Source organism: Oncorhynchus mykiss, chromosome 22 (assembly GCF_013265735.2).
Source record: "Oncorhynchus mykiss isolate Arlee chromosome 22, USDA_OmykA_1.1, whole genome shotgun sequence".
NCBI classification, from domain to species: domain Eukaryota; kingdom Metazoa; phylum Chordata; class Actinopteri; order Salmoniformes; family Salmonidae; genus Oncorhynchus; species Oncorhynchus mykiss.
The window spans coordinates 23,465,388-23,609,566 of record NC_048586.1 but is presented as its reverse complement, the minus strand read 5'-3'; the positions used below and the strand labels follow the sequence as shown (position 1 = coordinate 23,609,566).

The 144,179-nt window shown below is 44.2% G+C and overlaps 3 protein-coding genes across 6 annotated transcripts in view; all 3 read left to right on the top strand.

The window, feature by feature from the left end:
• The window catches only part of LOC110502021 (tetraspanin-7), a 10,619-nt gene extending 8,482 nt beyond the window's left edge, over positions 1-2,137 (top strand). Inside the window, exons 4-8 of the mRNA XM_021579927.2 lie at positions 64-159; positions 242-397; positions 475-558; positions 762-842; positions 936-2,137. Coding sequence (XP_021435602.1) covers positions 64-159; positions 242-397; positions 475-558; positions 762-830 — 405 coding nt within the window. The 3' untranslated portion in view covers positions 831-842; positions 936-2,137. The remainder of the gene's footprint in view (positions 1-63; positions 160-241; positions 398-474; positions 559-761; positions 843-935) is intronic.
• Positions 2,138-24,093: 21,956 nt separating this feature from the next.
• On the top strand, positions 24,094-26,120 carry LOC110502029 (mid1-interacting protein 1-B). The gene has a single exon (XM_021579938.2). It carries the CDS (start codon positions 24,772-24,774, stop codon positions 25,246-25,248), a length of 477 nt encoding a protein of 158 aa, XP_021435613.1. The 5' UTR covers positions 24,094-24,771; the 3' UTR covers positions 25,249-26,120.
• Positions 26,121-30,574: 4,454 nt separating this feature from the next.
• si:dkey-100n23.5 (cyclic AMP receptor 1) lies at positions 30,575-132,629 on the top strand. 4 transcript variants are annotated; one of them, XM_036959565.1, is made up of 14 exons: positions 30,575-30,765; positions 46,792-46,844; positions 49,718-49,772; positions 57,547-57,603; positions 57,724-57,784; positions 61,329-61,416; positions 64,549-64,638; positions 65,089-65,127; positions 66,383-66,436; positions 71,883-71,961; positions 78,866-78,913; positions 90,859-90,941; positions 130,706-130,788; positions 132,438-132,597. In XM_036959565.1, exons 1-14 carry the CDS (start codon positions 30,682-30,684, stop codon positions 132,461-132,463), a joined length of 900 nt encoding a protein of 299 aa, XP_036815460.1. In that variant the 5' UTR covers positions 30,575-30,681; the 3' UTR covers positions 132,464-132,597. The 4 variants fall into 4 exon arrangements, with proteins under 4 accessions (XP_036815460.1, XP_036815458.1, XP_036815461.1 ...); XM_036959563.1 differs by having other exon boundaries at positions 30,576-30,765; positions 130,641-130,788; positions 132,438-132,629; XM_036959566.1 differs by lacking the exon at positions 66,383-66,436 and having other exon boundaries at positions 30,576-30,765.
• Positions 132,630-144,179: the final 11,550 nt, after the last annotated feature.

Sequence of the window (144,179 nt, the reverse complement as noted above, 5' to 3'; positions counted from 1 at the left end):
CCAATAGAAATAAGTCACATCACGTGTGTGTGTGCCCGCGTGTTTGTGCGTGTGTATCCACAGATAAAGGGAACCTTCCTGAGGACGTATACTGACGCGGTGTTGAACTATGATGCTGAGGATGAGAAGAGCCTGGTTGTGGACAACGTCCAAAGCAGCGTGAGTTACAACAACAACAAAACTACTATTCTAACAACAACACACAATTCAATCACATCTCTGTCTGTGTGTCTCTCTCCAGCTGCGTTGCTGTGGGGTGTACAACTACACCAGCTGGTTGGGCAGTGTGTACTACCCTGCTAACGGCTTTCCCCTGAGCTGCTGCTCCAACTCCTCTGACTGCAACCCACAGGACCTCCGCAACACCACCATAAACCACACCAAAATCAACCAGCAGGTGTGTGTGTGTCTGTGTGTTTGTGTGTCTGTAACCCATCCACTGTGTTACAGACTAACCCGTCCCCTGTGTTTCAGGGCTGTTATGAACTGGTCACCTCCTTCCTCGAGATCAACATGGCCATCATTGCAGGAGTGACTTTTGGCATCGCCTTCTCACAGGTGAGATAGAGAGAATGCACTTGTGTGTTGATATGAGTGCTGTTTTTAAGGTGTACTATAATCTAAAGCAGTGTTTCCCAACTCCAACCCTCCAGTACCCCAACAGTACACATTTTATTGTAGCCCCGGACAATACAAATGTGTACTGCTGGGGGTATGTTGAAAAACACTGATCTAAAGTTATCTCTCTCTCTCCTTCTCAGTTGATTGGCATGTTGCTGGCATGTTGTCTGTCCAGGATCATTACAGCTAATCAGTATGAGATGGTGTAGCTGGGAGAGCAGGTTAGTGACTATTCTCTCACTTACACACACACGCACACACTATACACACACACTATAAACACATCTAAGAGCCTATGTGGTTGTTTTTTTTAGGGAGATGAAGAGGAGAGGGTGAACAGCATCTTGGTAGACTGGGACAGAAGATCCCCACAACACTAGCACATTGCATCACTAAACCCCCCCCCCCCCCCCCCCCTCTCTCACTTTCTCTCACTTTCTCTCACTTTCTCTCCCCTCTCCCCCTCTCTCTCTCACTTCCCCCCCCCCCTCTCTCTCTCTCATTATTGTAACTTATTGTAAAGAAACACCATTCCTTAATGCTACTGTGCCATGAGCTTCTCTCAGTACCTTAAACTCCTCCACTGAATGACTCTGCTGGTAAAAGTTGCAAGTAAGCACTGATCTAGGATCAGCTTACCCTCCCCAACACAAGATTGACCTTGGACCAGCATCTAGGGGCAACGTCCTCCTACTCCATATGAGCTTAGCAGTCTCTGACACTGTGGAGAAGTTTCCCTGAGGCACAGGTCTAGGATCAGCTCACCCCACCCTTGATGCTAACTTTAACCATTAAGATAATGAATGAATATCTGACCCTGCATTAGTGCTCATCATCCTCATCATCCTTCTCCTTAGTAGTCTTTGACCCCTGTGTCTCCTTGTCCTCTCACACTTCCCCCTTGTGGTCTGGCATGCTCCATATAGGCCCTAGCATCTCCAAAGCGATGCACATATTTGAATAGACATTACATTATTAACCCACATAAATATATACAGTAGCCGACATACTGTATTTTCATGATGTTCCTAATCACTGTAAATACCTAAACTTCAGACATTTAGAGAAGATATGTTGATGAAACATTGAGAGAGCATTTAGAGCTAACTTTAGCCTTTCATTTGCATCTTTGTTTTTTTGCTGCTACATGGATGATATCTGACTATTGTGTCCATATCTATGGCATTAGATAACAATGAACTGTGCAATTGATTTGGTCTGTGGATGTGTAAACGTGGCTTACTCTGGCTGGTGGGAGGAGCTATAGGAGGACTGGCTCATTGTAATGGCTGGAGTGCAGTTAAACGTGGCTTACTCTGGCTGGTGGGAGGAGCTATAGGAGGACTGGCTCATTGTAATGGCTGGAGTGCAGTTAAACGTGGCTTACTCTGGCTGGTGGGAGGAGCTATAGGAGGACTGGCTCATTGTAATGGCTGGAGTGGAGTTAAACGTGGCTTACTCTGGCTGGTGGGAGGAGCTATAGGAGGACTGGCTCATTGTAATGGCTGGAGTGGAGTTAAACGTGGCTTATTCTGGCTGGTGGGAGGAGCTATAGGAGGACTGGCTCATTGTAATGGCTGGAGTGGAGTTAAACGTGGCTTACTCTGGCTGGTGGGAGGAGCTATAGGAGGACTGGCTCATTGTAATGGCTGGAGTGGAGTTAAACGTGGCTTACTCTGGCTGGTGGGAGGAGCTATAGGAGGACTGGCTCATTGTAATGGCTGGAGTGGAGTTAAACGTGGCTTACTCTGGCTGGTGGGAGGAGCTATAGGAGGACTGGCTCATTGTAATGGCTGGAGTGGAGTTAAACGTGGCTTACTCTGGCTGGTGTGAGGAGCAATAGGAGGACTGGCTCATTGTAATGGCTGGAGTGGAGTTAAACGTGGCTTACTCTGGCTGGTGGGAGGAGCTATAGGAGGACTGGCTCATTGTAATGGCTGGAGTGCAGTTAAACGTGGCTTACTCTGGCTGGTGGGAGGAGCTATAGGAGGACTGGCTCATTGTAATGGCTGGAGTGGAGTTAAACGTGGCTTACTCTGGCTGGTGGGAGGAGCTATAGGAGGACTGGCTCATTGTAATGGCTGGAGTGGAGTTAAACGTGGTTTCATATGTTTGATACGTTCCATTTATTCCATTCCTATAGCTCCTCCCACTTACCACCTCTGTCTTACGCGCTCCTAGGTTATTTATCATTTATTATATTAACGCATCATGATGTGTGTGTGCCGACTTTGGTCTGGAACACTGTGCTGTTTGGATTTATTTGTATGTTCTTGTAATATTTGTGTGTTTTAGTTTTGTCTGATTCTGATAAATAGTATTATTTATTGATTTTATCGATGTTACGTGTTTTTGTGCCACATGTTGAGATATATAGACCTATGTTTACATTTTGCTTAATTTATGTATTGTTGACATTTCATTTTTTTGTATGTTTTTTTGTATGTCTGCCTTACGATTGTGTATCTTTGTGCACGTTTGTGTGTGAGTGAGTGAGAAAGAGTAGAAGTGGAATCCCGACATGAGTGTTCAACCGGGAATAGGGTATCGTTTGAGATACAGTCAATGCTCATATAGATGTACGGCTCAGGTCAATGACATGATTTCAACGCTCCGACTGGGGCCTCTTATGGTGTTGTGTGTGTATGTATGTCCATGTCTTAGAGTCATGACAGAGGCAGCTGGGACCTCTGTGCTATAGACGGGCTCGCTGACAACGTCATGAAAACATTGCGTGTGCTTGAAAGGGGCAGAAGCTGTGTGTTGTTATGCTTCTGGATGGCCAGATAGCTAGCAAAACTGACGTGTATGGAATCATAAGTGGCTCGTACTTGCTCTTGTACTTGTCTTGTTTTGAGGTGTTTTGACTTATGCCACGTCACATCTATGCTATTATGGCAAAGATTTGCGAGCTAGCTAGCTAACCAACAACTGTAACAATGTATTTGAGTGCTCATTGTGCAATTTTATTTATGTTTTCAGTAAACATTGGAGACAAAATATAGTTTACCTGTTATCAACAATCCAAGCCAACCCTGTATGTTTTGCCCCATTAGTTGTACATGGTTTGGTTTTGTTGCTAAACAACCAACCCGTCTACACAAGGGATCTCAGCCCTGGTTCTGGGTCTCCCATGTATGCTGTTTTCACTAATGACTCAGATTTACATTTTCTGGGTTATTAAAATCTCAACTATTTTGCATGAAATCTTTTTATGGAAGGGATTACTGGTATGTACATAGAAATTGCATGGTAAAATGGTAAATATACAATAATACCTATGGATCATTTATTTGTTTCATTGATACTAAATTAGAGCACCATTCCATATACCAGGTAAACAACCGGTAGCTGAACCTTTAAATAAAATGCCACCAAGAACTCCCAGTGTATTGAAATTAAATTTCCTTCCCTAAAATGGATGGATGATGTGAAATCCCGTGAACAGGTTGGCTCCCCAGTTTCTCCACCTCCAGCAGAGTAGAAAGCCAGTTTACTGTTATTAAGTAGATCACTAAATCCTACCAAACTAACAAAACAAATGTGTAAAAGTGACCAGTCAATAAATATTGTAATCCAAAGTTGCAGCGTTAACGAAAAGCTAAAACATTGTTTTGTAGCCAACCTTTTTAAACAACTCAGCACCAGCTATTATACATATCCTGTTTAAAAAAAGATGTATCCATTTTTTGGTCAAACATTTTGTTGTTGTTTGTTGTTGGCTTTACCTAGCCCAGATAAGTTCCCAACCTCATAACTAGCTACCAAGAAGTCGTTTCAGGCTATCAATCAAGTTAGAGTAGCTAGCTTGTCTAACTAACTTAGCTGGCATGCATGCTGAAAAGGCTGGTAGATTTTAGAAAAGCAAGCAATTACTAAATGTACTGAATAAGACACATTCCTTTCCATCTTTTACTCAGATTTTTGCAGAGATGCAGAGAAGAACATTCAGATTTTTGCAGAGATGCAGAGAAGAACATTTGTTATTTAAAACAAAAAGACACCAGTCATGATTATACAGACAGCTCAAGAGGTTTGCTTAGATATTTTGAAAAATACAAATATTTTTTGACATAATGATTATGGCTCTAGATTGCAGGAAAAAGCTGTTTTCAGGTGGTTGAAAAATGCAAAATGATCCATCTTCCCATCACTCCAGACCACCCCCCCCCCCCAGCCATCCTTATGTAATTTGTGCCCACTCTGATTTTTGGGGTGCATGACACCCCTGCATGCCAATACAGTGTGTTCAGTTGTTGATATTGTAACCATCAGTGAAAACTGTATTAATAAATTATCGTCATAACTTTACTGCTGAATCGCTGTGTCTCTAGTTCTTTTTGTGTTTGAAGTGAAGGGTGGTGTATTCTCTACACTCTTTCTCTCTCTTACTCCTTCTGTCCTCTTATTCTATCCTTGCCCTCTTATTTTTCACTTCCATTATCTCCCTGCAGCTCTCCCTCTTCCCACCTTTACCCTCTCTTCTTCCCTATCTCTAACCTTCTTCCTACCTCTCTCTTTCTCTGTGTTAAAGAACTCTGCCATAAGTCAAACTTTATTTGTCACGTGCCGAATACAACAAGTGTAGTAGACCTTACCGTGAAATTCTTACTTAACCAACACCGCAGTTCAAGAAGAGTTAAGAAAATATTTACCAACTAAAGTAAAAAATAATAAAAGTAACACAATAAAATAACAATAACGAGGCTATATACAGGGGGCACCAGTACCGAGTCAGTGTGTGGGGGTACAGGCTAGTTGAGGTAATTTGTACATGTAGGTGGTGGTGGGGGGGGTCAATGTAAATAGTCAGGTGGATTAATTGTTCAGCAGTCTTATGGTTTGGGCATAGAAGCTGTTAAGGAGCCTTTTGGTCCTAGCACTTCAGTTCCGCTCGCTGTGCGATAGCAGAGAAAACAGTCTATGACTTGCGTGACTGGAGTCTCTGACAATTTTATGGCCTTTCCTCTGACAAAGCCTATTATATAGGTCCTGGAAGGCAGGAAGCTTGGCCCCATGACTGCATGTACTACCCTCTCTAGCGTGTTAGTATGAAGCAAAAGCAGGAGAATTGAATAGTTAACAAGACAGGACGTCATTGCTCACTAGGACGTCATTGTTCAGTGCCACAACAAACACACGGATGCATTTCACCTCCTTCCTTATGCCCTGATTTTCTCACAGATCTGAAACCCTGGTTGGAGTTATTGCTACACAACAAAACAAGTCCTTTCTGGACTGCTAAGCCTATACAAGGGATGGGCAAAACTCCTCTTGAGTAAATCTATACAAGGGATGGGCAAAACTCCTCTTGAGTAAATCTATACAAGTGATGGCCAAAACTCCTCTTGAGTAAATCTATACAAGGGATGGCCAAAACTCCTCTTGAGTAAATCTATACAAGGGATGGGCAAAACTCATCTTGAGAGCTACTCAGAATGTGAAAAAGTCTTCAATGTTCCAGATAGAAATGGAATAAATAGAGCTGACACAATTCTCTATTCTACATGTCTTACTTTTCATTTTCACAAAGTGGCTAGGAAGACCAAAGAGAGGCTACTGACAAATAAAGTGAACAATAATGCTAGATGTTAAATTTCACTTCAATCCAGTTAACTGATTTGTCCCCAAGAATGCTTATATATTTTTATTACATTTTAAATGTGTTTTCCATTGTTTTTCAAACTACAAAAATAGCATAAATCACATGAACTACGTTACTTGACTCTTCAGACTGACCATTAAAAGATATTCAGTGTCACGTGCTTTGTGTGTGCAGGGCCGTCTCTAGCCATTTAGGGGCCCTTAGTGAGATTTGGTTGGGGGGGCCCCCCACCCTTGCAGCAAAACATTTTAGTGCCCCCCCCTCTTGACAATGGAGAGAATTTTAAGTTTTAAAGTTAATTTCCTGCAATTTTACACATGTTGCCATGTGGCGTAGAGAAAATGTTAGCAGTTTTAAAGCAAGTTTTCTGCAATTCTACACATTTTGTCATGGGGCAGAGAGGGAACTTTGCAATTTCACAGCAAATTCTCCAGTGTTAAATCAACACTGACTGGCACTGGTCCAGTGCCTATACATGGGCCACACTTTTCATTGTTATATTAACACACTGCTTAGCGTAAAGCATTATTAGCATATTTCCCTTAGTGCCTTGCCTTTCGAGTGAATTGTAGAGTTACCACCCATGACTATATTTGTTAGTGACAGGGTTAGGGTTGTTGCATTCATACATTTTCAGTCCTGTTGTCTTCACCAAGTCAGATCATAAGTGAATATGTCATCATTAAAAATAAAAACATATAAACACATATCAAGTATTTATAAGGCCTTATTTTGAGGGCCTAGATTTACACTAATACAATGGCCTGAAATTCATGGTTTTTTAATTCTGCCCATTTTGCAAGGTTGTAGAGATAATTTTAGCAATTGTAAAGCTCATTTCCTGTAATTCTACACATTTTGTAATGACTTATGCTATGTTAATATGATATCGGAGTGAGAATGACTAACAAAATCAATGGGGGCTCCCTGGAGGTCATGGAACCAGTCCTGTGTGTGTATATTTGCGTGTGTATGTGTGCATCTGTGTGTGGGCTATATTCTTTCTCCGTTGTGTGTGTGTGTGTGCATGCCTCAGTGTGTGAGCTCTATTCTTTCCCCCAACTCAGCAGGAGTGTGTTTGCTGGTGGGGTTCAGATAGAAAATGACTGTCATTACATACTCTCCTGTGGTTACCAAGCCCCCCGCTGCACTACAGTGGAGTGGTTACACACAGAGAGAGAGAGATGGGGGGGGGGGGGGGGGTCAGACAAGATAAACACATTTTCATATTTGTGTCCACATTGAAGCAAATCTACTTTATTTGAAGTGAAGTATCTTTGAGCTCCTAGACCACAGAGGGTTCAGACTTTTGCACTTCGTAGTCAAATCTATGAGGTGAGACTGCAAAAAAAGTCAAGGATTGTTTTGACTAACCACAGGATGGCGCTTAGGTATCAGTACAAACCTTAACAACTGATACCAAGGTGCTCTGTTGGTTGACTGAGCTGTATTGATCTCCTGCTACTTGACATTAGGAAGTCTGCACTCTGATGGCTCTGGAATGACCCGGGCAACTGCTCTCTCTCTCTCTCTCTCTCTCTCTCTCTTTCTCTCTCTCTCTCTCTCTCTCTCTCTCTGTCTGTCTCTCTGTCTCTCTCTGTCTGTCTCTCTGTCTCTGTCTCTCTCTGTCTCTCTGTCTCTGTCTCTCTCTGTCTCTCTCTCTCTGTCTCTGTCTCTGTCTCTCTCAATTCAATTCAAGGGCTTTATTGGCATGGGAAACATAACATTGCCAAAGCAAATGAAGTAGATAATAAACAAAAGTGAATTAAACATAAAAAATGTACAGTAAACATTACACTCACAGAAGTTCCAAAATAATAAAGACATTTCAAATGTCATATTATGTCTATATACAGTGTTGTAATGATGTGCTAATAGTTCAAGTACAAAAGGGAAAATACATAAACATAAATATGGGTTGAATTTACAATGGTGTTTGTTCTTCACTGGTTGCCCTTGTGGCAACAGGTCACAAATACTGCTGCTGTGATGGCACACTGGTATTTTACCTAGAAGATACTGTATGGGAGTTTATCAAAATTGGGTTTGTTTTCAAATTCTTTGTGGATCTGTGTACTCTGAGGGAAATATGTCTAATATGGTCATACATTTGGCAGGAGGTTAGGAAGTGCAGCTCAGTTTCCACCTCATTTTGTGGGCAGTGTGCACATAGCCTTTCTTATCGAGAGCCAGGTCTGTCTACAGCGGCCTTTCTCAATAGCAAGGCTATGCTCACTGAGTCTGTACATAGTCAAAGCTTTCCTTAAGTTTGGGTCAGTCACAGTGGTCAGGTATTCTGCCACTGTGTACTCTCTGTTTAGGGCCAAATAGCATTCTAGTTTGCTCTGTTTCTTTGTTAATTATTTCCAATGTGTCAAGTAATTAACTTTTTCTTTTCCATGATTTTGTTGGGTCTAACTATGTTGCTGCCCTGGGGCTCTGTGGGGTATGTTTGTGTTTGTGAACAGAGCCCCAGGAACAGCTTGCTTAGGGGACTCTTCTCCAGGTTCATCTCTCTGTAGGTGATTGCTTTGTTATGGAAGGTTTGGGAATTGCTTCCTTTTACAGTTGAAGTCAGAAGTTTACATACACCTTAGCCAAATACATTTAAACTCAGTTTTTCACAATGCCTGACATTTAACCCTAGTCAAAATTCTGTCTTAGGTCAGTTAGGATCACCACTTTATGTTAAGAATGTGAAATGTCAGAATAATAGTAGAGAGAATGATTTATTTCAGCTTTTATTTCTTTCATCACATTCCCAGTGGGTCAGACGTTTACATACACTCAGTTAGTATCAGCCTATTTTAGTGTAAATTAGTTAATAGACCAATAAGAAAGAGAGTTCCAAACCTCTCTGACAATAACAGCTAGTTTTCAGTTTCCCCCTCCCTACTCAGACCACTCCCAGATAGTTCTAGCAAAATTCTTGCTTGAGAAATGGCCCTTTGAGAAGAGAAGAGATAAAAACAGCTGCATTGGATCTTTAATCACGCCACATCAGACACAGTGTGTAGGCTATATGACAAGATCATGTGACAGGACTGCATAAACAACCTGTCAGATGTTCAGATATGTCACCTTCTGACCTTTATTTCCTTTGTTTTGTCGTTATTTAGTATGGTCAGGGCGTGAGTCGGGGTGGGCAGTCTATGTTTGTTTTTCTATGATTTTGGGGATTTCTATGTTTCGGCCTAGTATGGTTCTCAATCAGAGGCAGGTGTCGTTAGTTGTCACTGTTTGAGAATCATACTTAGGTAGCCTGGGTGTCACTGTTTGTTTGTGGGTGTTTGTTTCCGTGTCTGTGTTTGTCGCCACACGGTACTGTTTCGGTTTGTTCACGTTTATTGTTTTTGTATTCATAGTGTTCAGTTTATGTTTTTTAAATAAACAACCATGGACACTTACCACGCCACATCTTGGTCCGATCCTTGCTACACCTCTTCAGAGGAAGAGGAAGAAATCAGCCGTGACAAGATAGTGAGGCATGGCATCAGCAACTCCTTGTCAGATCAACGTAGCCTTTGTCTGAGATTCAACCGATGGCAGAGAGTGGATTTCCGAATGGCGCTTTCAGAAGCACGATTGATTCTAATCATAGTGACTGAATAGGCTACTCAACTGGTCTATTAAGATCATACTGTTTAGTCAAATGTATGCAGTAAGTATGTTCTGGACCTATCATAACCCAGTCCATCGTCCTACATCAAACATCATAATTGAAAACACCAATAAAACCATTGTTTTTTTTAAGGCTATATAGGCTTTGGGTCAACCGAATGGACGCAGCAGAACACTGTGAGGCTCTCCAGCCGTGACATCTGTGTGTCTGTCTGTGGTGTGGAGGTGCGGAGTTGGGGACGGGAAATGATGAGGGCGTGGGTGGCCGTTACCCAGGGAGACAGCTAAATGAGAAATTCTCATCTCGTTACGCAAATTACCGGCATATCAGCATGTCAGTGCGTCCCCTAATAGAGGGCACGTGCCGTCATCTCCCGGCACCGTGCCAACCCCTTTCTCCTCCCCCGCTCTGCGTGACTTAATGGGATGGGGAGAATTACGTGTCCTGTGATTCGTGAACATGGAATGCACCATTACACATTGCACACACACACAGTTTAGCTGAGCATAAACTGTAAATGACCTGTTGATTACGATAGACTCATCCCTCTCTCTCCCATTTTCTCTCTTATGATGCTCCCTCCCTCTCTTTCGCTCTCTCTTGCTCTCTTGTTCTCTCCTATCTCTATGCTGTCCATCTATCTCTCTCCCCATCTCTTTCAGCCTGTGGGATGATGACACCAGCTGTAATCGGTGGGAGTCAAATCCCTCACATGCAATTGAGGAATGTCTCCTGTAATCTACATTCATGAGTTAAATTCACACATTGACACCCCTCATGTGTGCCAGCTAATACAAAGCTTTCCCAGAACGTAAAGGAAGGGGACATTTTAATCTAGTTCCTGGTTGTGACTGTGAATGAACATTAGAAGAGAATGTTTTCCAGACATGAATAGGTTGAGTAAAGTAAACAAGTCTGTGTAACCAGTTACTTAATAATAATTTGTTGAAACTGTGCTCAAAAACAGAGAGAGAGAGAGAGAGAGAGAAGAGTGGTAGGGGGGCAGATGGTAAACAGAGCTGAGAGGAATTGAAAGAGAGAGAAAGTTTATTCTACTTTCCCCAATGCACAGGTGGTTATCTCCACCCTGCTACCATGACAATACTTCCACCCTACTACAGTGCCTTGCGAAAGTATTCGGCCCCCTTGAACTTTGCGACCTTTTGCCACATTTCAGGCTTCAAACATAAAGATATAAAACTTTATTTTTTTGTGAAGAATCAACAACAAGTGGGACACAATCATGAAGTGGAACGACATTTATTGGATATTTCAAACTTTTTTAACAAATCAAAAACGGAAAAATTGGGCGTGCAAAATTATTCAGCCCCCTTAAGTTAATACTTTGTAGCGCCACCTTTTGCTGCGATTACAGCTGTAAGTCGCTTGGGGTATGTCTCTATCAGTTTTGCACATCGAGAGACTGACATTTTTTCCCATTCCTCCTTGCAAAACAGCTCGAGCTCAGTGAGGTTGGATGGAGAGCATTTGTGAACAGCAGTTTTCAGTTCTTTCCACAGATTCTCGATTGGATTCAGGTCTGGACTTTGACTTGGCCATTCTAACACCTGCATATGTTTATTTTTGAACCATTCCATTGTAGATTTTGCTTTATGTTTTGGATCATTGTCTTGTTGGAAGACAAATCTCCTTCCCAGTCTCAGGTCTTTTGCAGACTCCATCAGGTTTTCTTCCAGAATGGCCCTGTATTTGGCTCCATCCATCTTCCCATCAATTTTAACCATCTTCCCTGTCCCTGCTGAAGAAAAGCAGGCCCAAACCATGATGCTGCCACCACCATGTTTGACAGTGGGGATGGTGTGTTCAGCTGTGTTGCTTTTACGCCAAACATAACGTTTTGCATTGTTGCCAAAAAGTTCAATTTCGGTTTCATCTGACCAGAGCACCTTCTTCCACATGTTTGGTGTGTCTCCCAGGTGGCTTGTGGCAAACTTTAACCGACACTTTTTATGGATATCTTTAAGAAATGGCTTTCTTCTTGCCACTCTTCCATAAAGGCCAGATTTGTGCAATATATGACTGATTGTTGTCCTATGGACAGAGTCTTCCACCTCAGCTGTAGATCTCTGCAGTTCATCCAGAGTGATCATGGGCCTCTTGGCTGCATCTCTGATCAGTCTTCTCCTTGTATGAGCTGAAAGTTTAGAGGGACGGCCAGGTCTTGGTAGATTTGCAGTGGTCTGATACTCCTTCCATTTCAATATTATCGCTTGCACTGTGCTCCTTGGGATGTTTAAAGCTTGGGAAATCTTTTTGTGTCCAAATCCGGCTTTAAACTTCTTCACAACAGTATCTCGGACCTGCCTGGTGTGTTCCTTGTTCTTCATGATGCTCTCTGCGGTTTTAACGGACCTCTGAGACTATCACAGTGCAGGTGCATTTATACGGAGACTTGATTACACACAGGTGGATTGTATTTATCATCATTAGTCATTTAGGTCAACATTGGATCATTCAGAGATCCTCACTGAACTTCTGGAGAGAGTTAGCGGCACTGAAAGTAAAGGGGCTGAATAATTTTGCACGCCCAATTTTTCTGTTTTTTATTTGTTAAAAAAGTTTGAAATATCCAATAAATGTCGTTCCACTTCATGATTGTGTCCCACTTGTTGTTGATTCTTCACAAAAAAATACAGTTTTATATCTTTATGTTTGAAGCCTGAAATGTGGCAAAAGGTCGCAAAGTTCAAGGGGGCCGAATACTTTCGCAAGGCACTGTATTTATGACTGTCATAAACCTACCCCCAGGCCAACGTCATGACATACCATACAGCGGGTAAACGCATGTATTTCCCGTGTCTGTGCCTCAAAACCAAATGTCTACCTGGTCCACCACTCCACCCTGGACTTGAACAGCCTTTACGACCAGGTCCACCTATACAAGGCAGCAGTGCCCAACTTCGCCCAGACCCTAAAGAACATCGCCCTCAACCGCAGCCCCAACACCTCACACAGGAGCAACAGATCAACAGACACCACACTCAGACCAGCGAGACACTCTCACAGACCAGCGGGACCCCCCTCCCCCAAATCAACCATGCCCACACCCCATTTAGGCCCCCTCAGATCAGACCTATTCCCCTCCTGCCCACCCCATGCCCCCCAATCACGCAAAGAGGACCTCAACATGAAAGTCACGCATACACCCAGGCCGTGAGCAGGCAAACAGGCCCAACCCCCACTCTTACACTAGCCCAAGCCAATGGCATGTACCAGATGCTCAGCAGGCTCTGCTCACACTTACTGGTCTGAGGCCAAACCACATGACTAACAACATTGGACACTTTATGGAACACAAAGCCTTCCCTATCTCATCCTGGAATATCCAATGCCTGACGTCATCTGCCTTTGGCCTAAAGAGCAGGAACCTGGACTTACACTAGAAATACAGACATGATCATCCTACAAGAAACATGGTATTGAGGAGATGTACCCACTGGTTTCCCTCTAGCTTACAGAGAGCTGGTAGTCCCAATCCCACAAAACTACCAGGTCTGAAACAGGGAAGGGACTCAGGGGGTATGCTAATTTTAAAGGAGACAGCTTCTCCATCCTGGAGAGGGAAATCAATCATTTCCAGGTCCAAGGACATGTACTAGTCTGTGGCGACCTAAATGCCAGAACTGGACAAGAACCTGACACCCTCAGCACACAGGGGGACAAACACCTAACTGGAGGTGACAGCATTCCCTCCCCCATATGCCCCCCTAGGCACAACTACGACAACATAACCAACAAAAAATCCTGCAGCTCTTTTGCATGCTGGGTATGTACAGTTGAAGTCAGAAGTTTACATGCACCTTAACCAAATACATTTAAACTAAGTTTTTCACAATTCCTGACATTTAATCCTAGTAACAATTCCCTAACAATTGAATACTATAAAATTGGAGGTAAAAAAAAAGTTTTAAAGAGAATGATCAATTTCCACTTTTATTTCTTTGGTATTGTTTAACTTGGGTCAAACGTTTTGGGTAGCCTTCCCACAATAAGTTGGGTGAATTTTGGCCCATTGCTCCTGACAGAGCTGGTGTAACTGAGTCAGGTTAGTAGGCCTCCTTGCTCGCACACGCTTTTTCAGTTCTGCCCACAAATTTTCTATAGGATTGAGGTCAGGGCTTTGTGATGGCCACTCCAATACCTTTACTTTGTTGTCCTTCAGACATTTTGCCACAACTTTGGAAGTATGCTTGGGGTCATTGTCCATTTGAAAGACCCATTTGCGACCAAGCTTTAACTTCCTGACTGATGTCGTGAGATGTTGCTTCAATATATCCACATATTTTCCCATCCTCATGATTTCATCTATTTTGTGAAGTGCACCAGTCCCTCCTGCGGCAAAGCACCCCCATAACATGATGCTTTACCCCCGTGCTTCACGGTGTTCTTCAACTTGCAAGCCTCCCCCTCTTAACTTCAACTGTACATAGTCAATGATAGGCTTCTAGGGGACTCCTACGGTAGGTACACCTATAGCTCATCTCTTGGAAGTAGTACTGTAGAATACTTTTTCACTAACCTCAAGCCAGAGTCTCTCAGAGCATTCACAGTCAGCCCACTGACATCCCTATCAGATCACAGCAAAATCACAGTCTACTTGAACAGAGCAATACTCAATCATGAGGCATCAAAGCCAATGGAACTGAAAAATATTAAGAAATGCTATATATAGAAGGAAAGTAGTGTGGAAACCTACCAAAAAACAATTAGGCAAAAACATATACATGAGCAAATACAAATCTTAGAGTCAACTATTAAAGACTACCAGAACTCACCGGATTCTCCAAATACATTGAATGAACTACAGGACAAAATACAAACCCTCCAACCCCCAAAAATGCCTGTGGTGTTAATGGCATCCTAAATTATAAAATATACTGTCATGTACTGTCATGTTGTGTCTTGTCTCTGTCCTTTCCCTTCACCCTGTCTCCCTCTGCTGGTCGTTGTTAGGTTACCTTTTCTCCCCCTCTTTTCCCCCAGCTGTGCCTTGTCTCCTCCTAACCACCTCGTCACCCCTTTTCCCACCTGTTCCCTTTTTCCCTCTGATTAGGTCCCTATATCTCTCTCTGTTTCTGCTCCTGTCCTTGTCGGATTCTTGTTTGTTGTGTTTCATGCCTGAGCCAGACTATCGTCATGTTTGCTGTAACCTTGTCCTGTCCTGTCGGAATCTGCCGGTCTATCTGAGCCTACCTATGTTTGGTTATTAAAGAAGCTCTGTTTAAGTTAGTTCGCTTTTGGGTCCTCATTCACTCACCGTAACAGAAGAATCCGACCAAGAATGGACCCAGCGACTTCGGATCCTCTCCACTCAGCCGTCGAGATCCAGGGAGCGATGCTAGGCAGACACAAGCAGGAATTGTCTGCTGCTCGACATGCCGTTGAGACCCTGGCCACCCAAGTCTCCAACCTCACAGAACAGGTTCACCATCTCCGCCTCGATCCACCGGCCACTTCCAGGGCTCTCGAATCTCCGGAGCCCAGAATCAATAACCCGCCGTGTTACTCTGGGGAGCCCACTGAATGCCGCTCGTTCCTCACCCAGTGTGATATTGTGTTTTCTCTCCAGCCCAACACTTACTCCAGGAGCACTGCTCGTGTCGCCTACGTCATATCTCTCCTTATTGGACGGGCTCGTGAGTGGGGCACGGCAATCTGGGAGGCAAGGGCTGAGTGTACTAACCAGTATCAGGACTTTAAGGAGGAGATGATACGGGTTTTTGATCGATCTGTTTTTGGGGAGGAGGCTTCCAGGGCCCTGTCTTCCCTATGTCAAGGTAATCGATCCATAACAGACTACTCTATTGAGTTTCGCACTCTTGCTGCCTCCAGTGGCTGGAACGAGCCGGCTTTGCTCGCTCGTTTTCTGGAGGGTCTCCGCGCAGAGGTAAAGGATGAGATTCTCTCCCGGGAGGTTCCTTCCAGCGTGGATTCCTTGATTGAACTCGCTATTCGCATTGAGCGACGGGTTGATCTTCGTCACCGAGCTCGTGGAAAGGAGCTCGCGTTCTCCGTTGCCCCCCTCTCCGCATCACTACCATCTTCCTCTGCCGGCTCGGGTGCTGAGCCCATGCAGCTGGGAGGTATCCGCATCTTGACTAAGGAGAGGGAACGGAGAATCACCAACCGCCTCTGTCTCTATTGCGGTTCCGCTGGTCATTTTGTCATTTCATGTCCAGTAAAAGGCCAGAGCTCATCAGTAAGCGGAGGGCTACTGGTGAGCGCTACTACTCCTGTCTCTCCTTCAAGATCCTGCACTACCTTGTCGGTCCATCTACGCTGGACCGGTTCGTCAGCTTCCTGCAGTGCCTTAATAGACTCTGGGGCGGAGGGCTGTTTTATGGACGAGACCTGGGCTCGGGAACATGACATTCCTCTCAGACAGTTAAAGGAGCCCACGGCCTTGTTCGCCCTGGATGGTAGTCCTCTCCCCAGGATTCAGCGTGAGACGCTACCTTTAACCCTCACTGTTTCTGGTAATCATAGTGAAACCATTTCTTTTTTAATTTTTCGTTCACCTTTTACACCTGTTGTTTTGGGCCATCCCTGGCTAGTTTGTCATAATCCTTCCATTAATTGGTCTAGTAATTCTATCCTCTCCTGGAACGTCTCTTGTCATGTGAAATGTTTAATGTCTGCTATCCCTCCTGTTTCCTCTGTCTCTTCTTCACAGGAGGAGCCTGGTGATTTGACAGGGGTGCCGGAGGAATATCACGATCTGCGCACGGTGTTCAGTCGGTCCAGGGCCACCTCTCTTCCTCCACACCGGTCGTATGATTGTAGTATTGATCTCCTTCCGGGAACCACCCCCCCCCGGGGTAGACTATACTCTCTGTCGGCTCCCGAACGTAAGGCTCTCGAAGATTATTTGTCTGTAGTTCTTGACGCGGGTACCATAGTCCCCTCCTCCTCTCCCGCCGGAGCGGGGTTTTTTTTTGTCAAGAAGAAGGACGGGTCTCTGCGCCCCTGCATAGATTATCGAGGGCTGAATGACATAACAGTGAAGAATCGTTATCCGCTTCCTCTTATGTCTTCAGCCTTCGAGATCCTGCAGGGAGCCAGGTTTTTCACTAAGTTGGACCTTCGTAACGCTTACCATCTCGTGCGCATCAGGGAGGGGGACGAGTGGAAGACGGCGTTTAACACTCCGTTAGGGCACTTTGAATACCGGGTTCTTCCTTTCGGCCTCGCTAACGCTCCAGCTGTCTTTCAGGCATTAGTCAATGATGTCCTGAGAGACATGCTGAACATCTTTGTTTTCGTTTACCTTGACGATATCCTGATTTTTTCACCGTCACTCCAGATTCATGTTCAGCACGTTCGACGTGTCCTCCAGCGCCTTTTAGAGAATTGTCTTTTTGTGAAGGCTGAGAAGTGCACTTTTCATGCCTCCTCCGTCACATTTCTCGGTTCTGTTATTTCCGCTGAAGGCATTAAGATGGATCCCGCTAAGGTCCAAGCTGTCATTGATTGGCCCGTCCCTAAGTCACGCGTCGAGCTGCAGCGCTTTCTCGGCTTCGCGAACTTCTATCGTCGTTTCATCCGTAATTTCGGTCAGGTGGCAGCTCCTCTCACAGCCCTTACTTCTGTCAAGACGTGCTTTAAGTGGTCCGTTTCCGCCCAGGGAGCTTTTGATCTCATCAAGAATCGTTTTACATCCGCTCCTATCCTTGTTACACCTGACGTCTCTAGACAGTTCGTTGTCGAGGTTGACGCGTCAGAGGTGGGCGTGGGAGCCATTCTTTCTCAGCGCTCCCTCTCTGACGACAAGGTCCACCCATGCGCGTATTTTTCTCATCGCCTGTCGCCGTCGGAACGTAACTATGATGTGGGTAACCGCGAACTGCTCGCCATCCGGTTAGCCCTAGGCGAATGGCGACAGTGGTTGGAGGGGGCGACCGTTCCTTTTGTCGTTTGGACTGACCATAGGAACCTTGAGTACATCCGTTCTGCCAAACGACTTAATGCGCGTCAGGCGCGTTGGGCGCTGTTTTTCGCTCGTTTCGAGTTCGTGATTTCTTATCGTCCGGGCTCTAAGAACACCAAGCCTGATGCTTTGTCTCGTCTCTTCAGTTCTTCAGTAGCCTCCACTGACCCCGAGGGGATTCTCCCTGAGGGGCGTGTTGTCGGGTTGACTGTCTGGGGAATTGAGAGGCAGGTAAAGCAAGCGCTCACTCACACTCCGTCGCCGCGCGCTTGTCCTAGGAACCTTCTTTTCGTTCCCGTTCCTACTCGTCTGGCCGTTCTTCAGTGGGCTCACTCTGCCAAGTTAGCCGGCCACCCTGGCGTTCGGGGTACGCTTGCTTCCATTCGCCAGCGTTTTTGGTGGCCCACCCGGGAGCATGACACGCGTCGTTTCGTGGCTGCTTGTTCGGTCTGCGCGCAGACTAAGTCCGGTAACTCTCCTCCTGCCGGCCGTCTCAGGCCGCTTCCTATTCCCTCTCGACCGTGGTCTCACATCGCCTTAGATTTTGTCACCGGACTGCCTTCGTCAGCGGGGAAGACTGTTATTCTTACGGTTGTCGATAGGTTCTCTAAGGCGGCTCATTTCATTCCCCTTGCTAAGCTTCCTTCTGCTAAAGAGACGGCACAAATCATCATCGAGAATGTTTTCAGAATTCATGGCCTTCCGTCAGACGTCGTTTCGGACAGAGGTCCGCAATTCACGTCTCAATTTTGGAGGGAGTTTTGCCGTTTGATTGGGGCTTCCGTCAGTCTCTCTTCCGGCTTTCACCCCCAGTCTAACGGTCAAGCAGAACGGGCCAATCAGACTATTGGTCGCATCTTACGCAGTCTTTCTTTTCGCAACCCTGCGTCTTGGTCAGAACAGCTCCCCTGGGCAGAATACGCCCACAACTCGCTTCCTTCGTCTGCGACCGGGCTATCTCCTTTTCAGAGTAGCCTCGGGTACCAGCCTCCGCTGTTCTCATCTCAGTTCGCCGAGTCCAGCGTCCCCTCCGCTCAGGCTTTTGTCCAACGTTGCGAGCGCACCTGGAAGAGGGTCAGGTCTGCACTTTGCCGTTATAGGACGCAGACTGTGAGGGCTGCTAATAAGCGTAGAACTAAGAGTCCTAGATATTGTCGCGGTCAGAGAGTCTGGCTCTCCACTCAGAACCTTCCCCTTAAGACGGCTTCTCGCAAGTTGACCCCGCGGTTCATTGGTCCGTTCCGTATTTCTCGGGTCATTAATCCTGTCGCAGTTCGACTTCTTCTTCCGCGATACCTTCGTCGCGTCCACCCGGTCTTCCATGTCTCCTGCATCAAGCCCGTCCTTCGCGCCCCCGCTCGTCTTCCCCCCCCCCCATCCTTGTCGAGGGCGCACCCATCTACAGGGTCCGTAGAATTTTGGACATGCGTCCTCGGGGCCGTGGTCACCAGTACCTCGTAGATTGGGAGGGGTACGGTCCTGAGGAGAGGAGTTGGGTTCCCTCTCGGGACGTGCTGGACCGTGCGCTGATCGAGGATTTCCTCCGTTGCCGCCAGGTTTCCTCCTCGAGTGCGCCAGGAGGCGCTCGGTGAGTGGGGGGGTACTGTCATGTACTGTCATGTTGTGTCTTGTCTCTGTCCTTTCCCTTCACCCTGTCTCCCTCTGCTGGTCATTGTTAGGTTACCTTTTCTCCCCCTCTTTTCCCCCAGCTGTGCCTTGTCTCCTCCTAACCACCTCGTCACCCCTTTTCCCACCTGTTCCCTTTTTCCCTCTGATTAGGTCCCTATATCTCTCTCTGTTTCTGCTCCTGTCCTTGTCGGATTCTTGTTTGTTGTGTTTCATGCCTGAGCCAGACTATCGTCATGTTTGCTGTAACCTTGTCCTGTCCTGTCGGAATCTGCCGGTCTATCTGAGCCTACCTATGTTTGGTTATTAAAGAAGCTCTGTTTAAGTTAGTTCGCTTTTGGGTCCTCATTCACTCACCGTAACATATACAGACCATAAATTCCATTTGGTTATACTCTTTAACATCATCCTTAGCTCTGGCATCTTCCCCAATATTTGGAACCAAGGACTAATCCCCCCCCCCCCCCCCCCCCCAATCCACAAAAGTGGAGACAGATTTGATCCCAATAACTATGGGATATGCATCAACAGCAACCTTGGGAAAATCCTCTGCATTATCATTAACAGCAGACTCGTACATTTCATAATTGAAACAATGTACTGAGCAAATGTCAAAATGGCTTTTTACCAAATTACCATATGACAGACCAAGTATTCACCCTGCACACCCTAATTGACAAACAAACAAAACAAAACAAAGGCAATGTCTTCTCGTGCTTTTTTTCATTTCAAAATTTGGCGTGAGGGTCTGCTATACTAATTGATGGAAAGTTGTGTTGGGGGGAAAACATACGACAATATAAAATCCATGTACACAAACAACAAGTGTGCGTTTAAAATTGGCAAAATACACACACATTTCTTTCCACAGGGCCGTGGGGTGAGACAGGGATACAGCTTAAGCCCCAACCTCTTCAACATATATATCAATGAATTGACAAGGCCACTAGAACAGTCTGCATCACCCGGCCTCACCCTACTAGAATCTGAAGTCAAATGTCTACTATTTGCTGATGATCTGGTGCTTCTGTCCCCCAACCAAGGAGGTTCTACAGCAGCACCTAGATCTTCTGCACAGATTCTGTCAGACCTGGGCCCTGACAGTATGTCTCAGTAAGACAAAAAATAATGGTGTTCCAAAAAAGGTCCAGATGCCAGGACCACAAATAACATTCCATCTAGACACCGTTGCCCTAGAGCAGGGTTTCCCAAACTCTATCCTGGACTCGAGCCCTGAGCCCAGGGTGCACGTTTTGGGTTTGCACTACACAGCTGATTCAAGTAACCAGTTAATTATCAAGCTTAGATTTTTTTGAACAAGTTGTGTAGAACAATGGCAAAAACAAAACATGCTCCCAGGGTGGGCCCCAGGACCAACTTTGGGAACCCTGTCCTAGAGCACACAAAAAACGATACATACCTCGGTCTAAACATCAGCGCCACAGGTAAATTCCACAAAGCTGTGAACGAGCTGAGAGACAAGGCAAGAAGGGCCTTCTATGCAATCAAAAGGACATGCCAATTAGTATCTGGCTAAAAATACCTGCATCAGTTATACAACCCATTGCCCTTTATGGTTGTGAGGTCTGGGGTCTGCTCAACAACCAAAAATTAACAAAATGGTCCAAACACCAAATTGAGACTCTGAATGCAGAATTCCGCACAAATATCCTTTGTGTACAACGTCAAACACTAAATAATGCAGAGCAGAATTAGGCCAATACCCGCTAATTATCAAAATCCAGAAAAGGGCCGTTAAATTCTACATCCACCTAAAAGGAAGCGATTCTGGGGGTCTGTTCACAAACACAAACAGACCCTACAGAGCCCCAGGACAGCAATACAATTAGACCCAACCAAATCATGAGATAACAAAAAGTTAATTATTTGACACATTGGAAATAACTAACAAAAAAACAGAGCAAACTAGAATGGTATTTGACCCTAAACAGAGAGTACACATTGGTAGAATACCTGACCACTGTTACTGACCGAAAATGTAGGAAAGCTTTGACTATGTACAGACTCAGTGAGCATAGCCTTGCTATTGAGAAAGGCCGCCATAGGCTGGCTCTCAAGAGAAGACAGGCTATGTGCACACTGCCCACAAAATGAGGTGGAAACTGAGCTGCACTTCCTAACCTCCTGCCAAATATATGACCATATTAGAGAAAGAATTTGAAAACCAACCCAATCACATCCTCCCTTCTCTTGAAAAACAAAACCGTGCAATTTGTATTTATTTAAATGCTAAGAAGGACTGTTCTTGCAGGTTCTATTTCGATGGGAGCATTGGTCGAGATTTTTGACCAGGTTATATGTACATTGAACGACACGGCAGTTTTTCAGCATGTTTGTTATTTCTGTATGACAAAAACTTGAGGACGTTGGGTTCAATAGGAAAGAATGTTTGTTTTCCCCAACTTGTGGGCGTGGTTGATTGAATCCCTTCTTTTTATTTATTTATTTATTTGTTATGTTTACCCCTTTTTCTCCCCAATTTTGTGGTATCCAATTGTTTTTAGTAGTGTCTCATCGCTACAACTCCCGTACAGGCTCGGGAGAGACGAAGGTTGAAAGCGTCATGCGTCCTCCGATTCACAACCCAACCAAGCCGCACTGCTTCTTAACACAGTGCGCATCCAACCCGGAAGCCAGCCGCACCAATGTGTCGGAGGAAACACTGTGCAGCTGGCAACCTTGGTTAGCGCACACTGCACCCGGCCCGCCACAGGAGTCGCTGGTGCGCGATGAGACAAGTACATCCCTACCGGCCAAGCCCTCCCTAACCTGGACGACACTAGGCCAATTGTGCGTCACCCCACAGACCCCCCGGTCGCGGCCGGTTACGACAGAGCCTGGGCCCGAACCCAGAGTCTCTGATATGCTGGTGGTTAACTGTAAGTGTTAACTTGCTGCAGTACAGTGCCCTTAACCACTGCGCCACCCGGGAGGCCCGATTGAATTCCTTCTTACACAACTCGTAGTATGACCACAAACACTTCATTGAAGATTCTCTACTGTTGACCAATCACCGGCAAATATTTAATTGAAGAATCCCTACTGTTGACCAATCACGAACGAAGGGGCGTAGTCTTCAGAACAGACATAAAAAACCTTGCCGAAGACCAAAAAGAACAAAAACGTCACAAAATGTTGCCATAATATATGCACAGACTGTTACGAACTGTTTCAGATGACGCCTTTAAGAGGAGCAGAGGCAAAATTGAGAAGTATAATTATCGGAATGGAAGAAAGGGAGGGAGGGTGAGACCGAGAGAGATCGACTGACTAAGCAGGTTTTGTCATGTACTGTATGTTGACATTCCTCCCATTCTTGCTGAACACTTCAGTGTTTAGAACACTGATTCAATCTGTATAGTTTCTCTCCAGACATTCCAGAACACTCTCTCTACACCCATTATCTCCTACCTGCATCTTTATGTGTGTGTGTGCGCATGTGCATTTGTGTAATTGTGACTGTATGTGTGTGACACACGAGTGCAAACTCATATTTCTATTTCTACTTTTATCAGGCCCAATCATTACTGCTAAATGTTAATACCTGGAATGAATCATTGCTTGATGTGACTGCTTGGGCAGTACTGACAGATTGTTCTTCTTGATTTATTTCTTCTCCTAATTCATCTAAGTGTGAGGTGCAAAGTCCTCATACATATAGCTATTTTGAGGATTGCCATAGGCCAAATAAATCTATTTGGTGAGTGCTGTCCTACATCATGTAGATGGACCAGGCTGTAGTCACAATGATTCAGCACCCTGGTTGCAAGAGATAATCATTTTGTGGTGACTGAAAGCATGTTGTTTGCTATTTCTGTCATGTGTTGATTGTGCTGGTGGTTAACTGTAAGTGTTAACTTGTGATTAGATTTCAGACTGGCTGGGCTGAATCATTTCCGCCCACTTGTTTTGCTTTACCATGTCAGTGAGTTCTCTCTATGTGGGGCAACCGGTCTCTGTTGATTTCCCCTGGTGATGGTAAACTATTGACCTTCAGGGGGGTGGGGGTAGTTTCAGCTGTTCTCGTCAGTCCTTCATGGTAAGGGCAATAGGGGTATTAGTTTGTCTCTAACTGTAATAATTACTGTCAAGGCAAAGCAGCTGATAGATACTGTATATGAATGGGATGATAACATTGCCCTGAATATAATATAATAGAATAACTTTATTTTTTCTATGGCACTGCTTCTCAGTAGGCTCATTGTAAATAAGAATGTGTTCTTAACCGACTTGCCTAGTTAAATAAAGGTTACATTTCAAATTTAGTTCAGCCTAGTTTGGAAAAATCGCTGATCCAGGAGATGAATGAATAACTTTACTCTGACAACCTATTAGTGTTGGCCTATGTCCTAACATTACAGACCTTGCCGACTCGTCTCCAACAAGAAAAGGGTGGAATGTATAGGGTTAATCCTCTGCTTTCCCCATTGGCAGGGATCCAGTGCTTCGCTTCCCTCCTTCACCCACCGATTGGTCAATAGAGAGCTAGTCCCGGCTCCGAGACAGACAGCCGAACATATTATTGGTTTCAATTGGAGGCACGGTTGTGGGCTGATGGCTTTCTCATGAATATTCATAACCTGGCGTTCTGCTAGGTCAGACCTCGCCCTGAATGGTTTATCCGGTGAGGTTGCTGGGTTTGATGTAGCGTCAGTCATGTTTGCATTGGAATACATGAGAGCAAAATATAGGCCAATGTGAATGAAGTTTGAAATCGATTGCAATGTAAACTATAATTATTTTTTTGTGTGCTTGGTGTGTGAATGTTTTGAGAAAGCTCACTTATAAACCATTGTGCTGTGTTTGAGTGGCTGATGCGCAACACAGGCTGACAATTGCGCGGACATAGAGCCTCCTATCATTTGGTTTGCAGAAGATGCATTCATTGCTTTCTTACTGGGCACTGTGCAAGGGCCGGATAGTAGGCATATCGCTACTGGGAGGCCAATCCCCTTCATGCAAACTATGCCAACATGTTTTTTTCTGTCTGTGTACTAGCTCATTGGAGTCCGATTACTGTAGAGGTAGAATAATCCTGACAAACAGGTTCTGGGCACGCCCTTGGACACGAATCCACCTGCTCTATAAAGATCCGACCGGGGACCAGTAAGAGTCAGAACAGAAACGAAAAGAAGAAGGAATAGGCAAAAGAAGAAACGAGAACAACTGCCAAACTCTCTTCATAGCTCTGTTTAATAATTTAATACAAAAGGACAAGCCGCTTTCCAAAGCCGATTAGAAAGTAGAAGAAACGAACTATCCAGCTCTGGTTGACAGATATACATTTAATTTATAAAATAAGTTCAAGAATCAACAACAGTCGCCAAGATGATGCAGATCTCAGAATCCCACCTGCAGAAGAACTCCCTGTTCAACTCCATGAACCGCTTCATCGGTGCCGTCAACAACATGGACCAGACGGTAATGGTGCCCAGCCTGCTGCGGGACGTCCCCCTTGAAGAGGAGAGGGAGATGGCCGCCCTGAAAAGCTCGGGAAACAGCGACATCGAGGACGGGGACATGTACAGCTACTACCAGCTGCTCAAGTCTATCCGTTGCGACATCGAGTGGGGAGTGATGCGCGCCGAGGAAGCCAAGAAGCGAAAGGAGAGCCGTGCTTCCATCTCGCGGATGGATTCAGCGGAGGAAGATTCTGAGGTGTCGTCCGAGGAAGACGAGGATAACCTGCAGAAGCAGTTCCAGTTCCACATGACGGGGCTCCACGGGGTGCTGTCCAAGCTGACGCAACAGGCCAACACCCTGACCAACCGCTACAAGCAGGAGATCGGCATTGGATGCTACTAAAATGCAGCGCAACGATGATCCCGGATGATCGATTCTCATTCCCTGGTGATCGATTGTGTATTATTTAGCGGGAATGAGGTGAACTGAACTGAATAGTCTATAACTGATGAAATTCCTTTGAATGGATGGAGATAGAAAGAAAATAAGAGAGACAGAAATAAACATTTCTGCTCTCTATATGTGGTATTATTTGACCTTTGTGGTATATTGTGTCGATCCATAGTAATGTTGTGGTTGACCTGCTATGTGGTATATCCGGGTTCCACAACACCTGTTTGCACTCTGATTTTTTTACCACCATGTCTATGTTTTATGCACGGTGTTCAATGGCGCCCCATGCCTTCAGCTCAAGTGACACAGATAATACATATGTATACATTTATTTAATATTGATGTATTTAACTTGTTACCTCGCACTGTATGTTTGAGAGCTGTATATTTCAAGGTTGAAGAAGTGCATGACCTCAGAGACATTTGGCTATATTTTTTAACTTCCCAGTAAGGGGAAATGCTCATAGGATTTAGCATGTCTAATATTGCCAGTGTGTCAAATAGTCTGTACAGGTCTTGTATATTTTTCCTTATTGTTATGTTTCTTTATTATGTGCTTAGCTAAATGGAGGAGGCTTGAGAGATTCTTGCCTATGATCCCATTGCTGCCCTATATGACCAATGAACTGAAATCAACCGATGGTTCTTCTGCATAGAGAATAATGAAGGATTCCAAGAGGTCATGTTAATATGTTGCTGTTGCCATGGTATTTATGGAGAGGTGAAACTCCATAAGCCATTGTTTTTGTATGTACTATATTATGTTTTTGTATTGAAGATTCTGTATTTGTACTGAGAATTAAACTTTTTTATAAAGGAAATTAATTTGTTATGCAAGTTCTTTGCCTATAGCAACACTTCACCTAGAGTGTTGTGGATCAGGATTAGAATTGCAACAGCTATCATCCTCCAACTGACCCCAATACATTTCAACCAGGGTGGATATCATTTGTTTGGATATGCTATTCAATTTTCCATAAGAAGATCTGTCACAACCTGCAGCTGGTAAATGTCCTGGATTAACTGGGAACAGTAATGACAGGGAAACACTTCAGGCTCACAAACACAAGACTTTCTAATACGTTTTTCTAATATAAAACCAGTATAAAAGAAACGGTCCAGTGTATGTCTCTACAGTGCATTCGGAAAGTATTCAGACCCCTTGACCCTTTCCACCTTTTGTAATGTTACAGCCTTACTCTAAAATGGATTCAATAGTTTTTTCCCCTCATCAATCTACACACAATACCCCATAATGACAAAGAAAAAAACAACTGAAATATCACATTTACATTTGTATTCAGACCCTTTACTCAGTACTTTGTTGAAGCACCTTTGGCAGCGATTAGAGCCTAAATTCTTATTGGGTCTGACGCTACAAGCTTGGCACAAATGTATTTGGGGAGTTTCTCCCATTCTTTTCTGCAGATCCTCTTAAGCTCTGTCAGGTTGGAGGGGAAGCGTCGCTGCACAGCTATTTTCAGGTCTCTCCAGAGATGTTTGACTGGGTTCAAGTCCGGGCTCCTTCCCTCAATCCTTAATCCTGACTAGTCTCCCAATCCCTGCCGCTGAAAAACATCTCCACAGCATGATGCTCACACCACCATGCTTCACCGCAGGGATGGTGCCAGGTTTCCTCCAGACATGACGCTTGGGATACAGGCCAAAGAGTTAAATATTGGTTTCATCAGACCAGAGAATAATGTTTCTCATGATCTGAGAGTCTTTAGGTGCTGGCTGTCATGTGCCTATTACTGAGGAGTGGCTTCCATCTGGACACTCTACAGAAAAGGCCTGATTGGTGGAGTGCTGCAGAGATGGTTGTCCTTTTGGAAGTTTCTCCAATCTCCACAGAGGAACTCTAGAGTTCTGTTAGAGTGACCATCGGGTTCTTGGTCACCTCCCTGACCAAGGCCCTTCTCCCCCGATTGCTCAATTTGGCCGGGCGGCCAGCTCTAGGAAGAGTCTTGGTGGTTCCAAACTTCTTCCATTTAAGAATGATGGAGGCCACTGTGTTCTTGGGGACCTTCAATACATGTTTTGGTACCCTTCCCCAGATCTGTGCCTCGACACAATCCTGTCTCTGAGCTCTACAGACAATTCCTTCGATCTCATGGCTTGGTTTTTGTTTTGACATGCACTGTCAACTGTGGGACGTTATATAGACAGGTGTGTGCATTTCTAAATAATGTCCAAACAATTGAATTTACCCAAAATTTCTACAAACCTGTTTTCGCTTACACATTATGCGGTATTGTGTGTAGATTGATGAGGAATAAATGTAATTTAATCAATTTTAGAATAATGCTGTAATGTAGCAAAATGTGGAAAAAGTCAAGGGGTCTGAATACTTTCCGAGCGTACTGATCAATTTGATCATTACGTTTATTGTCCCGCACCTAACATGCTTTTATTGCAAATTGCAAATACACTTCACGTTATAACGCAGCATTACAGTCATAGGATATTCAATATTATGTGCTACAAATGTGTTAGGGAGCAGGCGTCACTGAGTGAGAGGCAAGGAGGAATGTAGGTGTGTGTGCGTGGTGTCTGTGTAGTGTGTTTGTTTCTTCTGTGTTGTCCCATTGTAACCTCATCTCTAGGAAACTGAGACAGAGGCATGTCAGTGTTGCCTCATCTTTCCCAGGGTGTGACAGTCTCTGAAGCTCTGAAGCCACCATTGGGGATGGGTGCAGCTGGGTCTTAGTGGCAACAATGAGCCTCTCTACACACATTTCACACATTTCCCACATTCCCCCCCCCCCCCCCCCCCCCCCCCCCCCACACACACACACACACACATACACACACACACACACACACACACACATACAAAAAAAACACATACAAAGGGACACCTATTACAGACAAACACAGACCTTATTACATGAAAAACAAAACTAAATCAATCATAAACTGACAATATTACCTTGTACTTACATACAGTACATACAGTACATACTCACATACAAAAACACAAAAACACACAGGACTGCTGCATATCGAATGACTGAATCTTCATTACAGGTTTCAGAAAATGTCTTTGGCATGAGGTCAGCACCAACTCTGTTTCCGAGTCCCACCCCTACAGCAGATTCCATTGTGGTGAAGCACAATAGCAATGAACAGAACAGAACCAGTTTAAGTCTAGATACCGAGAGCAACACCTCTTACCCATTGGCAAATACCTGAAGACATGCTGTGCCTTTACAGCAGTCACACCCCCCACAGTATTCGTCCTCCTACTATCTATCTAATTAGTGTTGCAACATGTGGGTTTTGCTTTCCTCTGGATTCCTCATCATTTGGTCACTTCTCTGTCACCTATCCCTTTTCAGGCCAAAGGTATAGCTAAATGGCTCTGTTTGTGTTTGATAATAAAATGTATGTATTTCACTTTGAAAACATCTTCAGTGATAATGACAACAACTTGTTATTATTGGCTAGCAGCTATCTCACCTCTTCTGTCAAATGTAGCAGTTGCTATAGCACTGGCAGGTCCTAAAAATGCATGGCCTACACTTTGAAGGGTGTTATGCATTTCAAGGGACAAGGAAGGAATTACTTTGAAGGAAATCATTGCAAGGTTGGTAATAACCAGTTAGGTTAATGTGAGGTTAGCCTGAAGTAGAATAGCACGATACATTTAAGTAAAGTATACGGTTTTACTGTATTTTAAAATGAGAAAGTGTGGAGGAAGTTTGCATTCAAAAACCCGATAAGTTGGTTCAAGATTTACAACCTCAATATGTACAACATTGCCATATGCCTGGCTGGCCACCAGCCTTTACCTCTTGCACATACACAAAGATAGACATACATCTTCCTGACAAGTATAATTTAATGTGAAAGGGTTAGCTACAGTCTGCATAAGAAGAGAAAACCTCATCTTGAGGGTCAATACCAATAAAGTACAGTGTAAAAACCCTGGATTTCTGATGCTATGTATTGGTCATTGAGAGGCTTTGAAGCTACCTGTTAGTCATATTGGCTCTCCTCCGTAGGAGTAGTCATCCATAGGAATGAATGGAATTCTACAGTATTTCAATTAAATGTTTCAAAGATAAAATTAACTGTATTTAAGTTCTTAGCATTCATTGCCATGGTTGCCATTAAGTTTGCTTGTGACACAACAGTGGTAGGCCTGATCACCGACGACGATGAGACAGCCTATGGGGAGGAGGACTTTAGAACTGGCAGTGTGGTGCCAGGATAACAACCTCTCCCTCAACATGAGCAAGACAAAGCAGCTGGTCGTGGACTACAGGAAAAGGCAGGCCGAACACACCCCCATTAACATTGACGGGTCTGTAGTGGAGCGGGTTGAGAGTTTCAAGCTCCTTGGTGTCCACATCACCAACGAACTATCATGGTCCAAACACACCAAGACAGTCATGAAGAGGGCACGACAAAACCTTTTCCCCCTCAGGAGACTGAAAAGATTTGGCATGGGTCCCCAGATCCTCAAAAAGTTCTACAGCTGCACCATCGAGAGCATCAACCTGACTGGTTGATTCATTACCTGGAATGGCAACTGCTCGGGATCTGAGAGAGTAGTGCGTACGGCCCTGTACATAACTGGGACCAAGCATCCTGCCATCCAGGACCTATATAATAGGTGGTGTCAGAGGAAAGCCCATAAAATTGCCAGAGACTCCAGTCACCCAAGTCATAGACTGTTTTCTCTGCTATCGCACAGCGAGCGGTACCGGAGTGCTAAGTCTAGGACCAAAAGGCTCCTTAACAGTTTCTATCCCCAAGCCATAAGACTGCTGAACAATTAATAAAATGGCCACCAGACTATTTACATTGATCCCCCTCCATTTGTTTTGTACACTGCTGCTATTATCTATGCATAGCCACTTCACCCCTACCTACATGTACAAATTACCTCAAATAACCTGTACCTCTGCACACTGACTCGGTACTGGTGCCCCCTGTATATAGCCTCGTTATTGTTATTTTATTGTGTTACTTTTTATTATTTTTTACTTTAGTGTATTTGGTCAATATTTTCTTAACTCTTCTTGAACTGCACTGTTGGTTAATCAGTTAGGGTCAAGGTAGTGGAATGGGGTGGTGAATTTAAGTTTTTATAAAATAGTGGTATATAGGTATAGGGGTAGTGGTACAATTGTTTCCTTTTCTCCCTTCCTTTTATTTTTGTATCACAGAAATGTCCAATTGTGACGTGTCGACCACACACTACCGCACAGTAGGTGGCGGCATGAACAAACAAAATGTTCGAACGACATAGCGTCCATTCTGTTTGTCCTTAGCCGTGCACTGTAGCTAGCTAGGAAGTTGATGTCATCAAATTTCACATGATGTGTAGTGACGTCCAAACATCAAAACATTGCTAGCAAATTGTAAAAAGAAATGGATAGTAACAATATAATTCCATTAAATAACGACAGTAGACGCTGTATTTTCTTTAATACAGATTCTGACGACTATCGATGTGTAAGTAGCTTCGAACAGTACCTAGCTAACAACAGATAGCATGCTAGCGAGCTAGATAAGTGGTTAACTGTTGCATTTTTGTTGACAGATCCATCGTTTATTCTAACCGTCTGTGTTTACCAATAATACACGTGACTAGTGCTGGCAGCTTTAAGCAATTAATTTGTTACTTCTCTGGAATGTCGGCTAGTTAGTGACCGACCGGTATTAAAATGGGTGCCATACTGTAGGTAGTTGGTTGGTTAGCTAATATCATGCTGGCTGACAACTTGTGTATGCTGGCCAAGTATGGCATTGGTGTTGTCAGTTCCTTTGACTGACTGAGTTATGACAAGTGAGCAGCAAGCTTTGTTTTTTCTTTTGACAGCTGAAAATGTTGGGCAACCATAATTCCTTATCATAACATTATTATAGCTCACTTATATGTGATAGCTGGTGTTCACTGGTTTCGGCGTCCCTATGCTGTGTGAGTGTGTGTGTTTGTTTGGTATCTTACTAAGTACATTTACATGCACACTAATAATTTGATATTAAACTGATTATGACATTAGTCATGCTTATCTTAATCGGCATAAGGTCATAATCGAAGTAAGTATACGCCGAATTAAACACCTGGTTTTCTGAGCAATCTTTTGAATTATTTTATTCGGCGTTCCAGTGGTGTATTTGATCTGCGCATGTGCCAGCACCGGGTAACGTTAGCGCAAACTTCCCTCTTAAAGCCATTTTATGCTTGGTCCGAAAATGTCGGAGACGCCATAAGGATGGTGTGACGCAATTGCAGAGCCTCTGGAGTCATGCAGGGGCCAAAATGACCTCCGTAACTGCTCAAATTTTGTAACAATAAGGAGGGCTCCGTAAAGCTCCACATTGACATGACTGGTTGGCATAAGTTTCTGTATAAACACAAACTCACTTCCTTGACAACTTCCTTCACAACAGTTCTGCACTGCTCTATAAAGCGCAAGAAGTAGGAATACCCTGACTTCTGTAGAGCCCACATGACCGTAAACGCTGCACGGCCAATGCAGATGACAGATTGACCATGCAACGCCTTTTACCCGCGAGTGAAGTATACATTTTATAATTCGTTTTCAAGTGTATCAAAGTCCCATCAGTAGCTTGATTTCAGATGTGTCCATGTAAACAGGATTATTAGGGAAATCCTTCTTGCAAACCATGTGAACTTTTTAAACCAACTATTATATCAATCCACAATAATTTCATTGTTGTGTGCGCATGTAGTGCTCACTGTCTCTCTTATAATGGTATTCTGATGGTACAGAATGACATCAGCAGTGGTCACCTTCCTCAGTATCAGAGCACTGATGCTATACACACACTGGGCACACTATTCTCAGGGCAATTGCAAGTGTGTATGGGCAGTGCTGGAAAGCATTGCAATTAGATCCAAAATTGTATGTGTGTCTTAATGTCTGTCTTTGCATGTAGGCTATTGAAACAGCATCTCACACAAAATACCTGGCTCAAAGTTGACGTCGGGTGTATATAGACAGAAAAAGCAATCACCTAATTTACACATGAACAATAGAGTAATGGCTTTGCAATCTGATCCAATGTTTTATGATTTGTGCGTGTGTATCTATGGTCTGTCTGTGTGTCCATCTTCTTACTGTCTTTATCTAAACGGTATCTCATATGAACCGCTCGGCTCCCAAGTTGTCATCAGGTGTAGACAGACCGACGGTGCAGTGGCCTACTTTACACAGGAATGCTGCAGTAATGTTGTCCAGCCAAGAGCCCAAATAAACCACTGTTTGGCAGACATGCAATCGCTCTCATCTGACACCGGAAGCTGTCTTCCTAATCAGCCAACCTTGTTAAAGATGCCCAGTTACCAAATAGGCCAAGACCTAAATCTGTCATAGAATGAACAGCTCTTTTGTCAGATGAGAAGTAGGCCTAATCGACTAACCCATATATATAGGGCATTTGATTTTTCAATTATTGAATTTGAATTTCAAATCACTTCCTGAATTTACTGAATCAAAATAGAATCAACCCCAACCCTGGTACACATTTTGCACAGATGCAAACATACAGTGGCTTGTGAAAGTATTCACCCCCTTGGCATTTTTCCTATTTTGTTGCCTTACAACCTGGAATTAAAATGGATTCTTGGGGGGTTTGTATCATTCGATGCAAAATATTTTTTCTTGTAAAACACAAGAAATATGACAAAAAAAATAAATAATTGAGCGTGTATAACTATTCACCCCCCCCCCCCCCCCCCAAGTCAATACTTTGTAGAGCCACCTTTTGCAACAATTACAGCTGCAAGTCTCTTGGGGTATGTCTAGCCTCTGGGATTTTTGCCCATTCTTCAAGGCAAAACTGCTCCAGCTCCTTCAAGTGGGATGGGTTCTGCTGGTGTACAGTAATCTTTAAGTCATACCACAGATTTTCAATTGGATTGAGGTCTGGGCTTTGACTAGGCCATTCCAAGACATTTAAATGTTTCCCCTTGAACTACTCAACTGTTGCTTTAGCAGTATGCTTAGGGTCATTGTCCTGCTGGGAGGTGAACCTCTGTCCCAGTCTCAAATCTCTGGAAGACTGAAACAGGTTTCCCTCAAGAATTTCCCTGTATTTAGCGCCATCCATCATTCCTTCAATTCAGACCAGTTTCTCAGTCCCTACCGATGAAAGACAATCCCACAGCATGATCCTGCCACCACCATGCTTCACTGTGGGGATGTTGTTCTCGGGGTGATGCGAAGTGTTGGGTTTGCGCCAGACATAACGTTTTCCTTGATGGCCAAAAAGCTCAATTTTAGTCTCATCTGACCAGAGTACTTTCTTACTTATGTTTGGGGAGTCTCCCACATGCCTTTTGGTGAACACCAAACATGTTTGCTTATTTTTTTCTTTAAGCAATGGCTTTTTTCTGGCCACTCTTCCATAAAGCCCAGCTCTGTGGAGTATGCTGCTTAAAGTGGTCCTATGGACAGATACTCCAATCACCGCTGTGGAGCTTTGCAGCTCCTTCAGGGTTATCTTTGGTCTCTTTGTTGCCTCTAATTAATGCCCTCCTTGCCTGGTCTATGAGTTTTGGTTTGCGGCCCTCTCTTGGCAGGTTTGTTGTGGTGCCATATTCTTTCCATTTTTGAATAATGGATTTAGTGGTGCTCCGTGGGAAGTTCAAAGTTTCCAATATTTTTGATAACCCAACCCTGATCTGTACTTCTCTACAACTTTGTCCCTGACCTGTTTGGCGAGCTCTTTGGTCTTCATGGTGTCGCTTGCTTGGTGGTGCCCCTTGCTTTGTGGTGTTGCAGACTCTGGGGCCTTTCAGAACAGGTGTGTGTATATATACAGTTGAAGTCGGAAGTTCACATACACTTAGGTTGGAGTCATTAAAACAAATTTATCAACCACTCCACACATTTCTTGTTAACAAACTATAGTTTTGGCAAGTTGGTTAGAACATCTACTTTGTGCATGACACAAGTCATTTTTCCAACAATTGTTTACAGACATATTATTTCACTTATAATTCACTGTATCACAATTCCAGTGGGTCAGAAGTTTACATACACTAAGTTGACTTTGCCTTTATAAACAGCTTGGAAAATTCCAGAAAATGATATCATGGCTTTAGAAGCTTCTGATAGGCTAATTGACATAATTTGAGTCAATTGGGGGTGTACCTGTGGATCTATTTCAAGGCCCACCTTCAAACTCAGTGCCTCTTTGCTTGACATCATGGTAAAGTCTAAAGAAATCAGCCAAGACCTCAGAAAAACAATTGTAGACCTCCACAAGTCTGGTTCACCCTTTGGAGCAATTTCCAAATGCCTGAAGGTACCACGTTCATCTGTACACACAATAGTACGCAAGTATAAACACTATGGGACCACACAGCCGTCATACCACTCAGGAAGGAGACGCGTTCTGTCTCCTAGAGATGAATGTACTTTGGTGCGAAAAGTGCAAATTAATCCCAGAACAACAGCAAAGGACCCTGTGAAGATGCTGGAGGAAACGGGTACAAAAGTATCTATATCCACAGTAAAACGAGTCCTATGTCGACATAACCTGATAGGCCGCTCAGCAAGGAAGAAGCCACTGCTCCAAAACCGCCATAAAAAGCCAGACTATGGTTTGCAACTGCACATGGGGACAAAGATTGTACTTCTTGGAAAAATGTCCACTGGCCTGATGAAACAGAAATATAACTGTTTGGCCATAATGACCATCATTATGTTTGTAGGAAAAAGGGGGATGCTAAGATGCAAGCCGAAGAACACCATCCCAACCGTGAAGCACGGGGGTGGTAGCATCGTTGTGGGGTTGCTTTGCTGCAGGAGGGACTGGTGCACTTCACAAAATAGATGGCATCATGAGGATGGGAAAATATGTGGATATATTGAAGCAACATCTCACGACATCAGTCAGGAAGTTAAAGCTTGGTCGCAAATGGGTCTTCCAAATGGACAATGACCCCAAGCATACTTCCAAAGTTGTGGCAAAATGGCTTAAGGACAAAAGTCAAGGTATTGGAGTGGCAATCACAAAGTCCTGACCTCAATCCCATAGAAAATTTGTGGGCAATACTGAAAAAGCGTGTGCGAGCAGGGACACAAGCCTGCAAACCTGCCTCAGTTACAGCAGCTCTGTCAGGAGGAATAGGCCAAAATTCACCCAACCTATTGTGGAAAGCTTGTGGAAGGCTACTGAAACGGTTGACCCAAGTCAAACAATTGAAAGGCAATGCTACCAAATACTAATTGAGTGTATGTAAACTTCTGACCCACTGGGAATGTGATGAAAGAAATAAGAGCTTCAATAAATCATTCTCTCTACTATTATTCTGACATTTCACATTCTTAAAATTAAGTGGTGATCCTAACTGACCTAAAACAGGGAATTTGTACTAGGAAAAACTGAGTTTAAATGTATTTGGCTAAGGTGTATGTAATCTTCAGACGTCAATTGTATACTGAGATCATGTGACACTTAGATTGCACACAGGTGGACTTTATTTAATTATGTGACTTCTGTAGGTAATTGGTTGTTTAGGGGCTCATTTAGGGGAATCATAGCAAAGGAGGTGAATACATATGCACGCACCACTTTTCCCATTTTTTTTTTTTTCCTGAAGCAAGTTTTTTCATTTCATTTCACCAATTTTGACTATTTTGTGTATGTCCATTACTTGAAATCCAAAGAAATATCCATTTAAATTACGGGTTGTAATGCAACAAAATAGGAAAAATGTCAAGGGGGATGAATACTTTTGCAAGGCACTGTATTATGTAAATATGGCCATTAGGTGCGCAAATTAATTGATCCCGTGTTAGTTTTTACAGTAGGCCTTTATCCCATGGTCAAACTTGCTTGGATAAGAAGTGTGTGTGCGTGGTTCCTAGTTTGTAAACAAAGACACAGTGTAAACATTGTAGTGGTGGGTGTGATTGAAATTTAGCGTCCCAGTTTCCTCATAGCGATGAAATGTAGGCTTACGAGTGTTTTAATGATGCATCGTTTCTAGAACTGCCGAATATGTAACATGCCTTTCACAAAACACTAAGCATGGGAGAACATTTGCTAAGTGCGTCACAACGTGTCGATACTGATAGGATCGAAAGAAAAGCAACGCTGCTCTCAGATCAGCTTACTCCAATAAAATCTTACCTTAACATTCAAATTATTCCACAATACTGACGATGGAACAGCTTCTAGAGAGATATCTCATATGGCTGCAAATATTGAGGCAGCTTATTCTAATAGTTATAAGCATTGCCCTATAATTAACCTATAAAAATGCACTCAATCAAGATTTGGCACATCATTGTGCACTTGTTACACATCATGAAATATATTGAGGCAACATTTTCAGACAGTAGCCGACAATTACTAAAATATAACTACATTTAATTATCATGAAATTTATTCCAATGTGATTGAAATACTATATATACAATAGTATGTGGACACCCCTTCAAATTAGTGGATTCGGCTATTTCAGCCACACCGTTGCTGACAGGTGTATAAAATCGAGCACCAAGCCATGCAATCTCCATAGACAAACATTGACAGTAGAATGGCCTTACTGAAGAGCTCAGTAACTTTCAATGTGGCACAGTCCTAGGATGCCACCTTTCCAACAAATAAGTTTGTCAAATTTCTGCCCTTCTAGAGTTGCCCCAGTCAACTGTAAGTGCTGTTATTGTGAAGTGGAAACGTCTAGGAGGAACAACAGCTCTGCCGCAAAGTGGTAGGCCACACAAGTTCACCGAACGGGACCACGAGGGCTTGAAGGGCGTATTGTGTAAAAATCGTCTGTCTTCGGTTGCAACACCCCCCCGCCAAGTTCCAAACTGCCTCTGGAAGCAACGTTAGTACATGAACTGTTAGTCGGGAGTTAAATGAAATGGGTTTCCGGGGCCGGGCAGTCGCACACAAGCCTAAGATCCCCATGCACAATGCTAAGCATTGACTAGAATGGTGTAAAGCTCGCTGCCATTGGACTCTGGGGCAGTGGAAGTGATGAATCACGCTTCACCATCTGTCAGTCCGACTGACAAAACTGGGTTTGGCGGATACCAGGAGAACGCTACCGTCCTCAATGCGTAGTGCCAACTGTAGAGTTTGTTGGAGGAGGAATAATGGTCTGGGGTAGTTTTTCATGGTTCAGGCTCCTTAGTTCCAATTGAAGGGAAATGTTAACGCTACAGCACACAATGACATTCTAGACGATTCTGTGCTTCTAACATTGTGACAACAGTTTGTGGAAGACCCTGTTTCAGCATGACAATGACTGTGCACAAAACGAGGTCCATACAGACATTGTTTGTCAAGATCGGTGTGGAAGAACTTGACTGGCCTGCACACAGCCCTGACCTCAACCCCGTCGAACACCTTTGGGATGAATTGGAATGTGGACTGCGAGCCAGGTCTAATCGCCTAACATCAGTGCTCGACCTCACTAATGCTCTTGTGGCTGAATGGAAGCAAATCCCTGTAGCAATGTTCCAACATCTAGTGGAAAGCCTTCCCAGAAGAGTGGAGGCTGTTACAGCAGCAAAGGGGGGACCAGCTCCATATAAATGCCCATCATTTTGGAATGAGATGTTCGACGAGCAATTGTCCAGATACTTTAGGTAATGTAGTATGCATGTATAAAGGGATGTAGCCTATACTGTATTTTTCTTTTAATGCAGTCATCTCAATTTTCATTTGAAGCATATTTTTATCCTGGGTTTGTAACAATTGCAAAGGCATTGGTTACTTTGTATTTGAAGTCAACTTTGCTCTGGAGTTCTCGGCGGTCACAGGGAGACAGATCAACTTCTTGATTCTTTGTTTAGTGGAGATCTGTATATAAAGTAACGCAAAAAGCATCTAACTTAGCTGTTCTACGATTGGTCTGAGGTAAATAACAAGGGTCTTTAAGTGCAACCGTAGTAACGATTGTTTTTGGAGACAGCTCTGGGATATAACGGTGAACTTTTGGGAAACCAGGCCCTGGTCTTTATTATTAATCAGGTTGAGAGCTCCCTGTGCCTATCTCTCCCATGGGCAAGAATGTCACTGTGGAAGGTCACTCACAGCAGCCCTGTTCTGCCGACTGCAGTGCAGACGTGTGTGTGTGTGTGTCTTTGTCGTGTTTGTTCTATGATTCTCTCAGCCCCGAATGGAGGGCCCCTCAAGACACTCGAGGGTGCTGTTATGCATGCTTCACATTCTCAACTCTCTCTTTGTATCTGTCTCTCTCTCTCTTTCCCGCTCTCGGTCTCTGTCCCCTTCTCTGTTTGTGTGCATGTGTCTGTCTGTCTCTCTCTCATGTTTGTAGTTTGGATGAAAGCCAAAGTACATAGTCCTACAAAGGCCCTAGGTTGTAAAACCATGCATGCTGTTGAAAAAAAGGGCTCCCACAGAGTGACAGGTACATGCATCCTAATGTAAAACAGGTTTCCTCTAGGTTGATCCTTATCTCTCTGTTGTTTGTGTGCATATGTCTACACTTTAGCCCTTAGCAATGCTTCTAATCCTAACCTTCTGGTAGAGATGGAAAGGCTTTCCCAAAAACCTTCTCAGTTAAATGTTAACCTCAAAGTAGCCTATGCCTCATGATTGTTTGCGTCAATTCAGTAGCCATTTGTTTTGCAAACTCTGCAGTCACATGAGCGCTACAGAAATATTGTTAACCAGTGGTCTCTGGCTGGTGCACACTTGAATTACTGTAAAGAATAACTACTCCCAAAAATAGACATTTCTTAGATTATTCCCAGACCTCAAAGTGGTCTCCTGATGTGGTTTAAGCGTTGTTGTGGACTAAGAACATCCAGTTTTTTTGTGTGATTTTAGGAGCTCATATTGGACCTCCAGCTGTCCCATAGTAATGAATGTGTCGTATCGGGACGAGACAGACAGACAGGCAGGCAGCTATTCTCAGCCAGTCCAAATCATGAATCAGCTGGCATCATTTTTATGGATATACAGTGCATTTGGACCCCTTACACTTTTCCACATTTTGTTACATTGCAGACTTTTAAAAATGTATGAAATTGTATATTTAATCCATCTACACACACTACCCCAATATCACAAAGCAAAAACAGTTTTTTAAATACATTTTTGCAAATGTGTTAAAAATAAAAAACAGACCTTATTTACATAATTATTCAGACCCGTTGCTATGAGTCTCAAATTGAGTTCAGGTGCATCCTGTTTCCATTGATCATACTTGAGATGTTTCTACAATTTGATTGGAGTCCACCTGTGGTAAATTCAATTGATTGGACATGATTTGGAAAGACACACACCTGTCTATATAAGGTCTCACAGTTGACAGTGCATGTCAGAGAATTGTCCGTAGAGCTCCGAGACCGGATTGTGTCGAGGCACAGATCTGGGAAAGGGAACCAACATTTATGCAGCATTGATGCTCCCCATGAACACAGTGGCCTCCATCATTCTTAAATTGAAGAAGATTGGTACCACCAAGACTCTTCCTAGAGCTGGCCGCCTGGCCAAACTGAGCAATCAGACGAGAAGGGTCTTGGTCAGGGAGGGTGACCAAGAACCCAATGGTCACTCAGACAGAGCTCCAGAGTTCCTCTGTGGAGATGGGAGAACCTCCCAGAAGGACAGCCATCTTTACAGCACTCCATCACTCAGGATTCTATGGTAGAGTGGCCAGATGGAAGCCACTCCTCAGTAAAAGGCACATAACAGCCCGCTTGGAGTTTGCCAAAAGGCACCTAAAGGATGCCGCTGAAAAACATCCCCAAGCATGATGCTGCCACCACCATGCTTCACCGTAAGGATGGTGCCAGGTTTCCGCCAGACGTGGCATTTGGCATTCTGGCCAAAGATCTCAATCTTTGGTTTCATCAGACCAGAGAATCTTGTGAATCCTGGGACTGTGAGACTAGTCAGGGTCGAGGGAAAGATAAAAGGAGCAACAGTACAGAGAGATCCTTGAGGAAAACCTGCTCCAGAGCAATCAGGACCTCAGACTGGGGCGAAGGTTGATCTTCCAACAGGGGAATGACCCTAAGCACACAGCCAATGAAACGCAGGAGTGGCTTTGGGGCAGGTCTCTGAATGTCCTTGAGTGGCCCAGCTAGAGCCCAGAATTGAACGCGATCAAACATCTCTGGAGAGACCTGAAAATAGCTGTTCAGCGACGCTCCCCATCCAACCTGACAGAGCTTGAGAGGATCTGCAGAAAAGAATGGGAGAAACTCCCCAAATACATGTGTGCCAAGCTTGTAGTGTCATATCCAAGAAGACTTGAGGCTGTAATCACTGTCAAAGGTGCTCAACAAAGTACTGAGTAAATTGTCTGAATACTTATGTAAATGCAATATTTCAGTTATTGTTAAAAAGAAAGGAAATTCACATGAGCACCACAATGCCTATTCCACCAACACTCTACCAAGAATTTCCAGCACACAGCGTTGACCTACAATAGCTATGTTGGTATTGTACTTCAAACTATGTGTAGGCACACCTTTTCATGCTTTTTTATTTTTTTAAATGAAAGCAAGCTTTGCTTTTATACTTACTGAGTCGTTTTGTCTTGTAGTAATGTGGTGCATGCATGTATTTCCTTAAACCTTTATTTTAGCAATACATGTAATTGAAAAATAATCATAATAACATTGTTTTTTGGTCAGGAGGTGCCCAGCAAAACAACAGGACACAGTAGCTTAGATAGAGCCTGTCTTCATTCCTTATTTATGTAACTGTTAGCTTGCCTGTGTAATATTGACATAAGCTCAGAACCACTTGTGTTTCCAACATTATTTTTTTGTCTGTCTTTTACTTTTGGTTTTGTACACCAGCTGAAAATACAATATTTTTGGTTATGGAAAATATATTTCACAGGGGTTTAGATTATTCTCTACACCATGTATTCCCAAACTGAGGTATGCAGTCGAGGGTACGCTAAATTAAAAAAAACTATCTATATATTTTATTTATTTATTTATTTTACCTTTATTTAACCAGGTAGGCAAGTTGAGAACAAGTTCTCATTTACAATTGCGACCTGGCCAAGATAAAGCAAAGCAGTTCGACAGATACAACAACACAGAGTTACACATGGAGTAAAACAAACATACAGTCAATAATAAAGTATAAACAAGTCTATATACAATGTGAGCAAATGAGGTGAGAAGGGAGGTAAAGGCAAAAAAAGGCCTTGGTGGCAAGGTAAATACAATATAGCAAGTAAAACACTGGAATGGTAGTTTTGCAATGGAAGAATGTGCAAAGTAGAAATAAAAATAATGGGGTGCAAAGGAGCAAAATAAATAAATAAATTAAATACAGTTGGGAAAGAGGTAGTTGATAGGGCTAAATTATATGTGGGCTATGTACAGGTGCAGTAATCTGTGAGCTGCTCTGACAGTTGGTGCTTAAAGCTAGTGAGGGAGATAAGTGTTTCCAGTTTCAGAGATTTTTGTAGTTCGTTCCAGTCATTGGCAGCAGAGAACTGGAAAGAGAGGCGGCCAAAGAAAGAATTGGTTTTGGGGGTGACTAGAGAGATATACCTGCTGGAGCGTGTGCTACAGGTGGGAGATGCTATGGTGACCAGCGAGCTGAGATAAGGGGGGACTTTACCTAGCAGGGTCTTGTAGATGACATGGAGCCAGTGGGTTTGGCGACGAGTATGAAGCGAGGGCCAGCCAACGAGAGCGTACAGGTCGCAATGGTGGGTAGTGTATGGGGCTTTGGTGACAAAACGGATTGCACTGTGATAGACTGCATCCAGTTTGTTGAGTAGGGTATTGGAGGCTATTTTGTAAATTACATCGCCAAAGTCGAGGATTGGTAGGATGGTCAGTTTTACAAGGGTATGTTTGGCAGCATGAGTGAAGGATGCTTTGTTGCGAAATAGGAAGCCAATTCTAGATTTAACTTTGGATTGGAGATGTTTGATATGGGTCTGGAAGGAGAGTTTACAGTCTAACCAGACACCTAAGTATTTGTAGTTGTCCACGTATTCTAAGTCAGAGCCGTCCAGAGTAGTGATGTTGGACAGGCGGGTAGGTGCAGGTAGTGATCGGTTGAAGAGCATGCATTTAGTTTTACTTGTATTTAAGAGCAGTTGGAGGCCACGGAAGGAGAGTTGTATGGCATTGAAGCTTGCCTGGAGGGTTGTTAACACAGTGTCCAAAGAAGGGCCGGAAGTATACAGAATGGTGTCGTCTGCGTAGAGGTGGATCAGAGACTCACCAGCAGCAAGAGCGACCTCATTGATGTATACAGAGAAGAGAGTCGGTCCAAGAATTGAACCCTGTGGCACCCCCATAGAGACTGCCAGAGGTCCGGACAACAGACCCTCAGATTTGACACACTGAACTCTATCAGAGAAGTAGTTGGTGAACCAGGCGAGGCAATCATTTGAGAAACCAAGGCTGTTGAGTCTGCCGATGAGGATGTGGTGATTGACAGAGTCGAAAGCCTTGGCCAGATCAATGAATACGGCTGCACAGTAATGTTTCTTATCGATGGCGGTTAAGATATCGTTTAGGACCTTGAGCGTGGCTGAGGTGCACCCATGACCAGCTCTGAAACCAGATTGCATAGCAGAGAAGGTATGGTGAGATTCAAAATGGTCGGTAATCTGTTTGTTGACTTGGCTTTCGAAGACCTTAGAAAGGCATGGTAGGATAGATATAGGTCTGTAGCAGTTTGGGTCAAGAGTGTCCCCCCCTTTGAAGAGGGGGATGACCGCAGCTGCTTTCCAATCTTTGGGAATCTCAGACGACACGAAAGAGAGGTTGAACAGGCTAGTAATAGGGGTGGCAACAATTTCGGCAGATAATTTTAGAAAGAAAGGGTCCAGATTGTCTAGCCCGGCTGATTTGTAGGGGTCCAGATTTTGCAGCTCTTTCAGAACATCAGCTGAATGGATTTGGGAGAAGGAGAAATGGGGAAGGCTTGGGCGAGTTGCTGTTGGGGGTGCAGTGCTGTTGACAGGGGTAGGAGTAGCCAGGTGGAAAGCATGGCCAGCAGTAGAAAAATGCTTATTGAAATTTTCAATTATGGTGGATTTATCAGTGGTGACAGTGTTTCCTATCTTCAGTGCAGTGGGCAGCTGGGAGGAGGTGTTCTTATTCTCCATGGACTTTACAGTGTCCCAGAACTTTTTTGAGTTAGTGTTGCAAGAAGCAAATTTCTGCTTGAAAAAGCTAGCCTTGGCTTTTCTAACTGCCTGTGTATAATGGTTTCTAGCTTCCCTGAACAGCTGCATATCACGGGGGCTGTTCGATGCTAATGCAGAACGCCATAGGACGTTTTTGTGTTGATTAAGGGCAGTCAGGTCTGGGGAGAACCAAGTGCTATATCTGTTCCTGGTTCTAAATTTCTTGAATGGGGCATGTTTATTTAAGATGGTTAGGAAGGCATTTTTTAAAAATATCCAGGCATCCTCTACTGACGGGATGAGGTCAATATCCTTCCAGGATACCCCGGCCAGGTCGATTAGAAAGGCCTGCTCGCTGAAGTGTTTCAGGGAGCGTTTTACAGTGATGAGAGGAGGTCGTTTGACCGCTGACCCATTACGGATGCAGGCAATGAGGCAGTGATCGCTGAGATCTTGGTTGAAGACAGCAGAGGTGTATTTAGAGGGGAAGTTGGTTAGGATGATATCTATGAGGGTGCCCGTGTTTAAGGCTTTTAATATTAATTTGTATTTTTTTCTTCACATTTTCAAACAGTCCATTTATATTTTCCAACGGGGCTATACATTTGGGTGAGGTTTTTTACTCGCCTGAGTAGCCTCGTTTCACTGGCAAAAATGTAATTAAACCATCTAGTGTTCAGCAAAATAACAACAATGTCAAATACGGGTAGCCTAGTCAAATAATTAACATCCAATCACATTAACCGTTAATCTCTTGCAGGAATTCCGCAGCTGCTGCTCATTCCGTTTGCTCGAAAATGGATAAATGGTTAAAAAAAGCAAGGCCTGTGTCCATCGAGACACATACCAGTTATACTGGTAGTACTGCTACAACCAGCAGTACTACACCTGCACCTGTTGACAACACAAGTTGTTCTACTTCCATGAGCACATCCAGTGCTAGCATCAGTAATTCTAAATTTGTTGTGAGCCCAGCTAACATGGACACGAACAGTTGTGAATCTGATGCAGCCGAAGAGCTACTGCCCCCTTACCAGGGAAAGCACTGACAACAGACAGGGACTACAAGCTACGGGAGTGTTTTGAGCGAGAATTAAGACAACTTTCGAGTAGTAAGACATGTATAAAAGCAACAGGGTCTAGAAGCGTCTTATGTTGAGCTGCCGAGTGGCTAGGACAGGCAAGCCCCATACTATTGTGGAGGACTTAATTCTTCCTGCTGCCGTGGATATGGCTGGGACGATGCTGGGGGAAAAGGGCCAAAAAACTATACAGACAATGCCTTCATCAAACAACACTGTTTCACGACGCATCAGTGACATGGCAGGAGATGTTTTGAAACAATTACTGCTTCGCATACAAGGCAATGAATTATATGCGTTACAGCTGGATGAGTCAACAGACTTGGCGGGCCTGGCACAGCTCCTGGTATATGTCCGTAACATTTATGGGGGGTCGATTAAGGAGGACATCCTCTTCTGCAAACCACTGGAAACCAGGACAACAGGAGAGGATATTTTTTAAGTACTGGACAGCTTTGTGACATCAAATAGATGTGTTGGTATCTGTACTGATGCTGATGGTGCAAAATCCATGACAGGAAGACATAGTGGAGTGGTAACGCACATGCAAGCAGTTGTTTCCGATGCCACTTGGGTACGCTGCAGCATCCACCGAGAGGTTCTTGCTGCCAAGGGAATGCCTGACAGCTTGAAAGCCGTTTTGGACACTACAGTGAAAATGGTTAACTATGTTAAAGCAAGGCCTCTGAACTCTCGTGTGTTTTCTGCACTACGCGATGATATGGGCAGCAACCATGTAACGCTTTTACAACAATCAGAAGTGCGCTGGTTATCAAGGGGCAAAGTATTGATGTGTTTTTTTATTGAGAGACGAGCTTAACGTTTTCTTTACAGACCAAATTTTTCACTTGTCTGACCGCTTGCATGATGACGAGTTTCTCACACAACTGGTCTATCTGGGTGATGTTTTTTCTCGCCTGAATGATCTGAGTCTAGGATTACAGGGACTCTCCCCAACTATATTCAATGTACGGGACAAATTTGAGGCTGTGATTAAGAAGTTGGAGCTCTTTTGTGTCTGTATTAACAAGGACAACACACAGGTCTTTCCATCATTGTATGATTTTTTTTGTGTGCAAATGAACTCAAGCTTACGGACAATGTCAAATGTGATATAGCAAAGCTTCTGGGTGAGTTGGGTGCGCAATTACACAGGTACTTTCCCCAAACTAATTTAATCAGAAGCCACTGCCAGATTTCTGGATAGTACTATGCTCAGCGTATTCTGTCTTGGCAAATTGCGCTTTTAGGACACTGATACCTTTTGCAACCACGTACCTATGTGAGAGTGGATTCTTGGCCCTCACTAGCATGAAAACTAAATACAGGCACAGACTGTGTGTGGAGAATGATTTAAGACTGAGACTCTCCAATACAACCCAACATTGCAGAGTTATATGTATCCTTTCAAGCACATCTTTCTCATTAACCTGTGGTGAGTTATTCACCATTTTTTATGACCAAATAAAGTTTTACACGTAAGATGGCTAAATAAAGAGCAAAATTGTTGATATTATTATTTGTGCCCTGGTCCTATAAGAGCTCTTTGTCACTTCCAACTCCCACTCATTCTTATGTTTAATAAATGCATTGTATAGTGTGTGTGTGGCAGGCTTACAATGATGTAAACCTGGTGCTTAGAGGGGGTACGCAGCTGGAGGTTGAATGTTTGAAGGGGTACGGGACTATAAAAAGTTTGGGAACCACTGCTCTACACTATACTTCATTGTTAGTCACATAAACTGAAATTTGGCAAACTATTTGAATTTTAGCAACCAGGAAAAGGCGGAGCGATGTATGCATAGTGTATCTTTTAAAGTTCTGTTTGTAATTGTACTTCTTTTTGCACTAAAGATGGTGATGCGGCAATAATACACATTTACAATAGGCCTAAATCTAAAAATAATGAATTAGGCTGTTTGAAAAGGTTTTGAATGCTAAGCAACCTGCCTACACATAGTTTGAAGTAAAATATATCAACATAGCTATTGTAGTAGGTCAAAGCTGTGTGCTGGAAATTCTTGGTAGAGAATTGGTGGAATAGACATTGTGGTGCTCATGTGAATTTGCTTTCTTTTTCAGCTTCAGACCAATGCCTACTTCTCACTTAAAACATTGTTTTTAGTTTTTAATTTCCATGGTTTTTACACCAGAATGTTATTTTCTGTTAGAGGAACTGCACCCACTGATTTGTCTTAGTTTTTGGACTTCCTATTAACACACAGGCTAATTGTAGTAAATACCAGGTTCAAAAAATCCCACCTGAAACAGGATGGTAAAATAAAGCCATACCAAATGTTGTGTTCCCCTCCACAGGTGGTGATTCTCACAGTGAAGCGAGCCACAGGCACCTTCTCACTGATAGGATGGTGAGTATTAGTTCAACCACCTTTTACATGATTACCCAATTAATCAAAGAGATTTTAATTAAGATAATAAACCGATTGCCATCTCTTAGCTTTGTTTCAAAGTAGCGTTCTTCAATCCTGGGGGACCTACATTGTTTGTAGGCCTCAGTTCCATCCCAGTACTCACTAGGCTTGGGAGATATACCGTTTATACCATATACCAGGGTATTTCAAAATACCAATGGTGTGTTTTCAGTACCGGTGGGGTTGTGGGCACTCCCGCCTCGCAGAGGTGAGTGCTACGCCACTGCTTATAACTAACTTTAATTTAAGTACAACTATAACACATCTAAGAGGTGTCAAATATATTATATCCAGATCAGGGCTCCAGCTATGTATTTGGTTCGATATCTTGCTCGCTAGATGTCAAGATCAAGCTTCTTGCTTACAACAGAGACATTCAGTCCCCTCCTGGAACAAGATTCCTGTTGTGTGTTTAAAAAAATATATAATTTGAAATACTGCCTCTTGTGTGCACTTCCAGTAATACCGTATACCCCAGTATGGTACAGAAACGGTATGAGGTATGAAAATCTGGATGCCGCCAAACCCTAGTACTCACACACCTGATTCAATTAAATCATTGTCATATCTTCAAGCCTTTGATTAGCGGAATTAGGTGTGTTAGTGCTGGGTTAAAGCAAAAGCCTGGACACCCTGTGGTTTTTCAGGACCAGGATTAAAGAACCCTTTGTTAAAAGATTTGTCTGGCCTTAATTCTGCTATTCACTTATGACGTGATGAAGCAGGGAAGAGTGGCATCTTTAGTTGGTGGCTAGGTTAGGGTCAGGGGTAGCGGATTATTGCACTGGAAAATAATCCATGTAGATCAAGGATATGTATAAACCTTGGATTGCGGATGCGATGGATTGCGGATGCCATGTATTGGCCATTGAGAGGCTTTGAAGATACCTGTCAGCCATATTAGCTGGAGCAGTCCTCCATAGGAATGAATGGAATTCATGTATTTAATATTTTTTTTGTAGTGAGGACAGTAAGATTAGTATTGTCAACAACAAAAAAAGTACTTCAATAAGGAAAATGTATTTAATGTTTTTATTTTATTTGAAAGTTTAGCTCAGATAATATACTTTAAAAGTACGCATCATGATGTCTGTAATATAATAAATGTGTCAAACAAATGTAGCCATTAATAAATGCGTTTCTATAGCTTCCAAAATCTTTTACAATGGACGAGGAGTACCAAAATGGTTTCGCAATGGCTTTAATATAGTGGCCCTGGTCAGGCATCCAGGGTTTATATACTGAACAAAAATATAATATGTTATATATATATATAACATTCAAAGATTTTACTGAGTTACAGTTCATATAAGGATATCAGTCAATTGAAGTAAAGTCATTAGGCCTTAATCTATGGATTTCACATGACTGGGAATACAGATCTGCATCTGTTGGTCACAGATAAAAGGTAGGGGCGTGGATCAGAAAACCAGTCTGTATCTGGTGGGACCACCATTTGCTTCGTGCAGCACGACACATTTCCTTCACATAGAGTTGATCAGGATGTTGATTGTGGCCTGTGGAATGTTGTCCCACTGGAACACGCTGTGGTGCGTGGGGATCAAGAGCATCCAGAACATGCTCAGTGGGTGACATGTCTGAGTGAGTATATAGGCCACGGAAGAACTGGGACATTTTCAGCTTCCAGGAATTGTGTACAGATCCTTGAGACATGGGGCCGTGGATTATCATGTTGAAACATGAGGTGATGGCGGCGGATAAATGGCACTACAATGGGCCTCAGGATCTCGTCACTGTATCAATAAAATGCAATTGTGGTCTTTGTCCGTACCTTATGCATGCCCATACCATAACCGCAAACCGCTCACCCACACAACACCATATACGCTGTCTGCCATCTGACCGGTACAGTTGAAATCGTAGATTCATCCATGAAGAGCACACTTCTCCAGTGTACCAGTGTCCATCGAAGCTGAGCATTTGCCCACTGAAGTCGGTTAGGACGCAGAACTGCAGTCAGGTCAAGCCCCTGGTGATGACGACCAGCACACAGATGAGCTTCCCTGAGACGGTTTCTGACAGTTTGTGCAGAAAATCTTCGGTTGTGCAAACCCACAGTTTCATCAGCTGTCCGGGTGATTGGTGTAAGGCGATCCCACAGGTGAAGAAGCCGGATGTGGAGGTCCTGGGCTGGCATGGTTAGACGTGGTCTGCGGTTGTGAGGCCGGTTGAGCGTACTGCCAAATTCTCAACAACAAAAAACGTTGGAGGCGGCTTATGGAAGAGAAATTCTCTGGCAACAGCTCTGGTGGACATTCCTGCAGTCAGCATGCTAATTGCACGCTGCCTCAACTTGAGACATCTGTGGCGTTGTGTTGTGACAAAACTGCACATTTTAGAGTGGCCTTTTATTGTCCCCAGCACAAGGTGCACTTGTGTAATGATCATGCTGTTTAATGTGCTTCTTGATTAGCCACACCTGTCAGGTGGATTGATTATTTTAACAAAGGAGAAGTGCTCACTAACAGGGATGTAAACAAATTTGTGCACAAAATTTGAGCGCTATAAGCTTTTGTGCGTATGGAAACATTCTGGGATCTTTTTATTTCAGCTCATGAAACATGGGACCAACACTTTACATTTTTATTTTTGTTCAGTATACATCATTGATGTAGATCGGCAGGAAGTGCACTGCTCTTTCATTTCAATATATATCATAGGTAAAGCTATACCCAGCCTTTACTGAGTTATATAGGAAGGTAAGCCAAAACTAAACAGGAATATTGAAAGAATACAGAGCTATGCGGGAATGTGTCATATGAACAATTGTCTCATTACTCTCTCCTCAGCTTTTTCATGCTGTTTGTAATCTGGCTTCTCCGCCGGTATCACTCCTTGGCCCAGGTAATTTGTGTGTGTGTGTTTCTGTCTGTGTGTGCTTTGAAGTGCATCAGAATGCTTACTTCTGTGCCATAGCAAGTCTGTTTGATTAGCCTACTCATGACAAATTACAGTGTCATTGAAATGTACAAATTTATCAATTATGGCTCATGGTCTGTATCTGAAAGTGATTAAATGCTTGTGTTTTTCCCTGTCCAATTAAAGTGAAAAGTCGTTCTACACTTGTGAATCTGCACCTAATGGTTTTAAGGCTCCTACTGTACTTGTCCATCCAACTACAGCCAACTCAACTGTGTATGGGCGGTTGTTCTAAGAATCTTCCCGGTGTGTAGTCTCAGTTGACATATTTACGCATAGTTGGTCACAATTCAACATGAAGAATGGGCCACGGCTAGTTAGTCTGAGTTATGAAGAAACAACTAAATTCATCGCTATTTAGGTGGCTGTAGTTGAGTAGATGTGTAGATGCCTTAAGGCCACATTTCAGCAATGTTTAAACTAACATTACCTTTCTCTCTTTCAATTTCAAGAGATAATGTTGTTTGTATGTATGGGGGTGTGGGGGTCTTAGTGTATTTGTGCACGTCCGGGCATATGGTGCATTCGGAAAGTATTCAGACCCCTTGACTTTCCCACATTGTTGTTATGTATTCTAAAATTGATGAGGATATGGTTTATTTAATTAATCTACACACAATACCCCATAATCACAAAGCGAAAACAGGTTTTTAGAAATGTTTGCAAATGTATTAAAAACAGTTACCTTATTTAAATAATTATTCACACCCTTTGCCATGAGACTCGAATTGAGCTCAGGTGCATCCTGTTTCCATTGATCATACTTGAGATGTTTCTGCAACTCCACCTGTGGTAATCAATTGATTGGACAGGATCTGGATAGGCACACACCTGTCCATATAAGGTCCCACAGTTGACAGTGCATGCAACGGTCAAAAGCCATGCGTCCTCCAAAACACGACCCCGCCAAGCTACACTGCTTCTTGACACACAGCTCGCTTAACCCGGAAGCCAGCCACACCAATGTGTTGGAGGAAACACTGTACAGCTGGTGACTGAAGTCAGCGTGCATGCGCCCGGACGCAAGGAGTCGCTACAGCGCAATGGGACAAGGACATCCCTCAAACTGAGCAATCGGGTGAGAAGGGCCTTTGTCTGGGAGGTGACTAAGAACCCGATGGTCACTCTGACAGAGCTCTGGAGTTTCTCTGTGGAGATGAGAGAACCTTCCAGAAGGACAACCACCTCTGCAGCACTCCCCCAATCAGGCCTTTATTGTAGTGGCCAGACAGAAGCCACTCCTCAGTAAAAGGCACATGACATCTGCTTGGAGTTTTCCAAAAGGCACCTAAAGGACTCACAGATCATGAGAAACAACATTCTCTGGTTTGATGAAACCAAGATTGAACTCTTTGACCCGAATGCCAAGTGTCACGTCTGGATCCTGCTCATGAGCACTCAGGACCTCAGACTGGGGCAAAGGTTCACCTTCCAATAGTACAACGACCCTAAACACACAGCCAATACAACGCAGGAGTGGCTTCAGGACAAGTCTCTGTGGCCCAGCCAGAGCTCGGACTTGAACCCGATCGAACGTCTATGGAGAGACCTGAAAAGAGCTGCAAAGAAAAATGAGTGAAACTCTCCAAATACAGATGTGCCGAGCTTGTAGCGTCATACCCAAGAAGACTCGAGGCTGTAATCGCTGCCAAAGGTGCTTCAACAAAGTACTGAGTAAATGGTTTGAATACTTAGGTAAATGTGATATTTCCGGGGGGCTTTTTTTGTACATTGCAAAAAACCTCTAAAAACCTGTTTTTCTTTGTCATAATGGGGTATTGTGTGTAGATTGTTGTGTGTGTATTCATGTTTGTGATGACTGTGGAGCAGGTTTAGCTGCATTCTGTTCTGTTATCCTCTTAATCTGGTGTAAATGACAGCTTTCACTATGACACTGACCGATTCTATTACCCTTGGACCTGTACCTTACCCCTCTACCCCCACTTCCTCTCTCTCTCTCACACCAGAACAGAAAGTTGTTTTTAAACTTTGTCAAGTCTCTCAGAGTTTATTAAAGGAACCAGTCAGACTGTGTGAGAGGCTATGAGCAGTGGGTGTAGGGCTGTGGCGGTCACAACATTTTCGTCAGCCGGTGATTGTCAAGCAAATAACTGTCGGTCTCATGGTAATTGACCGTTAATTAACATAAACACATTTGGCATCTCCTGGCTTCCTACAAGCCAAGTCTAATAAGTCCATGTAATATAGCCCACACCTTCCCAATAAATCCATGTAATATAGTCTACACCTTCACAATAAATCCATGATTTATTTTAGACAGGTCTAAAGCAGCATGATATGAAGGAAATGTAGTCCATTTCAGAAGAACAGAATAGCATACTGAGTTGTCCTTATGTTAGGTCCTGATCTGGCTATGCCAAATGGCTGTGGGCTACACTAGTTCATTTAGCAGACAAGATTTGCTAATAATTCCGTGGCATTATTTTGTATTATTTAATAGTATGAAGAATACAATTGAACAAAGCTGAATAAAATATAAATATTTTCTCCAAACGATTTGAGGGCGTGCATAACGTGTTGAGGGGTTAACAAAGAAACTGGTCCTCCTAGATGCTTCATTTAGAGTTATTAATGTAACTTTCGTTGTTCTACAAACATGGGCTATATGTTTTGATTTTTAATATATTGTAAGGCTGCAAAAAAGTCACTTGGAAGGATTGTACTCTGCTTTGTTTTATTGTGCAGGCTGTACACACTTCATCAGTCTCTCATTCACAATTTGACAAGCACTTGATAATGCCTTGAATTTCACGGGAGCATCCCCTTTGTGGCCGTAATGCGCCCTAAAACCATACATGCCTTTTGTGGCCCGAAGTGCTGCGTTGGACCATTATCATGCACCTGTAATGAAGCAGAGGCAACGGGAAAAAATACTATACACTTAAATAGCAAATACGGGACGTGCTTAATATTAGGAAAGTTGAGAAATAAATATAGTAGGCCTAGCCTATGGAAAGATGATCCTCTTTTTATTAGCGGCCATCACTCTGTTTTCTCATGCAACTACATAGCCTATAGAAATGTTGCTCAACATGAGCTCATGGGCTCTCAGGAAGTGTTTGGTTAGATTTTCGATTACATTTGCATTCATGTCAGAGTGATTAGAGTGACAATGGAGTGCTTAGTGCCAGGCAGGCAAGTTTGTTAGGCTACTAATTGTCACGTGTGCTCCCTCTCCGGCCTCTAGGTCACCAGGCTGCTCATTTTGGAGCGCACCTGTCACCATCGTTATGTGGACCTGTGCGTCATCAGTCTCACCTGGACTCCATCACTTCCCTGATTACCTTCCCTATACAGTTGAAGTCGGAAGTTTACGTACACTTAGGTTGGAGTCATTAAAACTCGTTTTTCAACCACTCCACAAATTTCTTGTTAACAAACTATAGTTTTGGCAAGTCTGTTGTGTCATGCACAAAGTAGATGTCCTAAGTAATTTTTCCAACAATTGTTTACAGACATATTATTTAACTTATTCACTGTATCACAATTTCAGTGGGTCAGAAGTTTACATTTACAAAGTTGACTGTGCCTTTAAACAGCTTGGAAAAGTGTCATGTCATGGCTTTAGAAGCTTCTGATAGGCTAATTGACATAATTTGAGTCAATTGGAGGTGTACCTGTGGATGTATTTCAAGGCCTACCTTCAAACTCAGTGCCTCTTTGCTTGACATCATGGGAAATTCAAAATAAATCAGCCAAGACCTCAGAAAAATGATTGTAGACCTCCACAAGTCTGGTTCATCCTTTGGAGCAATTTCCAAACGCCTGATCGTACCACAATCATCTGTACAAACAATAGTACGCAAGTATAAACACCATGGGACCACACAGCCGTCATACTGCTCAGGAAGGAGATGCGTTCTGTCTCCTAGAGATGAACGTACTTTGGTGCGAAAAGTGCAAATCAATCCCAGAACAACAGCAAAGAACCTTATGAAGATGCTGGAGGAAACGGGTACAAAAGTATCTACAGTGCCTTGCGAAAGTATTCGGCCCCCTTGAACTTTGCGACCTTTTGCCACATTTCAGGCTTCAAACATAAAGATATAAAACTGTATTTTTTTGTGAAGAATCAACAACAAGTGGGACACAATCATGAAGTGGAACGACATTTATTGAATATTTCAAACTTTTTTAACAAATCAAAAACTGAAAAATTGGGCGTGCAAAATTATTCAGCCCCTTTACTTTGAGTGCAGCAAACTCTTTCCAGAAGTTCAGTGAGGATCTCTGAATGATCCAATGTTGACCTAAATGACTAATGATGATAAATACAATCCACCTGTGTGTAATCAAGTCTCCGTATAGATGCACCTGCACTGTGATAGTCTCAGAGGTCCGTTAAAAGCGCAGAGAGCATCATGAAGAACAAGGAACACACCAGGCAGGTCCGAGATACTGTTGTGAAGAAGTTTAAAGCCGGATTTGGATACAACAAGATTTCCCAAGCTTTAAACATCCCAAGGAGCACTGTGCAAGCGATAATATTGAAATGGAAGGAGTATCAGACCACTGCAAATCTACCAAGACCTGGCCGTCCCTCTAAACTTTCAGCTCATACAAGGAGAAGACTGATCAGAGATGCAGCCAAGAGGCCCATGATCACTATGGATGAACTGCAGAGATCTACAGCTGAGGTGGGAGACTCTGTTCATAGGACAACAATCAGTCGTATATTGCACAAATCTGGCCTTTATGGAAGAGTGGCAAGAAGAAAGCCATTTCTTAAAGATATCCATAAAAAGTGTTGTTTAAAGTTTGCCACAAGCCACCTGGGAGACACACCAAACATGTGAAAGAAGGTGCTCTGGTCAGATGAAACCAAAATTGAACTTTTTGGCAACAATGCAAAACGTTATGTTTGGCGTAAAAGCAACACAGCTCATCACCCTGAACACACCAACCCCACTGTCAAACATGGTGGTGGCAGCATCATGGTTTGGGCCTGCTTTTCTTCAGCAGGGACAGGGAAGATGGTTAAAATTGATGGGAAGATGGATGGAGCCAAATACAGGACCATTCTGGAAGAAAACCTGATGGAGTCTGCAAAAGACCTGAGACTGGGACGGAGATTTGTCTTCCAACAAGACAATGATCCAAAACATAAAGCAAAATCTACAATGGAAATGGTTCAAAAATAAACATATCCAGGTGTTAGAATGGCCAAGTCAAAGTCCAGACCTGAATCCAATCGAGAATCCGTGGAAAGAACCGAAAACTGCTGTTCACAAATGCTCTCCATCCAACCTCACTGAGCTCGAGCTGTTTTACAAGGATGAATGGGAAAAAATTTCAGTCTCTCGATGTGCAAAACTGATAGAGACATACCCCAAGCGACTTACAGCTGTAATCACAGCAAAAGGTGGCGCTACAAAGTATTAACTTAAGGGGGCTGAATAATTTTGCACGCCCAATTTTTCAGTTTTTGATTTGTTAAAAAAGTTTGAAATATCCAATAAATGTCGTTCCACTTCATGATTGTGTCCCACTTGTTGTTGATTCTTCACAAAAAAATAAAGTTTTATATCTTTATGTTTGAAGCCTGAAATGTGGCAAAAGGTCGCAAAGTTCAAGGGGGCCGAATACTTTTGCAAGGCACTGTATATCCACAGTAAAACGAGTCCTATATCAACATAACCTGAGAGGCCGCTCAGCAAGGAAGAAGCCACTGCTCCAAAACATCCATTAAAAAGCCAGACTACCAACAAAAGCCAACTCACCCAACTTATTGTGGGAAGCTTGTGGAAGGCTACCTGAAACGTTTGACCCAAGTTAAAACATTTAAAGGCATTGCTACCAAATACTAATTGAGTGTATGTAAACTTCTGACCCACTGGGTATGTGATGAAAGAAATAAAAGCTGAAATAAATAATTCTAACTGCTATTATTCTGACATTTCACATTCTTAAAATAAAGTGGTGATCCTAACTGACCTAAAACAGGGCATTTTGACTAGGATTAAATGTCAGGAATTGTGAAAAACTGAGTTTAAATGTATTTGGATAAGGTGTATGTAAACCTCCGACTTCAACTGTACATGTCACCCCCTTTGATTCCTTCCCCAGGTGTTATTGTTTCACTTGTATGTTTGTGCATTGTTCGTGTTTCTTGTTTTGTATTATGTTGCGTTTATTTATTAAAACAACTACTTCCTGAACTTGCTTCTCGACTTTCAGCGCATATTTTTACACTACTGACCAGCAGAAGCATCAGTGCTTGGAGAAGCATAATTACCGTGACTAAGCTGTCATTTGGAAGTTGACTGCCTTCATGACTCGTAACGACCGGTGTGGCGGTAATACGGTCACCGCAACAGCCCTATGTATGTGCCAGGGTTTCCGTTAACAAGTGGGCCAGCTTTTGGCCCATAAAAAATTGAAACGCTGATAAATAACATTTGCACCGGCCACTTGTTTGTGAGAAGTAGAAAAAACATATCATTGTGATATAATGCTTTTTAGCCTATTCATTGATGGAAATACCAGTCAATGTAAATACATTTGACTGGTCATACTTATCGGTCTATAGATTCATTTGCATGATTTAGTGGAATTAAATTAGCGCGTGTGTCACAGTATATTCGTTATGTGCCTTATTTATCACACGAATACAGCGTACGGATACAGAGCCTTTGAGCGGAAAATCTGTCAGACAGCGCGAGAGCTGCTGTGTCAGCATCTCAAATGGCAACGGAAGGCAAGCTTCATCAGTTCGTGACACACCACCTTGCAGTCAGCTGGAGGCAGTAAACTATGCATTTTGAAAACATATACTTAATTGTTTGAAACCTGAACATTTTAATACATATTATGAGGCATGTCTTACGTTGCTTCAAAGTAGCCTGTTAGATCTCCTCTCATTCTACATTTCTAACGGATATTTTCATCTCTGTCACATGAAACAACTCGCATGTGCGGTGCTCTTTAGACAACAGTGTTTTCCAGCTAATTGCATTATGGAATGAACATTCGCATGTAGAGTACTGCCTTGTGCGCATCGCTTATGATGTGAAAAATAATACTTTATCAACATTTTAAGCAAAACATTCTGATCTGTTGCGTTAGGCTCATTGCTTTTTATTGTCCCATAGTCTGTTTGAATAGGCTATTTCTTTCTCGACAAGCTGACCAATAGAATATGTAAACCTTTCTCCTCTGGGGATAGTAGATTGACAGGCTGGTGATGTTGCTGTTGGTTACTGGTCTTGTTGGCTGAGGAAAAGTAAATGTGGACAGTTATTCTAACATCTTCAAAGTGCACATCTGAATTCAGTAAGAAGGACTGCATATCGTTGCATCCTCGACTTGCATGTTAATATGAATTACTATAATCTAAATGTGATTTCTGCCATTCTGAGCACCATGGGTGGACGCCCTAATCAGGCTATGCACCTCATGCATATGGGTCAGATGTCTCAAATGTGGAGTAAATTCAAATGTTTTCTGTCAAATGTCCGACCACATTGACCTAACATAAACCCTGGTGTGTGTGTATAAATGTATGTGGTTGTGTCTGTGCGTGCGTGCAGGCCGGCCCATGAGATTAGCGTGGGACGGCCTGGACCTGGGGATCGACCCCCAAGTCAACCCCAGACCACAGGATAAGTGGACCATCTGGCCTCTCTCACTTTATCTCTCTCCATTTATCTCTATTTGTACTATCTCTGTCTCTCTACAGAAGATGATTTGCAGTCTGACAGTTGCGGCCTTCTTTGACAGTGTAGCGTATGTCATCGTGAGTCACTGTCACCACACACACACACACACACACACACGTTCCCATAAGCACATGCACACCGAGAGCTACAGAGTGACCTCTCCCCTATTTTCTTGTCTCCTATCTCTCCTTCCTCAGGGTGATACCCATCCAGAGGGGAGTCTGTGTAACTTCCAGGCCTGGTGGCTCACTTATTTTGGTAAGATTCCCTTTGATCCCTCACATACATTACCCCTCACCTGTCCATACATATCCCTTACAAATGCCTTCCCTACAGCTCACATCACCTTCTGACTCTTGATGTTGACTGACCTCTCAATATACTGCTTCTTACCCAAGCTTTCTTTACCATCAATTTCTGACTCTCTCAACCTAGTCCTAAATTACTAATCAAGTCTAACTTACTGATGACTTTCTAAGATACTGGAGCTGGTTTCACCATGTGGCTGTAAAAAAAAGCTGGCCTTAAATGCTAGGTTGGGCGTAGCTACGCCCGACTTCTGGATCAGAATTTACACCTGGTCCACCAACCAAAAAGAAGACTAGTCGTAGCTAAGTCCGGCGTAAGCAATGCGCGTTCATGAGATTTGATGCTTCATAATGATGGTTGCTAGGAAGTGCCCGTTAGTAGGCTGTCACTGTTACCATCCTCGTGGCAGTTCTAAACTTTGCGAGGCATGTTACTTCGCCCAGCCCACCACTAAGCCTGCACATTTTCTTAACCACAACTGAATGGATCAATAAATAATTACTTTGGAAATATCACTGAATGACAAAATTATTGAAATTAAAGAGTAGGCTAATGCCATTAAATGCATTTATCAAATTGTTGCTTACTGAAACTCCCAAAGCAATCCAACCGTTTGAAATCATTTCAAGCAGTAGATGTGTCTGGTCAGCTATAATTTCAGCACCTCGTTGCTTTGAGACAAGCATGGTGTATCGTCTTGATAAATCAATGTCAGATTTGATTTGTTCTTCACTGAATCTCCGTTTGGATATTTGGTTACAATTAGGCTGGGAAATGTTAACTATACTGAGGTGAGTGTTCATCATGATAATCTTTAGTCTAGCTAGTTTGCTCATCTATTAACACTGATCAGAACATGTTATGTAGCCCAGAATAGTGGATTATCTTGCTCTTCACTCACATAGTAGCCTATATCCCAACCGAAAGCCTCAGGCTTGTCTGATAATCAGTCAATGTGATTTTGTTTCACTGAATCTCCGTCTCTATATTTGGTTATTTGATCTCTGGCTGGGCAAATAAGTGGTGTTGATAGCTGATCTATTCGTTTTGCTAATCTATCACTGATCAGACACATTTAGTTAAATGATAATGCCCTCAAAACCGGTGTTTTCCCGGCAATATCACTTTTATACAACGGGTTACCAACATGTAAAAATGATTGAGGGGTTTATACAGATCTCCGCCGTTGAAAACTAAATGTTAGTCTAAAAGAAATGTGAGATAATGTCTAGATTATTTTTATAGTGGAGATCAAGTTTATAAATTGCCTGGCTGGGCTGATGAGACAGTGGATTGCACAGTCAGATGGAAGAGAGTAAATAGGTATTTTAATGTCATAGATTTACCCGGTGGTAACTTGTGGAATAGACACCGTCTGGAATGCGGTTTTAACCAATCAGCATTCAGGTCTAGACCCACCCGTTGTATAACATGATATAATGTAGCCTAAATCAAGTGTGTTATTTTGCTATTGACTCGCGCGTAGGCAACTCAAAAAGCCCGCGGAGGTTGTGAGATATGAACACGAGACTCACATCCTTTTGAACATATAGATTGCTATTATTTTCTGTGCGTATCATGATGAAGATGGCCCCAATTTAAAAGCATACACCTGTTCTCAACAATGTAAAACCCTACGCCTGCCCTTTGCTACACAACTATACAAGGGCTTACTTCCAGGGGGAGGTCCTTTTTAAACTAACAAAATATGTGAAGTAAGATCTATCTGCCTTTCCGATGACCTTCTAAGTCACTGAAAACCTTCTCCTGATTTAGGCTTAACCTCCCCCTACTCTGGACCTCAGGACTTATGTCACTCAGGTGTCACCTGTGAAACACAGCAGACTGTTCAGTGCACTAAACACTGGTCCTCTCTGGCCTATCAGCTACAGAGCCTGCAGGGCTGGGTCACACACGCACACGCACAAACACATGCACACACACACACACACACACACACACACACGTGTAAACACATGCACCACACACACACACACACACACACACACACACACACACACACACACACACACACACACACACACGTGTAAACACATGCACACACAAACACACGCGCACACACACACACACACACACACACACGTGTAAACACATGCACACACACACACGTGTAAACACATGCACACACACACACACACACGTGTAAACACATGCACACACACACACACACACACGTGTAAACACATGCACAAACACACGTAAACACATGCACACACACACACACACACACACGTGTAAACACATGCACACACACACACACGTGTGTAAACACATGCACACACACACACACGTGTAAACACATGCACACACACGTGTAAACACACACGCAGGTTACAGGGCTGACTGGGAGAAGGGCAGTGAACTACAGTGGCGGGGTCAGTGGTTCTATGTCAGTTCTGTTGATTATGAAGGGAGAGAGAGGAAGGTAGGGAGAGGAGGGATGGGGGCCAGTGATAGAGAGGGAGAGAAGTGGAGGATATGGGGAGAGTGCAAAACGGCAAAAGAGAGTGAAGTAAACATGAAGTGAGCTATGCCAACAGTCAGTGGGAGAAGAGGAGACAGAGAAAAGAGTGAATGGGGCCAGAGAGGACATTAAAGTACAGAACTACCCCTGACGGAGAGAGTGTGTGTTCCCCCTCTCTCTCAGCAACAGCAGGTATGAATGCCCTCTATTCCTATAGAGAGTGATGCAACTGGGAGAGAGATTAATGATAGGAGAAAGGAAGTTCCTCCTTAATGACACACAGACACGGTATTGTTGATTTACAGGACGTGTGTGTGATTAAGCCAAGGTGTGTGTGATTATTTAAGGTGTACTGTACAGTGGGGCAAAAAAGTATTTAGTCAGCCACCAATTGTGCAAGTTCTCCCACGTAAAAAGATGAGAGAGGCCTGTCATTTTCATCATAGGTACACTTCAACTACAGACAAAATGAGGAAAAAAATCCAGAAAATCACATTGTAGGATTTTTAATGAATTTATTTGCAATTTATGGTGGAAAGTTGAAGTGTACCTAAGATGAAAATTTTCATGCCTCTCTCATCTTTTTAAGTGGGAGAACTTGCACAATTGGTGGCTGACTAAATACTTTTTTGCCCCACTGTATATGCTGCCTGAGCTGGAGTGTCTGTCTGCCTCTTTGTCTATCATCATAAATGGGAGCGATTACAAAACAGAAGCTTCTGCACACCATCACTCATCACTGAACACATACACACAAACACTCAACATGCATTTAGACAAAATTACAACAATCCAAGTGTGTGTGCGTGTGTGGGGGGGACTGAAACTGGGAATCCATAAATCTAACAGTTGTCCCAGCCTGTTCTGTCAAACTCTGTAAACACACACACACACACACACACACACACACACACACAGACACTCCCTCCCTCCCTCCCTACCTCTCTGTGTTATAGATTATGCAATAGGACCTTGTTTCTTCTTCCCTCTCTCCATTTCTTCCGAAAGACTGGAGTGCCTTGGCCTGGGTGTGCCTGATCACAGTGAACCTCTACCTTAACCTGGTCAAAGAGATGAGCACCAGCCGCTATGAGCTGTGAGTAGACTACCAACATCCACCAGCTAAAGACAGTGTGTGTGTGTGCAAGAGAGATGGACAACCAATAGCCATGTGAAAAAGTTTGTTGACGTGTGTGTGGGGGGAGGGGGGGGGGGGGGGGGGGTTGTGTCTCCCTCTCTCCTCCAGGCACTAATTGAAAAAGGAGTCGTAAATCAATGCTGTGTGTTGTGATGATGCATGTGTGTGTGTTGGTGTTTGTGCATATTAATGTGTTTTCTCTTGTTTCTGTTACTCATACTCCCTTGAGGTTGAGTGCATCCGAAATGCATATGTGGGTGCTTGTCTGGGTGTGTGCTGCTGTGAGTGCATCTAGGTGGGTGCTTGTCTGGGTGTATGCTCCTGTGAGTGCGTCTATGTGGGTGCTTGTCTGGGTGTATGCTCCTGTGAGTGCGTCTATGTGGGTGCTTGTCTGGGTGTATGCTCCTGTGAGTGCGTCTATGTTTGCAGTGTGTGTGTGGGGGAGGGGTTAGTAAAGCACAGAGGTCAAATCAAATCAAATCAAATTTTATTTGTCACATACACATGGTTAGCAGATGTTAATGCGAGTGTAGCGAAATGCTTGTGCTTCTAGTTCCGACATTGCAGTAATAACAAGTAATCTAACTAACAATTCCAAAACTACTGTCTTGTACACAGTGTAAGGGGATAAAGAATATGTACATAAGGATATATGAATGAGTGATGGTACAGAGCAGCATAGGCAAGATACAGTAGATGGTATCGAGTACAGTATGTACAAATGAGATGAGTATGTAAACAAAGTGGCATAGTTTAAAGTGGCTAGTGATACATGTATTACATAAGGATACAGTCGATGATATAGAGTACAGTATATGAGATGAATAATGTAGGGTAAGTAACATTATATAAGGTAGCATTGTTTAAAGTGGCTAGTGATATATTTACATCATTTCTCATCAATTCCCATTATTAAAGTGGCTGGAGTTGAGTCAGTGTCAGTGTGTTGGCAGCAGCCACTCAATGTTAGTGGTGGCTGTTTAACAGTCTGATGGCCTTGAGATAGAAGCTGTTTTTCAGTCTCTCGGTCCCAGCTTTGATGCACCTGTACTGACCTCGCCTTCTGGATGATAGCGGGGTGAACAGGCAGTGGCTCGGGTGGTTGATGTCCTTGATGATCTTTATGGCCTTCCTGTGACATCGGGTGGTATAGGTGTCCTGGAGGGCAGGTAGTTTGCCCCCGGTGATGCGTTGTGCAGACCTCACTACCCTCTGGAGAGCCTTACGGTTGAGGGCGGAGCAGTTGTCGTACCAGGCGGTGATACAGCCCGCCAGGATGCTCTCGATTGTGCATCTGTAGAAGTTTGTGAGTGCTTTTGGTGTCAAGCCGAATTTCTTCAGCCTCCTGAGGTTGAAGAGGCGCTGCTGCGCCTTCTTCACAATGCTGTCTGTGTGAGTGGACCAATTCAGTTTGTCTGTGATGTGTATGCCGAGGAACTTAAAACTTGCTACCCTCTCCACTACTGTTCCATCGATGTGGATAGGGGGGTGTTCCCTCTGCTGTTTCTCATATTGATCAACTGTAACCCTGGCCATATAATGATGGTTTAACTCAAGAGGGGACAGTTTAATCTGTGTGTGTGTGTGTGTGTGTGTGTGTGTGTGTGTGTGTGTGTGTGAACAGTGAATTCACTCACCCATCACTTTTAACATCCGGACTACCACCATACCCCTAATTGGTGTGTGTGAAGTTGAGAAAGGAAAAAATGAAATAGAGAATAGATGAATAGATGAAAGTCTATGCTCGTAGTGGGAGAGATGGCTTAAACAAGAGGGCACTAAAAATAGAGGACAGAGAGAGACACCAAATGAGACGAAAGTGAGGCAGGGAAACGGAGAGAGTTGAAAAGAGATTGATCCTCCAGAGAATATGTGAGAGAGAGAGAGATGTTCAGTGTGTGATAAGTAAGTGTGTGTGTGCGTTTTAGCCGGAGCGTACCAGTCCTGCTGTGCGTCATTAAGTCCATGTTTGCTACGGACCTAGTCACCTCCCTCTTCGAGCGCTGTGCGCGTGTGTGTGTGTGTGTGTGTGTGTGTGTGTGTGTGTGTGTGTGTGTGTGTGTGTGTGAATCGATTTTTTTTGACAGACCCCCCACACCTCCCCACATCCAGATACTGTGTTGAGTGGCAGAACTGATTTCACTATTTGTGTCTCTCTCTAGATCTACTCTATATATCCATTCTCTCCCTTTCACTATTTCTCCTTCTTTACCTCTCTCTCTCTCTCTCTCTCGATGTCTCGCTTCTCTCCTTTCTTTCTCTCTTTCTCTCTCTCTCCCCCAGCCCAGTGACCACCCACCAATCTGTCTCTGTTAAGCTTCCTCTACAACCTGTCATTCTCTCCCTCCCTCCCTTTTCTCGATCGCTCTTTATCTTCCTTCCTGTCTTTCTCTCACTCATACACTCTCTCTCTTTCACTTTTCATCTAAAGAGAGGGGAGGAGGTGATAGAGGGCTGTAAAATCAAATATGAGAGAGACAGAGAGAGAGAGACAGAGAGAGAGAGACGGAGAGAGAGAGATCACATATTCCCTGGGATTTCAGACGGACATGTAACCTGAATGAGAGCTGTCACATTCAGTGGACCAGAGCAGTATTGACCGTGTATCGAGTGTTGCAGTAGGACTGACCGCTTATTGACCGTGTCATAGTAGTCCTGACGACATATCGACCGTGTAACTGTACGGTCCATAAAGTATCGACAACACTCACTCCTTCAGCCACTGTGTCTGGACCGCAATCTGCCAGGGAGACTCACTGAGTCATGACCACCTGAGGAGCACCAGCAGACCCTGTGAGCATGCCTAGGAGACGGGCGGATAGAGATGCTTTCCTCCCCTGTCCCGAGACACGCTGGTCTGTCTTCGTCAGTGTTCAGTGAAGCACATGGTAAAGAATGAGGGAGAATAAGAAGAAAGGTGGTTGTGGGTGTATGGGGTTGTGGGTGTGGGCGTGTGATCAGCAAGTTTTGTATCCTCTCTCCACAGAGTGTTCCATCCCTTAATTTGTGGCACGGCATGGAGACCATCTGGGCTGTGTGTTTGTGGTCTTTCCCATTGGTATGTAATCACTGCTCTTTCTTCTCTCCCAGACTGTACCACCTGATGGCCTGGGGGGTGCCCCTGGTGATGGCCTCCCTGCCCCTGTTCAGTGGATACTACGGCCCAGCAGGAGCCTGGTGGTGACTTTCCCACTCAGTTTTGTCTATTTGTTGTCATGCTAACAAAGCATTTTGAATGTAGATTTCTGTTAATATTTTTGATGTCCTTTCCATTGCCTTGCGTTTTGTTCTACATCCTCCTCTGTATTCATCTATAGTTTATAGTCATCTCTTCCTTTTTGACCTGAGGTTTCAGCAAAGATGTCCCAACTAGCCTTTTGATTTCACTTATCCATTATTGTTAGATTGATTGTCTTGAAGGAACAGAGGTAAGAAGGAACGGGGACAGAACCAGAGTCTCCGAGCTCCTTTCTCTTTCTAGTCTGAGATTATTAATAGCAACAGCTATGCTCCTTTCCCCACCAAATTCACAGGATTCTTTTTCTCTCGTCCTCTCTCTCTCCCTTTGTAATCACCCTCACTCTCTCCCTGCCCCTCCCTCTCGCTCTCCCCCTCTCTCGCTCTCTCTAGCTGGATCACAGGCAACCACGTAGCTTGGAGATTTGGGATGTAAGTGAAAACCTCTCAGCCATCAAAGCCAGTGCATAGAGGGAAAACTGAAGGGAGAGAGGAGGGGGGTGGTCCCTACAGAGAGAGGGGAAGGGGTTTGTATGTTCGGAGGCCAGAGGTTTTTCCTGTGTGTGTGTGTTCCTTCCTGTACATGTCTGTGTTTCTTCAGAATGTTATGAAGGATTACGTCTCCCCAAGCCTGGATATGACCTGCCAATCACTTAGCGTAGCCAGACATTCACTTATCAAGCCAGGCAATCATGCTAGCGCTCGCAACATCAGTGAGGAATCAATCTCTCTAACCGCACGCACACATACACCACACACACACACACCATACACACATACACACACACACTCTTCTCTGTCAATGCAGACAGCAGTGCTAGCACTCCGTCTCTCTGTCTTTTATCAGCCCCCCTCCTCCCCCTCCTAGTTTCCATAGCGCCGTGGGTCGCCTGGGGGACGGGCTGCTTAGAGGATCTGGGAATCTTCATTAAGTCTAATTACATCAAACGAGACGAGAGATTAGAGGCCCGGACGAAGCACGTCAGACAAACACACACACACACACACACTATATACTGTACACACACACACACACCACACATACGCACGTCTGATGCTCAGAGCGAGAGAGTGTGGGTGAAGGGGGGTGGAGGAGAGAGAGAGGGATTAAGGGGTCAGGTAAAAAGGAGAGAACAGAAGGGAGGTTGAGAGGAAAGAGAGAGGTTTCATCTCCTGTTCCAAAACTCAGTAGTTAGTCTTCATCAGTGTTCAGTCAAGCGAATATGAAAGATTAAAGAAAGACGGAGAGAGAGAACGAGAGAGGTCCTCATTCTCCCCCTCTCTCTACCCCTGAGAATAGAGGCAGACAGAAAGGAATATCATAACTGTGTGTGTGTGGGGGGGGGGGGGGGGTGTATTTGATTGAACTCAAACATCAGCGCTTAAGAATTGCTTCATGTGCCTTTTACTCCAGTGTTTCAGACTGACAAACAATCCTCTGGACCCCTCTCCTGAGTTTGTGAAAGGGTGTCAGCCTGCTTGTGTGTGTGTGCTCGTGTGTGAGAGAGATACTCTACCTATTTTATCCTTCCCCCCTGCCCTCCCTCCCTCTCTGCTCTCTGGCCCATCCCTCCCTTCTTCCTCCTCTGGCCTGAGATGGTAGCATGTTTGTAGCTGAGGTGTTGCCGGTGTGTCTTTCACAAGTGTCTAATTAATGGAGCTTTCATCAGTTGTCCTCTCACTTCAGAGCAGGGCTGGAGAGCTTCTCGAGCTGCAGGATGGCGTGTGGGTGTACATGTTTGTGAGTGCGCAAGCGCTGGCTTCAACTAGTGTTCTTTGTAGTTTCTCCTTCCTTCCTTTCTTTTTGTATCTTGCTTTTTTTCTGTCCATGTTGCTTGTCTTCCTGTGTTCTCCGTCCTTACCTCTCCTGGTCAGTCTCCTCCCCCCTTTCTCACCCCTCTCCCTCCCCTTTTCTCTTTCCATCCATCCATCCCACCCTCCATCCATCCTTCCTCTTTCCATCTCTCTCCGGGTGGGTGATGTTCAGCTGTAGAGCTCCAGCAGACTCTAATGGCAGATCATTATCATGCTAATTAGAGCACTTTGTAGCTGCCGCTCATTACTCCTCCTCCCTCGTCTCCCCCCTCTCTCTAGTCTTCTCCCCCCCTCGTTAAAAGGCCACTCTCCCTCCTCCCCCATCGTTAACGGGAGGCTCTGTGTAATTGGACGCCATTTATTCCGGAGAGCGGGTTATTAAATCACACAGGGGTGAGGTGAGCACGTTTTCACTACATCCTGTCACTCTGTCACACACACGCACGCACGCGCAAACACACATACACTCATTCACACACGCACACGTACACACACACACACACACACTCGCATGCGCAAACACACACACGCGCGCAAACACACATACACTCACTCACACACGCACGCGCACACACACACACACACACACACGCGCAAACACACATACACTCACGCACGCACGCGCACACACACATACACTCACACACACACGCACGCACGCGCAAACACACATAGACTCGCACACACACACACACACGCGCACACACACATACACACACGCGCGCACACACACATACACTCACACGCACGCACGCACGCGCACACACACATACACTCATTCACACACACACACACGCGCAAACACACATACACTCACTCACACACGCACGCGCGCACACACACACACACACGCGCAAACACACATACACTCACGCACGCACGCGCACATACACATACACGCGCACACACACATACACTCACACACACACGCACGCACGCGCAAACACACATAGACTCGCACACACACACGCACGCGCACACACACATACACACACGCGCGCACACACACATACACTCACACGCACGCACGCGCACACACACATACACTCATTCACACACACACACACACACACATACACTCACACACATGCACACACACACACACACTCACACACACACATACACACACACACATACACTCATACACACATACACTCCCACACATGCATGCACGCATGCACACACACACATACACTCATACACACACACACTCATGCACGCACACACACATACATACACATGTACGCACGCACACACATACATACATACATACATACACACACAAACTCACACACACATACACACACACCCTCAGACAACATGTCCAGACAGCGCCACACTCCCACTTCCCCAGTATCCAGGCAGTACTTACTGAGGATAGTTATGCACTTAGTCTAAACTGCTCTGGATAAGAGCATCTAGTAAGTGATTGTAATGTGAATATAGTTGTTGCTAAATGAACAGAAGTGTAATGTTAATGTTACATAAGCCACTGTGAATGTCAGTTTCTATTTAGGGCAGATATCAAAGGACAATGAAAGAGCCCTGAGATGTTCCAGATCCTATGACTATGACACAGAGTATTTCCTGGTCAGGTCACGTGGTCAGGATGAACTCCGGGCGTAGCATGTGTCTGGCCTGGGGAATGAGGAGTTGGAGTGGATCTGAAAAACAGTGTGGACTCTCTCGTTCTGATGAAACTGAAAGACTGTTCAGGCTTCTACACCTGCATTGCTTGCTGTTTGGGGTTTTAGGCTGGGTTTCTGTACAGCACTTTGAGATATCAGCTGATGTACGAAGGGCTATATAAATAGATTTGATTTGATTTGATTTGTTGAAAGATTGCTAAATGTTGCATTGCTGAACACACATCCTGCTGTCTGTCTATCTGTGCATGTACAGCAGCAGGGACAGCCTTAGAATGGTCTGTCTATCTGCATGTACAGCAACAGGGACAGCCTTAGAATGGTCTGTCTATCTACATGTACAGCAACAGGGACAGCCTTAGAATGGTCTGTCTATCTACATGTACAGCAGCAGGGACAGCCTTAGAATGGTCTGTCTATCTGCATGTACAGCAGCAGGGACAGCCTTAGAATGGTCTGTCTATCTGCATGTACAGCAACAGGGACAGCCTTAGAATGGTCTGTCTATCTACATGTACAGCAGCAGGGACAGCCTTAGAATGGTCTGTCTATCTACATGTACAGCAGCAGGGACAGCCTTAGAATGGTCTGTCTATCTACATGTACAGCAGCAGGGACAGCCTTAGAATGGTCTGTCTATCTACATGTACAGCAACAGGGACAGCCTTAGAATGGTCTGTCTATCTACATGTACAGCAACAGGGACAGCCTTAGAATGGTCTGTCTATCTACATGTACAGCAACAGGGACAGCCTTAGAATGGTCTGTCTATCTACATGTACAGCAACAGGGACAGCCTTAGAATGGTCTGTCTATCTACATGTACAGCAGCAGGGACAGCCTTAGAATGGTCTGTCTCTACATGTACAGCAGCAGGGACAGCCTTAGAATGGTCTGTCTATCTACATGTACAGCAGCAGGGACAGCCTTAGAATGGTCTGTCTCTACATGTACAGCAGCAGGGACAGCCTTAGAATGGTCTGTCTATCTACATGTACAGCAGCAGGGACAGCCTTAGAATGGTCTGTCTATCTACATGTACAGCAGCAGGGACAGCCTTAGAATGGTCTGTCTATCTACATGTGCAGCAGCAGGGACAGCCTTAGAATGGTCTGTCTATCTACATGTACTGCAACAGGGACAGCCTTAGAATGGTCTGTCTATCTACATGTACAGCAGCAGGGACAGCCTTAGAATGGTCTGTCTATCTACATGTACAGCAAATGGGACAGCCTTAGAATGGTCTGTCTATCTACATGTACAGCAGCAGGGACAGCCTTAGAATGGTCTGTCTATCTACATGTACAGCAGCAGGGACAGCCTTAGAATGGTCTGTCTATCTACATGTACAGCAACAGGGACAGCCTTAGAATGGTCTGTCTATCTACATGTACAGCAACAGGGACAGCATTAGAATGGTCTGTCTATCTACATGTACAGCAACAGGGACAGCCTTAGAATGGTCTGTCTATCTACATGTACAGCAGCAGGGACAGCCTTAGAATGGTCTGTCTATCTACATGTACAGCAGCAGGGACAGCCTTAGAATGGTCTGTCTATCTACATGTACAGCAGCAGGGACAGCCTTAGAATGGTCTGTCTATCTACATGTACAGCAGCAGGGACAGCCTTAGAATGGTCTGTCTATCTACATGTACAGCAGCAGGGACAGCCTTAGAATGGTCTGTCTATCTACATGTACAGCAGCAGGGATAGCCTTAGAATGGTCTGTCTATCTACATGTACAGCAGCAGGGACAGCCTTAGAATGGTCTGTCTATCTACATGTACAGCAGCAGGGACAGCCTTAGAATGGTCTGTCTATCTACATGTACTGCAACAGGGACAGCCTTAGAATGGTCGGTCTATCTACATGTACAGCAGCAGGGACAGCCTTAGAATGGTCTGTCTATCTACATGTACAGCAGCAGGGACAGCCTTAGAATGGTCTGTCTATCTACATGTACAGCAGCAGGGACAGCCTTAGAATGGTCTGTCTATCTACATGTACAGCAGCAGGGATAGCCTTAGAATGGTCTGTCTATCTACATGTACAGCAGCAGGGACAGCCTTAGAATGGTCTGTCTATCTACATGTACAGCAGCAGGGACAGCCTTAGAATGGTCTGTCTATCTACATGTACAGCAGCAGGGACAGCCTTAGAATGGTCTGTCTATCTACATGTACAGCAGCAGGGACAGCCTTAGAATGGTCTGTCTATCTACATGTACAGCAGCAGGGACAGCCTTAGAATGGTCGGTCTATCTACATGTACTGCAACAGGGACAGCCTTAGAATGGTCGGTCTATCTACATGTACAGCAGCAGGGACATCCTTAGAATGGTCTGTCTATCTACATGTACAGCAACAGGGACAGCCTTAGAATGGTCTGTCTATCTACATGTACAGCAACAGGGACAGCCTTTGAATGGTCTGTCTATCTACATGTACAGCAGCAGGGACAGCCTTAGAATGGTCTGTCTATCTGCATGTACAGCAACAGGGACAGCCTTAGAATGGTCTGTCTATCTACATGTACAGCAACAGGGACAGCCTTAGAATGGTCTGTCTATCTACATGTACAGCAGCAGGGACAGCCTTACAATGGTCTGTCTATCTACATGTACAGCAACAGGGACAGCCTTAGAATGGTCTGTCTATCTACATGTACAGCAACAGGGACAGCCTTAGAATGGTCTGTCTATCTACATGTACAGCAACAGGGACAGCCTTACAATGGTCTGTCTATCTACATGTACAGCAACAGGGACAGCCTTACAATGGTCTGTCTATCTACATGTACAGCAACAGGGACAGCCTTAGAATGGTCTGTTATGATGTGTTCCATTCTGAGGAGCAGAAGTGCTTTGATGAGTTAAGGTACTCTTGAGGCCCTGAGAGTAGGGTAGTGGTTAGAGTCCTGGCATTCTGGGGCCTGTTGTCTGGTCATTTTCTGAGCGGGTGACACTCCTCTGAAGCTGTGAACCCGTTCTTTCTCTCTCTCGTTCTCTGTCACACATCTTAGCAGAAATACCATGCATTTCTGAAGTTGTGTCCCTTTTGTCATCCTTTCTTGACCTCCTCCATCGCTCAAGAATGCCGTTCATTACCCGCTATTCTCTCACTTTCTCCGCCTCTCTCGTTCTCTCCTGTTTTGATAAAAACTCCTGGCCCTAGGCTCCCAGGCCTGAGAGGTCATTACCATTCCACCCGTCAGTCTTCCTCTTTAGTTAGTGTATGCTCTTGAAGTAACTCTTGTGTTCAAGTCAATGGGAGAATCACATTTAAACCCTAGTACTTACCTATTGCGCTATGGTTTTACTTCTCTACACAAGTGCTGAATCAGAGGTGGCTGAAGGATATCTAACCTAAACAAATACCTATACTAAATAAATGGAGTTAAATGTTTTAGATTATTGTCTTTTACTGGCTTTGCAGAGTTCACTGCAGAGTTCACTGCACTCCTGGTGTTTTATGATTATACCAGGGCCAGGAGTTTATCTTGACTACATGATTTGACCAGGGAAAACTCCTGGCCCTAGGCTCCCAGGCCTGAGAGGTCATTACCATTCCACCCGTCAGTCTTCCTCTTTAGTTAGTGTATGCTCTTGAAGTAACTCTTGTGTTCAAGTCAATGGGAGAATCACATTTAAATGTGTGTTGATTTCATGTAAAGACATGGCCCTCTTGTGTGTAATGCATTTTCCTCTGTCCCCCCACCCTGCAGATGGTACGTCCCACTCTTCACCCTCATCTTCCTCATGATCTGCTGTTACGCCAGAATAATCTACGTAGCCAATGAGAGGGTGAGCCCACCTTCCCATATGTCATGTTCACACGGTCATAATGTAGTGTGGCCAATGGTTGTGCACTCAGTTTATCTTGAAGTGGATGTCTCTGTGAAATTCACCTCAGTGTGCAGTGTTTCCCGCTAACTCTGCCACTGCTGCTTAAAACAATCCCAGGGGAAAAATTGGTGTGTGTGTGCGCGCGAGAGAGAAAGTGTGTGTGTGTTTGCCTGTCAGAGAGCTCACAGAGAACCAGTGACTACAAGCCACCAGTGGGGGTGAAACTCAGTTTATCCCTCCCTCCCCCTATCGCTCCCTCCCTCTATCCCTCTCCTGTTGGGAGTGTTTTTGTGTTGATGGGCAGCCTGGAGGCAACATACCGGCATGCTCCACATAGCTGCCATCCCCCTGATTCTGGCCTGAGTGACGACACAACACACGGACACAGTCTGGGCAGCAGTAGTGTGCTGTTTGACCTGAGTGACAACACAACACACGGACACAGTCTGGGGCAGCAGTAGTGTGCTGTCTGACCTGAGTGACAACACAACACACAGACACAGTCTGGGGCAGCAGTAGTGTGCTGTTTGACCTGAGTGACAACACAACACACGGACACAGTCTGGGGCAGCAGTAGTGTGCTGTCTGATCTGAGTGACAACACAACACACAGACACAGTCTGGGGCAGCAGTAGTGTGCTGTTTGACCTGAGTGACAACACAACACACGGACACAGTCTGGGGCAGCAGTAGTGTGCTGTCTGACCTGAGTGACAACACAACACACGGACACAGTCTGTCTGACCTGAGTGACAACACAACACACGGACACAGTCTGTCTGACCTGAGTGACAACACAACACACGGACACAGTCTGGGGCAGCAGTAGTGTGCTGTCTGACCTGAGTGACGACACAACACACGGACACAGTCTGGGGCAGCAGTAGTGTGCTGTCTGACCTGAGTGACGACACAACACACGGACACAGTCTGTCTGACCTGAGTGACAACACAACACACGGACACAGTCTGGGGCAGCAGTAGTGTGCTGTCTGACCTGAGTGACAACACAACACACGGACACAGTCTGTCTGACCTGAGTGACAACACAACACACGGACACAGTCTGTCTGACCTGAGTGACAACACAACACACGGACACAGTCTGGGGCAGCAGTAGTGTGCTGTCTGACCTGAGTGACGACACAACACACGGACACAGTCTGGGGCAGCAGTAGTGTGCTGTCTGACCTGAGTGACGACACAACACACGGACACAGTCTGTCTGACCTGAGTGACAACACAACACACGGACACAGTCTGGGGCAGCAGTAGTGTGCTGTCTGACCTGAGTGACAACACAACACACGGACACAGCTGGTACTGTACATAAATTTTACTTTCCTGGTCAGTGTGTGTGTGGGTCAAAGCTCCTTTTGTGTGTGTGTATGTTAGTGTTGGAGGCAGGAAGACTGAATGACTGACTGACTTCTCTTCCCTTTATCACAGATATGATAAAGGGAATAAATGAAAATTGGTGTAAATGAATTGGTGTGAATTGGAATTGGTGTTCTCTCTCTCTCTCTCTCTCTCTCTCTCTCTCTCTCTCTCTCTCTCTCACTGTCTGTAGTTCTCTCTCTCTCTCACTGTCTCTCTCTCTCTCTCTCACTGTCTCTAGTTCTCTCTCTCTCACTGTCTCTCTCTCGCTCTCTCTCTCTCTCTATCTCTCTCACTGTCTCTAGTTCTCTCTCTCTCTCTCTCTCTCTCTCTCTCTCTCTCACTGTCTCTAGTTCTCCCTCTCTCTCCCCCTCTCTCACTGTCTCTAGTTCTCTCTCACTGTCTCTAGTTCTCTCTCTCTCTCTCACTGTCTCTAGTTCTCTCTCTCTCACTGTCTCTAGTTCTCTCTCACTGTCTCTGGTTGTCTCTCTCTCTCTCTCTCACTGTCTCTAGTTCTCTCTCTCTCTCTCACTGTCTCTAGTTCTCTCTCTCTCTCTCACTGTCTCTAGTTCTCTCTCTCTCACTGTCTCTAGTTCTCTCTCACTGTCTCTAGTTGTCTCTCTCTCTCTCTCACTGTCTCTAGTTCTCTCTCTCTCTCCCCCTCTCTCACTGTCTCTAGTTCTCTCTCACTGTCTCTAGTTCTCTCTCACTGTCTCTAGTTATTCTCTCTCTCTCACTGTCTCTAGTTATCTCTCTCTCTCTCACTGTCTCTAGTTCTCTCTCACTGTCTCTAGTTCTCTCTCTCTCTCTCTCTATCTCTCTCTCTCCCTCTCACTGTCTCTAGTTCTCTCTCCCTCTCTCTCTCACTGTCTCTAGTTCTCTCTCTCACTCTCTCTCACTGTCTGTAGTTCTCTCTCTCTCTCTCTCTCTCACTGTCTCTAGTTCTCTCTCTCTCTCTCTCTCTCTCACTCTCTCTCTCTCTCACTGTCTCTAGTTCTCTCTCTCTCACTGTCTCTAGTTCTCTCTCTCTCTCTCTCACTGTCTCTAGTTCTCGCTCTCTCTCACTGTCTCTAGTTCTCTCTCTCTCTCTCTCTAGTGTTCTCTCTCTCTCTCTCTGTCTCTAGTGTTCTCTCTCTCTCTCTCTCTCTCTCTAGTTCTCTCTCTCTCTCACTGTCTCTAGTTCTCTCTCACTGTCTCTAGTTCTCTCTCACTGTCTCTAGTTCTCTCTCACTGTCTCTAGTTCTCTCTCTCTCTCTCTCACTGTCTCTAGTTCTCTCTCTCTCTCACTGTCTCTAGTTCTCTCTCACTGTCTCTAGTTCTCTCTCTCTCTCTCTCTCTCCCCCTCTCACTGTCTCTAGTTCTCTCACTGTCTCTCTCTCTCTCTCTCCCTCTCTCTCTCACTGTCTCTAGTTCTCTCTCTCACTCTCTCTCACTGTCTCTAGTTCTCTCTCTCTCTCTCTCTCTCACTGTCTCTAGTTCTCTCTCTCTCTCACTGTCTCTAGTTCTCTCTCTCACTGTCTCTAGTTCTCTCTCTCTCTCACTGTCTCTAGTTCTCTCTCTCTCTCACTGTCTCTAGTTCTCTCTCACTGTCTCTAGTTCTCTCTCTCTCTCTCACTGTCTCTAGTTTTCTCTCTCTCTCTCTCTCTCTCTCTCTCTCTCTCTCTCACTGTCTCTAGTTCTCTCTCTCTCTCTCTCTCTCACTGTCTCTAGGTTCTCTCTCTCTCACTGTCTCTCTATTTCTCTCTCTCACTGTCTCTCTATTTCTCTCTCTCTCTCACTGTCTCTAGTTCTCTCTCTTTCGATCATATTTATGAAGAGCTCAAGTCTTATCTCCTCACAGCTGCAGACGGTCTCACTTGAAATGATTTCTAAAACTTTGAGGCAAAGGAATAGAGAGAGAGAGAGGATAAGAAAGTCAGGCGGACCAGAGAAAGAAAAGAAAGCGAGGGAGGAAGAGAGATAAAAAGATAGAGAGATGGAGAAATTAGGAAAATTAACTAGGAGGAGCTCAAACTATTAATAATTCAGATGTTTATGAAAGCAGGATAGAACATATCCAGAATCATTTGATCAGAAACCCGTTTTCCATCCAACCTTATCATGCAAGTAAAGGATAAAAATGTCACGACAGGCTTGATGGGAAAAGCTACTTTGTCTGTAAACTTTCCAAATGTCCACAAAACAAGATACGCTAGACAAGGTGGGATCTTTTTGTGTCTGTAAAATGAATTATGTGAGAAATGGTGGTGGAAACACTTATACGCCTACCGATCCACCCCGACCAACCACCTTACATTAGTTTTTGCCTTAACTAACCTGTCTTATGTGACCATACCAAATGTGATATATCATACTCATTTTAATATCCTGGATTTACATTGACTATGTTACGTCTAGTCTATGAGACCAAGCTGGTTTATTAGGCTACAGATGAAAAAAGTTATGATGAACTTCACAGGGTGGTGAAAATGTAAACGCAACATGCAACAATTTCAAAGATTTTACTGAGTTACAGTTCATACAAGTAAATCAGTCAAATGAACTCAATTCATTAGGCTCTAATCTATGGATTTCACATGACTGGGAATACAGATATATTGGTCACGGATGCCTCGAAGAAAAAGGTAGGGATCAGAAAACCAGTCAGTATCTGGTGCGACCACAATTTACCTCATGCAGCGCGACACATTTCCTCCGCATAGAGTTGATCTAGCTGTTGATTGTGGCCTGTGGAATGTTGTCCCACTCCTCTTCTTCTTCTGTGTGAAGTTGCTGGATATTGGCGGGAACTGGAACACGCTGTCGTACACGTCAATACAGAGCATCCCAAACGTGTTCAATGGCTGACATGTCTGGTGAGTATGCAGGCCATGGAAGAACTGGGACATTTTCAGCTTCAAGGAATTGTATACAGATCCTTGCAACATGGGGCCGTGGATTATCATGCTGAAACATGAAGTGATGGTGGTGGATGAATGGCATGAAAATGGGCGTCAGGATCTCGTCACGGTATCTCTGTGCATTGATTGCCATTGATAAAATGCAATTGTGTTCATTGTCCGTAGCTTATGCGTTCCCATACCATAACCCCACCACAACCATGGAGCACTGTTCACAATGTTGATCAGCAAACCGCTCACCCACACGACGCCATACACGCTGTCTGCCATCTGCCCGGTACAGTTGAAACCTGGATTCAGTGTTCTCCAGTGTGCAAGTGGCCATCGAAGGTGAGCATTTTCCGACTGAAGTCGGTTACGATGCCAAACTGCAGTCAGGTCATGACCCTGGTGAGGACGACGAGCGCACAGATAATCTTCCCTGAGACGGTTTCTGACAGTTTATGCAGAAATTCTTTGGTTGTGTAAACCCACAGTTTCATCAGTTGTCCGGGTGGCTGGTCTTAGGCGTTCCCGGATGTGGAGGTCCTGGGCTGGCATTGTTACACACAGTCTGCGGTTCTGAGGCCGGTTGGGCGTACTGCCAAATTCTCTAAAACGACATTGTCTGCTTATGGAAGAGAAATTAACATTCAATTCTCTGGCAACCGCTCTGGTGGACATGCCTGCAGTCAGCATATCAATTGCACGCTCCCTCAAAACTTGAGACATCTGTGGCACTGTGTTGTGTGACAAAACTACACATTTTAGAGTGGCCTTTTATTGTCCCCAGCACAAGGTGCACCTCTGTAATCATCATGCTGTTTAAGCAGCTTCTTGATATACCACATCTTTCATGTGGATGGATTATCTTGGCAAAGGAGGAATACTCACTAACAGGGATGTGAACAAATTTGTGCACAATATTTGAGAGAAATAAGCTTTTTGTGCGTATGAACAATTTCTGGGATCTTTTATTTCAGCTCGTAAAACCTGAAACCAACACTTTACTTTTTGTTCAATTTAAAATAATCTTGGTCTTTTGTCCATAATAATCTCATCATGTAGGCTATATCTGCGAGCTGTTAGCTAGAGCGTACGTGCCAATACCAGAGTGGGCACATTCGCTAAATGCAAAAATTTTGGGGTCAAAACCTACAGTTGAAAATTCAATGAAAATCCATTTAACTTGTATTTTTTGTTCGGAATTTATTCACAAAAGTCAGTTTTATATGCGTCATCAGACACAGGCTTTTATCCGCAACAAGTCCATTTGACAACAAGTCCATTTGATGGAAACACGTCTCTGGTGGGAAAAATGTGACTTTTTGAATATTCACATAAAAATCTGTCGTCAATTGGATGGAAACCTAGCTCTTTTAAGGAATTCTTTGTGTGCAGGAGGGGATCCTCTAGCTCTCATGAGGAGGATTCATCAACGAAATTAGAGATTCTCACACATGCTTCTATGCAAGGGTAGATGACAGACAACATCATTGTCGTACACACACAAGCAACCTTTGTCTAAGGTGGTTAGATAGGCGGCCATTGTCTATCATTCTTTCATGCTATCTGACTCTCTCTCTCATGTGTAAATAAACACTCATCCTCACTCTAACCTCCTAGCGCACACACACACACACACACACACACACACACACACACACATATACAGGTAGAAATTACACAAACACACGACTACACACACACACACAAACATCCAATGACGAGAGCTGTAGTGCAGACAGAGAAACCATGGCAACGCTGAGTTGCTAAATAGTTGAACAGAATGAATGTGTGCCGATCTCTCTCTCTCTCTCTCTCTCTCTCTCTCTCTCTCTCTCTCTCTCTGTCGCTCTCTCTCTCTGTCGCTCTCTCTCTCTGTCGCTCTCTCTCTGTCTCTGTGTAAGAGTATGTGTGTGTCAGAGTATATGTGTTTGTGTGTGTGTGTGTGTGTGTGTGTGCGCGTCCATGGCTGACAGAGGCTCTTCACAGACTCCTCTGTTTAGATTGCTCTTGATTGTGTAAACCACACACTGTGTGTGTGTGTGTCTTGAGGAGTAGCTGATTCCCGATTGAGCTTTCTATTGTTGCTGGACTTCCCCCGAGATGAAATGGAGGGAGAGAAAGAAAGAATGAACAATCTAGTCTCCTCTCTTGAGATGTCTGGGCTGGCCACCCGTGTCTGTCTCTTCTTTTTTTTATCCATATCTATCCAACGTTCTCTCTTTTTTTCATTCTCTCTATGCTTCTGTATCTCTTTCTCTCTACCCTCTCTCTATCTCCCTCTCTATCCCCCCCTCCCCCGTCCCTTTAGTGGTAGACTCAGCTGTGATCAGTAATGCTCTTTGGAGAGGTGGGAGCTGTACATGTTTTGTTTTGGTTGTTAAAGCATGCCCTGTCTACCTCAGCTTTGAGTAGCTGTGTGTGTGTGTGTGTGTGTGTGTGTGCGTGCGTGCGTGCGCTCGTTCCCTGAATGCGCTTCAGCCTTGACTGACAGTGGATTAAATGAGGCTTATTTAACTCTCCTCCAGTCTCAGGTGAAGTACTTGTGTGTGTCTACCAAACGGGACTCCGACAGTGTGTTCTTTGTGCTCCTTCCTCAGATGCAGTCGTGGTTTGGCACCTTCAACCCAGAGAGGGAGAGGAGAAAGGTAAAGACCCATCATTTTCATTACTCAAGTCAGTCATTGATTGGTTTTTAAAATGAGTTCCCTCATCTACTGAAATGTTCCTGGAATCTAAGCCGCGCGCGCGCGCACACACGCACACACACGCGCGGCCGTTGTGTGGATTAGAGTGTATGTTGGATTAGCTGAGGTCCTGTTGGGTAGATTCTTACTCGCCAGGGAGCAGTTGTACCCCTGACCCCGTGCTTTGAGTGTATGTTATAGTTTTTTTTATAGCCTGGTTTGCTAACTACCTCTCTCAAAGAGTGCAGTGTATAAAGTAAGAACATCTGCTCTCTCAGCCACTGCCTGTCACCAAGGGTGTACCCCAAGACTCGATCCTAGGCCCCACGCTCTTCTCAATTTACATCAACAACATAGCTCAGGCAGTAGGAAGCTCTCTCATCCATTTATATGCGGATGATACAGTCTTATACTCAGCTGGCCCCTCCCTGTATTTTGTCTTAAATGCTCTAAAACAAAGCTTTCTTAGTGTCCAACAAGCTTTCTCTATCCTTAACCTTGTTCTGAACACCTCCAACCCAAAGATCATGTGGTTTGGTAATAAAAATGCCCCTCTCCCCACCGGTGTGATTACTACCTCTGAGGGTTTGGAGCTTGAGGTAGTCACTGCTAGACTGTATACTGACTGTCCTTCTCTCAGCACATATCAAAGCTGCAGGCTAAAGTTACATCTAGACCTGGTTTCCTCTATCGTAGTCGCTCCTCTTTCACCCCAGCTGCCAAACTAACCCTGATGCAGATGACCACTCTACCCATATTAGATTACGGAGACGCAATTTACAGATTGGCAGGTAAGGGTGCTCTCGAGCGGCTAGATGTTCTTTACCATTTGGCCATCAGATTTGCCATCAGATTTGCCACCAATGCTCCATATAGGACACATCAATGATATTCAAAGTCTTGTCCCAAAGCCACTCCTGCATTGTCTTGATGTGCTTAGGGCTGTTGTCCTGTTGGAAGGTGAACCTTCACCCCCAGTCTTAGGTTCTGAGCACTCTGAAGTAGATTTTCATCAAGGATCTCTGTGTACTTTTCTGCGTTCATCTTTCCCTCAATCCTGACTAGTTTCCCAGTCCCTTCCGCTGAAAAGCATCCTCACAGCACGATGCTACCACTACCATGCTTCACCGTAGGGATGGTGCCAGGTTTCCTCCAGACGTGACTCTTGGCATTCAGGCCAAAGAGTTCAATCTTGGTTTCATCAAACCAGAGAATCTTGTTTCTCTTGGTCTGAGAGTCCTTTACTCCAAGCAGATGTCATGTGCCTTTTACTGAGGAGTGGCTTCTGTCTGGCCACTACCATAAAGGCCTGATTGGTGGAGTGATGCAGAGATGGTTGTCCTTCTGGAAGGTTCTCCTATCTCCACAGAGGAACTCTATAGCTCTGTCAGAGTGACCATTGGGTTCTTGGTCACCAAGGCCCTTCTCTCCTGATTGCTCAGTTTGGCCGGGCGGCCAGCTCTAGGAATAGTCTTGGTGGTTCCAAACTTCTTCCATAACAGCCACTGTGTTCTTGGGGACCTTCAATGCTCCAGAAATGTTTTGGTACCTTTCCCCAGATCTGTGCCTCGACATAATCTTGTCTCTGCGCTCTATGGATAATTTCTTTGACCTCATTACTTGTTTTTTTCTCTGACATGCACTGTCGACTGTGGGAATTTATATAGACAGGTGTGTACCTTTCTAAATCATGTCCAATCAATTGAATTTACCCCAGGTGGACTCCAATCAAGTTTTAGAAACATCTCAAGGATGATCAAAGGAAACAGGATGCACCTGAGCTCAATTTTGAGTCTCATAGCAAAAAGTCTGAATACTTAGTTATTTAATTTATTTTCTTTTTTTATCCAAACTTTCTAAAAACCTGTTTTCTCTTTTGTCATTATGGGGTGTTTGTGTGTAGATTTATGAGGGGGAATAAAAACTTGTATTCATTTTAGAATAAGGCTGTAATGTAACAAAAATGTGGAAAAAGTCAAGGGGTCTAAATTCTTTCCAAATGCACTGTATATAGCATACTGTAGTATATAGCTTAACAAGTGGATTATTTTTCACTTAAGCCTAGGTGTACTCCCGACCAAAAGCCTGTGATTTGTCTTAATCTATCAATGTGATTTTATTTGACTGAATTCGTCTTTGGTTAATTCTGTGTCTGGGAAAATAAGTGCAGGTGGTGTAGCTCATCTATTCGTTTGCTCGTCTGTCACTGATGAGAAACATTTAGCCATAATGGAGCCTAAATCAAGTGTCGGACTATTATTTTCCTCGATCCCATAGGCCTTTAGGCAACTCCAAAAGACAGCGCAGGTTGTGAAATATAACACCAGACTATTATTTTCTGTCAATATCATGATGAAGATGCTTTCAATGGAAGACCCTACGCCTGCTCCCTAACAAAGTGAAGTGAGGGTAGGAAAGAGATGAAATGTGGATCGGAAAAGCATGGGGCTGCCTTGGGCTCTTTCAAAATATCACCTATTTTTAATATGTCAGTGGTTCCACACTTTGCCATGATGCAAGTTGTGTGGGAAAAATATTATTTTTATTATTTTTTATATTTCTTTATATTCTTAGCCTACTGTAAAATAAATGTGTGTTGACTGTGATCAGGGTAGCCTAAGAGTTGTCTTGTCTGTTTAATGAACATAATAACTATTGATTTCATGTTCATGGATCAGCCATGTAGCATATAGGCTGCACAGACCAGTTACATCATTAAACTGAAAATATGCCATTCTATTCATTAGAAAATACATTTTATTAGTCTTATGTTTCTTAGGACCTGAAAAAACAAATGAATAATGGATTGTGATTGTGTATATTCAATGGATTTATTCAAATAGATGTCCACCCACATCGGCTCACTCCTAAACTTGCCGGCATGTGTACGGGAGATATAAGAAGCTTATCCTGGCAAGAGTATGGTCGAATGGGACTTTATGAATTGGGTCGAATGGGACTTTATGAATTGGGTCGAATGGGACTTTATGAATTGGGTCGAATGGGACTTTATGAATTGGGTCGAATGGGACTTTATGAATTGGTTCGAATGGGACTTTGTGAATTGGGTCGAATGGGACTTTATGAATTGGGTCGAATGGGACTTTATGAATTGGGTCGAATGGGACTTTATGAATTGGGTCGAATGGGACTTTATGAATTGGTTCGAATGGGACTTTGTGAATTGGGTCGAATGGGACTTTATGAATTGGGTCGAATGGGACTTTATGAATTGGGTCGAATGGGACTTTATGAATTGGGCTCTAAAAAAAATTGCCTTTTTTTTTTTCTTACAAGGCACCATACCGTAAAGTCTGTTTGTAAAGGGTATCTGTGTAACTCAACGCATGAATTAATCATCAGCTCTCACTCTATCTCTGTCTCACACACACACACACACACACACACACACTCAGAATGAGAGTATGAATAAAGCAGCAGGCCAGGTTCATGGACATTAATATTTATGAGTGTTTATGCACGCGCTGTGTGATGTTCTAAAACAACCCCCGCCCCCCCCCCCCCCCCCCCCCCCCTCTCTCTCTTGCTGCTACCTAGCCACTGCTTTCTACTGTGTGTGTATGTGTGTGTACGTGTGTGTGTCAGCAGGTGTAAAACAGAGCCCCTGATGGGTATCTCAAACTGCTGCCTGTGGCCATTTCCCTCACTCTACTCTAGCCATCCTCAACTCTCTCTCTTTTCCGCTCTCTCTCTGTTTCTCTCTCTCTTTTCCGCTCTCTCTCTGTTTCTCTCTCTCTTTTCCGCTCTCTCTCTGTTTCTCTCTCTGTTTCTCTTTTCCGCTCTCTCTCTGTTTCTCTCTCTCTTTTCCGCTCTCTCTCTGTTTCTCTCTCTCTGTTTCTCTCTCTCTTTTCCGCTCTCTCTCTGTCTCTCTCTCTGTTTCTCTCTCTTTTCCGCTCTCTCTCTCTGTTTCTCTCTCTGTTTCTCTTTTCCTCTCTCTCTCTGTTTTTCTCTCTCTGTTTCTCTCTCTCTTTTCCGCTCTCTCTGTTTTTCTCTCTCTGTTTCTCTCTCTCTTTTCCGCTCTCTCTCTGTTTCTCTCTCTGTTTCTCTCTCTTTTCCGCTCTCTCTCTGTTTCTCTCTCTTTCTCTCTCTCTTTTCCGCTCTCTCTCTGTTTCTCTCTCTCTTTGCCGCTCTCTCTCTGTTTCTCTCTCTCTTTTCCGCTCTATCTCTGTTTCTCTCTCTGTTTCTCTCTCTCTTTTCCGCTCTCTGTTTCTCTCTCTCTGTTTCTCTCTCTCTTTTCCGCTCTCTCTGTTTCTCTCTCTCTTTTCCGCTCTCTCTCTGTTTCTCTCTCTTTTCCGCTCTCTCTTTTCCGCTCTCTTTTCCGCTCTCTCTGTTTCTCTCTCTCTTTTCCGCTCTCTCTGTTTCTCTCTCTCTTTTCCGCTCTCTCTCTGTTTCTCTCTCTCTTTTCCGCTCTCTCTCTGTTTCTCTCTCTGTTTCTCTCTCTCTTTTCCGCTCTCTCTCTGTTTCTCTCTCTGTTTCTCTCTCTTTTCTGCTCTCTCTCTGTTTCTCTCTCTGTTTCTCTCTCTGTTTCTCTCTCTCTTTTCCGCTCTCTCTCTGTTTCTCTCTCTCTTTTCCGCTCTCTCTCTGTTTCTCTCTCTGTTTCTCTCTCTCTTTTCCGCTCTCTCTCTGTTTCTCTCTCTGTTTCTCTCTCTCTTTTCCGCTCTCTCTGTTTCTCTCTCTCTTTTCCTCTCTCTCTCTCTCTCTCTCTCTCTCTCTCTCTCTCTCTCTCTCTCTCTTCCGCTCTCTGTCTCTCTCTTTCTCTCCCTCTCTCTTTTCCGCTCTCTTGCTCTATTTTCTTTCTTTTTTGCTCGGTCTCCCTCCTCCCTCCTCCCTCTCTCGTTTCTCGTCTCTCACACACTTGTGTGTGTTATTTCTCTCTTACTCACTCCATATGTCTCTCCTCCTCCCCCTCTCCCTTGTGTCTTTCTCTCTGGCTCTGTTTTGCTCTCTCTTTCACTCTCTCTCCCTCTCTCTCACTCTCCCTCTCGTGGCAACATTCATACTTGGCTAATACGGTGGTTATCAGAGACTTGAATCGCAGTGCTGTGTCTGGGACACACACACACACTTAGACGCAAGGTCTACAACAAACGTGGGCTACACCCCACACACAGACAAGTGAGACGCAGGCCATTTGAAAGAGCGGACAAACGCACATGCGCTCACACACACACACACACACAAAGACACACACAGTGCTCTCAGAAAGAAAACATTGGGAGCTTGTTCTTTATCTTGAATGGGTGTTTCTTTACTGTTCAGCAGTAGCTCTGCTTACAGTCACGAACACAGCTGCTGTGTGTATGTGTGCACGTGTGTGTTTGTATGCATATATTTGTTTGTGATGGAGCCGTAGAAGAAGGCAGAAGTTTTACGTGTCCCCAACCGATTGTATTTTTTTGTTTGTTTATTGCCGTTTTTTGTAACTTATTGTTTACTTATTTTGTACATAATGTCGGCGCTACCGTCTTTTATGACTGAAAATGACATCAGGACTGCGATTACTTACCACGGACTGGCAGAATCCTTTTTTTCCTTGAACGAGCCTGACGTGAACAATATGCTGCTTCCTCTGGAACAGGCCCAGATCCCCGTGATTTCCCTGAAGAGGAGGTGAAGAAAAAGGGGCCAGAGGGCAGGCTGCCTTCTGAGAATTCGTAGGCGATCTAATAAAACTCCACTTCCTTCCATTCTACTAGTAAACATGCAATCTTTGGAGATTAAAATAGATGACCTACACAGAAGATTAAACTACCAACGGGACATTCATTACTAGAATATCTTATGCTTCACGGAGTCATGGCCGAATGACGACACTATCAACGTACAGCTGGCTGGTTAAACGCTGTAACGGCAGGACAGAACAGCAGCGTCTGGTAAGACGAGGTGTGGCGGACTATGTATTTTTGTAAATAACAGCTGGTGCACGATATCTAAGGAAGTCTCAAGCTATTGCTCGCCTGAGGAAGAGTATCTCATGATAAGCTGTAGACCACACTATCTACCTATATAGTTTTCATCTGTATTTTTTTCGTAGCTGTTTACATACCACCACAGTCAGAGGCTGGCACTAAGACAGCATTGTTCCACCAATTAGCTGTGTTCCACCATAAGCAAACAAGAAAATGCTCACCCAGAGGTGGCGCTCCTAGTAGCCGGGGACTTTAATGCAGGGAAACTTAAATCCGTTTTACCAAATTTCTATCAGCATGTTAGATGTGCAACCAGAGGGGAAAAAAACTCTGGACCACCTTTACTCCACACACAGAGATGCATACAAAGCTCTGCCTCGCCCTCCAATTGGCAAATCTGACCATAATTCTATCCTCCTGATTCCTGCTTACAAATAAAAATTAAAGCAGGAAGCACCAGTGACTAGATCAATAAAAAAGTGGTCAGATGAAGCAGATGCTGAACTACAGGACTGTTTTGCTATCAGAGACTGGAATATGTTCTGGGATTCCTCCGATGCCATTGAGGAGTACACCACATCAGTCACTGGCTTCATCAATAAGTGCATTGATGATGTCGTCCCCACAATGACTGTACGTACATACCCCAACCAGAAGCCATGGATTACAGGCAGCATCCTCACTGTGCGAAAGGCTAGAGCTGCCGCTTTCAAGGAGCTCGACTCTAACCTGGAAGCTTATAATAAATCCCACTATGCCCTCCGACGAACCTTCAAACAGGCAAAGTGTCAATACAGGACTAAGATCGAATCATACCACACCAGCTCTGACGCTCGTCGGATGTGGCAGGGCTTGCAAACCATTACAGACTACAAAGGGAAGTACAGCTAGAGCTGCCCAGTCACACGAGCCTACCAGACAAGCTAAACTACTTCTATGATCACTTCGAGGCAAATAACGCTGTTCTGGAAGACTGTGTAATCACGCTCTCCGCAGAGAAGAAGCCGATGGGATTAAGACCTTTTAAACAGGTCAACATTCACAAGGCCACAGTGCCAGACGGATTACCAGGACGTGTACTGCGAGCAAACCCTAGACCCACTCCAATTTGTTATTTGTTGACTACAGTTCAGTGTTCAACACCATAGTTCCCTCAAAGCTCATCACTAAGCTAAGGACCCTGGGACTAAACACCTCCCTCTGCAACTGGATTCTGGACTTCCTGACGGGCCGCCCCCAGGTGGTAAGGGTAGGTAACAACATATCCGCCACGCTGATCCTCATCACAGGGGCCCCTCTGGGGTGCGTGCTCAGTCCCATCCTGTACTCCCTGTTCACCCACGATTGCAAGGCCAGGCACGACTCCAACACCATCATTAAGTTTGCAGACGACGCAACAGTGGTAGGCCTGATCACCGACAGTGACAAGACAGCCTATAGGTAGGAGGTCAGAGACCTTGCCGTGTGGCGCCAGGACAACAACCTCTCCCTTCAACGTGATCAAGACAAAGGAGATGATTGTGGACTACAGGAAAAAGAAGACCGAGCATGCCCCATTCTCATCGACGGGGCTGCAGTGAAGCAGGTTGAGAGCTTCAAGTTCCTTGGCGTCCACAACACCAACAAACTAACATGGTCCAAGCACACCAAGACAGTCGTGAAGAGGGCACGACAAAGCCTATTCCCCCTCAGGGGACTAAAACGATTTGGCATGAGTCCTCAAAAGGTTCTACAGCTGCATCACTGCCTGGTACGGCAACTGCTCGGCCTCCGACCGCAAGGCACTACAGAGGGTAGTGCGAACGGCCCAGTTCTTCTTCTGTGCGCCTTTACATTGGCTCTCTGTGCTCCATGTGTGGTAGAGCGAGAGAAGCTCTTATTAGGGTCAATCTATTTGAATTGAATCCCTTTCTGACAGCACCCTTCCAGACATGTTTGCCCATGGAAGAAGTGTTCAGAAACACCCTTCCAGACATGTTTGCCCATGGAAGAAGTGTTCAGAAAGTGCCTTTTTGGACCTGAATGACAAAACCTTCAGGAGATAGAGGTGCTCAAAGTGGATCCATTTAGCATCCCCCATCCTACCATGAGACATCCATGTCTTCATCACTGGAGGAGATACAATGGTTGAGTTTGATATCATTTTGAAGCTGACACACAGGTGGCCAAAATATGGTATAATTTCTCAACACTAAATGTTAATACAAGTTATGACATTGTTTTACCTTTAATGTCAATTATCTAACAACACGTATTTGCATATGTTGTAGCTTAGACCATACTTTACATAATCGTTGGTGTTTGTGTTGTGGCCACCATCAGTTGAGACACAATATGCTCTAGAGTCTTGGTGGGTGTCAGGATTTGGCTGATAAATGTACTAAAAAGGGAATACAATTCAAATTCGACTTTCAAATGGTATTATATCAATCTCTACCGTTTATATGTTCCTGTGATGAAGACATGGATGTTTTATGGTATGGTGGGGTATGCAAAATGGGTCAACTTTGAGCACTTTCATCTCTTTAATGTTTTGTCATTCAGGTCCAAAAAGCCACTTTCTGATCACTTCTGCAACGGGCAAATATGTATGGAAGGTTTTGTTCAAATCAAAAGGGGTGCTATCAAAAAGTGATTGAATTCAAATGGATTTACCCATTACTGTGGCTAATGTGCGTCATTAACGGAGGGCCATCAGACTCTCAGCCATGCGCATAATTACTGTTTCATTATCCTCCGCTCCCGAGGAGCACCAGGCCTCTGACACGCGAGAGCTGTGATTAAAAACACCGCACACATGGAAGATCTTTTAACACAAACATTGTGTAGTATTCTACTTAGTCCTGGTGTTTGATTTAAAAACCTAGGTGGTGTTGTGGTTGGTGGAGTATCACGTCCTTCATCTTTCTCATGGTAATGTGTGTGTGCTCCAGCACAACAAGACCTCTGGGTTTAGGATTAGTTGGTCATGCCTGAGACAGTGTCAGGTTGAGTGGGGAGTAGAGACATAGAGATGCCTAGCCCCATATGTTAAGGTCGGTCACCAGGCTCAACGCACATTTTTCACATTGACTAAGTTGCCTGTTTTCAATCAGATCAAGCGTTACCCGGTGATAACAGACACCCGCATAGCGGATGTTTTGGCGTGTCGGAGGTGGAACTGCGTTGGAGTAGTCAAATCGGTGTGTAGCTGCGCTTGCAATCATTGTCACGAAGCCACACGCGCCCACTTCTGCTAGAAGTGCGAAAGGAGAAAATGTAGGCTGTATAGATATAATTATGCTCAAATGTAAAAATTATTAAACTAAATAAGGGGTTTTATCATCCTAATGGAGGTATAGATTACGTCTGTCATCCTAACGGAGGTATAGATTACGCCTGTCATCCTAACGGAGGTGTAGATTACGTCTGTCATCCTAACGGAGGTATAGATTACGTTTGTCATCCTAGCGGAGGTGTAGATTACGTCTGTCATCCTAGCGGAGGTGTAGATTACGTCTGTCATCCTAACGGAGGTGTAGATTACGTCTGTCATCCTAACGGAGGTGTAGATTACGTCTGTCATCCTAACGGAGGTGTAGATTACGTTTGTCATCCTAGCGGAGGTGTAGATTACGTCTGTCATCCTAGCGGAGGTGTAGATTACGTCTGTCATCCTAACGGAGGTGTAGATTACGTCTGTCATCCTAACGGAGGTGTAGATTACGTCTGTCATCCTAACGGAGGTGTAGATTACGTCTGTCATCCTAGCGGAGGTGTAGATTACGTCTGTCATCCTAACGGAGGTGTAGATTACGTCTGTCATCCTAATTGAGGTGTAGATCACATCTCACATAGCAGTGTTCCAACTTGTTAACAAGGCTGCATGGGATTTCTGTTAATGCGACTCCGTGCAGCCATTGGCAATGTCCGCTTTAGGTACAGTATAATGCCAGGAGCCACTTGTGGATTTGACGGCTCTAACGCAGTTCCGACACCGTCTAAACAACCGCTATGCGGATGTTGGCTAAAGCGGATCTGATTGAATCGATCCCTAAACAGCTAAACCCGCATTCCATTTATTTATGCAGAAAATGTACCGCAACGCTGTGGGAGCTTAGAAGCTTTTTCTCCAAAATCCCCCACCAACGAGATCACACACACACAGGCGAGATCAAATACCACCGGGGGGCTCTCGTGATTTTCATTTGAATTGTTTAAAAGGCGTGCGTTAGCGCGAGCACGCCTCGGGGTCTATCTAGTGAGTAATTAATTTTTTGCCTGGTTGGAAGAGTCTGGAGGCTCGTGGGTCTGCCTCGTGGTGGCGGGTGTGTGTGTGTGTGTGTGTGTGTGTGTGTGTGTGTGTGTGTGTGTGTGTGTGTGTGTGTGTGTGTGTGTGTGTGTGTGTGTGTGTGTGTGTGTGTGTGTGTGTGTGTGTGTGTGTGTGTGTGTGTGTGTCCTTGTAGATGGAGAGAGAGAAATAGAGAGAGGAGGGGCGCTGGCCAGACTCCCCGCGTACTTAGGAGAAAAAAAGCAATTCAGCAGCAAATCGATTGTGGGCCCTGTCTACTTCCGGCAGCTACAATCCTCACTACAGTCTACCGGGAATAACGGACTGTCAAAGCTTTCCACCAGGGAACTTCCAAACCGTTCCCATTTATAGCAAAGTTTACAATTCATTAAATAATGTCATTTTTTTGTTAGAATCGTATTAATTGCGTTTATTTGATTTTATAGGCTGTGTAATTTAAAATTCCTTGTCCGATCTGGTCAAAAGTGTCTCTACTTCTTTAGTTCACCTGGAAACACAGATTTTTCATTAAAGGAACAATTTGCACACACATACAACTATACACACATTCTCTCCCTTTCTCCCTGTGTGTGTGTGTGTGCATGTGCGTGTGCGTGTGTGCGTGCGTGCGTGCGCACATATATGTGAAACACCAGGTGGTGCTGACACGAGACAGAACCTCTTGTGTTGGCACTTTTGATGTCGGGCAGGGAGATGGTCTCTATTTTTATATCTCTCTCTCCTCTCTCTCTCTCTCTCTCTCTCTTTCCCATAAGAAATGGCCAACTGTGTCAGTCTCCTGTGTATCCAAAATCTAGACTTTCTCTCCTCTGAAGTAGTGTGTCAAAGCTTTCCACCACAGAACTTCCAACCCCTTGCCATTTATATTAAAGTTTACAATTCATGAAATCATTATTTTGTTTGTTTTAATCATGTTCATTTAATTTATCTGATTTTATTGGCGGTGTCATTTAAAATTCCTTGTCAGATGTGTCTCTACTTCTCTGCATTTAGTTCACGTGGAAACACAGATTTTTCATTAAAGGAACAATTGGCGCACATATACAACTAAACTAAGTATAAACAAACATAGATTCTGTTTGTTTTTGTCTTCCCCACACATTTTCACACACCTTTTCTCCCTGTCTGATCTCTCACAGAGTAACACAACAGTGTGTGTGTGTGTGTAGTGTTTTGTTTAACTGTCCTTGTGGGTACCAGAAGTCCTCACAAAGAAAATTGGGACAAGTGGGGACATTTTGCATGTTCCCCATGAGGAAAAATGCTATTTTAGGCTTAGGGGTTAGGTTTAGGGTCAGGGTTGCAATTAGGGTTAGAATTAAGTTTAGGGTTAGGTATGGGTTAAGGTTATGGTTAGGTTAGGGTTAGATTTAGGGTTAGGAGTTACGGAAAATAGGTTTTTGGATGGGAATCAATTATTTGGTCCCCACAAGTATAGCGATACAAAACTGTGTGTGTGTGTGCGTGCACACGTATGTGAAACACCAGGTGGTGCTGACACGAGACAGAACCTCTTGTGTTGGCACTTTTGATGTTGCCAGGGAGATGGCTCTCTCTTTCTCTTTCCCATAGGAAATGGCCAACTGTCAGTCTCCTCTTGATACAAAATCTAGACTTTATCTATCACTCCTCTGAAATAGTATGTGTGTGAAGTATTTATTTAAATGCTATCTCTGTCTCTCCAGGTGTCTTTGGCTGAGGAGATAAAGCCGTTGAAGTGGTATCCATCCGTTTATCTCCTGGTGTCTCTGTTCCCCCTCATCAACAGGTAAGACACACACAGTTGAGCCAGAGATTGTCATTGTCGAGACAGTGTGTGTCTTTTTCTGCATTTTAAGCATGTCTGGTTCCATCCCTATGGTATGTCCAGTCTCACGTTTGGCTTCCACTCCTGTCCTCCTGTCACCTTTTAGGCCTTTTTTTTATACATTGACAAGAGTTTAAGGAGATTCTCCAAAAATCCTGAGGTCAGGATGCAGTTTTAATGTAATGTAAACATGCACACTTTTCATATCTCGACCGTTACCTCAAGGGAGGTCGCCCACAACACTTGCCTGACAGTTGCCCCCCTCAAAGCAGGGCAGTGTAAACGGGAATTGTCTCGTTGAGCCCATCACTCCTACAGTATAAATGACAGAGCAAAATGAAATGTATAGGCATTTCTTAATATTAGTGACTTGTTTTATTGAGTTTTGGTCAGAAATTGCAGTAAAAGTCCATATCTCAGAAGTTGATGCTGTAACTTTAAGGGAGTCTCAGAACACCATAATTGAATTAGATTCAAAAGCAAGCAGGAACGCAAGCATTAACTGCCCAGTGAATTAACATTTTCAGTCGCAATTTGCTTATTTTCATGTATTTTGATTCAATGAGGCATGGTTTGTTCTATGGTAGGCTGAAAAGAAATCTAGCTGTGATTCAGCTAACTAGCTGTCTAACTTAGCGAGTAAGTTAGTTTGTGAGGAGGATAAAAACATTTTGTTAAGCTTACTACCTACCAGTACCAGTCATAAGTTTGGACACACCTACTCATTCCAGGGTTTTTCTTTATTTTTACTATGTTCTACATTGTAGAATAATAGGTAAGACATCACAACTATGAAATAATGCATAGGGTATCATGTAGTAAACAAAAAAGTGTTAAACAAATAAATTAATACAAATATATAGCCACCCTTTGTCTTGATGACAGCTCTGCACACTCTTGGAATTCTCTCAACCAGCTTCATGAGGTAGTCACCTGGAATGCATTTCAATTAACAGGTGTGCCTTGTTAATTTGTGGAATTTCTTTAATTCTTAATTTATTTGAGATAATCAGTTGTGACAAGGTAGGGGTGGTATACAGAAGATAGCCCTATTTGGTAAAAGACCAAGTCCATATTATGGCAAGACATCTCAAGTAAGCAAAGATAAATGACAGTTTGTTACTTTAAGACAAGTTCATTTAATCCGGAAAATCTCAAGAACTTTGAAAGTTAAGTGCAGTCGCAAAAACCATCAAGCGCTATGGTGAAACTGGCTGTCATGAGGATCGCCACAGGAAAAGAAGACCCAGAGTTACCTCTGCTGCAGAGGATACGTTCGTTAGAGTTACCAGCCTCAGAAATTGCAGCCCAATTAAATGCTTCACAGAGATCAAGTAACAGACACATCTCAACATCAACTGTTCAGAGGAGGCTGCATCAATCAGGCCATCATGGTCAAATTGCTGCAAAGACACCTCTACTAAAGGACACCAATAAGAAGAAGAGACTTGCTTGGGCCAAGAAACCCGAGCAATGGACATTAGACCGGTGGAAATCTGTCCTTTGGTCTGATGAGTCCAAATTTTGGGTCCAACCACAATGTCTTTGTGAGACGTGGAGTAGGTGAACGGATGATCTCTGCATGTGTAGTTCCCCCCGTGAAGCATGGAGGAGGAGGTGTGGGGGTGCTTTGCTGGTGACGCTGTCAGTGATTTATTTAGAATTCAAGGCACACTTAACCAGCATGGCTACCACAACATTCTGCAGTGATACGCCATCCCATCTGGTTTGCGCTTAGTGGGACTATCTATTGTTTTTCAACAGGACAATGACCCAACACACCTCCAGGCTGTGTAAGGGCTCTTTTGCCAAGAAGGAGAGTGATGGATTGCTGCATCAGATGACCTGGCCTACACAATCCCCCGACCTCAACCCAATTGAGGTGGTTTGGGATGAGTTGGACCGCAGAGTGAAGGAAAAGCAGCCAACAAGTCCTCAGCATATGAGGGAACTCCTTCAAGAAAAGCATTCCAGGTGAAGCTGGTTGGGAAAATGCCAAGAGTGTGCAAATCTGTCATCAAGGCAAATGGTGACTACTTTGAAGAACACTTTTTTGGTTACTACATGATTCCATAGTTTGATGTCTTCACTATTATTCTACAATGTAGTAATAGTAAAAATAAAGCAAAATCCTTGAATGAGTAGGTGTGTCCAAACGTTGGACTGGTACTGTAGCTCTGTATCATATGTATGACACTGTATGATAATGTTACTGTACTTGATATTTATATGAGAGGGTTACACATTTTTGCTATGCTGGAAGTTACTTGATGGCGCAAATGTTGTTAGCTAACGTTAGCTAGCTACCAGCTGTGCCACTTTGGCTGTGCTATTGTCTTGCAGTTAAATTTGAGCATGGACGAGAAAATAAACCATGCTTGTGAATTGTTGCAATTTTCAAGATTGTTTTATGGTTTTGTTGCATTAATCAAGACTGTAATATGGGAGATGCATGAAAAGTTGCTTGCATAGCTAGCTATTTGAATAGTTTACATACGTCCACTTCAGTTACACTACACGTGTCACGTCGCCATCAGTCATTTTCTACCTGCTACACAGAGCATGCTGTTTAAGAGCAGAGTGGAAGAGCATCTTTAATATATTTCATCGACTATGCCTAAATACAGTAGCTTTGGTCCAGTTTTCACAAAGCTACTCATTGAATTGTTGCTAGTGGTTGTGCTAAATGATCCTTTAAGTTGTTTTTGTTTACATTGTGAACATCGTCAATATAGCTAGCTAGCTAGAGTTTCTGCTAGCTAGTAGCTTCTTGACTTCATCAATGTCAGTAAAATAACCAGTGGTGTATAGTCGAGGCTATATGCATATTCACTAGAATGCTAGAGTGAACGCACGTGTCAGCCATCAAGAATTGAACAATAGCGATCCTTGAGCTTGGACGCTGCAATTGGACGCGATGCATCACGAGCGCAACGTATAGCAGCTTTCATTCATTTCAAAGGAAGCATCTCCTCAATGGATGAAGGCCGAACGCCCGATGGCTGTAGTGTAGCAGGGCCATTAACCTACTGGCTACCTGTGACATTTACGGTACATTTGAGCTTCGAAGCGAGAACATCACTCGAACCCTCTCTCAGCTCGTGACATTCCCGTTGCTAATGTAAATTGAAAAGTGGATGTACATATTATGTAAATTGAATCTCATCCCGATACCTCTACTTCAACTTTATCTCTCTGTCCCTCTATCTTTCCTTCTTTCCATTGCCCTCAAACACCCCTCTCCCTTTCTCTGCCTTTATAAATAGACTGCTGAAAGATTCAGATTCTAAAGAGCACAGAGCTTTGTGCCTTAGGCAAACTGTGTGTTTGTGTTTGAACACTTAAATTAGTAAATTAGTTTTACTCTCCCAACTGTGATTTTTAGTTCCTGGAGGAGTGTATTTGTTTGTGATTGCAAACACTACTAACGCCCATCAGTGCCATTTATTTACAGAGCGCAGTTGCCGTGACTCAATGGTCACGTGGAATTTGAATGCTGTCATGACTAATGACCACTGGTGTGGCGGCAATACGGTCACTGTAACAGCCAAATCAAATCAAATGTATTTATATAGCCCTTCGTACATCAGCTGATATCTCAAAGTGCTGTACAGAAACCCAGCCTAAAACCCCAAACAGCAAGCAATGCAGGTGTAGAAGCACGGTGGCTAGGAAAAACTCCCTGAAAGGCCAAAACGTAGGAAGAAACCTAGAGAGGAACCAGGCTATGTGGGGTGGCCAGTCCTCTTCTGGCTGTGCTTGGTGGAGATTATAACAGAACATGGCCAAGATGTTCAAATGTTCATAAATGACCAGCATGGTCGAATAATAATAATAAGGCAGAACAGTTGAAACTGGAGCAGCAGCACGGCCAGGTGGACTGGGGACAGCAAGGAGTCATCCTGTCAGGTAGTCCTGAGGCATGGTCCTAGGGCTCAGGTCCTCCGAGAGAGAGAAAGAAAGAGAGAAAGAGAGAATTAGAGAGAGCACACTTAAATTCACACAGGACACCGAATAGGAAAGGAGAAGTACTCCAGATATGACCCTAGCCCCCCGACACATAAACTACTGCAGCATAAATACTGGAGGCTGAGACAGGAGGGGTCAGGAGACACTGTGGCCCCATCCGAGGACACCCCCGGACAGGGCCAAACAGGAAGGATATAACCCCACCCACTTTGCCAAAGCACAGCCCCCACACCACTAGAGGGATATCTTCAACCACCAACTTACCATCCTGAGACAAGGCTGAGTATAGCCCACAAAGATCTCCGCCACGGCACAACCCAAGGGGGGGGGCGCCAACCCAGTCCTGATGGTAAAAGTTCCACCTCTCCGTCCCTTTCTCCCTCCTTCTCTGCCTCCATTATTTCTTCTCTCCCTCTCTCTGTCCCTCAATCTCTCCCTCTCTCTGTCCCTCAATCTCTCTCTGTCCCTCAATCTCTCCCTCTCTCTGTCCCTCAATCTCTCTCTGTCCCTCACTCTCCCTCTCTCTGTCCCTCAATCTCTCCCTCAATCTCTCCTTCAATCTCTCCTTCAATCTCTCCCTCAATCTGTCCCTCAATCTCTCCCTCAATCTCTCCCTCAATCTGTCCCTCAATCTGTCCCTCAATCTGTCCCTCAATCTCTCCCTCTCTCTGTTCCTCAATCTCTCCCTCCCTCTCTCCCTCAATCTCTCCCTCTCTCTGTCCCTCAATCGCTCCCTCTCTCTTCCCCTCTCTCTGTCCCTCAATCTCTCCCTCTCTCTGTCCCTCCATCTCTTTTGTTTAACTTTGTGACTGGTTAGATAATGAGTTTTTAAAATTAAAAGACTCTCCTCCCCTCCTCCCAGGGGGATGGTGTGATTGACAGGTCTGGGTTAGTAAGTGATTATCTGCGGCGGCTCCGCGTGTTGTCGCGGCGATGTAGACAGAGACGCGGGTCAAATACAGGGTCAACATTTCTCAAAGGCTCTGAGTCAACCCTCCCCCTTCCCCTCCCACCCATTCATCCCTCCATCCCCCATTCCTTCCCTCCCTCTGCGCCCGCTGTCAGCTGATGAAGATGACAAACTGCATCCTGCGCTAACCCCAGACCGCTATCTGTTAACCCTCCGCTCTCCTCTCTTATTTCACTCTCTCCCTCCTTCTTCCCTCCTTCTTCCTCTCTGTCCTTCTCCCACTACTATAGCCCTCACATCTCTTTGTTCTTCTTTCTCTCAACCTCTCCTGCATTTCCATTCCCTCTCTATTTATCTCTCGTTCCTCCACTCCTTCACTCTCCCTCTCTTTGCCTTCCTAGAGAACAGAGAGAATGAGATAAATAAATCACTCTCGTCTTCTACCTCCCTCCTTACCTGCTCTATCTCCCTAGCGCCTATTCCTTCATTAGCTCCTTCTCTCTCTCTGCTCCACTGCACCCCCACCCTCCACCCCACTTCTTCCCTTTGGCTCATATTCTTTCTCTCCTCCCTCCCTCCCTCCCTCCTTTGTGAAGCGATAGAGTGTGCAAAGTGCTTGTCACGGTGCTGTGGTCATGCCGCTATGCTCTACTGTAGGGGAGCTACATTGATCAGACAGCCAAAGTGTGGGTGTGTGTTTGTGTATGTTTCATGGCTGTGATTCTATAGTGTCACTCACTCACTCACTCACTCACTCACTCACTCACTCACTCACTCACACACACACACACACACACACACACACACACACTTTGTGTATATAGGGTCTGTTTGTGTGTTTAGACTCTGTGTGTGTGCACATCTTGGCTTTCTGTGGTTTATCTAGGCTGTGTGTGTGTCTGAGCTCTGTTTGTGTGTGACTCGGCTGTGTGTGTTTGAGTGGGGGATTATTTCTCTCTGAGCTCCAAAGCCTCCTAAACAGGGCTTAGAGAGAGGGCCCAGGGCAGCAGCCAAAGCACCTCTTTCTCTCCTTCTCTCTCTCCTTTTCTCAATATCTTGCTGTCCCTTTCTCTTGTACATGCTTTCACACTCTGTTGTTCTTTTTTTCTCTCTCATCTCTATCACTTTCTTCCCGACTACCTATCTCTCTGTCTATTTCCGTCCCCGCTCATCCCCCCCCCCTTCTCTTTGCCCTGATCCATTGCTATTATGCACACGGACTCCCACACACAACATACTATACACTTGTGCCTTCACCCTCACACACACACATTTTTCATCTGTTCCAAACACAGGCTGTTAAATGTGTTAATTTGGCACCAGCTGTGGTAAATGGAAGTAGGGATTGGGAAGCACTTCTAGTTATTCATAGTGTTATATCTCTAGCCTCCCCTGCTTTCTTGTGGCTCGCTATCATAACACACAAGACATCCACCATCTCCCTAAGTGGGGGAATGACACTGAAATCATATCGCATTATCAACCTGCAACCTCTGTCTCCTTCTTTCTCTCTGTCTTTCTCCTGCCCCCTTTGTGTTTGGGTGTGGGGGTGGGTGGGTGTGTGTCTTAGTCCCAAATGACTCCCACAGCTCAATATTTCACTTTCTGCTTCTGACTTGTCCTCAGAGTGTTCATGTTGGAAGTATGTCGGTCTGTGCTTCAGATGTGGGTCTTTAACAACCCTCTCCATAGAGATCTGATTTATATGCTTCAGGCTAGGTGTGTGTGTGTGTGTGTGTGTGTGTGTGTGTGTGTGTGTGTGTGTGTGTGTGTGTCAGTGCACACCCTGGCCAGGCAGAAATTCCCACCTCCTTTCTTCGCTTTGAAAAACGAGGGAGGAGATCTTTGAGCTGCGGTTATTATTCATCCCTCGGAGAAAGAGGAGGAAGGAGGGGGGTATTCATTCTCTGTACTGTTTCTACCCCTGTACATTCTCTCTCATACTTTCCCTCTCTCACATACTTTTCTTCTCTCTTCCTCTGTCTCCCCCTTCTTCCTCTTGTCACCTCTTGTGTATATAGTGTGTGACTGTACAGTATATAGTGTTTGATTGTGTGTCTGTGGTTTGTTAGTATTTAAGACAATCTCATTTCCTGGTGTGTACTTACCTCGCTGATCTCTCGTTGGCCCCCCTTAACAGCGGACTTGTGTGTGTGTGTGTGTGTGTGATAGGACAGTGGATCCGTTGACCATCAGCCTGACAGTGTCTCTCTCCTCTATTCATCTCCTACATACACCACACACACACACATACCACAAAGGATGGACCTGCACTCTCCCACACAAACCGACAGAGGAAAACACTCTCTCTCTCTTTCTCACAGACACACAGATAGGTATCGATTCTCTCCTTACACACACACACACACACACACACACTGTTCCCCCCTTACTCCCTGACGCATCTTTAAATATTCATCACTCTGGCTGTGCTGAGAGGGCCTTAAACGCTACCTCACACTCCAGAGAATCACTAGAGCTTACTGTATCATCAACACACACACACACACACTGTGCATAGGACACACAGCGCAGAGGACACATAAGCACACACAAAAACACACATACACTGGCTGTACAGAGTGCACACACACACCAGCAGTGCAGCATAGCACTTACACACACACACAAAATAGGCACACACGAGGCAAACATGAACAGATAATCACCACAAACTCATTCAGTGTGTGTCTGAGTGTGTGAGTTTGTGTGTGTTGTGCTGTTGGCTCAGATGGCTTAATAGTGTTGTGTTCCAGGAAACAGGATGTCTCTTTGTTTGTGTTTTATTCCATTGCTGAACGTTTGCTACACTAATCCTGTGTGTGTGTGCCTGTGCGTCTGCTGTGTGTGTTTGTCTGCGCGTGCATGCCTGTGTGTTTGTGTTACAGAGAATCAGCTAGACTCATGTCAGATTGAATACAATCACTCACATTTCCCCTCTTCCTAGCTGTATAAGAGGTTAAGGTGTGTGTGTGTGTGTGTGTGTGTGTGTGTGTGTGTGTTGACCCGATCATGAACCCTAATCATAGAAGATTGTGTGAGAGTGCAACTAGAGGGAGCGAGAGATCAGCATGACTTTCTGTTGCTGTGAATGTCCTTGCCTCCCTTTTAGTGGAGTCTTCCTGTATAATCAGTCATGCTGGCAAGATGGTGCCAAAAGACATGGTCGCCCTGTTTTTAGCTCATAGCCAACTTTACAGTATTACATTTTTTCAAATGTTATTTCTTGCATTATTTCCTCGGAACGTTTCTTGCGTTATTAACTATAGCCGGAAATAACTTTGGGATATTAGATCGACGGTCAGACTTTGTTTGAACTTAGAATTGCCTCGGGAAATACATGATAACATGCTCCTTCGCAGCAGCTATAATAAGTACAAGTACATTCATCCCAGGGGCTGCTCCAAGACGCCGTCACCAGAGAAGAGGAATAAGAAGCGGGCTTTTAGTCAGACTCAGGAGGCGTGCACACCATCCACCGCTTCCAAGTACTGTATATTACTCGCTAATGTTCAGTCCCTGGACAATAAAGTTGACGAGCTCAGGGTGAGGATCTCCTTCCAGAGAGGCATCAGAGACTGTAACATACTCTTTTTCACAGAATCACGGCTCTCTCCGGATACACTGTTCCTGTCCACCGTGGACAGGTGATTGTGGTAACGTACAGGAATTCAAGTCCATTTGTTCTCCCGATCTGGAATACCTCACCTTCAAATGCCGATCGCATTACCTCCTGAGAGAATTATCTTCGGTCATCGTAGGGCTGGGCGGTATACCATATTTTACTATATTACGGTATTGATGCATGGAAGGGTTTGGGTTTTTACTTTACCTTCTATTATGGTATTTGAATGTTTGTTTGTTAAATGTGATATGCCGTGTGTAACGTCAATTTTTATAGTTTCCTACGCTACCTGAGTCCTCTCTCTCCGCTCTTTCTCTCTGTCTCTCTCCATGCTGCTTTCCACACAGACGTAGCCCCGTCCCGTCACTCAAGGACCGCTGTTGCTTGACCACGAGACACTTGTGTTCAGTCTATATGGTCAATGCAGCACAAGCAGCAATGTTGATGACTACGATGCTGTTTCCACTTCGCTTCTTAATATAAATCCACAAGCGTTCTATAATTACACTATAAATTTGTGTTCCTTACATCTGCAAACAGCTAGTTTTGCAAATTGTGGCTAAGCTAGCTAGCTAATAAATGTACTGAGTCAGAGCAAATGTAGCTAGCTATACAGACTGATACTAGTGAAGGTGTAGGCCTAAATCAGCATGTTGTTTGTGCAACAGTATCTTCTAAATCAAAGAGGAATAGGCTACGCTTGAATATATCAGCTACATAAAGTAGCTAAGAGAAAACATTTAATGTAGCCAAAGATTATAGGGTCCCCTAGGAAACACTGACCAACACTTTGGTTCCTACCCTGTCACAATAACTCCTCTCTGGCATTTTCATTCGTTGTCATGTCAAACAACATTGTATTCAAAGTGCCCAGTATTATCTTCTAACTATAGAATTAGAATAATCATTATTTTTCTATGATTCCAACACTTCACCTAAGTGTTTAAATCAAAATCAGAAGAAAATCGCAATTGCAATATTTGGTTAAAAATAAGGCCTAGATGTTTTTCCATATCAATACATCCAGATCAACTGTTATATCAAGACCATCGTAAAGCACAATTTTTCCCCTTTCCAACAAAATCAATGACGAGGCCTTCATGATGCCCATCTCTGCATGATTCAAGAAGGCAATGAGCTCCGTCGGGTCTTTTTAAAAATGGCGAGTGGGGAAGCGAAACCTATTGCGTGATAGTGAGAAGGAGAGATGTCTTGTGGGGAAACGTTTTTTTCACTCGATCTGACCAACTTATCACCTTATCGCCTCTAAAATGTAAATAAAACACTATAAAGAGTTTATATAATGTGTCATTAGATACCTATTTGAAGGTTTGTGTCGAATTTGAATCGGGTTTTTAGGGCGGTGCCAAAGTGATCTTAGAAGTTAACAGCGGCTTTGAGAATCATGATCGCTTACAGTGATTACGCAAAAAATGACTCGGTATCTGTTATCTCGAGTCACTGCCGCCCCTCATGATGAATTCAGATCTTTTTATGGCCCCCACCCCATCAAAGTTTCCCATCCCTGTTGTAGTGTGAGGGATATACCCAGCCAGGGACAGAGTTATGCTGCTGCTGCTGCAGTAGTAGTAGTCACCTATACAGATATATAAAAAAGGATAAATCAATGTCATGTCACCCCCCCCCCCCCCCCCCCCCTACACCTGGTGTAGAGTGAGGGATATACCCAGCCAGGGACAGAGTTATGCTGCTGCTGCTGCCAGTGGCATGTCATCCCCCCCTCCTAAACCTGGTGGAGAGAGGCTGAAAGACAGAATTAGTTGCTTTATGCGTGCTGTACGTTATGCCACCACACGTCACAATGTAATGGACAGCGTCTGAGATTCTGAAGTCAACACAGAGGCCAGTGTAGTTACATGCTACTGGCAGCAGCAGCAGCATAACTTTGACGATTACAGTCCCATTGGTTTTCTTTGCAGCCTCGTTTGAATGTCGCGGTTGCGCACATTTGTACAGAATGGGGTTAACATACGTTATGTGTTGCCACCCTAGGGTCACACACTACTCATAAAGCAAATTTAGCAACTTGTATTATTCAAAAACATAAAATACTGTCATACCGTCAAAAATGTAAAAAATACTGTGATATGAATTTTGGGCCATATCGCCCAGTCCTAGGTCATCGTCACGGCCATGTATATTCCACCCCAAGCCGACACCGCCGGCATTCAAGGAACTACACTGGCCTTTGTGCAAACTGGAAACCGCATATCCTGAGTTTTATCAACCCATCTGCTATGCTACTCACCCTGAACTCTTGACCATTGCTACTCCCCCTTCCGGGATGGCTACAAGGCCCTCCTCTGCCCTCTCTTCTGAAAATCAGATCACGCCTCCAATTTGCTCCTCCCCTCCTATAGTTGTTTCTGTACCCAAGAAAGCGAAGGACTGCATGGCCACTCAAGTCTCCAACTCAATCATCACTCAATCATCAATCATCAAGCAGACAACATAACAGTGGTAGGCTTGATTACCAAAAATGACGAGACAGCCTACAGGGAGGAGGTGAGAGCCCTGGCAGAGTGGTGCCAGGAAGATAACCTCTCCCTCAATAAAACAAAAGAGCAGATCGTGGACCTCAGGAGACAGCAGAGTGAGCACGACCCCATCCACATCGACGGGGCCGCAGTGAAGAGGGTGAAAAGCTTCAAGTTCCTCGGCGTACACATCACTGACAACCTGAAATGTTCCATCCATACGCAACAACGCCTCTTCAACCTCAGAAAGCTGAAGAAATTCTGCTTGGCCACTTAGACCATCACAAACTTCTACAGATGCATCCTGTTGGGCTGTATCACCGCTTGCCCTCAGAACAGCCTCAGTTGGTGGAGGAATGGAGTCTACAAGGTGTCGAAAGCGTTCCACAGGGATCCTGGCCCTTGATTCCAATGCTTCCCACAGTTGTCAAGTTGGCTAGATGCTCTTGGGTGGTGGACCATTCTTGATAAACACAGGAAACTGTTGAGTGGGGAAAAAACAGTAGCGTTGCAGTTCTTAACACAAACCAGTGCGCTGGGCTCCTACTACCGTTCAAAGGCTCTTAAATGTTTTGTCTTGCCCATTCACCCTCTGAATGGCACATATACACAATCCATGTCTCAATCCATGTCTCCTCCTCTTCATCTACACTGATTGAAGTGAATTTAACAAGTGACATCAACATGGGATTCTTTACCTGATCAGTCTATGTCATGGAAAGACCAATGTCCTTAATGTTTTGTATAATTAGAATCTTGACTAAATGTTTTGTTTTAACAGTACCAGATTTAGATCAACAGCACATTTTTGTGATGAAGAGAAAAATGGAGATAAAGAAATGGTGAGAGAGAGATGGAAAGAGTGTGTGATTGAGAGGGAAAGGAGAAAATTGGTAAAGAGTGCAAATAGAAAGATGGAAGGTGTGAGTGACGGGTAGAGGGAGAGAACGATGCCGGGAAGGACATAGAAAGAGAGAGTGATGGATAGCGTTGTGTGTGTGTGCTGATGATCGACGACCGGCCCAGAGATGGTGAGAGAAACAGGTGGTGACCTACAGCTGCAAACACACACACAAACACTTCTGTGTTGATTTGTGTGTGTTTGAATGTGTAAAATATCCAATATCACTCCTGCTGTCCAACATCAGCAGGCCAAGTGGCTTCACACACATACACACACCAGTCATCCTTTGCCCGCAGCTAAGATCTCCTGCCTAGCTGCTAGGCTCTCTACTGCTCTCATTTATCTTTCGTTAGCCGCCCTAACATAGGAGAAACATGTTCTGCCTTTCCTCTCACTTTCTCTCTCTCTCAATGCGTGCACCTCTCTCTCTCTCTCTCTCTTCACACCTCAACCTCTTGATCTCTGTCCCTCTCTCACTGACACCTATTTCCCCTCTCCCGACCGTTACTCTTCATAATCATCCCTGCTTCCCTTTCTGTGAAACCCTCTGTGCTCATCCCCTGTAGCCTCTCTCACACATATTCTCATCTCTCTTTTTCTCTCTTTCCTCCTCACTCGCTTTCTCTCTTTCTCTGACACACATGTCTATGGAGCAATATCAGTGCCAACAGAGATTGTATTTTAATTCCATCATTTTGAATTTCTATTAAGATATTGCGTTTGAATTTCATATTTTTTAAGGTGTAATGCACAAATTTAATTATTTTATTAATTCATAAATTTAACTTGTATTTCATGATTTGAAACTGAATTTAGTGAATATTGCATTCAGTTTTAAAATTCTATTTCAGTTTAATGTAATATTCAAATTCAATAATTATATATTCAGTTTCAATTTGGTAGTTACTGCATTCATTGTGTATCACGTTTATAAACTATAATTTCAAGTTTATCAAAGTTATATATATTAAACATTTAAATTCTCTAAATTCAGATTCAAAACCGGAGACAACATCCTGGCACATTGCCAGCCAGGAAAAGTAGAGGAGAACAGAAAGAATTAAGCTCACTTTGGTAAAAATACCTTTCTGACAGTTTTTGAAGCCAGTTTTTGGCGTGTTTTTAATAAATTTTCTTCCAATGAATTTGCCTCTAGCGTTTGAACTGTTTCGGATATGAACTATTATGACCACATTCCTGAAAGCTAAGACTCTCTGGAATATGGATGATCACCGTGTTAGAAGGGAGTGAAACAAAACCACAATTTGTCCCACATAATAATACAGTTGAATAGCCCTGTCATAGCCCTTCTAAGGATAGCCTTTCCACTACTTATTTCATCTTGCGACTGACTGGGTACGAACTAGTTCTCCTGCTTGTCACAAGACTGTGTTAGCCCACTTAGCTAAATCCCATATGGATAAGATCAGGTTCATCGAACCATCTCAGTTACATTTCTCCCCCCTTTGACCTCATACTCAGAGGTCACGGCACCAATATAACTGTCTGACGGCCTCCCGCAGTGGTCTAAGGCACTGCATCGCAGTGCTAGCTGTGCCACTAGAGATTTATGGGTTCGAGTCCAGGCTCTGTCGCAGCTGCCCGCGACCAGTACACCCATGGGGCGGTGCACAATTGGCCCAGCGTCGTCCGAGTTAGGGGAGGGTTTGGCCGGCAGAAATGTCCTTATCCCATTGCGCACTAGCGACTCCTGTGGGGAGCCGGGCGCTGTGCACGCTGACACGGTCGCAAGGTGTATTGTGTTTCCCCTGACACATTGGTGCGACTGGCTTCCGGTAAGTGGGTATTGTGTCAAGAAGCAGTGCAGCTTGGTTGGGTTGTGCTTCGGGGGACTCACGGCTCTCGACCTTCACCGCTCCCGAGTTCGTACGGGAGTTGCAGCGATGAGATAAGACTGTCTGGGTTTAGAATCAGGCCTACTGTACAAACACAACACTTTTTCTGTGGAAAACAGAAGCACAAGGATTTGTGCACCCCATTTAATGAGTGCAACAGAGGTGGTTTGGTGATCCATGCATGGTTTATTTTTTTTAATTTGTTTTCACCTTTATTTAACCAGGTAGGCTAGTTTAGAACAAGTTCTCATTTACAATTGCGACCTGGCCAAGATAAAGCAAAGCAGATCGACACATACAACAGCACAGAGTTACACATGGAGTAAAACAAACATACAGTCAATAATACAGTAGAAAAATAAGTCTATATACGATGTGAGCAAATGAGGTGAGATAAGGGAGGTAAAGGCAAAAAAGGCCATGGTGGCGAAGTAAATACAATATAGCAAGTTAAACACTGGAATGGTAGATTTGCAGTGGAAGAGTATGGAAAGTAGAAATAAAAATAATGGGGTGCAAATGAGCAAAATAAATAAATACAGTAGTGGAAGAGGTAGTTGTTTGGGCTAAATTATAGATGGGCTATGTACAGGTGCAGTAATATGTGAGCTGTTCTGACAGCTGGTGCTTAAAGCTAGTGAGGGAGATAAGTGTTTCCAGTTTCAGAGATTTTTGTAGTTCGTTCCAGTCATTGGCAGCAGAGAACTGGAAAGAGAGGCGGCCAAAGAAATAATTGGTTTTGCGGGTGACCAGAGAGAGATACATGCTGGAGCGCCTGCTACAGGTGGGTGCTGCTATGGTGACCAGCGAGCTGAGATAAGGGTGACTTTACCTAGCAGGGTCTTGTAGATGACCTGGAGCCAGTGGGTTTGGCGACGAGTATGAAGCGAGGGCCAGCCAACGAGAGCGTACAGGTCGCAGTGGTGGGTAGTATATGGGGCTTTGGTGACAAAATGGATGGCACTGTGATAGACTGCATCCAATTTATTGAGTAGGGTATTGGAGGCTTTTTTGTAAATGACATCGCCGAAGTCGAGGATCGGTAGGATGGTCAGTTTTACGAGGGTATGTTTGGCAGCATGAGTGAAGGATGCTTTGTTGCGAAATAGGAAGCCAATTCTAGATTTAACTTTGGATTGGAGATGTTTGATGTGAGTCTGGAAGGAGAGTTTACAGTCTAACCAGACACCTAGGTATTTGTAGTTGTCCACATATGCTAAGTCAGAACCGTCCAGAGTAGTGATGCTGGACGGGCGGGCAGGTGCAGGCAGCGATCTGTTGAAGAGCATGCATTTAGTTTTACTTGTATTTAAGAGCAGTTGGAGGCCACGGAAGGAAAGTTGTATGGCATTGAAGCTCGTCTGGAGGGTTGTTAACACAGTGTCCAAAGAAGGACCAGAAGTATACAGAATGGTGTCGTCTGCGTAGAGATGTATCAGAGACTCACCAGCAGCAAGAGTGACATCATTGATGCATACAGAGAAGAGAGTCGGCCCAATAATTGAATCCTGTGGCATCCCCATAGAGACTGCCAGAGGCCCGGACAACAGGCACTCCGATTTGACACACTCAACTCTATCAGAGAAGTAGTTGGTGACAGAGTCGAAAGCCTTGGCCAGGTCAATGAATACGGCTGCACAGTAATGTTTCTTATCGATGGCGGTTAAGATATCGTTTAGGACCTTGAGCGTGGCTGAGGTGCACCCATGACCAGCTCTGAAACCAGATTACATAGCGGAGAAGGTGCGGTGGGATTCAAAATGGTAGGGAATCTGTTTGTTGACTTGGCTTTCGAAGACCTTAGAAAGGCAGGGTAGGTTAGATATAGGTCTGTAGCAGTTTGGGTCAAGAGTGTCCCCCCCTTTGAAGAGGGGGATGACCGCAGCTGCTTTTTAATCTTTGGGAATCTCAGATGACACGAAAGAGAGGTTGAACAGGCTAGTAATTGGGGTTGCAACAATTTCAGTGGATAATTCTAGAAAGAAAGGGTCCAGATTGTCTAGTCCGGCTGATTTGTAGGGGTCCAGATTTTGCAGCTCTTTCAGAACATCAGCTGACTGGATTTGAGAGAAGGAGAAATGGAGAAGGCTTGGGCGAGTTGCTGTGGGGGGTACAGTGCAATTGACCGGGGTAGGGGTAGCCAGGTGGAAAGCATGGCCAGCTGTAGAAAAATGCAAATTTCTGCTTGAAAAAGCTAGCCTTGGCTTTTATAACTGCCTGTGTATATTGGTTTCTAACTTTCTAACTTGTGATGAGCAACCTTGCCTGAGACCTGAAGGTGTTTTCGTTTGACTGATGGGGTTGTAACCCAGGTCTCCTGTGTGCCAGACAATGCAACTTTTCAGGTCTCAGGCAAGTTATTCCTCACACAATTATGGTCACTGAACCACCTGTGTTACACTTCACCACCCTTTGACCTCCTCCTTGAAGAGACCTATCCAAGCTTGATGGGTTGGAATGCTTCAGGAAAGCGGTCATGTGTGTTTTCAAGGCAAAGCCGTACTCGCTAAGTAGGCAGCGTGATGTCATTTATAATGGTGCCACTGGACTCAGATCTACAGTTGCGCAGGGTCAACCACTGGGGTCGCTGTGGAGTGAGTTTAGGGGGTGAATGAAGCAGATGAGGATCTGTGAAACTCACTCATCAACCTGAAATGTCGCCTCTTGCGCAATTGAAAAGGGTATTTTTAAATAGCACGTGGGTTGGAACTAGAGGTCGACCGATTAATCGGAATGGCCGATTAATTAGGGCCGATTTCATAATCTGAAATCTGTATTTTTGGACACCGTTTTTTTTTTACACCTTTATTTAATCTTTATTTAACTAGGCAAGTCAGTTAAGAACACATTCTTATTTTCAATGACGGCCTAGGAACGGTGGGTTAACTGCCTCGTTCAGGGGCAGAACGACAGATTTTCAAATCAAATCAAATCTTGGAGGCCACGGAAATGTTTACCTTGTCAGCTCGGGGATTCAATCTTGCAACCTTACAGTTAACAAGTCCAACGCTCTAACCACCTGCCTCTCATTGCACTCCACGAGGAGCCTGCCTGTTACGCGAATGCAGTAAGCCAAGGTAAGTTGCTAGCTAGCATTAAACTTATCTTATAAAAAACAATCAATCATAATCACTAGTTGATTATGGTTTATTATATTACTAGTTTATCTAGCGTGTCCTAGATAATCCATGCGGTGCGTATCGTTGCTCCAATGTGTACCTAACCATAAACATCAATGTGTTTCTTAAAATCAATACACAGAAGTATATATTTTTAAATCTGCATATTTAGCTAAAAGAAATCCAGGTTAGCAGGCAATATTAACCAGGTGAAATTGTGTCACTTCTCTTGCGTTGATTGCATGCAGAGTCAGTGTATATGCAACAGTTTGGGCCGCCTAATTTGCCAGAATTTTACGTAATTATGACATAACATTGAAGGTTGTGCAATGTACCAGGAATATTTAGACTTATGGATGTCACCCGTTAGATAAAATATGTAACGGTTCCGTATTTCACTGAAAGAATAAACGTCTTTTTTTCGTGATAGTTTCCAGATTCTACCATATTAATGACCTAAGGCTCGTATTTCTGTGTGTTATCATGTTATAACTAAGTCTGATTTGATAGAGCAGTCTGACTGAGCGGTGGTAGGCACCAGCAGGCTCGTAAGCATTAATTCAAACAGCACTTTAGTGCGTTTGCCAGCAGCTGTTTATGACTTCAAGCCTATCAACTCCCGAGATTAGGCTCGTGTAACCGATGTGAAATGGTTAGCGGGGTGCGCGCTAATAGTGTTTCAAACGTCACTCGCTCTGAGACTTGGAGTGGTTGTTCCCCTTGCTCTGCAAGGGCCGCAGCTTTTGTGGAGCGATGGGTAACGCTGCTTCGAGGGTGGCTGTTGTCGTTGTGTTCCTGGTTCGAGCCCAGGTAGGGGCGAGGAGAGGGACGGAAGCTATACTGTTACACTGGCAATACTGAAGTGCCTATAAGAACATCCAATAGTCAAAGGTTAATGAAATACAAATGGTATAGAGAGAAATGGTCCTATAATTCCTATAATTACTACAACCTAAATCTTCTTACCTGGGAATATTGAAGACTCATGTTAAAAGGAACCACCAGCTTTCATATGTTCTCATGTTCTGAGCAAGGAACTTAAACGTTAGCTTTCTTACACGGCACATATTACACTTTTACTTTCTTCTCCAACACTTTGTTTTTGCATCATTTAAACCAAATTGAACATGTTTCATTATTTATTTGAGGCTAAATTTATTTTATTGATGTAATATTTTAAGTTAAAATAAGTGTTCATTCAGTATTGTTGTAATTGTCATTAAAATTCAAATTAAAATCGGCCGATTTATCGGTATCGACTTTTTTTGGTCCTCCAATAATCGGTATCGGAATTGAAAAATCATAATCAGTCGACCTCTAGTTGGAACACTTCCGGACAGCGGTTACGCCTGTTTACGAGGCAGAGATCTTTAGTTCGAGTTTTGGTATGAGCTGAATTGGGGGAAGTGGTACTCGTTAAGCAAGCAAACGTGTCATTCTTTACATGAACTTTAGCTAGGTGGGCTCACACAGTCTTGTGACATGCAGAAGACCTGGTTCTAACCTAGTCAGTCACAAGCGCAAGATTAAATATCAGAGATTCTCCAGAATGATAATAGTCCAGGTATTTATATATACTGAACAAAAAATATAAAGGCAACATGCAACAATTTCAATGATTTCACTGAGGTACAGTTCATAGAAGGACATCTGGCAATTGAAATAAATAAATTAAGCAATAATCTATGGATTTCACATGACTGGGCAGGTGCAGCCGTGATTTGGCCTTGGAGGGTGTAGACCCACTGGGGAGCCAGGCTCAGCCAATCTGATTGAGTTTTTCCCCACAAAAGGGCTTTATTACAGACAGAAATACTCCTTAGTATTCAGGGATGTTTTTTTCAGCTCATAAAACTTGGGGCCAACACTTTACATGTTATGCTTAGATTTTTGTTCAGTGTATAAATTCCAGTCGTACTTTATCACAGGACTTTTCAAAGTCAGCTATGAATACCAGGCCTGGTGTTGTTTCCAGTGCTTGTATTATATTATATTATCTCAAATGTATCGTCAATATAAAAGAAACCTGGCTGATTAGGATGAATAATATCTGACAATACCTTTTTAATTCTATGCGCAATGCATTTTGAAGTTTAAGGGGTCTCCAGTTTTTTAGGTGGACTGGATCTTTATATTTACCACATAAAATCAGACCTTCTTGCTGAGTATCCAACAGTCTACTATGTTTAAAGGATTGGTTAAAACTTGTTAATAATGGATCTTTGAGTACATAGAAACATATTTGATATACACTACCGGTCCAAAGTTTGAGAACACCTACTCATTCAAGGATTTTTCTTTATTTTGACTATTTTCTACATTGTAGAATAATAGTGAATACATCAAAACTGTGAAATAACACATATGGAAACATGTAGTAACCAAAAAAAGTGTGTGCAAAGCTGTCATCAAGGCAAAGGGTGGCTATTTGAAGAATCTCAAATATCAACTATATTTTGATTTAATTCCATATGTGTTATTTCATAGTTTTGATGTATTCACTATTCTACAATGTAGAGACTAGTACAAATGACGGAAAACCCTTGAATGAGCAGGTGTGTCCAAACTTTTGACTGGTACTGTACATTGTTTTTTATTTGAAAATATATTTCCCATATCTGGGCAAAAGTGAAGACGCGCTCTGTCACAACTCCTGCTTGCAGACACATATGGGCGTTTGGCATTTGCAACCATTTACTTGTCACACTTTTCACTTCATCACACTTTTCACTTTTACAATCACACAAAACACGCAGGTACCCCATCTTCCTACACACCCAGACTCCCCTCACATATGCACCCCTATATACCTAAACACTGGGCCTTTTATGTCCTCTGTGTGTCGTGTTTTTATTTCTACTTTTGAGGACTTTTGTGTTCCAGTTCCTTATATTTTGGGATGTATTATTTCATGAATTGTCCTATCTTTTATCTATTTAGAAATACTATACATAAAAATAATACAAATTATTTTACAACATTCCCTAACTTGAATGCGATAGTGTATTTATAGTTTCTAAACTCAGCAAAATAAGAAATGTCCCTTTTTCAGAACCCTGTCTTTCAAAGATAATTCGTAAAATCCAAATAACTTCACAGATCTTCATTGTAAAGGGTTTAAACACTGTTTCCCATGCTTGTTCAATGAACCATAAACAACTAATGAACATGCACCTGTGGAACGGTTGTTAAGACACTAACAGCTTACAGACGGTAGGCAATTAAGGTCACAGTTATGAAAACTTAGGACACTAAAGAAGCCTTTCTACTTACTCTGAAAAACACCAAAAGAAAGATGCCCAGGGTCCCTGTTCATCTGTGTGAACATGCCTTAGGCATGCTGCAAGGAGGCATGAGGACTGCATATGTGGACAGGGCAATAAATTGCAATGTCCGCACTGTGAGACGCCTAAGACAGCGCTAAAGGGAGACAGGACGGACAGCTGATTGTCCTTGCAGTGGCAGACCACGTGTAACAACACCTGCACAGGATCGGTACATCCAAACATAACACCTGCGGGACAGGTATAGGATGGCAACAACAACTGCCCGAGTTACACCAGGAATGCCCTCCATCAGTGCTCAGACTGTCCGCAATAGGCTGAGAGAGGCTGGTCTGAGGGCTTGTAGGCCTGTTGTAAGGCAGGTCTTCATCAGACAAAACCACTGTCGATGGACCAGACAGGACTGACAAAGAGTGCTATTCTCTGACGAATCGCGGTTTTGTCTCACCAGGGCTGATGGTCGGATTCGCGTTTATCGTCGAAAGGAATGAACGTTACACCGAGGCCTGTACTCTGGAGTGGGAGCGATTTGGAGGTGGAGGGTACATCATGGTCTGGGGCGGTGTGTCACAGCATCATCGGACTGAGCTTGTTGTCATTGCGGGCAATCTCAACGCTGTGCGTTACAGGGAAGACATCCTCCTCCCTCATGTGGTACCCTTCCTGCAGGTTCATCCCTACATGACCCTCCAGCATGACAATGCCACCAGCCATACTGCTCATTCTGTGCGTGATTTCCTGCAAGTCAGGAATGTTAGTGTTATGCCTTGGCCAGCAAAGAGCCCGGATCTAATCCCGTTGAGCACGTCTGAAACCTGTTGGATCGGAGGGTGAGGGCTAGGGCGTTTCCCCCAGAAATGTCCGGGAACTTGCAGGTGCCTTGGTGGAAGAGTGGGGTAACATCTCACAGCAAGAACTGGTACATCTGGTGCAGTCCATGAGGAGGAGATGCACTGCAATACTTAATGCAGCTGGTGGTCTGACTGTTACTTTTGATTTTGACCCCCCTTTGTTCAGGGACACATTCCATTTCTATTAGTCACATGTCTGTGGAAGTTGGTCAGTTTATGTCTCAGTTGTTGAATCTTATGTTCATACAAATATTTACACATGTTTAGTTTGCTGAAAATGAACGCAGTTGACAGTGAGAGGACGTTGCTTTTTTTGATGAGTTGATATTAATCGTTGTATTTATTACAATCCCTACCAAAAATAGTGTTGGATGTGCCATTTTATTTAGAATAGCCATCTAGTGGTCTTCGTGTCTCGGAACAGATGGTTATCAATGTATAGCTTGTCCACAACGAGAGCTACACGTCTCCCTTTTAGTCTTTTGTCTTTGAAGAGTGGATCCCACACTTTGCGTCGTTCTGCTTTGGGATCTGATTGACCATGCCTATTTTAAAGGTGGTGAGTCTTTTTCCCAGGGTTTTAACCGTTATTTTATCTTTATTGGATTCAAATTTGGCAACGGTTGGTCGCTTGTATCGCTGCCTTCTGTCCGAAACGATGTACGCATTCGAGTTTAATTTGGTCGACAGTGTCGCCCTGCAATCTGCAGCACTTTTAGCATGAATTATTTCACTACACTCTCTGGATCTTCACCTTCGTCCTCTTGAATTCTGGTAAGCACCAGATTTAAGAGCATCTAGTCCGTATATATCAAGCAGGGGTTCTCTGAAAAACTTGTTCTCTCTTTTAAGTTCATTAACATCAGCTTTGTTAACATTGACTGTACCCTTCAGTTTTTTTGTTTATTTTTCCAGTGTTTTGTGGCTTTCTCGTCACTCATTTCAAGGCTCGTCTTCATCTCTTGTATATCTTTACTGACTAACTCAAGCACGCCTAATTTATCTTTTATAGATTTTAGCAGTTCGGTTTCCACTCTTACCGTACAGGGTGGTGGAAATAGGTCATCCGTGTCAGTCGAAGAGTCTTAGTTTTCTTGTAGAGTTTGATTCTCCATTGTTTCCATGTTTACTCTCCGTCAAGTTTTTGTTTTGACAGCGTTGGTAGTGTTTGTCTATAAAATTATCTAGCCTTACAAATTGTTTTAAGTTATTATACAGTTTGGATGTTGTTGCCCACGAGTGAGCAGATGTCACGCCCTGGCCATAGAGAGGCTTTTATTCTCTATTTTGGTTAGGCCAGGGTGTGACTAGGGTGGGCAGTTTCTATGTTTTGTATTTCTTTGTTGTTTGGCCGGGTGTGGTTCTCAATCAGAGGCAGCTGTCTATCGTTGTCTCTGATTGAGAACCATACTTAGGTAGCTTTTTCCCACATGGGTTTTGTGGGTAGTTGATTTCTGTTTAGTGTTTTTCACCTATCAGGACTGTTTCAGTTATTCTCTTTTGTTATTTTTTGTATTTAGTGTTCAGTGTCAATGTCCTATTTGGGCCGTTTTAGGGACATTCATTTCTAATGTTTTTCACGAGGCATTTTGCACCACTATCTTCAGTCCGCCATCTTTTTTGCCATCTGTTCGAATAATGATTACATCCTTAATAGATTGCTTTTTCTAAATAGCTGGAGAGGTTCAAACCAACTCAATGCACCAAGTACACATGTTGATCAGGAGCTCCACCCGGTGCAGTCCCGTTAGATCCTTATATACAGGTTACAGACACAGTTACATAGGCATAGTTCATAGGGTTGGTTCTGGCGTGTGTCTGGCACCGTCTCCTATCTTAACTTATAGAACATGTTCTGGACGTTCTGACAGATGGTCCTAAGGAGGGAGTCATGTCACACACCCCCCTCCCATTTTCAAGGCTGTCTCTTCACATGATAAACATTTCCATCACAAATGTTTTGTTACATTTAATTGACAAAAATGATGTTATCGAGGTCATTTCCTCAGTAGGTGATGAAGAGGACAGCATGTGGGGAAAGTCGGAGCTCAGGGATGATAGACGTGTTTCCCACTGGTAATTACCAATTTGAGGGCCATTCAAGTGGATTTTTTCCAGTCGTATGTGGTAAATTCTCACTTGGTTATGAACTCGGCATTAGGTTCAATCATTACTGCACTTTGAAATGTAGGTGGGGTTAATGTGCTGGCGGGGATCATTAGCATATTTGGGGGTATGGTCTAAAATATGTTGTATTTGTGCCAACTGTCAGTGAACATGTTGGACCAGTTTAAGTGGTTTTATTGTTATGTTGATGGCTGAGCATCTCTTTTGACACTGTCAGTTCTGCAATCTTGTGACAATCAAAAGCTGCACTGTTACTGTGCATTTTCCAGTAGCTTAATGGCAGCTTGTTCACAAGAAGTTTGTTTAATTTTCAACAGCTTACTGTCAAATACTTACAATTGGGTTATTGTAAAATTCACAGTAAATTACTCTAGCTAATCCATCACACTCACATACCTGATTGTCCGGTAGGAAAGTGAGGATTACAAATACATGTTAACTATATATATATATATATATATATATATATATATATTGGTATCACATGCACTTATGTCAGCCTTTAGCAAGGCTGCAGAACTGTCCGTTTCCAAGCTTAATGTTTATGAACAGAGAACATTAACTGGGATGATATTCACTCTTATGGGAGAACAAAAAGAGCTAGCTGAAAGCCATGCCTTGAATAAGCCATATCTGCAATCTTCTGATAGGCTGCCACAGTTACAGTAGGCTGCCAATCAGCAAGTGATGTGCATGTTGTCGACAGAAGAGTCAGTGAAGGAACTGTAGGTTACTAGAAAGATTGCTAGTGGCCGTAAGTGGCCTGTAGGTTGCTGGCAATAACTTACTGACAAGTAGCTTCCAGTTAAGAAATTACAAATTCACCGCACCTTCTGGCAACAAGTTGCCATTCAATAACTGGAAAATGCACAATTAACACTTCACAGTTCATTACTGAGACGTTCTCTTACAACATTTGCAGAACTGACAGTTTTAATTTTACTTTACTAGGCAAGTCAGTTAAGAACAAATTCTTATTTTCAATGACGGCCTAGGTTGTTCAGGGGCAGAACGACAGATTTGTACCTTGTCAGCTCAGGGATTCGAACCTGGTTACTAGTCCAACGCTCTAACCACTAGGCTACCCTGCCGCTCCAGTGTCAAAGGAGGAGCTCTATGTACACTGGCATAACCATCAAACACTTCAACTGCTACAACAAATATACATATATTTGACCACGTCCCCAAATATGTTAATGTTCACACCAGTACATTGCCCCCAGCTATCAAAGCGCAGTGATGATTGAACTTTATATTCAAAATATTGGGTAGAAAAAAGTCCCATTATACCTACAAGGTATCAAACTGTACCATGTGAGTTCATATGTGTACCTGTGAAGTGTACCTTTTACCTTTTTGTACCCCAGGTAACAACACTATAGTGTTCCCTACCCATACCCTTAATTTTTGAGTGTTCCAAGCAATTAGTATGAACCTGGTGCCACTGCAAAAACATCGATGCAGTCCCAACCAAGCGGTTGCAAATTCAGATACCCAAAGGAATAATGTATACTTGACGTCAAGTGTCCTTAAGCACTGCTAGCTTGATGTTAAGGAAATCCCCAAGTTATGGAAATCTGCTTTTGTACTGAAATGTGGAGATCCTTTGCTGCTTGACAACTATCGACCCATATCAAAATTGTCTGTACTGTCAAAGGTACTGGAGTCCTTAGTTAGTAGGTAGCCTACTTCCAAGAAAACAACATCTTAAATGGAATGCAATCAGGTTTTAGGTCTGGCCACAGCACTGTTTCAGCAACATTGAAGGTTTTAAATGACATCCACTGTGCTCTTGATAAGAAGTTACATTGTGTGCCTGTCTTTATTGATTTGTCGAAGGCATTTGACACCGTGGACCATGCTGTGTTCGTGCAAAGGTTAAAATGGTGTGGAATTACTGGTCATGCTCTAGATTGGTTTATAAATTATCTATAAAATTGTACACGATATGTAATGGCGGATGGTTGTAAATCTGAGTCCATAGAAGTGTGCTCAGGTGTTCCGCAAGGTTATATTTTGGGCCCACTGTTGTTCATTTTGTATATCAACAACATTGGGGATCTTATTGCAACAGCGGATGTTCATTTCTATGGGTTAAACAAAATGCATGGTATTTTCAAATGTTACTAATCATGCTACATTGGCTGGACATACTATAGAGCAAGTTAAAGTGTACAAATATTTGGGTGTGTGGGCTGATGATAAGCTGAGCTTCACTGTGCATGTAGAGAACTTGATAAGGAAGCTCAAGCTGAGAATGGGTTTTTATTACCGGCATGAGGCTTGTTTTCCTTTGGAGGACAGGAAGGAGTTGGTATGATGTACATTACTGGCGGTTTTAGATTTTAGTGATACTGTTGAAGTCGAAGTTAACATACACTTATGTTGGAGTCATTAAAACTCGTTTTTCAACCTCTCTACAAATGTCTTGTTAACAAACTATAGTTTTGGCAAGTCGTTTAGGACATTTACTTTGTGCATGACACAATTTTTCACAGTTTTTCCAACAATTGTTTATAGGCAGATTATAATTCCAGTGGGTCAGAAGTTTACTGGAAGTGTACAGAAGTTTACTAAGTTGACTGTGCCTTTAAACAGCTTGGAAAATTCCAGAAAATGATGTCATGGCTTTAGAAGCTTCTGATAGGCTAATTGACATCATTTGAGTCAATTGGAGGTGTACCTGTGGATGTATTTCAAGTCCTACCTTCAAACTCAGTGCCTCTTTGCTTGACATCATGGGAAATTCAAAAGAAATTAACCAAGACCTCAGAAAAATTATTGTAGACCTTCACAAGTCATCCTTGGGAGCAATTTGCAAACACCTGAAGGTACCACGTTCATCTGTACAACAATAGTACGCAAGTATAAACATCATGGGACCACGCAGCCATCATACTGCTCAGGAAGGAGATGCGTTCTGTCTCCTAGAGGTCTCTCTTGGAAAAGAGATGTTATCTCAATGAGAAAAACCTGTATAAATACAGGTTACATTTTAAAAAATATATGTAAAAAACAAAACAAGAGGTTATGAGTTAAAATCCCTAGTGAGGTTGAGTCCCAAGTAATCAGCATGCTGTCCCTTCATATTAACACCTGAATTTAGCTGTAAAAATACAGTAACTAGTGATAAATTTACCATATTTTCACTCCAACTAGACGAAAACCTCCAGGGGACCATGACTGTTAAAATGGAATTAACATACATTGTCAAATGAGGGGCTCTATTTGCGTTGGCATAGCCGTCAAGCACAAAAAATATTCTAAATTACATTTGTCACCTGTGTTTTCACGTGCTCAAATGTTGTCACATGTATTTCACATTCATTTCACATTTAATCACATGCCCCCCCCCCCCCCCTCTCTCTCATGCTGATGCTGAAGGGAATGGCTCTTTTCCTCTAATTGCGGATGTTCTGTTGCCATGGCGCATGTTGCTCGGTATTGCAAGGTTCAGTGTGTGTGTGTGTGTGTGTGTGGCAGGCAGATGATTGCAGGCTGCCAGCTCTCGTTTCCTGGATGCCGATCGCATTTCTGGGTGGTGGCGGGGGAAAATGAGACACCAGAAATAGCCCCCCACTACACACACATTTACACACACATTTACACACACCATGTCACCGTATCTTCTCTTTCTGTGTCTCGTCTGACCACCGAGGTCCCCCTTCTCTGATTTACAGATGACCTGAACGAGGCCCCCCTCTGCTACGCATACACACACAGAGACACACATTACTCCTTTTGCCCTCTTTACCCCTAAGTGTGTGTGTGTGTGTGTGTGTGTGTGTGTGCGTGCGTGCGTGTGCATGTGTGTGTTTGTTTGCGCACGCCAAACCATGTCTCGGGGGGTTGTAGAATAATTCATATTAATTGTGTGTGGACTCCTGATTAATTTCACCTTTAATGGGAAGTGAAGCTAAACGTGAGCAGCAGCTGGTCCTCAGAGATACACCGCTAACCTCTAATACAGAATTTACGGCTAATCTGGACAACAGAGAGCAAAACGGCTAATACAGTGAACCCGAGAGAACCTAATCTGAACACATCTAGCCAAACGCTAACACTGAGCTAACAGAGTAAACACATTTTAACTCTGAAGTAGACCGATGAAACATATTAGCGGTCTGCTAACCCCCGTCAACACAGGGTTAAAGGGGAATGGAAGCATTAGGATGTAGAACGCCAGCGAACTGTAATTGTAAATCGGCATATTGGCATTGTTGCATCACTGGCATTAGAGAACGTTTTGGAACTCCCCAAAATGGCTGAATTTACAGATTAGCTCCGAGTCTGAGAATATGTTTATTACAGAGAATGAAATAATGTTAGTTAGTGAGGCAATAAACCTACTGAAGCCGTTCATGTTTGAGCCAATCGTTGCCCCCGATCGAAGAGTTCGTTCTCGTAGCAGAGAGTCGACGTAGGCAAACAAACTGGTGTAAGTGGGAAACAAACTGGTGTAAGTGGCAAACAAACTGGTGTAAGTGGGAAACAAACTGGTGTAAGTGGGAAACAAACTGGTGTAAGTGGCAAACAAACTGGTGTAAGTGGGAAACAAACTGGTGTAAGTGGCAAACAAACTGGTGTAAGTGGGAATGCTGCCAGATAATGCCTAGACTATAAATGTGTGAGTTGTAGAGAGATGGTGGCAATACAGCACAAAATCCCAGCGGATGGTGGATGTATTACATCCAGTCAGAGGTTCCTGTCAGTCTGTCTGGATGGTGATGTATTACATCCAGTCAGTCTGTCTGGATGGTGGCTGTATTACATCCTGTCAGAGGTTCCTGTCAGTCTGTCTGGATGGTGATTTAATATCCAGTCAGAGGTTCCTGTCAGTCTGTCTAGATGGTGATTTAATATCCAGTCAGAGGTTCCTGTCAGTCTGTCTAGATGGTGATGTATTACATCCAGTCAGCGGTTCCTGTCAGTCTGTCTGGATGGTGATTTAATATCCAGTCAGAGGTTCCTGTCAGTCTGTCTGGATGGTGATTTAATATCCAGTCAGAGGTTCCTGTCAGTCTGTCTGGATGGTGATTTAATATCCAGTCAGAGGTTTCTGTCAGTCTGTCTAGATGGTGATTTAATATCCAGTCAGAGGTTCCTGTCAGTCTGTCTAGATGGTGATTTAATATCCAGTCAGAGGTTCCTGTCAGTCTGTCTAGATGGTGATGTATTACATCCAGTCAGAGGTTCCTGTCAGTCTGTCTGGATGGTGATTTAATATCCAGTCAGAGGTTCCTGTCAGTCTGTCTAGATGGTGATTTAATATCCAGTCAGAGGTTCCTGTCAGTCTGTCTGGATGGTGATTTAATATCCAGTCAGAGGTTCCTGTCAGTCTGTCTAGATGGTGATTTAATATCCAGTCAGAGGTTCCTGTCAGTCTGTCTAGATGGTGATGTATTACATCCAGTCAGAGGTTCCTGTCAGTCTGTCTGGATGGTGATTTAATATCCAGTCAGAGGTTCCTGTCAGTCTGTCTAGATGGTGATGTATTACATCCAGTCAGTCTGTCTGGATGGTGGCTGTATTACATCCTGTCAGTCTGTCTGTCTGACCCCATTTACTTGACTTGTCCATTGTTTGGTCGATAGGCTGTTGGTCAACCGGAATGTTTTTAGTCGAGCAGCGGCAAATATAGAAGACGTTTTTATGACACACAGGACACCTGTTTGACTCACACCTGTCTTCATGGAGTAATCCATTGTGGAGGCTGCGGGATGGCATACCAGTATCACCAGTAGTACATTTACCGTTAAGGACCATAATTAATGTCTGGTTAAGGTCATTTCTGTTAATGTGTTCAATATATTATTACAGTCTTACCGTTGTCATTGTAGGAGTGGACACATTGTTTGCAGAGCGCACAACCAGAGCAACACTTGTGAGGTAAAGGTTTTGGTACATTTCATTCCATGTTTCATTCCAAGTTGTCAATTTATTCATTATCTTTTGTTTAGAGCGCTCCTATCAATCTTGAGTAAGGACACACACCTGATTACGCAAACTAGGCCTAGGCTACTTGGGCTGCGTGCAAATGTAGGCCTCTTTTTCGTGATGGCGCTGACAGAGATGGTCACCTCGCTTCGCGTTCTCAGGAAACTATACAGTATTTAGTTTATATATTATTTCTTACATTGTTACCCCAGGAAATCTTACGTCTTATTACATTCAGCAGGGAAGAACTTTTGGATATAAAAGCAACATCAACTTACCAACATTACGACCAGGAATACGACTTTCCCGAAGCGGATCCTCTGTTTGGACCACCACCCAGGACAATGGATCGGATCCCAGTAGGCGACCCAAAACATAGGCTCTGCGGAAGGGGCAGATTAAGAGGTCTTCTGGTCAGGCTCCGTAGACGGGAAAATGGCTCACCGCTCCTGACTATACTACTCGCCAATGTCCAGTCTCTTGACAACAAGGAAGACGTAATTCGAGCAAGGGTTGCCTTCCAGAGAGACATCAGAGATTCTAGTATTCTCTGTTTCACGGAAACATGGCTCACTCGGGATATGTTATCAGAGTCGGTACAGCCACCGGTTTCTTCACGCATCGCACCTTCAGAAACAAACATCTCTCTGGTAAGAAGGGCGGGGGTGTATGCCTTATGATTAACGAGTCGTGGTGTGATCATAACAACATACAGGAACCCAAGTCCTTTTGTTCACCTGACCTAGAATTTCTTACAATCAAATGCCGACCGCATTATCTACCAAGATAATTCTCTTCGATTATAATCACAGCCCCCCCCCCCCCCCCCCCCCCCCAAGCAGGCACCTCAATGGCCCTGAAAGAACTTCATTGGATTCTATGTAAACTGGAAACCACATCCTGAGGCTGCATTTATTATAGCTGGGGATTTTAACAAGGCTAATCTGAAAACAAGGCTCCCTAAATTGTATCAGCATATCGAATGTGCGACCAGGGCTGGCAAAATTCTGGATCATTGCTACTCTAACTTCCTCAATGCATACAAAGCCCTCCCTCGCTCTCCTTTCGGCAAATCTGACCACAACTCCATTTTGTTGCTCCCAGCCAATATATAGAGAAACTAAAACAGGAAACACCCGTGCTCAGGTCTATTCAACGCTGGTCCGACCAATCTGATTCCATGCTTAAAGATTGCTTCAATCACGTGGACTGGGATATGATCTGGATAGCCTCAGACAACAACATTGATGTATACGCTGATTCGGTGTGCAAGTGCATCGGTGATGTTGTACCCACGGTGACTTAAAACCTTCCCGAACCAGAAACAGTGGATTGATGGCAGCATTTGCGCAAAACTGAAAGCGCGAACCACTGCTTTTAATCATGGCAAGGCGACCAGAAACATGACCGAAATACAAACAGTGTAGCTATTCCCTCAGCAAGGCAATCAAACAAGCTAAGCGTCAGTATAGAGACAGAGTGGAGTCACAATTCAATGGCTCAGACACGAGACGTATGTGGCAGGGTCTACAGTCAATCACAGATTGCAAAAAGAAAACCAGCCCCGTTGCGGACACCGATGTCTTGCTCCCAGACAAACTAAACAACTTCTTTGCTCGCTTTGAGTACAATACAGTGCCACTGACAGGGCCCGCTATCCAAACCTGCGGGCTCTCCTTCACCGTAGCCAACATGAGTAAAACATTTAAACGTGTTAACCCTCGCAAGGCTGCCGGCCCAGACGGCATCCCTAGCCGCGAACAGCTGGCTGGTGTGTTTATGGACATATTCAATCAATCCCTATCCCAGTCTGCTGTTCCCACATGCTTCAAGAGGGCCACCATTGTTCCTGTTCCCAAGAAAGCTAAGGTAACTGAGCTAAACAACTATCGCCCCATAGGACTCACTTCCGTCATCATGAAGTGCTTTGAGAGACTAGTCAAGGATCATATCACCTCTACCCTACCTGACACCCTTGACCCACTCCAATTTGCTTACCGCCCCAATAGGTCCACACACAATGCAATCGCAATCACACTGCCCTAACCCATCTGGACAAGAGGAATACCTATGTGAGAATGCTGTTCATCGATTACAGCTTAGTATTTAACACCATAGTACCCTCCAAACACGTCATTAAGCTCGAGATCCTGGGTCTCGACCCCCCCCCCCCTGGAAACAGCAGAGGAAACAGCAAAGGGAGCACCCCTCCATCCACATCGACGGGACAGTAGTGAAGGTGGAAAGTTTTAAGTTCCTCGGCGTACACATCACGGACAAACTGAAATGATCCACCCACACAGACAGCGTGGTGAAGAAGGCGCAAAAGCGCCTCTTCAACCTCAGGAGGCTGAAGAAATTTGGCTTGTCACCTAAAACACTTACAAACTTTTACAGATGCACAATTGAGAGCATCCTGTCGGGCTGTATCACCGCCTGGTACGGCAATTGCTCTGTCCACAACCGTAAGGCTCTCCAGAGGGTAGTGAGGTCTGCACAACGCATCACCGGGGGCAAACTACCTGCCCTCCAGGACACCTACACCACCCGATGTCACAGGAAGGCCAAAAAGATAATCAAGGACAACAACAACCCGAGCCACTGCTTGTTCACACTGCTATCATCCAGAAGGCGAGGTCAGTACAGGTGCATCAAAGCTGGGACCGAGAGACTGAAAAACAGCTTCTATCTCAAGGCCACCAGACTGTTTAACAGCCATCACTAACATTGAGTGGCTGCTGCCAACATACTGACTCATCTCTAGCCACTTCAATAATAAAAAAATGTATGTAATGAAGGTATCACTAGCCACTTTAAACAATGACACTTTATATAATGTTTACATACCCTACATTACTCATCTCATATGTATATACTGCTCTATACCATCTACTGCATCTTGCCTATGCCGCACGGCCATCGCTCATCCATATATTTATATGTACATGTTCTTATGCATTCCTTTACACTTGTGTGTATAAGGTAGTTGTGAAGTTGTTACATTTCTGGTTAGATATTACTGCACGGTCGGAACTAGAAGTACAAGCATTTCGCTACACTCGCATTAGCATCTGCTACCCATGTGTATGTGACCAATAAATTTGATTTGATTTGAGAAATGTGCCCATTTGGGGATCTGATACTATTTGTGATTGTCTTAACTCACCATCACTGTGGAACTTCTCAAAGTATTTCTCTCTTCGCCTTAAAAAGCAAGTAAAAGTCTATTTTCACATCCATTGAGAATGACATTAGTTCCTCAACGTAGCCTATTTGAAAAGTCTTTCCAGCTCTCTCCCTTTCGATAACCACTCAGCATGAAAGAGGAAAAAATGTCATGCTCTGATCCGGTGTCATAAAAAAGGCCTACCTGATTACTTCTTATCCCTTGCACGAAATAGCTTACAGCTGTGTCTGTCTGCCCAGAGCTCACTGGCATGGGAAACTGAGGGCCCAGAAAATGTTATACAATGTTGCAAGTTTGCTAGCTTGAGCTTCAGGCTGGACACATTAATAGTTGATACAATGTGTCAAGTTCCTTACAGACAGGCCATGCTTAGCCAATGTGATTTATAGGATATTTATTTTTACCCTGCGGCCTACAATGCTTTTATTTGTTGGCTTTATGTAGGCTATTTTTTACATATTGGCAATAGAAGTTACTTTATGATTTGTATCACTTTCATTTAGATAGAATTTTCATTAACCACATGACATTGATTTTGAGATACGAAGACTTTATAAATGAAAGGAAACTGTTCCGCGAACATGTGCACATGAACATCATCACTGCCACACAGGTCATTAGAAAGAAATGGTAGGATAACTTGGCACTCCAAATGGTAGGATAACTTGGCACTCCAAATGGTAGGATAACTTGGCACTCCAAATGGTAGGATAACTTGGCACTCCAAATGGAAAAGGTTTCCACCCGCTGGTGTAGCCTGTTTCCAGCAACTTCAGGAGCATAACGGCAGAATCTGTGAAGGAGGAGAAGAGTGGTTGGGAACGGGTTTTATTCTTCTGGTTAGGGTATATTGAGCTCTGGCTCCCTCTTTAGTAATTTGTGTGTCTTAATGTTTAATTCAGTGCTTAAAGCATCAGGCGAAGTAGCCTACATAGAGTTGATTTTATTCAAACATAGGGTTTGTCTATATATATGGAAAAATAACAATTGATTGGTCGAAACAACAGACGACTCACGTCAATCAATATTTTTTTTTGTTGGGGACAGCCCTAAACTGCAGGATTACATTAGATTAGAGAAGGGCTGATATAGGGAGATGGAGGTGAAGAGGACGAACTGTGAGGGAGAGATGGAGCGTATTTGAAAACAGACAGAGATTGTGGGGCAAAAATAGAAAGAGTTATAAGAGAGGGAAAGAGGAAATAAGGGAAGCAGGATGAATGGAAAGACAGTGACATAGAGAGGTGGAGATGGATGGGAAGAGTGTGGAGGGAGAGAGGGCTAGATAAATATGAAGGCAGGGAAGCAGACCCTCTACACCCTCTTCTTACTGAGTGGGAGTAAAAGGAAGTAGGATGGAAAGAGAGGAAGATGAAGAGACAGGGGGGAAAGCAGAAGGAGGGCTGGCGTGGACAGAGAATGAGGATGGAAACAAACGAATTGAGATCGATACAGAAAGAAGGTAGAGCCGAGAGGAAGAGCATATGGATGAGTGGGTCAGGAAAAATAATCCAAAAGAGCGAGATGGAGAGAGATGTGTGTAGAAATGGATGGAAAGAGAGGAAGTTGAGGATGCAGAGAGAGATGTGTGTAGAAATAGATGGAAAGAGAGGAAGTTGAGCGCTGTTCTTGTAAAGTGCTGCGTGCTGTCAGGGCTGCGGCCAAGAATGTGTAAGCCTGCCATCTCCCACTGCCTAATGGGCTCTTAAATGCTGATATAAAACACCCTCTCTCTCTGTTTCGTCTCTCTCGCTCTGTCTGTTGTCCCCCTTGCTGTCTATCAATTCAAAGGGCTTCATTGGCATTGGAAATGTATGTTTACATTGCCAAAGCAAGTGAAATAGATAATAAACAAAAGTGAACAGTAAACATTAAACTCACAACATTTTTAAAGGAATAGAGACATTTCATATGTCATATTATGGCTGTGTTGTGTACAACGATGTGTTAATTAAAGGACAGAAGGGAAAATACATCAACATAAATATGGGTTGTATTTAGAACGGTGTTTGGTCTTAACTGGTTGACCTTTTCTTGTGGCGACAGGTCACACATCTTGCTGCTTTGATGACACACTGGTATTTCACCTAATTGATATGGACGTTTATCAAAAGTGGATTTGTGGGTCTGTGTAATCTGAGGGAAATACATTGCATTCTAAAATGGATTTCATCAATGTTTTTCCTCATCAATTTACACACAAAACACCATAGTGACAAAGTGAAAACACATTTTTCGAAATATTTGATCAGAAATACCTTATTTAAATAATTATTCAGACCCGTTGCTATGAGACTCGAATTGAGCTCAGAGGCATCCTGTTTCCATTGAACATCCTTGAGAGGTTTATACAACTTGATTGGAGTCCACCTGTGGTAAATTCAATTGATTGGACATGATTTGGAAAGATACACACCTGTCTATATGAGGTCCCACAGTTGACAGTGTATGTTAGACTGGGAGGCTAGTCGGTATCGAAGGAAGGATGAACGGAGCAAAGTACAGAGGTCCTTGAGTGAAAAATCTATTCCCCCTCAGGAGACTGAAAAGATTTGGCATGGGTCCTCAGATCCTCAAAAGGTTCTACAGCTGCACCTTCGAGAGCAGCCTGACGGGTTGCATCACTGCCAGCTATGGCAACTGCTCGGGCTCCAACCACAAGGCACGACAGAAGGTAGTGTGTACGGCCCAGTACATCACTGGGGCCAAGCTTACTGCCATCCAGGACCTCTATACCAAGCGGTGTCAGAGGAAGGCCTTAACAATTGTCAAAGACTCCAGCAACCCTAGTCCTAAACTGTTCTCTCTGCTACCGCATGGCAAGCGGTACCGGAGCGCCAAGTCTGGGACCAAGAGGCTTCTAAACAGCTTCTACCCCCAAGCCATAAGACTCCTGAACATCTAATTAAATGGCTTCCCATACTATTTGCATTGCCCCCCCCCCCCCCCCCCCACCCACCCACCCATTTTACGCTGCTGCTACTATCGGTTTATTATCTAATGCATAGTCACTTTAATAACTCTACCTACATGTACATACTACCTCGACTAACCGGTGCCCCCGCACATTGACTCTGTACCTGTACCTCGTTATTGTTATTTTACTGCTGCTCTTTAATTATTTGTTACTTTTATAGATTTTTCGGGGGTATTTTTTCTTAATACTACATTGTTGGTTAAGGGCTTGTTAGTAGGCATTTCACTGTAAGGTCTACCTGTTGTATTCGGCGCATGTGACAAATAGAATTTGATTTGATGAAAACCTTCTCCAGAACACTCAGGACCTCAAACTGGGTCGAACTTCCAACAGGACAACAACCCTAAGCACACAGCCAACACAACGCAGGTGTGGATTTGTGGACAGGTCTCTGAATGTCCTTGAGTGGCCCAGCCAGAGCCCGGAAATGAACACGATCGAACATCTCTGGAGAGACTTGAAAATAGCTCCCCACGCTCCCCATCCAACCTGACAGAGCTTGAGAGGATCTGCAGAGAAGAATGAGAGAAAATCGGCAAATACAGGCTTGGGCGGCCGGGTAGCCTAGTGGTTAGAGTGTTGGACTAGTATCCGAAAGGTTGCAAGTTCAAATCTCTGAGCTGAGGTCTGTCGTTCTGCCCCTGAACAGGCAGTTAACCCACTGTTCCTAGGCTGTCATTGAAAATAAGAATTTGTTCTTAACTGACTTGTCTAGTTAAATAAAGGTAAAAATAAATAAATAAAAAATACCCAGCACTTTGGTGCTGCCAAAGGTGCTTCAACAAAGTACTGAGTAAAGGTTCTTAATACTTATGGAAATGTCAGATTTCAGTGATATTTTTTGTATGTACTTGTTTTTGCTTTGTCATAATGGGGTATTGTGTGTAGATTGATGAGGGGGGGAAATGATCTCATCCATTTTAGAATAAGGCTGTAACGTAACAAAATGTGGAAAAAGTCTAAGGGTCTGAATATTTTCCGAATGCTCTGTATGTGTCTCTAATATGGTCATACATTTGGTAGGAGGTTAGGAAGTGCAGCTCAGTTTCCACCTCATTTGTGGGCAGTGTGCACATAGCCTGTCTTCTCTTGAGAGCCAGGTCTGCCTACGGCGGCCTCTCTCAATAGCAAGGCTATGCTCACTGAGTCTGTACATAGTCAAAGATGTCCTTAAGTTTGGGTCAGTCACAGTGGTCAGCTATTCTGCCACTGTGTACTCTCTGTTTAGGACCACATACCATTCCAGTTTGCTCTATTTTTTTTGTTAATTATTTCCAATGTGTCAAGCAAGTAATTATCTTTTGGTTTTCTCATGATTTGGTTGGGTCTAATTGTGCTATATTTCTGTGTCGTATCTCTCGCTCTCTTTTCCTCTCCCTTTCTCTGTGTCATCCCTCTGTCGCCCCTCTCTCTTTCTTTGTTGTCCTTCTCTCGCTCTTTCTCTCTGTCCCTCTCGCTCTTCCCCCTGTGTCTCTGAACTCTCTCCCCTGTGTCTCTGAACTCTCTCCCCTGTGTCTCTGAACTCTCTCCCCTGTGTCTCTGCCTCTCCCCCCTGTGTCTCTGCCCCTCTCCCCTGTGTCTCTGAACTCTCTCCCCTGTGTCTCTGAACTCTTTCCCCTGTGTCTCTGAACTCTCTCCCCTGTGTCTCTGAACTCGCTCCCCTGTTTCTCTGAACTCTCTCCCCTGTGTCTCTGAACTCTCTCCCCTGTGTCTCTGCCTCTCTCCCCTGTGTCTCTGAACTCTCTCCCCTGTGTCTCTGCCTCTCTCCCCTGTGTCTCTGAACTCTCTCCCCTGTGTCTCTGCCTCTCTCCCCTGTGTCTCTGAACTCTCTCCCCTGTGTCTCTGCCTCTCTCCCCTGTGTCTCTGAACTCTCTCCCCTGTGTCTCTGCCTCTCTCCCCTGTGTCTCTGAACTCTCTCCCCTGTGTCTCTGCCTCTCTCCCCTGTGTCTCTGCCTCTCTCCCCTGTGTCTCTGAACTCTCTCCCCTGTGTCTCTGAACTCTCTCCCCTGTGTCTCTGCCTCTCTGAACTCTCTCCCCTGTGTCTCTGCCTCTCTCCCCTGTGTCTCTGAACTCTCTACCCTGTGTCTCTGAACTCTCTCCCCTGTGTCTCTGAACTCTCTGAACTCTCTCCCCTGTTTCTCTGCCTCTCTCCCCTGTGTCTCTGCCTTTCTGAACTCTCTCCCCTGTGTCTCTGAACTCTCTCTCCTGTGTCTCTGAACTCTCTCTCCTGTCTCTGAACTCTCTCCCCTGTGACTCTGAACTCTCTCCCCTGTGTCTCTGAACTCTCTGAACTCTCTCCCCTGTGTCTCTGAACTCTCTCCCCTGTGTCTCTGAACTCTCTCCCCTGTGTCTCTGCCTCTCCCCCCTGTGTCTCTGCCTCTCTCCCCTGTGTCTCTGAACTCTCTCCCCTGTGTCTCTGAACTCTCTCCCCTGTGTCTCTGAACTCTCTCCCCTGTGTCTCTGCCTCTCTCCCCTGTGTCTCTGAACTCTCTCCCCGGTGTCTCTGCCTCTCTCCCCTGTGTCTCTGAACTCTCTCCCCTGTGTCTCTGCCTCTCTCCCCTGTGTCTCTGAACTCTCTCCCCTGTGTCTCTGAACTCTCTCCCCTGTGTCTCTGCCTCTCTGAACTCTCTCCCCTGTGTCTCCCCCTCTCTGAACTCTCTCCCCTGTGTCTCTGAACTCTCTCCCCTGTGTCTCTGAACTCTCTCCCCTGTGTCTCTGAACTCTCTCCCCTGTGTCTCTGAACTCTCTCTCCTGTGTCTCTGAACTCTCTCTCCTGTGTCTCTGAACTCTCTCTCCTGTCTCTGAACTCTCTCCCTGTGTCTCTGAACTCTCTCCCCTGTGTCTCTGAACTCTCTCCCCTGTGTCTCTGAACTCTCTCCCCTGTGTCTCTGAACTCTCTCCCCTGTGTCTCTGAACTCTCTCCCCTGTGTCTCCCCCTCTCTGAACTCTCTCCCCTGTGTCTCTGAACTCTCTACCCTGTGTCTCTGAACTCTCTCCCCTGTGTCTCTGAACTCTCTGAACTCTCTCCCCTGTGTCTCTGCCTCTCTCCCCTGTGTCTCTGCCTTTCTGAACTCTCTCCCCTGTGTCTCTGAACTCTCTCTCCTGTGTCTCTGAACTCTCTCTCCTGTCTCTGAACTCTCTCCCCTGTGTCTCTGAACTCTCTCCCCTGTGTCTCTGAACTCTCTCCCCTGTGTCTCTGAACACTCTGAACTCTCTCCCTGTGTCTCTGAACTCTCTCTCCTGTGTCTCTGAACTCTCTCTCCTGTGTCTCTGAACTCTCTCTTCTGTCTCTGAACTCTCTCCCCTGTGTCTCTGAACTCTCTCCCCTGTGTCTCTGAACTCTCTCCCCTGTGTCTCTGAACTCTCTGAACTCTCTCCCCTGTGTCTCTGAACTCTCTCCCCTGTGTCTCTGAACTCTCTGAACTCTCTCCCCTGTGTCTCTGAACTCTCTCTCCTGTGTCTCTGAACTCTCTCCCCCATGTCTCTGCCTCTCTGAACTCGCTCCCCTGTGTCTCTGAACTCTCTCCCCTGTGTCTCTGAACTCTCTCCCCTGTGTCTCTGAACTCTCTCCCCTGTGTCTCTGAACTCTCTCCCCGTGTCTCTGCCTCTCTGAACTCTCTCCCCTGTGTCTCTGAACTCTCTCCCGTGTCTCTGCCTCTCTAAACTCTCTCCCCTGTGTCTCTGCCTCTCTGAACTCTCTCCCCTGTGTCTTTGAACTCTCTCCCCTGTGTCTCTGAACTCTCTCCCCTGTGTCTCTGAACTCTCTCCCCTGTGTCTCTGAACTCTCTCCCGTGTCTCTGCCTCTCTGAACTCTCTCCCCTGTGTCTTTGAACTTTCTCCCCTGTGTCTCTGAACTCTCTCCCCTGTGTCTCTGCCTCTCTGAACTCTCTCCCCTGTGTCTCTGCCTCTCTGAACTCTCTCCCCGTGTCTCTGCCTCTCTGAACTCTCTCCCCTGTGTCTCTGAACTCTCTCCCGTGTCTCTGCCTCTCTAAACTCTCTCCCCTGTGTCTTTGAACTTTCTCCCCTGTGTCTCTGAACTCTCTCCCCTGTGTCTCTGCCTCTCTGAACTCTCTCCCCTGTGTCTCTGCCTCTCTGAACTCTCTCCCCTGTGTCTCTGCCTCTCTAAACTCTCTCCCCTGTGTCTCTGCCTCTCTGAACTCTCTCCCCTGTGTCTCTCCCTCTCTGAACTCTCTCCTGTGTCTCTCCCTCCAATCTCCTTTACTGTGAAGTATTGAGCTGTGGTTTTGTTGTTGGTGTTGTGTTTTGGGGGTGTGTGCGCGCGCATGTGTGTATGTGTTCGTTTGTTTGTTTCCATACATCTTCTCTCACTCTCCTCCATGTGCATCGTCTCTATAATGTAAATTAACGCTTTTTTTCCCCTTTCTCTCTCTCCCTCCCTCATTCTCCCCTCTCCAGGCTCCATAATGTGTTCTACCCCCAGGATCCAGTGTTCTCTCTTACTTTGCTCCATGTCCTTTCAGCCCCTCTCCATGGCTTGGCCAACGCATTCGTCTTTGGCCTGGACAGAGACACCTGGAGCCAGCTCAGTCCTACAGGCATACAGGTACAACCCTCACCTGAACACTTCACTTTTCGCCCTCCCATCTGGTGGTCTAATCATAAGCTTTCCTGGCCCCCTAAACACCTCTACTCTCTTGTTCAGCGAAATGGTCTGAGCAAATACTTCCTTCCAAATGTCTTTGAAAGTAATGAAATAGAATTTTAACCCATGTCTGGTGCTGTGCGACTCCACACACTGCTGAGTGGCTGTATTTCAAATCAAAGTTTATTTGTCACGTGCGCTGAATACAACCTTACAGTGAAATGCTTACTTACAGGCCCTAAACAGCAGTATAATTTTTAAGTAAAAAGGTGAACAGGTGAACAGTAGATTAGTAAAGAAATAAATTTAAAAAACAGTAAGTAGACAGTGAAAAATAACAGTAGCGAGGCTACAATCTACTCAGCCCATTTCGCTGAACAAGAGAGTAGAGGTGTTTAGGGGGCCAGGAAAGCTTATGATTAGACCACAAGATGGGAGGGAGATTACAGACACACACACACACCCTGCTGTTGTTCTTAATGGAGAGTGAGCACACCCAGAGAGAGAGAGAGGAGTCAGATGTGACCTTCAACCTAAATGTCAGTGAAGATGTGTGTATCCGCGGAGTGTGTGTGTGTTTGTGAGAGAGCGAGGCAAAGAGAAGGGAACAGAGATATAGACCTGATTGTGTCTATGTTTGAGCAACGGGGAGTGTGTGTGTGTGTGTGTCTGTGTGTGTGTGTGTGTGTGTGTATATGAGAGAAACAGAGAAATAGACATATGAGTGTGTTTGAGCAACTGGGAGTTATGTGCGTGCATGCGTTTGTGTATGTGCGTGCTCTTTCATGACTAACAGGCAGTTGGTATTCATCATGGCATACGACTCCCACACACATCAGGTGTGAGATTGGTGGGGGGTGGCGTATCCGTAACAGAGTCAAAACATTATTCCCCTCCGCAGCAAGTCCACACTTTCACGCTCTCCTCTCTCTCTCTCTCTCTCTCTCTCTCTCTCTCTCTCTCTCTCTCTCTCTCGCTCTCTCTCTCTCTCGCTCGCTCGCTCTCTCACCCTCCCACTATTTGTCCTGCCGTCTCTCTCTTCCTCTCTCTCTGTCTCTCTCTTCCTCTCTCTCTGTCTCTCTCCCTCTGTTGCTGTCTCTCTCCCTCTGTTGCTGTCTCTCTCCCTCTGTTGCTGTCTCTCTTCCTCTGTTGCTGTCTCTCTTCCTCTGTTTCTATTATGTTATCTCATCCTCTGTCGTTCATATCTCTCCCTCTGTTTCTTTCTCTCTCTCTGTCTGTCTAATTCTCTATCTGTCGTTCATATCTCTCTCCTTTGTTACGCTTTCTCTCTCATCCTCCCCCTCTGTGGCTTGCACTCTCTCTCTGTCTCTCCCCCCTCTCCCCCTCTGTGGCTTGCACTCTCTCTTTGTCTCTCCCCCCTCTCTCCCTCTGTGATATTGATCAGTTTTCTAACCATGCGGCTCAACTGCCTGTGGCACTACAATCAGCACACATCTCGTCTCTGCCAAATGTGTGCGTGTCTGTATCTTTGTGTGTGTGTGTGTGTGTGTGTGTGTGTGTGTGTGTGTGTGTGTGTGTGTGTGTGTGTGTGTGTGAGAGAGAGAGAGACTGTTAACTCTGTGAATATGTGTTTCTGTGTGTGATCCTAGTTGGCGCTGCAATCTCGGCTGTGTGACAGGACGCGTATCAGGGAGTACCATCCTGGGGCGGTGCACTACACACAGGCTGAGCTGGGGGACTTCAGTGACGAGGATGATGATGACACCAACGTCCTTTTCTACTCCCCTGACATGACCCTGAAAGACAGAGGACCCTGAGAGAGAGAGAGAGAGAGAGAGAGAGAGAGAGAGAGAGAGAGAGAGAGAGAGAGAGAGAGAGAGAGAGAGAGAGAGAGAGAGAGAGAGAGAGAGAGAGAGAGAGAGAGAGAGAGAGAGAGAGAGAGAGAGAGAGAGAGAGAGAGAGAGAGAGAGAGAGAGAGAGAGAGAGAGAGAGAGAGAGAGAGAGAGAGAGAGAGAGAGAGAGAGAGAGAGAGAGAGAGAGAGAGAGAGAGAGAGAGAGAGAGAGAGAGAAGACAGACAGACAGACAGACAGACAGACAGACAGACAGACAGACAGACAGACAGACAGACAGACAGACAGACAGACAGACAGACAGACAGACAGACAGACAGACAGACAGACAGACAGACAGACAGACAGACAGACAGACAGACAGACAGACAGACAGACAGACAGACAGACAGACAGACAGACAGACAGACAGACAGACAGACAGACAGACAGACAGACAGACAGACAGACAGACAGACAGACAGACAGACAGACAGACAGACAGACAGACAGACAGACAGACAGACAGACAGACAGACAGACAGACAGACAGACAGACAGACAGACAGACAGACAGACAGACAGACAGACAGACAGACAGACAGACAGACAGACAGACAGACAGACAGACAGACAGACAGACAGACAGACAGACAGACAGACAGACAGACAGACAGACAGACAGACAGACAGACAGACAGACAGACAGACAGACAGACAGACAGACAGACAGACAGACAGACAGACAGACAGACAGACAGACAGACAGACAGACAGACAGACAGACAGACAGACAGACAGACAGACAGACAGACAGACAGACAGACAGACAGACAGACAGACAGACAGACAGACAGACAGACAGACAGACAGACAGACAGACAGACAGACAGACAGACAGACAGACAGACAGACAGACAGAGATTAGTTCTGAGGGGGGGATACGTAGGGAGGAAGAGAGAAATGGAGCAAAGGAGGGATAGTGAGGGGTTTCTGTGGTAGATCTGTCAGGATCCATTATTAATCCACATCCTTTACTATTTAATAACCTCCAACTACACACACACACACACACTATCCTGCCTTTCTGTCTGACTTACACAGCATCGTAACAGAACCAGCGAAGCAGCTATAGTGCTTTAAACAGCCTTCAAACCTAATGCTACACACTAGCCTGGGTGCCAGTCTGACTCTGCTTCAGTCCTAGTCAACAACTGCAGAGCTGGCTAAGGAAACAACAGACTGTCCTGGTACCCAGGCTAGCATATCACTAGTCCCAAGGGGCTTCCTCTCCTCACCTTCTTTCCTTCATCTGCACTGATCTGAAAAGACAGCATAGGTGAAAGCAAAATGTGTGTTTAATGTTGAAAGGAGAGGAAAAGAGTTAAGACTATTGACATGTACCCAGGTTCTGCATAGTCACTTGGCTTACAGAGCTCTCCATGTTATTTTTACATTGACATGTTTCTTGTCATTTAGCAGACGCTCTTATCCAGAGCGATTTACAGGAGAAATTAGAGTTGAGTGCCTTGCTCAAGGACACTTCCACAGATTTTTCACCAAGTCGGCTTGTGGATTTGCACCAGCGACCTTTCGGTTACTGGCCCAACACTCTTAACCTCTAGACTACCTGCTGCTTATGCTATTAGCTTGTGTTTATTATGTTATTTCTGGCTTCTTTTTTATACTGTATGACTACTGTTAGCAAATCCCTCCCAAGAACATGTTACGATCACGATAATGCCCAGCATGATATGTGACTTACTGAGCTCTGAGGGTTATAATACAAGGCAAGTTAAACAAGTTAGCTAGCTAACTTACCTGAATATTCTGATATAACTTTTATAACTTTTTTTAGAAAGATAAGCTTGAAATGGGCATGGTCTAATTGACTCGACAACCAAAACGCAAATCTAAGTTTAGCTTTCTTAATTAACCAGAAAATCAGTAGTTATTTCTGGTTGTTTATCAGTTAGCAGGCTAACTCATTGATCTTGCTTTGTAGTATAACCCTCTGGTGCTAATGCTACAGTAGCTGACCATACAGCTTCTCTAACTCAACTCAACATACATAAAAGGACTCCGTTCAAAACAGACAGATAAATGGAGGGAGGGAAAAATGCAAAAGGGGGGAGGAGGGGGGGGGGGGGGGGGTGATGGAATTGTGAAACCAAGATGGGGAGAGGGAGTGAAGAGATATCTTAGAACAATTCATGTCCCAACGATAGCTGGGGATTTAAACGAACAAAATCCAGTATTTGAACCGCTTAACTTCTATCATATCTGTTGTTGTCTTTACATATGGCGTTACTAATGTTGCTACTCTTGTAAAATGTCCATTGTTTTTTGTACTTTTATGCATCTGTATGTTGTTTTTCCATGAAATGCTGTGGTCTGCCCACAGGTTTGAGTTTGTTTGATAAACTGTTATACTGTATTTATAAGAGACAATGTACTGTATATATATTAGTGTATACGCTATATTTTTGTATGGATGCTTTTGACTGGAATGTGAAAAGGTTAACTTGACCCCTAAATGGTCTCCATGTCCTCCTGTTTAGGCCTCAATGGGGGTGGAAGCAGTACAATTGAACACACACACTTTCTTAAAATGTGTCTCACACACTTACACTCTTTCTTTGATGCCTGTCTCACACAAATGCATGTACACACACACACACACTCACACACAGTCACCTGTCTCTTTGATGTAGCGGCTGCCACAAGGACAGTAGGAGCCTCTGACGGCCTGTCATTTACCTTCGACACTATGTCATTGGCTGACATCTAGAGAACCGCAATGTGATTAGCAGGCTATTAGAGGTGCTGTGTGGTTGACGGGCTGATGAAAAGAGAGATGTGATTTTGCTGAACATCCTGACAAGGATGTCGCTCCTTTCCCAAATCAACCCCCGTAGCCCGAGTGCACTTATGGAGAACTGGATAACTATTAGTGAAACAGTCATCTACACAAGTGCATAGGAGGTATGGGGCAAGGGGTCCATTTGGGGATGCGCATATAGACCTAACACAGAATCGTATCTACACATAATTATACAGTCCCCTCTCAAACCACATACAATCGCTGCACCAATCCTAGTTTAGGCACACTGCCATTGTTCTGCTGCACTCCATCTAATAAACAAGCAGGATACACATTTCACAAGTGGCTGTGTTTATTCTCCTGTCACATTGTCAACCTTGTCAATCATGGATCATATATAGGGAAATATGGTAACACAACACTGTGTGTGTGTGTGTGTGTGTGTGTGTGTGTGTGTGTGTGTGTGTGTGTGTGTGTGTGCCTGCCAAATCGTGTCTCTGGGGTTGTAGAATCATGGATATGAATTATTCTGCTAACCCCATTGGCCTCTGCTATGTCTCCAAATCTGGTTAACTGGATTTTGATTTATGAAAAAGTGTCCATGGTCCTCCAGAAATCTACCCCCACCACTCCGTTTGAACGTCTCTGTAAAAAAAAAAAAAATCCAAGTGCCTGGAAATAACAATCTCATTGTCACACGGGAATAATTATTGCCACGGTATCGCTGCATGTGATGTAATTGGATACTACTGAACATTCGCAGCACACAGGCATGGCTGCACGCACTGCGTACTATAGCCTCGCCTCTCTGCCACTGAGTCACTTCTAGTAGGTCTCAGAGTAGGCCTAGTGTATAGAGAGTTTAACAGTCTGGTAGAATGTGTTTGAAAGAATGTGTGTGATAGAAATAGACAGTAGCCTATGTGGGAGAGAAAGAGACCGATCGATCGTGTGTTTGTCTGTGTGTCACAATGGGAGAGAGAGCGCGCAGTGTTTGGCGACACGCAGGATTCGGAGAGAAACGTTGTTTGGACGGTGGCCTTGACCCAGGGGTGACGCACGGCGCCTTGCAGTCAGTAGGCGGGCTAGTACACAGAGGGAGAATAACTACGCCCATGGCTGAAGTCAACCTCGTATGAAATGGGGGAGGCATTAATAGCCTACATTTTTGGACTCGCACAAACTTAACTTCCCGATAGAGGCCAACTGGGAATGGTGCCTCGCTTTCTCAATTCAATTAAAATGTGCTTTATTGGCATGGAAAACAGGCTATGTTTACATTGCCAAAGCAAGCGAAAAGACAATAAACAAATGTGAAATAAGGAATCAGGAATTAACGGTAGCCTAAACTTTAGAGTAGTAGTAGTAGTAGGGGGTAAGTGCCCCCCCCCCTCGTAATTCACATAAAGACCACAAGATATCACCAAATTATTTCCCTGCTGTCACTGTTCTTGCTGAACAAAACTTTTCCTCTGTGTCATCACTAACGTTTGGTGGTAAATTGATCTCTTTTTTAAATATATTCCAATGAAGTTAGATCTATATATATTTTTTTAAATGTAAACATAGGAAAGCTATAAGATAAATAATCCACTTGCTTTTGAGTAAGGTAGTAAGTAATATGTTGGATTAGGGTCACTTTCCTGACCAATGTCCTTCTTCCCCTGTTTGCTCAGTTTCTCACACAAATCATCAAGGAACCTACCAGGTACAACCTGAAATCTGTAACCATGGGCACCCTCTTAGATATCACCATGACCAACCTGCCCTCTAAATTCACCTCTGCTGTGTTCAACCAGAATCTCAGCGATCACTGCCTCATTGTCTGTGTGAGTTCTGGGTCCGCGGTCAAACGACCACCCCTCATCACTTGGTCACGATGGCAACACCCACCCGTAGCCCACCTGGTTAAATAAAGGTGTTCTCAACTAGCCTACCTGGTTAAATAAAGGTGAAATAAAAAATGTAACAAAAATATCAAACGCTCCCTAAAACACTAAAGCGAGCAGGCCTTTCTAATGGACCTGGCCTGGGTATCCTGGAAGGATATTGACCTCATCCCGTCAATAGAGGATGCCTGGTTGCTCTTCAAAAGTGCTTTCCTCTCCATCTTAAATAAACATGCCCCGTTCAAAACATGTAGAACTAAGAACAGATATACTCCTTGGTTCACCCCAGACTTGACTGCCCTTGATCAGCACAAAAACATCCTGTGGCGTTCTGCATTAGCAGTCCCGTGATATGCAACGACCACCCCTCAATATACTCAGTCAATTAGGAAATCTAAGGCTAGTCTTTTCAAACTAAAATTTGCTTCCTGTAGCACTAATTTCAAAAAGTGTTTGGACACTGTAAAGTCCATGGAGAATAAGAGCACCTCCTCCCAGCTGCCCACTGCACTGAGGATAGGAAACACTGTCACCACCGATAAATCTAGGATAATCGATCATTTCAAGAAGCATTTTTCCACGACTGGCCATGCTTTCCACCTGGCTACCCCTACCCTGGCCAACATCTCAGCACCCCCTGCAGCAACTTGCCCAACCCCCCCGCCACCCCTCATCTCCTTCACCCAAATCCAGACAGCTGATGTTCTGAAAGAGCTGCAAAATCTGGATGCCTACAAATCAGCTGGGCTAGACAATCTGGACCCTCTCTTTCAAAAATAATCCGCCAAAATTGTTGCAACTCCTATTACTAGCCTATTCAACTTCTCGTGTCGTCTGAGATCCCCAAAGATTGGAAAGCTGCCGCAGTCATCCCCCTCTTCAAAGGGGGAGACACTCTAGACCCAAACTGTTGTAGACCTATATCCATCCTGCCCTGCCTTTCAAAAATCTTCAAAAGCCAAGTTAATAAACAGATCACCAACCATTTCGAATACCACCGTACTTTCTCCACTATGCAATCTGGTTTCCGATCTGGTCATGGGTGCACCTCAGCCACTCTCAAGGTCCTAAACGAAATCATAACCGCCATCGATAAAAGACTGTACTGTGCAGCCGTCTTCATCGACCTGGCCAAGGCTTTCGACTCTGTCAATTACCGCATTCTTATCGGCAGACTCAAAAGCCTTGGCTTCTCAAGTGACTGCCTCGCCTAGTTCACCAATTACCTCTCAGATAAAGTTCAGTGTGTCAAATCGGAGGACCTGTTGTCCTGACCTCTGGCAGTCTCTATGGGGGTGCCACAGGGTTCAAATCTCGGGCCGACTCTTTTCTCTGTATATATCAATGATGTCGCTCTAGCTGCTGGTGATTCTCTGATCCACCTCTACGCAGACAACACCATTCTGTATACTTCTTTGCCCTTCTTTGGACACTGCTAACAAACCTTCAAATGAGCTTCAACGCCATACAACACTCCTTCTGTGGCCTCCAACTGCTCTAAATGCTAGTAAAACTGTGCATGCTCTTCAACCGATTGCTGCCTGCACCCTCCCGCCCGACTAGCATCACTACTCTGGACGGTTCTGACCTAGATTATGTGGACAACTACAAATACCTAGATGTCTGGTTAGACTGTAAACTCTCCTTCCAGACTCACATTAAGCATCTCCAATCCAAAAATAAATCTAGAATCGGCTTCCTATTTTGCAACAAAGCCTCCTTCACTCATGCTGCAAAACATACCCTTGTAAAACTGACTATCCTACCGATCCCTGACTTCGGCGATGTCATTCACAAAATAGCCTCCAACACCACTCTACTCAGCAAACTGGATGTAGTCTATCACAGTGCCATCCGTTTTATCACCAAAGCCACATATACTACCCACCACTGCAACCTTTATGCTCTCCTTGGCTGGCCCTCGCCACATATCCATCGCCAAACTCACTGGCTCCAGGTCATCTGTAAGTCTTTGCTAGGTAAAGCCCTGCCTTTTCTCAGCAACACCCACTCGTAGCACGCACTCCAGCAGGTACATTGCACTGGTCATCCCCAAAGCCAACACTTCCTTTGGCTGCCTTTCCTTCCAGTTCTCTGCTGCCAATGACTGGAACAAATTGCACAAATCTCTGAAGCTGGAGTCTTATATCTCCCTCTCTAACTTTAAGCATCAGCTGTCTGAGCAGCTTACAGATCACTGTACCTGTACACAGCCCATCTGTAAATAGTAGACCCAACTACCTCTTCCCCATATTGTTACTTATCCTCTTGCTCTATTGCACCCCAGTATCTCTACTTGCACATCATCATCGGCACATCTATCACTCCAGTGTTAATGCTAAATTGTATGAATGCTAAATACCTCCCTACTCTTCTACATTTGCACACACTGTACATAGATTTTTCTATGAATATTTACTTTTGTTTTGTTGACTACGTTTGTTTATGTGTAACTCTGTGTTGTTGTTTTTGTGACACTGCTTTGCTTTATCTTGGCCAGGTCGCAGTTGCAAATGAGAACTTGTTCTCAACTGGCCTACCTGGTTAAATAAAGGTGAAACAAATTATTATAGTAAAACTGAGCAATCGGGGGAAGAAAGGCCTTGGTCAGGAAAGTGATTCCAAACTTCTTCCATGGTTCCAAACGTCTTCCATTTAAGAATGATGGAGGCCACTCTGTACTTGGGGATCTTCAATGCTGCAGAAATGTTTTGTTACCCATCTGTGTGTGCCTTTCCAAATCATGTACAATCAATTGAATTTACCTCAGGTGGACTCCCAAAAATGATCAATGGAAACAATTTCGAGTCTCATAGAAAATGGTCTGAATACGTATGTAAAAAAGGTATTTCTGTTTTTATATTTAATACTGTAACAACCCTGAGTTTATAAGTGTGGAAATTGACTCTGCCGCTTGAGCATGCAGTCGATAATGCACTGGTCTTCGGGCTAGAAGGTCGAGGGTTCGAGACCTGCTCCCTGCTGTTTCATTACATTGGTGTCAGAAGGGATCGGACCTTGCATCCATGACAGTGCGTGTGCTTGGCCGGTGAGCGCGTTCCTGTAAGACGTAGAGCCGCAAGCTAGCGTGAGGACGCGCTCTTTGAAAGGAGGGAGTAGTGTAACGACCCTGGGTTTATAACCACAGAAATCGACTCTGCTTGAGCATGCTTTTGCGGCACAGTCGACAGCGCGCTGGACTTCGAGCTAGAAGGTTGAGGGTTCGAGACCTGCTCCCTGCTGTTTTCTCTTTGTCATTATGGTGTATTGTGTGTAGATTGTTGAGGAAATGTTTTTATTGTCTCCATTTTAAAGTAAGGTTGTAACGTAACAAAATGTGAAAAAGTCAAGTGGTCTAAATACTTTCCAAATGCACTGTAGGCTAACTTAATGATTTCCCTCTAGTTGCTTCTGCCCCACACTGGGAACTGCTCAGCAAACTGCCCTATAATGGGGCCTATGCGGTTTTAACTAGGGGCTTCCCTCATCGGGGAGTTCCCAGCCTTCTTTCCACTCTTGGTTCAACTGCCTGTCATTGTCAGAGTTGGTTGGTTGATTGATAATACAATGACGAACAACGTGCAGATCTAGATAATTAGATTTATATAAATCCTTCGCCCGCTCGCCCGGCTGTCCGTCTGTGCGTGCTTGTGAGGGCTGCACAAGCTGGGTGAGGAACTGCATGAAATGTATTTTTTGTCTTATTACACCCCCCCCCTCGTCTCTCTCTCACACACGTACTCAAACAAACACTCAAACACACACAGCACAGGCTAGTTTGTTTGCTTGTGGTGTGTGTGAGTAGTGAGTGGGTGGGTGTTTGTGTGTGTGTGTAGCCTATCTCTGTGTTGCGTGTGCACAGCACCAACTAATTCCTATACCATGCATATGATTATGGCTGTATTATGTTGTCTTGGGGTAAAACACCCCCCAAGGTAAAACACTTCTGTAATTCTCACAGAAAAACCACTTTGTCATACTTTTTATTTGAACTCTTGTTCAACTAAAAATGTAATCTCTCATCTCAATTTAAGTCAATCCAACAGAACAATGTTGAGCTAAATTGACCTAATATTTTATCATTTAGAAAAAGTTATATATATAATCTAATGAAATTAGATTTATAACCATTTTTTATAAACCAGTAGGTAAGCCTTAAGATAAATAATCAAAAATGCCCCCAGGGCAATACAATGCAAGTCAATGGTACTCTCTACAGTGCCTTCAGAAAGTATTCACACCCATGTTGTGGTAAAGCCGGAGTTTAAAATCGATTACATTTAGATTTTGTGTCACTGATCTACACACAATATCCCATAATGTCAAAGTGGAATTATATATATATATATATATATATATATATATATATATATATATACAGTGGGGAGAACAAGTATTTGATACACTGCCGATTTTGCAGGTTTTCCTACTTACAAAGCATGTAGAGGTCTTTAATTTTTAACAAGGGTACACTTCAACTGTGAGAGACGGAATCTAAAACAAAAATCCAGGAAATCACATTGTATGATTTTTAAGTAATTCATTTGCATTTTATTGCATGACATAAGTATTTGATCACTTACCAATCAGTAATAATTCCGGTTCTCACAGACCTGTTAGTTTTTCTTTAAGAAGCTCTCCTATTCTCCACTCATTACCTGTATTAACTGCACCTGTTTGAACTCGTTACCTGAATAAAAGACACCTGTCCACACACTCAATCAAACAGACTCCAAACCCTCCACAATGGCCAAGACCAGAGAGCTGTGTAAGTACATCATGGCTAAAATTGTAGAACTGCACAAGGCCGGGATGGGCTACAAGACAATAGGCAAGCAGCTTGGTGAGAAGGCAACAACTGTTGGCGCAATTATTAGAAAATGGAAGAAGTTCAAGATGACGGTCAATCACCCTCGGTCTGGGGCTCCATGCAAGATCTCACCTTGTGGGGTATCAATGATCATGAGGAAGGTGAGGGATCAGCCCAGAACTACATTGCAGAACCTGGTCAATGACCTGAAGAGAGCTGGGACCACAGTCTCAAAGAAAACCATTAGTAACACTACGCTGTCATGGATTAAAATCCTGCAGTGCACGCAAGGTCCCCCTGCTCAAGCCAGCACATGTCCAGGCCCGTCTGACGTTTACCAATGACCATCTGGATGATCCAGAGGAAGAATTGGAGAAGGTCATGTGGTCTGATGAGACAAAAATAGAGCGTTTTGGTCTAAACTCCACTCGCCGTGTTTGGAGGAAGAAGAAGGATGAGTACAACCCCAAGAACACCATCCCAACCATGAAGCATGGAGGTGGAAACATCATTCTTTGGGGATGCTTTTCTGTAAAGGGGACAGGACGACTGCACCGTATTGAGGGGAGGATGGATGGGGCCATGTATCGCGAGATCTTGGCCAAGAACCTCCTTCCCTCAGTAAGCGCATTGAAGATGGGTCGTGGCTGGATCTTCCAGCATGACAACGACCCGAAACACACAGCCAGGGCAACTAAGGAGTGGCTCCGTAAGAAGCATCTCAAGGTCCTGGAGTGCCCTAGCCAGTCTCCAGACCTGAACCCAATAGACAATCTTTGGAGGGAGCTGAAAGTCCTTATTGCCCAGCGACAGCCCCGAAACCTGAAGGATCTGGAGAAAGTCTGTATGGAGGAGTGGGACAAAATCCCTGCTGCAGTGTGTGCAAACCTGGTCAAGAACTACAGGAAACATATGATCTCTGTAATTGCAAACAAAGGTTTCTGTACCAAATATTAAGTTCTGCTTTTCTGATGTATCAAATACTTATGTCATGCAATAAAATGCAAATGAATTACTTAAAAATCATACAATGTGATTTTCTGAATTTTTGTTTTAGATTCCGTCTCTCACAGTTGAAGTGTACCTATGATAAAAAATTACAGACCTCTACATGCTTTGTAAGTAGGAAAACCTGCAAAATCGGCAGTGTATCAAATACTTCTTCTCCCCACTGGATTGTGTTTCAAAACACCCAGTCACTACAAAGATACAGGACTCCTTCCTAACTCAGTTGACGGAGAGGAAGGAAACCTCTCAGGGATTTCACCATGAGACCAATGGTGATTTTAAACCATTTACAGAGTTTTATGGCTGTGATAGGAGGAAACGTAGGATCTATCAACATAATTGTAGTTACACCACAATACTAACCTAAATTACAGAGTAATAAGAAGGAAGCCTGTACAGAAGAAACATATTCCAAAACATGCATCCTGTTTGCAATAAGGGACAAAAATAAAACTGCAAAAAATGTGGCAAAGAAATAACTTAATATCCTGAATACAAAGTGTTATGTTTGGGGCAAATCAAACACAACACATCACTGAGTACCACTCTTCATATTTTCAAACGTGGTGGTGGCTGAATCATGTTATGGGTATGCTTGTCATCGGCAAGGACTAGGTAGTTTTTAGGATAAAAAGAAACGGAATAGAGCTAAGCACAGGCAAAATCCTAGAGGAAAACCCGTTTCATTCTGCTTTCCAACAGACACTGGGAGACAAGTTCACCTTTCAGCAGGACAATAACCTAAAACACAAGGCCAAATATACACTGGAGTTGCTTACTAAGATGCCATTGACTGTTCAGTAGTGGCCTAGTTACAGTTTTGACTTAAATCGGCTTGAAAATCTATGGCAAGACTTGAAAATGGCTATCTAGCAATGATCAACAACCAACTTGACAGAGCTTGAAGAATACTAAAAAGAAAAATGGGCAAATATTGTACAATCCAGGTTTGCAAAGCTCTTAGAGACTTACCCAGAAAGACTTAAATCTGTAATCGCTGCCAACGGGGATTTAAACATATTGATTCAGG

Coding starts and splice junctions, on each gene's coding strand:
- LOC110502029 (XM_021579938.2), top strand. CDS start 24,772: ATGATGCAGATCTCAGAATCCCACCTGCAGAAGAACTCCCTGTTCAAC.
- si:dkey-100n23.5 (XM_036959563.1), top strand. CDS start 30,682: ATGGATAGTAACAATATAATTCCATTAAATAACGACAGTAGACGCTGT. Junction 57,785..61,328: donor CTGGTGGCTCACTTATTTTG/GTAAGATTCCCT, acceptor TTCTTCCGAAAG/ACTGGAGTGCCTTGGCCTGG. Junction 78,914..90,858: donor CAGAGAGGGAGAGGAGAAAG/GTAAAGACCCAT, acceptor CTGTCTCTCCAG/GTGTCTTTGGCTGAGGAGAT.